The sequence below is a fragment of the Eumetopias jubatus genome, unplaced genomic scaffold, assembly GCF_037043125.1.
Source record: "Eumetopias jubatus isolate StellerSeaLion01/CBP00866 unplaced genomic scaffold, mEumJub1_p1.0 scaffold_13, whole genome shotgun sequence".
Classification (NCBI taxonomy): Eukaryota; Metazoa; Chordata; class Mammalia; order Carnivora; family Otariidae; genus Eumetopias; species Eumetopias jubatus.
The window spans coordinates 7,291,343-7,393,277 of NW_028274819.1; the positions used below are offsets into that span (position 1 = coordinate 7,291,343).

The 101,935-nt window shown below is 50.9% G+C and overlaps 10 protein-coding genes across 17 annotated transcripts; 5 read left to right on the forward strand and 5 right to left on the reverse strand.

Moving 5' to 3' along the window:
• Positions 1 to 5,367: 5,367 nt before the first annotated feature.
• On the reverse strand, positions 5,368 to 7,105 carry SPDYC (speedy/RINGO cell cycle regulator family member C). The gene is made up of 6 exons (XM_028117897.2): positions 6,964 to 7,105; positions 6,649 to 6,707; positions 6,294 to 6,379; positions 6,018 to 6,189; positions 5,595 to 5,934; positions 5,368 to 5,402 (listed from the first exon to the last, which is right to left on the reverse strand). The coding sequence occupies exons 1-6, from the start codon at positions 7,103 to 7,105 to the stop codon at positions 5,368 to 5,370; spliced, it is 834 nt and encodes a 277-aa protein (XP_027973698.2).
• A 32,531-nt stretch (positions 7,106 to 39,636) lies between these two features.
• Positions 39,637 to 46,873, forward strand: SYVN1 (synoviolin 1). 3 transcript variants are annotated; one of them, XM_028117869.2, is made up of 16 exons: positions 39,637 to 40,145; positions 40,783 to 40,931; positions 41,158 to 41,250; positions 41,341 to 41,493; positions 41,635 to 41,683; positions 42,115 to 42,218; positions 42,707 to 42,833; positions 42,933 to 43,032; positions 43,122 to 43,187; positions 43,283 to 43,399; positions 43,496 to 43,659; positions 43,944 to 44,072; positions 44,166 to 44,324; positions 44,402 to 44,588; positions 45,426 to 45,577; positions 45,655 to 46,873. In XM_028117869.2, exons 2-16 carry the CDS (start codon positions 40,800 to 40,802, stop codon positions 45,759 to 45,761), a joined length of 1,839 nt encoding a protein of 612 aa, XP_027973670.1. In that variant the 5' UTR covers positions 39,637 to 40,145; positions 40,783 to 40,799; the 3' UTR covers positions 45,762 to 46,873. The 3 variants fall into 3 exon arrangements, with proteins under 3 accessions (XP_027973670.1, XP_087874318.1, XP_087874317.1); XM_088018192.1 differs by having other exon boundaries at positions 44,169 to 44,324; XM_088018191.1 differs by having other exon boundaries at positions 39,637 to 39,950.
• On the reverse strand, positions 46,758 to 50,630 carry MRPL49 (mitochondrial ribosomal protein L49). 2 transcript variants are annotated; one of them, XM_028117870.1, is made up of 4 exons: positions 50,472 to 50,630; positions 49,175 to 49,325; positions 48,217 to 48,341; positions 46,758 to 48,094 (listed from the first exon to the last, which is right to left on the reverse strand). In XM_028117870.1, exons 1-4 carry the CDS (start codon positions 50,568 to 50,570, stop codon positions 47,948 to 47,950), a joined length of 522 nt encoding a protein of 173 aa, XP_027973671.1. In that variant the 5' UTR covers positions 50,571 to 50,630; the 3' UTR covers positions 46,758 to 47,947. The 2 variants fall into 2 exon arrangements, with proteins under 2 accessions (XP_027973671.1, XP_027973672.1); XM_028117871.2 differs by having other exon boundaries at positions 50,493 to 50,628.
• A 108-nt stretch (positions 50,631 to 50,738) lies between these two features.
• FAU (FAU ubiquitin like and ribosomal protein S30 fusion) lies at positions 50,739 to 52,300 on the forward strand. Its single transcript, XM_028117877.2, has 5 exons — positions 50,739 to 50,838; positions 51,103 to 51,185; positions 51,298 to 51,442; positions 51,883 to 51,938; positions 52,127 to 52,300. Exons 2-5 carry the CDS (start codon positions 51,111 to 51,113, stop codon positions 52,250 to 52,252), a joined length of 402 nt encoding a protein of 133 aa, XP_027973678.1. The 5' UTR covers positions 50,739 to 50,838; positions 51,103 to 51,110; the 3' UTR covers positions 52,253 to 52,300.
• A 2,242-nt stretch (positions 52,301 to 54,542) lies between these two features.
• On the reverse strand, positions 54,543 to 60,735 carry TM7SF2 (transmembrane 7 superfamily member 2). Of its 3 annotated transcripts, XM_028117873.2 has the most exons (11): positions 60,542 to 60,735; positions 59,938 to 60,134; positions 59,786 to 59,840; positions 59,210 to 59,404; positions 59,027 to 59,130; positions 58,578 to 58,643; positions 57,958 to 58,077; positions 57,702 to 57,870; positions 57,399 to 57,479; positions 57,189 to 57,311; positions 54,543 to 56,877 (listed from the first exon to the last, which is right to left on the reverse strand). In XM_028117873.2, the coding sequence occupies exons 1-11, from the start codon at positions 60,591 to 60,593 to the stop codon at positions 56,717 to 56,719; spliced, it is 1,323 nt and encodes a 440-aa protein (XP_027973674.1). In that variant the 5' UTR covers positions 60,594 to 60,735; the 3' UTR covers positions 54,543 to 56,716. The 3 variants fall into 3 exon arrangements, with proteins under 3 accessions (XP_027973674.1, XP_027973675.1, XP_027973676.1); XM_028117874.2 differs by lacking the exon at positions 58,578 to 58,643; XM_028117875.2 differs by lacking the exon at positions 54,543 to 56,877 and having other exon boundaries at positions 57,225 to 57,311; positions 57,641 to 57,870.
• On the forward strand, positions 54,971 to 56,332 carry ZNHIT2 (zinc finger HIT-type containing 2). Its single transcript, XM_028117876.2, has one exon. The coding sequence runs from the start codon at positions 55,093 to 55,095 to the stop codon at positions 56,284 to 56,286; it is 1,194 nt and encodes a 397-aa protein (XP_027973677.2). The 5' UTR covers positions 54,971 to 55,092; the 3' UTR covers positions 56,287 to 56,332.
• Positions 60,736 to 60,894: 159 nt separating the features above from the next.
• On the reverse strand, positions 60,895 to 77,849 carry VPS51 (VPS51 subunit of GARP complex). 2 transcript variants are annotated; one of them, XM_028118327.2, is made up of 10 exons: positions 77,532 to 77,847; positions 76,866 to 76,995; positions 64,789 to 64,935; positions 64,490 to 64,709; positions 63,651 to 64,368; positions 63,036 to 63,251; positions 62,622 to 62,840; positions 62,070 to 62,191; positions 61,890 to 61,977; positions 60,895 to 61,284 (listed from the first exon to the last, which is right to left on the reverse strand). In XM_028118327.2, exons 1-10 carry the CDS (start codon positions 77,754 to 77,756, stop codon positions 61,024 to 61,026), a joined length of 2,346 nt encoding a protein of 781 aa, XP_027974128.1. In that variant the 5' UTR covers positions 77,757 to 77,847; the 3' UTR covers positions 60,895 to 61,023. The 2 variants fall into 2 exon arrangements, with proteins under 2 accessions (XP_027974128.1, XP_087873902.1); XM_088017776.1 differs by lacking the exons at positions 61,890 to 61,977; positions 62,070 to 62,191 and having other exon boundaries at positions 77,532 to 77,849.
• A 108-nt stretch (positions 77,850 to 77,957) lies between these two features.
• CATSPERH (catsper channel auxiliary subunit eta) lies at positions 77,958 to 83,215 on the forward strand. Its single transcript, XM_088017638.1, has 4 exons — positions 77,958 to 78,543; positions 80,664 to 82,768; positions 82,875 to 82,974; positions 83,082 to 83,215. The coding sequence occupies exons 2-4, from the start codon at positions 82,595 to 82,597 to the stop codon at positions 83,156 to 83,158; spliced, it is 351 nt and encodes a 116-aa protein (XP_087873764.1). The 5' UTR covers positions 77,958 to 78,543; positions 80,664 to 82,594; the 3' UTR covers positions 83,159 to 83,215.
• On the reverse strand, positions 83,205 to 87,311 carry ZFPL1 (zinc finger protein like 1). 2 transcript variants are annotated; one of them, XM_028118350.1, is made up of 8 exons: positions 87,165 to 87,311; positions 86,720 to 86,829; positions 86,327 to 86,438; positions 84,948 to 85,141; positions 84,750 to 84,822; positions 84,530 to 84,676; positions 84,156 to 84,279; positions 83,205 to 83,656 (listed from the first exon to the last, which is right to left on the reverse strand). In XM_028118350.1, exons 2-8 carry the CDS (start codon positions 86,819 to 86,821, stop codon positions 83,470 to 83,472), a joined length of 939 nt encoding a protein of 312 aa, XP_027974151.1. In that variant the 5' UTR covers positions 86,822 to 86,829; positions 87,165 to 87,311; the 3' UTR covers positions 83,205 to 83,469. The 2 variants fall into 2 exon arrangements, with proteins under 2 accessions (XP_027974151.1, XP_027974152.1); XM_028118351.1 differs by lacking the exon at positions 87,165 to 87,311 and adding an exon at positions 87,004 to 87,080.
• A 128-nt stretch (positions 87,312 to 87,439) lies between these two features.
• On the forward strand, positions 87,440 to 93,655 carry CDCA5 (cell division cycle associated 5). Its single transcript, XM_028118484.2, has 6 exons — positions 87,440 to 87,577; positions 87,783 to 87,877; positions 87,954 to 88,019; positions 88,099 to 88,134; positions 91,544 to 91,981; positions 92,152 to 93,655. The coding sequence occupies exons 1-6, from the start codon at positions 87,532 to 87,534 to the stop codon at positions 92,230 to 92,232; spliced, it is 762 nt and encodes a 253-aa protein (XP_027974285.1). The 5' UTR covers positions 87,440 to 87,531; the 3' UTR covers positions 92,233 to 93,655.
• The last annotated feature ends 8,280 nt before the right edge of the window (positions 93,656 to 101,935 follow it).

A 101,935-nucleotide genomic window follows, 5' to 3' on the forward strand; every position in this document is an offset into this window, starting at 1 on the left:
CTTTGGAAAACAGTTTGTCCGTTTCTTAAACATATATTTAGCAATAAATAAAAGTGACCTATCAAGCTACAGAAAGGTGGTGGAATCCCAAATACCTATTGCTCAGTAGAATAAGCCAGAAAAAAGCTATATAGTATACAATTCCAACTATATGACGTTCTGTAAAAGGCAAAACTAGAGATAGTAAAAAAAAGATCAGTGGTTGCCAGGGGTTTGCGGGAGGAGGGGAGGGACGAATAGATGGAACACAGGACATTTCTAGGGCAGTGAAATTTGTGTATGATATTATAATGGTAGATACATGATATTATGCATTTGTCAAACCCATAGAACATACAACATTAAGAGTAAATCCTAATGTAAACTATGGACTCTAGTTAATAATACTAATGTATCCATATTGGCTCATCAGCTGCAACAAATATACCACACTCTTGGAAGATACTAATACGAGGAGAAACAATGTGACGAAGAGGGGGTATATGCGAATTCTCTGTATTTTCTCAGTCATTTTTCTGTAAACCTAAAACTGCTCTAAAAAAATAGTCTATCTTGGGGTGCCTGGGTGGCTTAGTCGGTTAAGTGACTGCCTCTGGCTTGGTCCATGATCCCAGGGACCTGGGATCGAGCCCCATGTAGGACTCCCTGCTCAGTGGGGAAGTCTTGCTTTTCCCCCTCCCCCTGCTCATGCTCTCTCTTGCTCACTGTCTCTGTTTCAAATAAATAAATAAAATCTTAAAAAAAAGTCTATCTTAAAAAAAGAAAAAACTTATACCTACATATTAAACATAAACCTATCATATAGGACCCATTATTCCACTCCTAAGCATTTACCCAAGAGAAATAAAAGTATATGTCCACGCAAAGACTTGTGTTCATAGCTTTTTTTTTGGTCGTCGAATGATCCTTTCTTGAAATTTCCTTTGTAGCTGGGCATTCCACTGCACCACTGCTGATGTCATTTATGGTGCCACAAGGAAGGCAGCCGTCAACCCCACAGCCCACAGACTGGCAATCCCCATGATCTCTTTAATGGTTCCCAAGCGCTCTAGTTAAAGATTGGTGGGGTATCTGTCCGGCAGTGTTGACAATCTTACCAAAAGCGATGTTTCCACTGTGCTTAATGTTTTTCTGCTCTGTCTCTTGGTGGTTCCTTGAGGGTTTTGATGATCAGGGCAGAGGCAGAAGGTACCACCCCAGCCAATGAACAAAGGAATATCATAGCCTGATGAGTTATATGTATCTCACTAAATTAAATAAAATTTATTTTATGCCCCCCAAAAAAGAAGGTACCACCCCGATCGGGTTCTGTCTGTTCACTGTCATCCTCAGTCCCTTGTAATCACCAGTTGCTTTTGGCAATGTCATCTCCAGTCTTCTGGGGAGACAGACCCCAGGGGCCAGTCTTGGGGGCCAGGGCTGATGTGGCACTGACCTCCCCACCCCTGCACCTCCGGTATACAATTTTTATTTCCTTGGGGTCAAACTTAGGCAGCAGGGTGGAGATGGCTAGAGCCAGGTGATGCCAGATTCGGGACTAGCAAAGAAGTTGCACCAGGGCCTCCTCAGAGCAGAGAGCTGAAAGCTATTCATAGCAATTTTAGTCATAGCAGCCCAAACTAGAACCAATCAAATCTTCGTCCGTGCATTGTGGATGGATAAACAAACAATGGTTTACATATATAATAGAATACTATCCAGCAATAAAAAGGAACAATAGATGAATCTCAGAATACTTATAACAAATGTAAGAAGCCAGACAAGAATACATATTATATAATTCCACTTATTTGAAAAGTCTAGAAAAAGGATGCCAATTTAGTGATAGAAAGCAGATCAGTGGTTACCTAGGGGTGAGGTTGGGGGGGCTGGCAGGTGGGAAAGCGTGGAGGGAAGGATTACCAAGGGGCTTGAAGAAACTTTTGGGGGATGGACATGTTCATTATCTTGATTATGGTAATGGTTTCATGGGTGTATACATGTCAAAACAAAATGTATATTTTCAATGTGTGTGGTTTATTGAATGTCAACCAGACCTCAATAAACCTGTTAAAAACAAATAGGATTTGGAGCGCCTGGCTGGCTCAGTTGGTAGAGCATGTGACTCTTGATCTTGGGGTTGTAAGTTCAAGCCCTGTGTGGGGTATAGAGATTATTTAAAAAAATCAATCTTAAAAAAAGCCCAACAACACGAACAGGGCTTAATTAGGGTTGGAGATGGCTCTTGGAACACAGTAGGGGATCAAAGGCAACTCTAAACCCTTGATCTGGCTTGACAACCTGAGTGGATTAAAGAGGCAGAGGGGACTCACCAAGCCAGGGGGACAGTGCAAGACCTTTGGGAACATTTCCTCCAAGCAGAGGGGCCCAAGGAGGGAACATAGAGGTACAAATTTGGGAGTCACTGGCCACTGGTGCCACGTGAAAGATGCAGAGATCAGGAGACAGGCACTTTACTCTGGATACAAAGATACTTTATAAAGATGTCAGTTCAACTTAAAGCAATCTATAGATGTATCACAGTTAATATTCTAACTGATCAGGGGAGGCTAGAAAAGCTGATTTGAGGTCCATATGGAAAGTTAAACAAGCAAGAGTAGCCAGGAAACTTCTGAAAACAAAGGGAAATCAGTGGAGACTAACTCTACCAGATATTAAAACATAATAAATCCATAATTAGATGTAATAATTAAAGAGGGGTACTGACACATATAGATCATTGGAAGTTAGAAAAATCTAGAAGTGGGGGCACCTAGGTGGCTCAGTCAGTTAAGCGTCCGTCTCTTGATCTCAACTCAGGTCTTGATCTTAAAGTCGTGAGTTCAAGCCCCACATTGGGCTTCATGCTAGGAGTGGAGCCTATGTAAAAAAAAAAGAAAAAGGAAAAAGAAAAATCTAGAAGTAGATCCAAATGCACATAGGAATTTTAGTATTTAATATAGCATTTCAAATCTGTTGAGAAAAGATGAGTTTTTAAATAAAAGGCATTAGGAAAAATGGGAAGGAATTTTGCAGATGATAAGTTCCAGATGAACTCAAGATTTGAATGTAAAAAATGAAAATAAAAATGTAGCCAAGAGCTAAGGGAGAAGATTCTTTAGTCATCTCAGTGTGGAAAAGGTCTTTTTAACTATGACACAAAACCCAGAAGCCACAAAAAAAGCTTATTTTCCTACATTAAAAAATCTGCCCAGCAAAGTCAGCAAGAAACTGAAGAAAATACAATTGACATCTTGAAGGGCTATTTTTCTCGCAAACCCTTATATGTCAGTCAGAAACCAAAAATGGGGAAAACAGGCAAATAGGGTTGTTCACAGAAAAGAAGACAAACAGCTCTTAATTGTATGAACTTGAACTCACTCTAAAGAAGAAAACATGAAAATTAGAACTTCACCAAGAGACCATTTTCCACTTAGCAGTTTGGCAAAGATAAAAATTCTGGTATGTCACTGATAGATGATTGTTCTGGAAAACAGCCTTCATATATACTGCTGGACGTGGGGCTCAGTATGGGCATGACCTCTATAGAGGGACATTTGGCAAAAATTGTAAAAATGACTATTTGGATGTGGCCTTGGGGCAATTCTTCTAGGAATTCCTACTACAGATATCTTTTCACATTTGAATAATGATGTCCTTACAAAGTCTTGGTGACTCTCTGTAGGACTGTTTGGAATAGCAGAACTCTGGAAGCAATTTAAATGTCAATGGATAAGGAACAAGCTACATTTTGGTACATCTACGAAGAGGAATACCATACAGCCGTCTAAAGGAATATATGGCTAAGGAACCATCTTCAGACCTGGGGTGCCCAAAACCCCTTCCTCAGGTTTGCTCCTTTAGTAGAATGACTCACAGAACTTGGGAAAGTACTTTACTTATGAGTTTTATTTTAAAAGATACAACACTGAAGCAGCCAAATAAAAGATGTGCCTAGGGCAAGGACGGGCTGGGAGGGGTGCAGAGCTTCTGTGCCCTCTCTAGGCAGCCCACCCTCCCAGCACCTGTGTCCCCCAATCCAGAACTGCTCCAATTTCCAGACCTCCTCTCCTCCCTGGAGGTGGTGGGGAAGCTGAAAGTTTCTGCTCTTGATTGGTCTTTCTGGGGTAAGTAGGGGCTCCACCCTGAGTCACTTCATTAGCCTGAACTCAGGTGTGGCTCAAAGGGGCTCATTGTGAATAACAAAATTCACTCCTGTGACTCAGAACATTGTAAGGGTTTTAGTAACTCTGTGCCAGGAACGGGGACAAAGACCAAATCCATACATTTTTTTTTTTTTTTAATCACACCACATTTGGCTGTGTATGCTTATATTCTTTCTCTGGAAGGACATAAGCTATTAGTTTTATTGCTTCCAGGGAGGGTAACTGGGGGTAGGAGGTGACCCTTGGTTCAAAATTTAAAACATACATGTGAATATATTATCTCTTTGAAAAACAAATTAAAAGTACTTTGTAGCCCTTGTCTTGGCTTCCAATGCCCTCAATCTCCCGGCTTTCTCACTTCCATGCTTCCTGGGAGCCATTCAGAGAGTGTGCAGGGGAATGGTGTGCAGATCCACTTGTCGGACACCACCCCCCCCCCCTCCATGGACTTCACCAGCTTCAGTTCCAGCCACTTCCCAAACACACCCTCCCCTCCAGACTTTCCCCAGCCAGCCATTCCCTCTACTGGTAACACCCAGGGCTTGCATCTGAGCTCCATTCTCGAGAAAGTTCTAAACACATCTAGGATTAACGCACTCAAACCTCAGAACAGGGGTGCCTGAGTGGCTCAGTTGGTTAAGCATCTGCCTTCAGCTGAGGTCATGATCCCAGGGTCCTGGGATTGAGTCCCACCTCGGGCTCCTTGCTCTACGGGGAGTCTGGTTCTCCCTCTCCCTCTGCTGCTCCCCCTGCTCGTGCTGTCTTTGAATAAAATCTTTAAAAAAAAAAAATACCTCTTCTCATTCAACCTCATCGACACTATGTAGATTTCATCATTCATAGGTGAAGTCATAGAGGGGAAACTGAGGCTCGGGATGACTGGTCATCATTGGAAAGGGGAATTGTTATTACAGAGCCTGTGCTCATGAGTCTCCATCACTGGTACCTAACTTGGCAGACCCCCCTCTCCTCCCATTCCCTCCCTAACCCTACCCTGGGTCAAGGAGCCAGGCCAGGGCCTAAGCATAGTCGGTGTCCTATAGACACGAGTTTATTAGAGGGACCAGGGTCAGAGTGGGTACATTTGGGAGGAGGTGACAGGGGGCCTGGGCAGCTCTGCCAGCCTGATGGCAATAATGCAGAAGGCCGGGGGCGGGGGGGCGCAGCCAGTGGGGCTTGGGTCAGCAGGTGAGCAGGTGGGCTACTCTTCACCCTGCAAGTGTCAGTGCCCAGGGCATGATGGGGGCTTCGGGAAGACTGGGGATAAAGAACAAAGAGAGGCTCAGAGAGGAATCTTACCAAGTGCACACAGCTAGGAGGTGGCAGAGCTGGGACAGGTACCCAGGCCTGCTGGACCCCAGGTCCTGTGCCCCTCCTTGTCATTCTGTCAGGCCCCACACCTGCCTCCTAGCCTCCCAAGCCCAGCCCCAGCTGCTGTCCTCAACTCACTGTGGAGACTGTAGGTGCCTGGCTCCAGTTGCAGTTGAGGGGGCGGGATGATAAGGAAACCCCCCACCAAGGAGTCTTCAGCCACTGAGAGACAAGCTTGGAGGGGAGGGCAATGCCAGTCAGGGGTTGGGGAAGGGCACTTGGTTAAGACAGGCAAGGGGCGGGGCTGGTGGTGGCAGTGGCTGTGGGAAGGGGGCCAGCCACAGAGGGAACAGTGAGGTGGCGAGAGGCTGGGGGGCCCGGGGAGGGGGACCCGGGCCTTTGGACCCCTCTGAGCCCCACCATGCTGGGGGCGCCGCTCTCGAGTCCAGGCCCAGTGGGACCGCTCCTTGGCCATGACCTGGCGTGAGTAGAGTGCATAGTAAATGGGGGCGGGAGGTCCAGCCTTGTGCCCCCCACCCCAGGATGATGGTGGGGCCTCACCTCCTCACAGCACTCGCGGCTCACCATGGCCCGGAAGCCCATCCGGGCCCACAGATTATCCCTTTGATGCAGGAAGTCTGACACCCGGAGATGCCAATCTTTTCCCAGGGCCCACAGAAAAATCACACATTTGGGGTCCTCTACATCCTCCTCCATGTCATTGGCGAGAAACCTGGCCGTGGAGGCGGGGGGCAGAGAGCAGAGGCCATAAGCATCTGGCCTGCCCCATTCCACAACTCCCAGCTAGCGTCTCTACCACCTGCCCTGGCCACTCACAGAGCCAGAAACAAGTTGCTGTGGGTGTACTCGCTGAGCTTCAGGTTGGCACGCCGGAAGTAGACCAGCACCATGGCCAGAAGATACTGCAAATACAGAAAGGGGGAGAATTACAGTGAGGCACGGGGGAGAGGCAATTGCACCAGGCCCACTCGCTCCCAAGGAAGCGGGGGTGTGAATCAGAAAACCCAGGAGAATTGCCTGGGGCGGGGCGGGGCGGGGGGGCAGGGCGCAAAGATTTAAAAGGGAGGTGCTCCCTCCACCAGACCGGGAGGCCCAGTGAAATAGCCTTCAAGCCCCACGAATTCAGACTGCCCCAAGTGACTCCCGGCCTCTACTCCCCGTGTCACCTCACCTTATCCGAAATCTGGAAACAGGGATCTTTGGAAAGGAATTCCTGGAGGAAACTGTGCTCTGCAGTATAGAGGAGATGGTGGACTGGGGTTACCACCAGCCCCCACAAGACAAGAGTGGCATCAGAGTTCCAAAGCCCAAGCCTCCACTGATCCCACATTCTGCCAGGACCCCTCCCTTCCCCTTGCCAAACTGGGGTCACCTGAGAAGGGAAAGGACAGAGGTTTGAGAGGCGTGCACGGCTGGGCAGGTGAGACCCCACCTCTCCCGTCGACTTCACGCAGGGGCTTCAATGCCAGCCCCCAAGTGAACTCACCCAGCAGGCTGAGAAAGGCCTGGAGCTCCTGGTGCCGGCGCTGATGGACAGACCCACTCCCCCCACCTTGACGGCTCCAGCCCCCCAGCTTCACCTGGGTGGCAACCACGGGAACAGTGGCCAAGTCTTGAGTGTCACTCATCTCACAGCGGGGGGGGGGGGGGGGGGACGGCCTGTAGAGAAAGCAGCCTCAGGATTTAGGACCTACCCCCTCGCCCCCCCCAAATCGAGGGGGTTGATGAGGCTGGCCTGACACAGGACCTCCAGAAGGTGGAGACTTGGGGTGGGGGGCGGGGCGGTGCTGGGAGCAGACAGAAACTGGCTTATGTGTGGGGTGAGGCCAGAAAAGCAGCAGAGTTCCTGGAGGATGAGCCCCCCCCGCCCCCGCATCCTGGCACCCCAGGCCTGGCCAGGGAGGAAGCAGAGCATCAACAGGCCCACTGAAGGCCTCCTAAGTGCCTGGGGCTGTGCTAAATTCTTTAAGGGCATTATTTCACTTCATCCCGGGAGTGGGTCTAGGCCAATACCCATTTTGCAAACACGGAAGCTGAAGCGTGGAAGTCTTGTCACAGCTACTTAAAAGGTGGGGCCGGGCTGACCCCCAAAGCCAAAGAGTTTAATTGCTCCTCTGGCCCCCCCCCCAACTCCCAAATACCCCCTCACTCCACACCAAAGCGGCATATTTGGAAGGACCACCAACCCCTTTCTTCACGGAGAGGAAACTGAGGCCCAGAGGGGAGATGTTATTAGACATGTACCTGAGGTGGGGCGACCTCAAAATTTTCAAGCTACGGGGAGAGACGCCACCCACGGGGCTCAGAAGTTGCCGCCCACCACCCTGTGGCCAACCTGGGGTCCTCCATCTAGGCTCCCACAAGCAGCCCACCCTCCTCCTCCTCCAAAACGCCTCACCTGAGCTAGGGGATTACCTACAGCATGACTCCTCGCGCCCAGGGACTACGTTTATAAAGCCCTAGCGCTGCTCCGCCCCCGCAGCCCTCCACCAATCAGGCCCCTTCCTGGGGAGGGGGTGGGGCTTTGGGCCATCACCACCCACCTCTACCTGGAGTGAACTTGGTCTCCACATTCGCCTCCCAGCTGCGGCCCCCCAAGGTAAGAGCTTCTCCAACATTTCACCACCTGCAAGAGGAGTAAAGGCAGGCCAGCGGGACCCCAGGGCTGGAATGGCAACACGCTCCCCTCCCCACCTCTTTCTTAAAGGTGAAGCCAAGGTGCAGGCCGGAAAGGAGGCCTGGGCACGATAAACTGATTGTGTCTTGGTGGGACAGGGTCGCTGGTTGGGTCTCTGTTTCAGATCCAGGAACCTCAAAACCTAGGAGCCAGAGAGGAGAATGTCTTGGCATAAGATTTCCCAGAGTCCGCATCCCCCTCCCAAGATCCTTTAGTGGCAGGGGGAGCCTAGCCAGTGGCTCCAAGGTGGGAGAGGAGGCCTTTGCTAAAGACCAGCAAGCCCCTCCCCCTCACCTCCCCACCCCTCTAGCTGGGTGCAGACCTTAAGCCTTGCTGTGCTCACTGGTTCATTTACTCTCTCTACAGTCCTATGGGACAGTCACCATCTGCATTACCTTCTACTTTTAATAGGTGACACTTGGGTTTCCCCCCCTTTTTTATCGTGATAAAATACACATACCATACAATTTACTACCTTAGCCATTTTTACGTTGGGTAGATTTAAGTACATTCATATTGTTGTGCAACCATCACCACCACCCATCTCCGAAACTCTTCATCTTGCAAAACTGGGTGTCTATGCCTATTAAACAGTCACCCCCCCATTTCCCCTCCCCCAGTCCAGGGCAACCACCAAGCTGCTTTCTGCGTGTGAATTCACCTCCTACAAGTGGAATTACACAGGAGTTGTCTCTTTGTGACCGGCTTATTTCGCTTAGCATGTCCTCAGGGTTCATCCATGCCCTGGCATATGTCAGGATTCCCTTCCTTTTTAAGGCTGAATAATATCCCATTCCACGTATAGACCACAGTTTGCTTATCCATTCATCCATCCTTGGACACTTAGGCTATTTCCCTATCCTGGCTCTGGTGAATAAGTAAGCCATGAACATAGGTGTACAAATATCTCGAGACCTTGCTTTGAGGTATACACTGAGAAGTGGAATTGCTGGATCAGGAGATAATTCTATGTTTAATATTTTGAGGAAGCGGGCGCCTGGGTGGCTCAGTTGGTTAAGCGACTGCCTTCAGCTCCGGTCATGATCCTCGAGCCCCGGGATCGAGTCCCGCATCGGGCTCCCTGCTCGGCGGGGAGTCTGCTTCTCCCTCTGACCCTCTTCCCTCTCATGCTCTCTCTCATTCTCTGTCTCTCAAATAAATAAATAAAATCTTTAAAAAAAAAAATTTTGAGGAAGCATCAAATTGTTTCCCACAGCGACGGCACCATTTTGCAGTCCCACAAACGGCCGACAAGGGTTCTAACTTCTCCACATTGTTGCCAACACTTGTTATTTTGTGTTTTGTTGATAGTAGCCATCCTAATGAGTGTGAGGTGGTGACACGTGACTTTTAAAATATGTATTTAGGGGCGCCTGGGTGGCTCAGTTGGTTAAGCGTCTGCCTTCAGCTCAGGTCATGATCCTGGAGTCCTGGGATCGAGTCCCGCATCAGGCTCCCCGCTCCTTGGGAGCCTGCTTCTCCCTCTGCTTCTCTCTCTCTCTCTCTCTTCCTGTCTCTCATGAATAAATAAATAAAATCTTTAAAAAAATAATAAAAATAAAAAAATAAAAAATGAGAAAAAGATCTGAACAGAAAATTCACCAAATAAAAGACATGAAAATCTTTTCCAAATATATGAAAAAATGTTCAAACTCACTTAAAAGAAATAAAATCAAAACACCAAAACACCCATCAGATTGAGAGGGGAGTCTGCTTCTCCCTCTCCCTCTGTGATCTCTTGCTCTCGCTCTCTCTCAAATAAATAGATAAAATCTTTTTTAAAAATAAAATAAGGGGCGCCTGGGTGTCTCAGCTGTTAAGCTTCTGCCTTCAGCTCAGGTCATGATCCCAGGGTCCTGGGATCGAGCCCCGCTTTGGGCTCCCTGCTCAGCGGGAAGCCTGCTTCTCCCTCTCCCATTCCCCCTGCTTGTGTTCCCTCTCTTGCTGTGTCTTCTCTGTCAAATAAATAAATGAAATGTTAAAAATAAATAAAAAATAAAAATAAAATAAAATAAAATACATATTTAATAGAAATGGAGGCCAGAAAGAAGTTGAATCATTTATGCTCAAAGTAACCACATAAGGGGGCTCAAGTTACATGACCAACACATCTGCCCCTGGAAGGTCAGTTTTGTGGTTCTCACTGACATTTTTCAGATGGGAAACTGAGGCTCGGGGCCTCAGCCTGCTGACATTTTAATGTGGCTGGACCAGGTGGGTGGTGAGCACAGGGCCAGGTTTGGAGCCCAGGTCCGCAGACCTCAGAAGACCTTCCTCTGACCTGGCTGCTCTTCACTGGTTGGACACCCAGCAGCCGTCTCTGCTTTGTTCCCAGTCTCAGGCTTTGACCCTGGGTGCCAGTGTGAATTTTCATTCCTGGGAACTGCCCCTCCTGTTCTGTGTCCCTCCATCTCTGTTGGTTTCTGAGTCCCTTAATCTCTTGATCTCTCTGTCTCTCAATCTCTTTGCATTTCTTTTTTTTTTTAAAGATTTATTTATTTATTTGAGAGAGTGAGAATGAGAGAGAGAGAGTACATGAGAGGGGGGGAGGGTCAGAGGGAGAAGCAGACTCCCTGCTGAGCAGGGAGCCCGATGTGGGACTCGATCCCGGGACTCCAGGATCATGACCTGAGCCGAAGGCAGTCGCTTAACCAACTGAGCCACCCAGGTGCCCAATCTCTTTGCATTTCTGGGTATCTGGGTGTTTTGGGGTCTCTTGGTGTCTCTGTGTCTCAGAGTTTTTTGGTGTCTCTGGATCTCTCCAGGTCTCTCTGGATCTCTCTGGGTCTCTGATATCTCTGAGTCTTTTGGCCTCTCTGGGTCTGTGGGTCTCTTTGATGTTCTAGGTCTTTTTGTCTCTCTCTGGCTGTCTTTGTCTCTCTGGATCTCTCTCAGTCTCTGGGTCTCTATGCATCTCTGGATCCCTTGGTCACTCTGGGTCTCTGGACATCTCTTGGTCTCTGGGTGCCTTAGAATCTCTGGGTTTCTGAGTCTCTATGAGTGTCTCTGAATCTCTTAGTTTCTTAGTCTCTCTGGTCTGAGTCCTCTCTTTGGGGCGACCTCCCGTGATCCCTGAGGCTGCTGAGCCTCTCCGACTACCCAGTCTCATCAGGCCACCCTGCTTGTGTGTGTGTGTGTGTGGAGGTGGTGGAGATCTGTGTTTCCCCTTGGGTATTTGTTGTCGGCCTCCCCTAGAAAGGAAGCTGTGACCCCCACAGTCTCCATAGCAAGCCCCCCAAACATGTCACTAAAGAGCCTGTAATTGAATCAGCTCACGTGTTCCTCACGACCACCCTACGAAGTGGATATTGTTAGTAGCCTTGTTTTACAAATGAGAACTACAACTAAACTGCAGAGTTTGGGTAGTCTCTGGGAGGTTAAGTAACTCACTGCCAGCCACGAAGCTAGTGAGTGGAGCTAGTGAGTGGAGGACCACATTTCAACCTGGCTGTCTGGCCCAGGCCCCACGTTGAAACCTAAGCCAGGGAACCTGGCTGGCTGGGTCTAGTGCTGTTTCCCGACAGAGCCTGACATAGAGAAGGTGTTCAGAATGAACGAATGAATGAATGAATGAATGAATTCCCTAGACCAACTGTGTTTTCAGCCTCTCCCCCTCAGTAAGTGGGTACAAAAAAGCCTGTGGGTGGGCTTCAGGCGCATTCCCTTCAGTGCCAGCCTTGGGCTTCCACACTCCACATTGGAGAGAATATTTTCATTTTTTATTTTGAAAGAATTTAGACTCACACAGATGTTGCTTAAAAAGTATGGAGGGGCACCTGGGTGGCTCAGTCGGTTAAGCGTCCAACTCTTGATTTTTTGGCTCTGGTCATGATCTCAGGGTCATGAGATCAAGCCCTGCATCGGGCTCTGCGCTGAGCATGGAGCCTGCTTAGGAATCTCTCTCCCTCTTCCTCTGCCCCTCCCCCACCCCCATGCCTCTCTTTAAAAAAAGGGGGGGGCACCTGGGTGGCTCAGTCGCTAAGCGTCTGCCTTCGGCTTAGGTCATGATCCCAGGGTCCTGGGATCGAGCCTCACATTGGGCTGCCTGCTCCGCGGGAAGCCTGCTTCTCCTTCTCCCACTCCCCCTGCTTGTGTTCCCTCTCTCGCTGTGTCTCTGTCAAATAAATAAAAAAAATCTTTAAAAAAAAAAAAGGAAAAGTATGGAAAGTTTTTGTGTCCCCTTTGCCCAGCTTCCCCCAATGGTAACATCTTACATAACCAGAGAACAGTGAGAACCAGGAAATTGACACTGGTACAACAAAACTATGGACCTCATTCAGATTTCATCAGTTTTCACAAGCACTCACTCTGATTTTTTTTTTTTGGTGTCTGGTTCTCTAAATGTTATCACACACATGGATTGGTGTATCTACCACCCCAAGCAGGATACACAATAATTCCGTCACCCAAAGGAACTCCCTCATGATTCCTTCAGAGTCACACCCTCTGTCCCACCCCCAGCCTCGAGCAACCATTCATCTGTTATCACGTTAAGATCATTACATAATTAGAATCGTACTGTATGTGACCTTGGAGGCTGGCTTTTTCATTCAACATAATACCTTCAGACCCACCCAGGTTGCTGCATATATCAGAGGTTCATTCCTTTTTATTATTGTGGATTTTTATTACCAAGTAGTATTCCACAGTTTGGAATGGGTTGACTCCAGTGCGGGCTATTACAAATAAAGCTGCTGTGAACATTTGTGTACGGGTTTTTACATGAACATACATTTTTATTTCTCTAAGATAAACACCTAGGAGGAGTCATATGGTAAATGTATGTTTAACTTTATAAGAGACTGTGAAACTTTTTCAGAGACAATTTTGGTATTGTCAGTATTCTTTATTTTAGTCCTATGGGTTTTTTTTCTTTCTTTTCACACCTTCCTAGTTACTTCTACCTATAAATGAATATGTACCTTCTCCATCATTTTTTTATTATTCTGACACCCTCTACCTATAAACTTTTGATAAATGGATTTCTAAGCAACAAATTTTAATTAAACTGTGTTATATACTTCTGTGTCTAACTACACTTACATATTTGGTTTCCTTAGTCGTGTGGTTTTAATTTGCATTTTCCTAATGGCTGATGATATTGACCATCTTTTCACGTGCTTATTTTCAGTTGTGGAGTATATTGTTGCCCCCACCAACCACCAAAAGATATGTTGGTCACCCCACCTCCTCCATTTCCTGTGAATGTGATGTTATTTGGAAATAGGGTCTCTGCAGATGTAATCAGGTAAAGATGAGGTCATACTTGATTAGCATAAGCTCTGGTCCAATATGACTGGTGTCTTTAAAGGGGAAGAGACACAGAGACAGGTGAAAACAGACATGAGGGGCCCCTGGGTGGCTCAGCTGGTCAAACATCCGGACTTTTGGTTTTGGCTCAGGTCATGATCTCATCAGGGTCATGAGATTGAGCCCCGGACCAGGCTCCACGCTCAGTGGGGAGTCTGCTGGAGATTCTCTCTCCCTCTCCCTCTGCCCCTCCCCCCACATTCACTCTCACCCTCTCTTTCTCTCTCTGTCTCAAATAAGTAAATAAATAAATAAAATCTTAAAAAAAAAAAAAAGACAGACACCCAGTGGGAACACAGCCAGGTAACAACAGAGGCAGAGATTGGAGTGTGCTAGCTACCAGCCAGGGAACAGCAAGGCTTGCCTGCCCCCGCCAGAGAGACGGCATGGCCCCACTAACACCTTGATTTTGGACTTCCAGCCTCCAGCACTGAGATAGTAGCTTTCTCTTTGAAGCCCTCCAGTTCCTGGTACTTTGCTACGTGGCAGCCCTAGGACATGCATACATTTTGCATCCGCTTATCTTCGCTGGTGAAGTGTCCGTTGGAGTCCGTTGCTTGTTTGTTAATTGAATTGTTTGTTTTCTTACTGTTGAGTTTAGAGAGTTCTTTACATATTCTAGGTACAAGCTTTTGTCAGATAAATTTGTCAATATTTTCTCCCAAACTATAGCTCCTCTTTTCACTCTCTTAACATTGTCTTTCCCAGAGCAAGGCTTTCATTTTGATGATGTTTGTTCAATGGTTGATTTTTGTTAATAGACTGTAGTATTTCAAAGATAAGGATTCTCTCATTCTAGGGCCTCAAGAAGCCCCAGAGAGACAAAAACCAGACAGGAGAGAGGCAACCAAGGGTAGACCACTCTAGAAGAAAAAGCCAGAGCCTCGAGACTGACGCTACCCGGGCTGAGTGTGTAGGAGGCCTGGGGGGGCAGGGGGCAGGCGGGGACGGAGACTGGAAGAGCTGGAGATGAGCCCCGAGTGGGCGTGTTCAGAGGGTCACCATGGAACGTGGATCCAGAAGGCAGAGGGCAGCCAAACTTCCAGGCCTGGCTCTGGGCCCCCTTCCTGTGCCCATGCCCCCTGATTTGCTCCCTGAATTGCCTTGTCAAGTCCACCAACTTTAAATCCTTCCAGAGGCTCCAAAGGCTCTTCCCAGCCCTGACACTCCCCCATGTCCACACTTGTACCTCCTGCTGCCTCTCGGCCCTCTCTGCTTGTTTTCTCCAGGCACCTCGTTATCTGCCCGCAGGAACCTGTTCCTTCTTCCGTTTCCCCATCTACTTACCAGCAGTTGTTCAAAAGTAACATAGCAACAACAAAATTAGGGGTCGTTGTTTTCCAGTACACTTTTTATTGCAGCCACATAGAAAAGTACACAGAACAGAAGTGAGTCACGTGATGAGTTTTGAGAGCTGTGTACCCAGGGGCTCTGCGTGCCCTGCCCGGGCTCTAGTCCCCACCCCCACCCCCACCCCCGCCACTTCCCCGCAAAGGCTAATCACTATTCTGGACTCTATCTTCATTGGTTACTTTTGCCTGTTTTTAACTTTATGTAAATAGAAGCACACAGTAGGTTTGCTTTGGGGTAAGACTCCATCACGCTGCTGCTTCGTTCCCCTTGCTAGGCGGTGTCCTCTTGGCTGAGAATTTGCAAGTATTTTTACTTTCTTTCTCACCCCCGACATCCAGTTCATCACTAAATCTTGTGGATTCTAGCTCAGAAATCTCTCCCTAATTCATGCCCACCTCCTCTCCCCTCTGCCTCCCCGGCCATCACGTTCTGCCTGACTCCCGCAGTGGTCTGCTGAACAGTCTCTGACTTCCTGTGCTCTTGGCCCTCCCTAGAGCTGCAGTAATCTTTGAAAAATAGTCCTTTTAGGGGCACCTGGGTGGCTCAGTCGGTTAAGCGTCTGCCTTCAGCTCAGGTCATGATCTCAGGGTCCTGGGATCGAGCCCCGCATCAGGCTCTTTGTTCAGCGGGGAGTCTGCTTCTCCCTCTGCCCCTCACACTGCTCATGCTCTCTCTCTCAAATAAAATCTTAAAAAAATAAAAATAAAATAAAAATAGTCCTTTTAATAAAATACAAACTCCTTAACTGTGGTACTTATTTGATCACTGTCTGCAATCATCTCGCTTCCTTGTTACTTCCCACTAGGTAAATGCCTCCAGAACAGGGACCTCGTCAGCCTTGTCTGTCCCCAAGCTTCCAGCCCTGACTCAGCCTACTGTGTAAGCACTCTGCTCACATTCGCTGGATGAATAGTCGGCTTACCAGGCTCTGCACCATCCGGTCTTGCTCCTCTCTCCAACCACATCCCTGGCCCTGCCTCTCTGCCGCCCTCCAGCCAGACCATCTTCTTTCAGTTCTCTGAACTCTGTCCCCCACTCCTTGCCCCAGGGCCTGTATACATGCTAGTCCCTCCCGATAAGACAGGTGTCCTTCCTCCGGGACAATTCGGCTGGCTACCCCGTTTTATACTGACGGGGATGGCTTGCATCAGTTACTGGAATTTGAGCAGAAACGGTTTATGCCACACCCGAGCAGAAACTGTAGGAGCCCCAAGGTGTTTCTACCCTTGCTCTTTTCCACCTGTGCTGGGCGGCCTCTCTAGCCTGGAGCCTGGAATAAAGAAGACAGGAAATGGATACAAAGCCAACCTGTAAAGGGCATGGAATGTGAGAGAGAGAGAAACTTTTGTTTTTGAAAGCCACCAAGATTTGGAAGTTGCTTGTTATCATACTGGATCTCTCTCTGCTGCTGGGGCCACAGCAATGGAGTGGCTTCAAACGATACAAATCTATCATCTTACAGGTTCTGGAGGTCAGAAGTCCAAAACGCATCTCACTCCGCTAAAATCAAGGTGACAGTAAGGTCGCATTCCGTGTGGAGGTGGCCTGCAATCCTTGATTCATGGCCTTGCCCTTCATCTTCACAGAGAGCAGCATCTCATCTTCAAATCTCGAACTCTGACCCCACTTCCGCTTTTAAGGACTCTTATGATGACATTTGGCTCACCTGGATAATCCAGGATAATCTCTCCATCTCCAGATCCTAGACTTAATCACATCTGCAAAGTACCTTTTGCCATGTGAGGTAAGGTTCACAGTTTCCAGGAACTGGGATGTGGACATCTGTGAGAGGCCACTATTCTGCCCACCACATTTATCACAGCATGATTTATGCTATGCTACCAAATCTACTATTTATAACATTGTATATTAGCACTGCATGCTATTTATAGAAGATACACATGAAACACAAGGATATGGGGGCACCTGGGTGGCTCAGTCGGTTGGATGGCCGACTCTTGATTTCAGCTCAGGTTGTGATCTCAGGGTCGTGAGATCAAGCCCCGTGCCAGGCTCCTTGCTGGGCGTGGAGTCTGCTTGGGATTCTTTCTCTCCCTCTGCTCCTCCCCGCACTGCTCATGCTCTCTCTCTCTCTCTCAAAAAAAGGGGGAGATATAAAGAATTTGGAAGTACAAGGATAGAGAAAATATAAGGCAAATATTAAAGCTGAAAAAGCTATGTTAGTATCAGAAAAAAATAAATTCCAGGTTAAAAGCATTACTGGACAGAAAGAGGGTGCTTACATAATGATTTCTAAAATATATAGCAACTTAAAATTTATTTACTCTTTTTTTTTATTTTATTTATTTATTTGACAGAGAGAGACACAGTGAGAGAGGGAACACAAGCAGGGGGAGTGGGAGAGGGAGAAGCAGGCTTCCCGCATAGCAGGGAGCCCGATGTGGGGCTCGATCCCAGGACCCTGGGATCATGACCTGAGCCGAAGGCAGACACCCAGCTACTGAGCCACCCAGGCACCCTAAAATTTATTTACTCTTAAAAATAAAGTCCGTGGGGCACCTGGGTGACTCAGTCGGTTAAGTGTCTACCTTTGGCTCAGGTCATGATCCTGGAGTGCTGGGATTAAGTCCTGCATCTGGTTCCCCGATCAGCAGGGAATCTGCTTCTCCCTCTGCCTCTCCCACCACTCGTGTTCGCGCGCGCTCTCTCTCTCTCTCAAATAAATAAATAAATAAAATCTTTTTTAAAAATGAAGTCCAGGGGCGACTGGGTGGCACAGTCATTAAGCGTCTGCCTTTGGCTCAGGTCATGGTCCCAGGGTCCTGGGATCAAGCCCCACATTGGGGTCCCTGCTCCGCAGGAAGCCTGCTTCTCCCTCTCCCACTCCCCCTGCTTGTGTTCCCTGTCTCGCTGTCTCTCTCTCTGTCAAAAATTAAATAAAATCTTTCATAAAAGAATAAAGTCCAGAACCATGAGAGACTATGGACTCTGAAAAACAAACTGAGGGTTCTAGAGGGGAGGAGGGTGGGGAGATGGGTTAGCCTGGTGATGGGTATTAAAGAGGGCACATTCTGCATGGAGCACTCGGTGTTATGCACAAACAATGAATCATGGAACACTACATCAAGAACTAATGATGTAATGTATGGTGATTAACATAACAATAAAAATTTAAAAATATAAAGTCCATAGCAATAAAGATATGTAAGTATATACACATATATAAGTAGGTAGAACCACAAGGAAAAATAAATAGCAATAAAGATATGTAATTTATATATATATATAAAACACATATTATATATATAAATGGATAGAACCGCAAGGAAAAACAGACAAATTACAGTTGTAGATTTGATGGCTCATAAAAAAAGAAAAAAAGAAAGATTTGATGGCACGTGCAGGCAAAAAAGTTACCAAAGGCATAAGAAATATGAAGAATGTGGTTAATGAATTTGACCTAGTGGACAAATCCAGAACACTGCACCTAAATGCAGAAAAACATACACAGAACATTTTCCAGTAAATGGATTAAATTCTCGACCATAATGCAACTCAACCAATTTCAAGCAAGAGGTGTCCTTGAGCAATTGAGTGGTGAAGGGGGTAAAAAACAAGAGGGAAAAATTTAGGGTCTTACAAGACAAAAGAGAAACAAAATTCGGAAGCACAAATCCCACAGAAACAAAATCCCTCCCCCCACCAAACAAACAAATGAAAATCCACTAAACCGTAGACTTTGCTCTATTGACATCAGCTTGCTATTGACCTAGGAATCTTGTAAAACACCCAGTACCACAAGAAATTTAAAAAAAAAGATTATTTTTTTAAAAGATTTTATTTATTTATTTGTCAGAGAGAGAGAGCACAATCAGGGAGGAGTGGCAGGCAGAGGGAGAGGAGAAGCAGAGTCCCCACTGAACAGGAAGCCTGATGTGGGACTCAATCCCAGGACCCTGGGATCATGACCCGAGCCGAAGGCAAACACTTAACCGACTGAGCTACCCAGGCATCCCGAAAAAGAAGATTATTAACAGATCTGTATGGAGCTATTATTAAAAACCAAAAAAAAAAAAAATAAAAATAAAAAAGCGGGGCGCCTGTCTGACTCAGTTGGTAGAGCATGCAGCTCTTGATCTCAGGGTCGTGAGTTCAAGCCCCACGCCTGAACCTACTAAATACATACATACATACCAAAAAAAAAAAAAATCGGAAAATAAAATGCACATCAACTGAGGAGATCTCCCCCCACTGAAAAAACAACCATGAATCCAAAGAAAAGTATCCCCCCCACCAAAAAAAAAAAAAAGAACGAGTCACATGTTAGGTCACAAAGAAATCATCAGTAAGCTCAATAAAGTAGAAACATTATAAACAATATTGTCTGAGCACAACATAATAAAATATGAAATTATTAATAAAGACAAAACCAAGAAGATTTTGGTGAAAACAAACTGGAATACCAATTTTTAAAAAATAATGAGAATGAGAATCCTCCTTTCTGGATTCTGTGAAATCTGTTGAAAGCAACGACCAAAGGGAAATTCGCCGCACTAAACACTTTCATCATTAAAATGAAAGAATGAAAAGAAATGAATGGTAATTCCCAGCTCAAAACTAGAGAAAGAGCCACAAAGTAAACCCAAAGAAAGCACAAATGGGGAAACAATTAAAAAAAAAAAAAAAAAAAAACAAAGATGAATGGACTGGAGAATAAAAATTGGACTTGGATTTTTGGAAAGATTAACAAATAGAAAAAGTACCAGCTCACTTGTTTAAGAGGGGGGAGAGCACACGTATAACAAATAAGAAATGACAAGAGGAAAACCATGGACCAAGAAATATTTTTAAATCTTGAGGTCAATTTCCAAAATGTCAGAGTGAGGAGTTGGGTAGACTCTCTCCCCAATGAAACAACCGCTTAACTGGGAAAAAATGTTTTTGAACACCCAACCATTTTAATGTCTGGAAATTATCCTACAGCCATATCCAGCAAATGTAGGAGAATTCATTCAAGGACATTTCAGTAAGAACAGAACAGTGAGAGCTTGGGGCATCTGAGCCACAACCCACTCTTTTCTCTTCCCATCCCCTCCTCATTCTGTCTTCTGGAAGCTTCTACTCTGGGGCTGCGCAGCCGAGAAAACAGGGGGCTCCCTCTCCCACTCCAATCCCCACTCCCCAGTATAGAGCGAATATTTCACTCCAGGAGGGGCAAACCATCAATGTGTGCCCTGCCCCTTGTCATGGAAGCTCTCTCTAGTCCAGGAAGGTGCAGCAAAAAAGAACCGGGCATCTTTTCCCCACACACAACCCACACTTGTAGAGAAGAAGCTCTACTGCAGGCATGACAGGCCTAAAATACTGGATCCCCATGACTCACACCCCAACTCTCTCCTAGGACAGGTATTCCATGCCAAAAGGGCAAGTCAAGAAGACCTCGGGCTACTATCCCCCTCCCCCACCAGCTTATAGAGCAGAGGCCTCACTCATGATAATGGGCTGCTCTCCCCACCCCTAGATCCCATAGGGTGAGGCAGAGGTTCTGCCCAGGTGGAAAGGCAGGCTATGACGACGAAGAGCTCCATAATTCTGCTGAAAGGAACTGATTTTATTTGGCACAATGTCTTCTCATTCCCAGTTTCTAGGTTATAAAAACTGAGGTTTCCATCTTGGGCCTTTCTCACTTTCTCTCTCTTGGATCAGTTATGCTGAGGGAAACCGTGTTGTAAGCAGTCCCATGGAGAGGCCCACACGGCAAGAAAATGAGGTCTCCAGCTGGGGAGGAGCTGAGGCCTGCCCCCCAGCCACTTGAGGGAGCTTAGAAGGTGACTCTCCAAGCCTCAACCTCCAAGGAAACTTGAGTTGACTGCAGCCTTGCTTAACTCATTAAGTTAACTCATTAAGATTAGCTCATGAGGGACCTCGAGCCAGAGTCCTCAATGAGGCTGTTCCCAGATTCTGGGCTCCCCCAGAAGCTGCTAAAACACAGGAGATAGGTAACTATCACAACAATAGATCACTAGGAGGACCAGTCCTAGCAGACGATAAAACAAGTATAAAGCCTCTGCAATTAACACAGCGTGGTAGTGGTCCGGGAATAGACAAACCAGTGGAATAGAAGAGAACACCTAACCCAAATACAGTGGGAATGTGGTATAGGGCAGGAGGCACGGGAGGGATCTCAAATCCACCGGAGAAAAGGTGACCTTTATAATAATGGTGTGGGACCACCCACTAACCATTTGGAAAAAGAAAAAAAATAGACCCATTCCTTACACTCTACCTGAGAATACACTTCAAGTGCATCGGGAATCTAAATCTAGTCAATATAAAACCATAGAAGCACTGGAAGAAAATATGAGTGAATTCCTCATTCACCTCTGAGTAGAAACGGCCTTTCTAACTCTGATCAAAATCCAGAGATGGTAAAAGACAAGATTAATAAATTCGACCACCTCACATGAAGGAAAGTTTTTTGCAAGGCAAAAACACCATGAACAAGCTGTGACAGTCATCTTAGGACCCTGAGAGGACAGGTCAGGAGACAAAAATCAACATGTTGAGAATGTCAGAGGAGAAATATAAGAAAATCCTGAATCTCTGATGACATCATTGAACCACTTAATTACAAGAGGAGTTCACCACCTACTCGAACTTCTTGTTGTATGAAATAATAAATGTCCTTTTTTTTTTTTAAGATTTTATTTATTTATTTGAGAGGGAGAGAATGAGAGACAGAGAGCACAAGAGGGAAGAGGGTCAGAGGGAGAAGCAGACTCCCTGCCAAGCAGGGAGCCCGATGTGGGACTCCATCCCGGGACTCCAGGATCATGACCTGAGCCGAAGGCAGTGGCTTAACCAACTGAGGCACCCAGGCGCCCCTATAAATGTCCTTTTTTTAAAGCCTTCAGAATAGGAGCCTTTTGCTTGCTGTCGAAATTATCTCGTGTTAATACTTGATCCCCTTAAAACATACCAGCAATAGAAACATTGTATACAAAATAGAAAACAAAAGCTCCTAAACAGCTTCTAAACAAACAAAGACACCTGACAAATTAAGAGAAAAATTTTCAACCTATGTCCTTAATATACAAAGAACTGTTACAAATTGTGGGACAAAAGACTAAAACCTAGATTTAAAAAAAAAAAAATGGGCGGGGCACCTGGGTTGCTCAGTTGTTAAGTGTCTGCCTTCGGCTCAGGTCATGATCCCAGGGTCCTGGGATCGAGCCCCATGTCCAGCTCCCTGCTCAGCAGAGAGCCTGCTTCTCCCTCTCCCTCTGCCTGCCACTCTGCCTACTTGTGCTCTCTATCTCTCTGTCAAATAAATAAATAAAATCTTAAAAAAAAAAAAAGAGAAAAAAGTAACCTCACAGTAGAGAGACCCAGAAGACACCACTTTAACCAAGTGATCAGAGTTTACGTGACCATTTATAAGACACACCACATCACGTAACATCTAATATGAAGCACTTAGAAGAGCATTTCACTTCTGTAATATTCTTACCCAAATGAATAACCTCAAAGTAATCATTACGAAACAACAGGTAAATCCAAATTGAGGGATATTCTAAAGAAAATAACTGGCTAGTACTCCAGAAAAAAGTGTCAGGTTCATGGAAGAAAAATATATCTGAGATTTTCCCAAATTGGAGAAGACCAAGAAGACATGACAAGTGTGGTAGCCAACCTCCAAAATGGCCTCTGAATGATGCTGCTATTCATGGAACAGGGCTGACCGGTGTATCAATAGGATATTGTGGAGATGACACAGGGTGATTTCTGAAGCTAGGTCATAAGGGACTTTGCAGCTTCAGCTTTACTTTTTTTGGGTGAAGCCAGCTGCCATGTCATGAGGCCACTCGAGAAACACCATGGAGAGACCCATATGGTGAACTGAAGCTTCAAGTAGTTATGTGAATAGGCCATCTTGAAAGCAGATCCCCCAGTCCTAGTGAAGATGTCAGATGACCACAGTCCTGGCTGACATCATGAATGCAACGTCATCAGAGACCCTGACCAAGAACAACCCGCCTAAGCAGCTCCTAAATTCCTGACCCACAGAAACTATGAGACAATAAATATTTGTTGTTTTAAGCTACTAAGTTTTAACATAATTGTTACATAACAATGAATAATATACCAATTATATGCAATTTGGAATCCTGGATTGGATTGGATTCTGGACCCGGAAAAAGACGTTAATGGGACCGTTGGCACAATTAAAACAAGGTCTATAGATTAGCTAGTAGTATTCTAGCACTGTTAATTTCCGGTTTCAATAACAGTCCTGGGGTTGTGTAAGATGTTAGCATTAAGAGAAGTTTGGTGAAGGGTATACAGGAACTCTCTGCACTATTTTTGCAATTTTTTGTAAGCCTAAAATTATTTCGAAATAAATAGCTTTTTTAAAAAGAACAAAAATGGGGCACCTGGGTGGCTCAGTCGTTAAGCGTCTGCCTTCAGCTCAGGTCATGATCCCAGGGTTCTGGGATCGAGCCCCGCATCAGGGTCCCTGCTCTGCGGGAAGCCTGCTTCTCCCTCTCTCACTCCCCCTGCTTGTGTTCTCTCTCTTGCTGTGTCTCTCTCTGTCAAATAAATAAATAAAATCATTTAAAAAAAATAAAAAGAACAAAAATATGCCTAATGAAGTAGAAGGAATAAAATAATAAAGGGCAGAAAATAATAAAATAGAAAAAATTTAAAAGTCATAATTTGGTTCTTTGATAATACCCATAAAATTAACAAACCTCTAGCAAGATTGATTCAGAATAATTTTTAAAAGAGAAGGCACAAATTAACAATAATAGGAATGAAAAGGGTGCTATACCTACAGATAGTAGAAAATAAATATATGAGGATATTATGAACAACTTTATCACAACTTTTATATTTATATTTTATATATGAAACATATACTGGGGTGCCTGGGTGGCTCAGTCAGTTAAGCCTCCGTCTTGGCTTCAGCTCAGGTCTTGATCTCACATTTGGCTCTAAGCTCAGTTTGGAGTCTGCTTGAGATCCTCTCCCTCTGCCCCTCCCCCCACTTGCACTCTCTCTCTTTCTCTCTCAAATAAATAAAATAAATCTTAAAAAGAAACATATACTTATTTTATACACTTATATTTGTTTATATGAAAGTAGAATAGTCCTTATAGAAAAATATAATACACCAAAACTAAAACATATGGAAATAGAAATCCTGCTTAGTCCTATAACAGTAAACAAATTGAATCATTAGATAAAATCTTATAAAGAATACTCCAGGCCTATATGGTTCCACCAGTAAGATTAAAATTCAAAGAACAAATAATTGCATCTTACACAAATCTTTCCAGAGTATAAAAAAAGAGGGCCCTTCCTCCACACATCATCAGGGTACCATACTTGATACCAAAAAGCCAAAAAAGACAACATAAGAAATTCTGCAGGCTCAGAAACATAGATATAAAAACTCTAAGCAAATTATTAGTAAACTGAATCTAGTAATATATAGAAAAGATAACACACTGTGCCCAAATTGGATTTATTCTAAAAAGGCCAGGTTAGGGGCACCTGGGTGGCTCAGTCGGTTAAATGTCCAACTCTTTTTTTTTTTTTAAGATTTATTTATTTACTTACTTACTTACTTATTTGACAGGGAGTAAGAGAGTACAAGCAGGGGGAGCAGCAGAGGGAGAGGGAGAAGCAGGCTCCCTGCTGAGCAGGGAACCCAATGTGGGGCTCACTCCCAGAACCCCAGGATCATGATCCGAGGTTCATGAGCTGAAGGCAGGCTCTTTTTTTTTTTAAAGATTTTTTTTTTTAAAGATTTTATTTATTCATTTGACAGAGAGAGACACTGAGAGAGAAGGAACGCAAGCAGGGGGGAGTGGGGGAGGGAGAAGCAGGCCTCCTGCGGAGCAGGGAGCCTGATGCGGGGCTCAGTCCCAGGACCCCGGGATCATGACCTGAGCCGAAGGCAGACGCTTAACAACTGAGCCACCCCAGCGCCTCTGAAAGCAGATTCTTAACCCACTGAGCCACCCAGGCACCTGAAGCATCCAACTCTTGATCTCAGGTCAGGTCTTGATCTCAGGGTCACGAGTTCAGGCCCCATGTTGGGCTCTGAGCTGGGCATGGAGCCTACTTAAAACCAATCAATCAATCAATAGGCCAGGTTAGAGATGAGAAATTTAATAAATGCATTTTACCCCTTTAACAGATTAGAGGAGAAAAATTGCACCACCTCAGTGAATGCACAGAGTACATCTTGCCATGCCCAGTGAAACACACCCCATAGGGCACACTGCACCAGTAATGGATGTGTGGCCAAGAGCAACGGGAGAGGCAGGGGCTGGGCAGAAAGTTTGAGCCAGTTGTTGAAACAGGATCTAGATATTGAGAGCTTTATTGGGCATGCAGTCAGTTTTATACATAAAAAGCAAATCCTTTCAATTCTTAACTGGAACGTTTTGGTAAGCATATTTATAATAAAACAGCCACTCAAGTTTATGAGAAAAATGATAGCAAGGTCATGAGTTTAAAAATAATATAAAGTAGGGGTGTGGGAGTCGGGGAGTTATGTTGGGAAGAGGAAATGGGGAAACAGCAATGTCAATAATGTTCTGTTTTTCAAGCTGGGTGTTAATTATTTCACTCCATTGCTTATGTATACTTGACATCAATTATTTTGTACATATCAAATATTTCATAATTTTTAAAAGTGAACTCAACAGGCTATCTCTAAACCTACAGTCTCTGGGATTCCCCATCTAAGAAAATAATTCTATGTTCCACACGGAAGCCTGGGGCTGCTTGGCTTCTCCTTTTTTCTCTCCCCCTCCCTTTAACTCAAATACCACATCCTGGCCCTCTCCATGCCTTCAGGGTGCCTGTCCACCCTGCCCAGACCAGAACAGGCTGCTTTTATCTCTGAGTGCTGCATCAGCTTCCTGACCACTCTTCCTGCTCCAGCTGCTAACCCCTCCCTCTTCCAGTCCCTTCCTCTACTGTGGCCATGATGACATTTCCCGGGGCAGAACTGCTCCTCTGACCCTAGTCTGGCTGTTTACAAGGCCAAGTGTGCTCAGTCTCCACTCACCTCTTCAGACTCATTTTCGGGCATTCTCAGCCTCACTCTCCAAGCTCATCACTCAGGCATTCTCCTTGTTTCCTAAAATACACCCACACTTTCAGGCCAGAGGATCTTCCTACTGATCCTTGTTTCTTTTTCCCTTCTACCCACCCTACGCTCTAATCACCTTTCGGTTCCATCTTAAATGTCACTTCCTCATCCCATTTTTCACTATTTTTTATTATTCATTATTCATTGAAAACCGCCCTAACAATCTCCCTCACTTTCTATATCCTAGACTTCCAGCCCAGTGCAGATCTCCGGGGAACTCCAAGGGCGCCCAGGGGATGGCAGAGCCACAAGATAGAAGGAGCCTGGGTTCTTGCATAACCAGGTGGAAGCCTGCCCTCCAATACTCCTCTCACCATCGAAGACACTGGTGTATTTGTTATCTGTTGTTGTATAAAAATTATCCCAGAACTTTCAAAAAACAATTTACTACCTCGCTGTTCCATGGGTTAGGCAATTCAGGAGCAAGAGAGCTAGGAAGTTCTGACTCACTGTCTCTCATGAGGTTTGCAGTCAAGATGTCAGCCAGGGCCACCATCATCTGACAGCTTGGTAGGGGCCGGAGGTTTGCGGGGGTCCCCCTCCTTGGGGGCTGACTCACACGGCTGAGGGCTACAGAGCCCCCATTGCACACCACATGGTCCTATCCAGAGGGCTGCTTGTGTGTCCTCCCGCCATGGCCTCTGGCTTCCCTCAGAGTGAGTGACCCGAAACAGAGAGCAAGCAGGAAGCCAAAGTGCCTTTTGTGACCAAGTCTCACAAGTCAGGCCATCGCTTTTGTTTTAATCGACTCAGTAGAAGCGAATTACGGAGTCCAGTTCGCACTCAAGGCGAGGAGAATTAGGGCCACCTCTGGAAAAGAGGAGTACCAAGAGCACATGGATATATCCTAGAAGCGCCACACCCTGGCTGAACCCATTCATCCATCTACGGGGACCTGTACCTGAGGCGAAGCAGGTCAGGTAACCAGAGGGCTGCCTCACAGTGAACTCGGGGCGCAGGAGCCCCTGGGCACGCACCTCCTGGAATTCTCTGGTGTTTCTCTACTCAGATCCTGGTCCCACTTTCTGAGATAACTGGTCACAACTTCTCGCTCCTCGCACCTCCCACACTCATTCCCTTACCCTGTTCCTGTACCTCCCTGTGCATACCTCCTGCAGGGATAGAAGGCCTGTCTCTCCTGCCTTCAGACATCCGGGGTCCTCCTCATCTGCTCCACCTCCCCTCCCCTCTTGATTTCCCAGTGTCAACACTTCTCTGTGTGTTTCCTTGTTTATTTGTTGTCTATTGACTGGAAGTTCCGGGAGAACAGGGATTTTTTTTCTGTTTTGCTCATGAATGCATTCTCTACACTGAGCACAAGGGCTGGCTCTTGGTGGGCACTCGGTAAATACTTGCTGGATAATTGGGTGATGGGCATTAAGGAGGGCACGTGCTGGGATGAGCCCTGGGTGTTATACACAACGGATGAATTATTGAACACTACATCTGAAACTAACGAGGTACTATATGTTGGCTAATTGAATTTAAATTAAAAAAATACTTGCTGGATAAAGAAATGACCAAATCAGGGGCAGCAGGGAGACGCCATCCATTCTAATGGTAAAGAAGCAGGAGGAAAAGTGATTGTCCCAAATTTCCTGCACTGGGCAAGAAGGTTCATGAGGGCAAAAAGTATCTTTTCGCTTCCTACTGAGCCCCCAGCACACAGCCCGGTGCCTGGCACGTACAGGCCCTGTAAATGTCTGTTGATTGACTGAGTGCTAACTGATTGCCCAAGGTAGCAACTTACTGCCCCCAACACCTTTCTTTGTCTATAATACACTTGGGTAACAGGTGCTATCCCTGGACCTGTCCTTAGCCCACCCCCATATTCTGTGTCCCTTCCATAGATGCCCTCAGGGTCTGCGTTCAGAGTTATGACATGGCCTCACACCTGGCCACCTGCCCCTTCCAGTGGGCAGAGACTTGGGCTCCCTGGCCCTGCTCTGCCCTCCAAGGACACTCAGGTTGTGTAGCCCAGCAGTGACTGCTCCCTAGCTTTGCCCAAAGACTGTGGGTAATGACTGAACCCCAGACACTGCTTGGATTGGGGGTGGAACTCACCACGGGTCCTGGGGGAGTTGGGTCCAGACGGTGGGGACTGTTGGCTCACAAGGAGTGCAGGGGAGTGTTGGGGAACCAGACAGTGTCCTAGTTCGGCTGCCCTCCAGCAGGGTGACTCTGACTAAGTTCCCTAGCTTATCTGAGCTTTGGCTTTCTCATCAATAAAATGGTAACTTGGGGCACCTGGCCGGCTCAGTCAGTAGAGCATATGCAACTCTTGAACTGGGAGTCCGTTCAAGCCCCATATTTGGCTTAGAGCTTACTTTAGAAAAAAATGGCTATTTGTCACAAGGATTGAGAAAATGGAGGTGTTGCAGAGTGAAGAGGCTGTGGGGCCGCACTGCCTGGGTTTAAATCCTGACTTTGTCATTCCCTGTTAGCTGTGCAAACCTCAGGCAAGTTACCTAATCTTTCTGTACCTCAGTTTCCCCATCCATGAAAGAAGCATGATAGTGGTACCTGGCTCATAGGATTGTGATGAGCCAGGCATACGGTCAGAGCTCAACACACAAGGGCTATGTGATAATCCTTACAATTTACATCACACACAGAGGAGTTATTTTTATTGTTCCCCACCCTGCCCTGACGGAGGTCACAGACACAGGAGCTATAGCAATATAGGGTCAGATGACATTGTGTTCCCATTGGCTCAGTGCCATGGGCACCAAGAGGAGGGAGAGATTCACCTGGGTTTACAGCTGATGCTTGAAAGTGTCTTTGGAGGGGCACTAAGCATTTTCTGGGCAAACAGGAGGAGGAAAACATCTCACACAAAGGAGGAACAAAAGAGAAGAAAGCTACGCTGAACAGACAAAGCAGAGTGTGAGGAATGAGGACGAGTTAAGTTTGGCCACGACACAAAGTGCATGAGGGACGGTGGGGGCGGCAGGCTGAGGCAGATCATGCGGGAATCCAGATGCCCAATGAGACAGGCCTTTGGCAGAGCAGTGAGTGCATGTGGGTGTAGCCATCTGGCTCATGTGGCATCTGTCCAGGCCTCCTCCCAGCTGCCTTCTTGGACTTGCAAAGGTTGGAATGAAAAAAAAAAAAATAGGGGCGCCTGGGTGGCTCAGTTGTTAAGCGTCTGCCTTCGGCTCAGGTCGTGATTCCAGGGTCCTGGGATCGAGCCCCGAATCAGGCTCCCTGCTCAGCGGGAAGCATGCTTCTCCCTCTCCCACTCCCCCTGCTTGTGTTCCCTCTCTCACTGTGTCTTTCTCTGTCAAATAAACAAACAAAATCTTAAAAAAAAAAAAAATATATATATATATATGTTCCAGCGGTTCAACTGCAGTCATGTGAGACTTAACTCTGGAACCGAGTGAAATGGAGGGCTCCCCCCTGCCGCCAGCCCCAGGCATTCCTTCTGCTGGTGTGGCTCTGGAACCACTGCACTGTGGAGGCTTCCAGGTCCCCAGATGGCAGTCACCACCTCACGGGGAACATCTGTGTAGGTACTACCCTTGATATGCCACCTCCAGTGGCTCTGACTGGAACCCTGCCCAGGAAATGAGTTAGAACAATCCCAACAAGAACAAAAACAAAAAAACACAAACAAACAAAAACAATCCCAACAGAAACTGCCCCTCGGTCTTCCATGAAGCTGCTGCCCTGTGTCCCTGATTCTGCCAGAGCCTGCCACTCCAAGGCGGTCAGCCCTGAGTCAGTGCACGTATCTACCCATCTATTCATCCACCCAAATGTATGTCTATTCACTCCTTCAATATCCACTGAACTCGGATTGTGTCCCAGGCTCTGGACCTGAGGCTGGGAACAGTGAAACAAACCAGACATCAGGCCCACTTTGGTGATGGTTATCTACTGCTGTGAAACAGACCACCCTCAAACTGAAAGGTTTAGCAACAATTACCACCATGTATTTCCTTACAGTTTTGCAATTTGGGCAAGGCCTTCAGCGGCGAGCTCTTTTCTCCTCCATGTAGCATCATCTGGAGGAGCTGGTTATTTTACCAGCAAAAGCGGGGTTTATTTGGGAATCGCTGAGAATTACAACCTGGGACAAGCAAGCTCCAGCAAAACCCCAGGCAAGTCCCTGACCCAAGGAGAGGACCACCCTTTTATAGAGGAAAGGGGGGGAGTCGGGGGTTGTGGGTTATAAACTGAAGGTCCTTTGGAATAAGCTGGGAGCTTGAAGTATGGTGGCTTCTCAATGGCTGAACTGCGACTGCCTGTCATTGGCTGGGCTGTTGCTGGGGCAAGGAGAAATTTTCCTTCCTCTGGCTAGGATAACACAGGAATATCCCCTTGTGAGGTCCCTCTCTTCCTGTTGGGCCTTCGGTTGACAGCTAGCGCTGGGCGTGAGTGCTCCCCCTGCTGGCCGCCTGGCTCCTTTCTAAGCGAGGCTTCCTTTTCTTAGTTTTCACACCTGCATGGGCTTAGTCTAGAGAAGAAACAGAATGTAATAAATGTGTGTCAGATAAATGATGGGACAAACTCCTGATGGCTGCCCCTGGAGCCAATACCCAGCTGAATTGAGGGGTGAGCATGGCTTGTCATGGAGTGCCAAGAATGTCTCCATTTCAACACGTGCCCCAAGTAACAAAGCCAACGCGCACAGAGCTGGGACAGGTAATGAGCGGGAGTGACCTTGGCCACTGGGGACTGGAAAGCACTGGCCCCCTCCAAGCAGCTCTAACCGGGAAGGTGGGCCCAGTGGGGCCAGACAATCAAGTTTCCTGGAGGAGCCAGACATCCTTACTTCTTATGCAAAATCTTATACATTTTAAGCGATGACAACTAATTGATAAAAAATTGTCAGTGTTGTGCGGGTCAAACAAAACTCAACCACAGATCAGGTCTCTGATCTGAAGGCTGTCTGTCCTCCAGAATGCCAATGGTGCCCTCCTCCATGAAGCTTCAGGCTTACGCTGCCACGCAGCTCCCAGCAACCCAGAATTGCTGCTGCCTTTATTTTTAAATCTTTATTTTTCAGCTTATGAAAGGAATCCCATTTCTTGGTGAAAAACTCAAACCTTACAGAAATTTCTAGCATAACCCATAAACACAGACCTAATCCTATCTCTACTTTCCACCCACATAACCACCAGTAATAGTTGGTGAATATTCCTTCAGATATTTTAAGTTATTTCTTTTTCAGTTCACAAAATTGAGATCTTACTGTATAACCATTTTACAATCCTTTTTTTTTTTATAATAACACAGGATAGACAACTGTTCGTGACAGTAACATTGATCTAAACTTATCCTTCTTAATGCCTGCGTTTAGGAGACACAGTGGTCAAGGTGAATGATTGTGGAATCAGATACACCCGGGTTCAAATCCTGTGTCTACCACTTCGATTCTACGTGACTGGTCAAATGGCTCAAGCTCTCTGAGCCTCCGTTCCCTCATCTATAAAATGAGGGAAGTAATGGTGTCTAACTTGCAAGGATTAAGTGAAACCGTGAATGTAGGGTCTGGCACATACTATGCATTTGATGAACTTTAGTGACTACAGTAACCATTCTGCTGTATGCTTATATAAATGTCACCATTTGCCTATTAATGGGCATGTAGGTTGTTTCTAAATTTTCTCTATTACAAACTATGCTTCAGTGAATTCTTTGTCAAGATGGATTCCTAGAATTGAAATTGCTGGGTCAAGGGGTATCTACATTTTTTTTGACTCATTGAAATCCTCAAAATCATTTTATAAATGATTACACAAGTAATAGACGGATAGATTCTCTTTCATATGGTTTTAAGCTGCCCATAAGTATGCGGGGTAAAACAGCCATCTCTCTTCGCTCCATCCCACCTCCTCCTCTTTTCCCTAGAGATGTCCCCTCTATTTATTTATTTATTTTTAACTAGGCTCCTTATCGAACCCAAGGTCATAAAGATTCATGCCTGTTTTGTTTTGTTTTTTTTCTAAGACTTTCATAGTTTTAGGTCTTACCTTTAGGTCTTTGATCCATTTTGAGCTAATTTTTTTGTGTATTGTGTGAGGTAGGGTTCCCAGCATCATTTGTTGACAAGACTATTTTTCCCCACTGCGTCGTGTTGACACCCTCGCTGATAATCAATTGACCATAAGTGTCTGTGCTTATTTCTGGACTTTTAATTCTACTCCATTGCTTTATCTGTCTCCCCTTTTGTCAGTACTACATAATATTGATTATTGTGGCTTGGTACTAAGTTTTAAAATCAGGAAGTATGAGTACTCCAACTTTCTTCTTCCTTTTCAAGAATGTTTTCTCTATTCTCAGTCTCATACATTTCCACATGAATTTGAAGATCACCTCATCAATTTTTGCAATGAAGGCAGGTAGCAGGGATTTTGACAGGGCTGCTGAATTTTTAGATCAATTTTGGGGACTATGCCATCTAATAATATTAAGTTCTATAATCCATAGATATGATATATTTTCCATATATTTAGATGTTTAATTTTTCTCAACAATGTTTTATAATATTCAGTGTACCAGTCTTACACTTCTCTTGTTCAATTTATTCATAAGCATTTTATTCTTTTTGGTGCATTGTAAATGGAATTTTCTTGATCTCATTTGTGGATTGTTCATTGCTAGTGAATAAAACTACAATTGATTTTTGCATATTGATCTTCTAGCCTGCAACCTTGCTGAACTCATTTACTAACTCTAAGAGTTTTCTGATGGATTCCTTAGGATTTTCTTTTTTTTTTTTTTAAAGATTTATTTATTTGAGAGAGTGAGAATGAGAGAGAGAGAGTACATGAGAGGGGGGAGGGTGACAGGGAGAAGCAGGCTCCCCGCCGAGCAGGGAGCCCGATGCGGGACTCGATCCCGGGACTCCGGGATCATGACCTGAGCCGAAGGCAGTCGCTTAACCAACTGAGCCACCTAGGCGCCCTTCTTTTTTTTTTTTTTTTAAGATTTTATTTATTTGACAGACAGAAATACAGTGAGAGAGGGAACACAAGCAGGGAGTGTGGGAGAGGGAGAAGCAGGCTTCCCGCGGAGCAGGGAGCCCAATGCGGGGCTCTATCCCAGGACCCTGGGATCATGACTTGAGCTGAAGGCAGAAGGTTAACGACTGAGCCACCCAGGTGCCCCACCTTAGGATTTTCTATATACAAGATCCTGCCATTTGCAAATAGAGATACTTTTATTTCTTTCTTTCCAACTAGATGCCTTTTATTTATTTTCTTGCCTAATTACCCTGGCTAAAACTTTCAGTAATACCGATAGAAGTGACAAGGGTGGACATTCTTTTCTTGTATCTGATCTTAGAGGGAAAGCATTCAGTCTTTTACCATTATGTATAATGTTAGCTGTGTCTTTTTTCATACATGCCATTTATCAGGTTCAAGAAGTTCCAACAGATTCGTAGTTTTTGGGTTTGGTTTTTCTTTCTTTTTCTTTTAGATTTTGTTTATTTATTTGAGAGAGAGACAGAGCGAGCACGAGTGGGGGAGGGGCGGAGGGAGAGGGAGAAGCAGACTCCCACTGAGCTTGGAGCCTGACACCTGGCTTGATCCCAGGATCCTGAGATCATGACCTGAGCCAAAGTCAAGAGTCAGATGCTTAACTGACTGAGCCACCCAGGTGTCCCTAGTTTGGGTTATTTTTAAATTTATTTTTATTTTTTATTAAGTTTTAAATTTTAATTCCAATATAGTTAACATATAGTGTTATCTTTGTTTCAGGTGTACAATACAGTGATTCAACAATTCTATACATTACTCAGTGCTCATCATGATAAGTGTGCACCCATCCCCCTGCCCACCTCTCCTCTGGTTACCCTCTGTTCTCTATAGTTAAGAGTCTGTTTCGCGGTTTGTCTCTTTTTTTTCCCTTTGTTCATTTGTTTTGTTTCTTGAATTCCACACATGAGTGAAATCATGTGGTATTTGTCTTTCTCTGACTGGCTTATTTCACTTAGCATTATACTCTCTAGTTCTATCCATGTTGTTGCAAATAGCAAGATTTCATTCTTTTTATGGCTGAGTAATATTCCATTGTGTATATACACTACATCATCTTTATCCATTCATCTATCAGTGGACACTTGGGCTGCTTCCATGATTTGGCTATTGTAGATAATGCCACAATAAACTTAGGGGTGCATGTATCCTTTTGAATTAGTGTTTTCATTTTCTTTGGGTAAATACCCAGTGGTATGATTACTGGATCATAGGGTAGTTCTATTTTTTATTTCTTGATGAACCTCCATACTGTTTTCCACAGTGGCTGTACCAGTTTGCATTCCCACCAACAGTCTACGGCCATACCACCCTGAACGCGCCCGATCTCGTCTGCATTCCCACCAACAGTGCACGAGGGTTCCTTTTCCTCTACATCCTTGCCAACACTTGTTCCGTGTGTTTTTTATTTTAACCATTCTGACATGTGTAAGGTGATATCTCATTGTGATTTTGGTTTGCATTTCCCTGATGATGAGTGATGTTGAGCATTTTTTCATGTGTCTGTCAGCCATCTAGATGTCTTCTTTGGCGAAATGCTTGTTCTGTTCATGTCTTCTGCCCATTTTTTAATTGGGTGGTTTTTTGGATGTTGAGTTGCATAGGTTCTTTATGTATTTTGGATACTAACCCTTTATTGGATATGTCATTTGCAAATATCTTTTCCCATTCGGTAGGTTGTCTTTTAGCTTTGTTGATTGTTTCCTTTGCTGTACAGAAGCTTTTTATTTTGATGTAGTCCCAACAGTTTATTTTTGCTTTTATTTCCCTTGCCTCAAGAGATATATCTAGAAAAACGTTGCTATGAATGATGTCAGAGAAATGACTGCCTGTGCTCTCTTCTAGGATTTTTATGGTTCCAGGACTCACATTTAGGTCTTTAATCCATTTCAAGTTAATTTTTGTGTGTGGTGTAAGAAAGTGGTCCACTTTCATTCTTTTGCATGTAGCTGTCCAGTTTTCCCAACACCATTTATTGAAGAGACTGTCTTTTTCCCATTGCATACTATTGTCTCTTCTGTCAAAGATTAATTGATCAAATAATTGTGGGTTTGTTTCTGGGCTTTCTATCCTGTACTATTGATCAATGTGTCTATTTTTTTTTAAAGATTTTATTTATTTGAGAGAAAGAGAGACAGCATGAGCAGGGGGATGGGAGGGCAGAGGGAGAGGGAAAAGCAGACTCCCCACCGAACAGGGATTCCCGACATGGGACTCGATCCCAGGACCCTGGGATCATGACCTGAGCTGAAGGCAGACACTTAACCGACTGAGCCACCCAGGTGCCCCTGATGCGTCTATTTTTGTGCCAGTACCCCACCATTTTGACCACTACAGCTTTCCAATATAACTTAAAATCTGGAATTGTGATACCTCCAACTTTGTTTTTCTCTTTCAAGATTGTTTTGGCTATTTGGGGTCTTTTGTGGTTCCATACAAATTTTAGGATTATTTGTTCTAGTTCTGTGATAGGGATTGCATTATGTCTGTAGATTGCTTTGGGTAGTATGGACATCTTAACAGTATTTGTTCTTATAATCCCCGAGCATGAAATATCTTTCCATTTGAATCGTCTTCAATTTCTTTCATCAATGTTTCATAGTTTTCAGACTACAGGTTTTTTTACCTCCTTGCTTAAGTTTCTTCCTAGGTATTTTATTATTTTTGGTCCAATTGTAAATGGGATTGTTTTCTTAACTTCTCTTTCTGTTGCTCATTATTGGTGTACAGGAATGCAACAGATTTCTGCACACTGATTTTGTATCTTTTGACCTTACTAAATCCATTTATCAGAGCTTTCCCTCTATGATCAGGAACAAGATAAGGATGTCCATTCTTGCCACTTTTATGCAACATAATACTGGATGTCCCAGCCACAGTAATTAGATAAGAAAAAGGAATAAAATGCATCCAAACTGGTGAGGAAGAAGTAAAACTTTCACCATTTAAAGATGACATACTATATATAGAAAACCCTATAGTTTCGGTTATTTTTAATCATGCAAGTGTCTGATATTCTTTTAAATCTGCCTTTTTAATGGATTAAACATTATTGGAATAGGGTGCCTGGGTGGCTCAGTCATTAAGCGGCTGCCTTCGGCTCAGGTCATGGTCCCAGGGTCCTGGGATCGAGCCCCACATCGGGCTCCCTGCTCCGCGGGAAGACTGCTTCTCCCTCTCCCACTCCCCCTGCTTGTGTTCCCTCTCTCATTGTGTCTCTCTCTGTCAAATAAATAGTCTTAAAAAAAAAAACATTATTGGAATAGATGGATCTAACCATTCTCTTCCTGATGGACACGTGGGGATTTTTTCTCTCCTATCACACTCTCCTTCCCATTTTACATGTTATTGTGTCCAGTATTTTAACTTTTTTAACCTCACCAATCAAATATTATTGTTACCCCACTTATTAAAAATCAAATTTGTGGGGCGCCCAAAGTGCCTGGGAGGCTCAGTCAGTTAAATGTCCGACTCTTGGTTTTGGCTCAGGTGGTAATCTCAGGGTGGTGAGATTGAGCCCCAGGACAGGCTCTGCACTGGGCGTGGAGCCAGCCTGAGATTCTCTTTCTTCCTCTCCGTCTGCCCCTTCCCACCTCCTAAAAAAAATCTACTTTGTGATGGTTTTTATTTATTTATTTTTAAAGATTTTATTTATTTTTAAAGATTTTATTTATTTGAGAGAGAGAATGAGAGATAGCATGAGAGGGAAGAGGGTCAGAGAGAGAAGCAGACTCCCTGCTGAGCAGGGAGCCCGATGCGGGACTCGAGCCCGGGACTCCAGGATCATGGCCTGAGCCGAAGGCAGTCGCTTAACCAACTGAGCCACACAGGCGCCCAAGTGATGGTTTTTATTTAATTTTGAAAGAAATATAATGATTTGGTAAAAATACGTTTTTTATCTTTTTTTGTATGTATGATACATCTGGGGTTCCCACATACAGGGCATATGCCTAAAGGGCAGAGTGTGGGGAGGGGAGGCAAGGAATGAGCTGAGCTGGCAGAGGATTTTTCTGGCCACTGTGGGGACTAAGCAGAGAGTAGAGTATAGGAAAGGAGACCAGTTGTGTGGCTGTTAAACTAGTCCAGGCATGAGATGATGATGGTCTGGACCAAGACCAGGAGATGAAGATGGAAAAGAAGGAATGAATTCCAGAGACACTTTGGAGGTAGAATCAACAGGACTTCATCTCTCTTTTTTTTTTTAAGATTTATTTATTTATTTATTTATTGAGAGAGAGAGAGAGAGAATGGTAGAGAGCATGAGAGAGAGGAAGGTCAGAGGGAGAAGCAGACTCCCCGCTGAGCGGGGAGCCCAATGCGGGACTCGATCCCGGGACTCCAGGATCATGACCTGTGCCGAAGGCAGTCGCTTAACCAACTGAGCCACCCAGGCGCCCAGGACTTCATCTCTTGAGTAGTATACTGTAAGAGCCTCCTAAGTGGTTTCCCTCTTCCCACTTTGGCCCCCCACCCCACTACATTCAATAATACAGGTGCTAGGGTGCCTTTTAGACCTAAACAGAGCACGTTACACCTCTGCTCACCACCCTCCCATGGCTCCTCATGTCAGTCAGAGTAAAAGCCAAAGTCCTTGTGGTTCTGCCTCCACCTCCCACTTACCCTTTTGCTATTTCCACTCCAGCCACACTCACCTCCTCCCAACAAACCAGGACAGTTCAGCTTTTAACCAGCTGAGACTCTTCACCCAGACGTCCCTTTGGCTCATGCCCCTTCCTCCTTCAAGTCTTTGTTCAGCTTCTCACTGATATTGCAACCTGCTTCAAGCACCCTACCACACTCCTGATCCCTTTTATTCTGCTCTTTTTTTGCCTATAGCACTTATTACCTACTTATTACCTCCCAACAGAGTAGAGAATTCACTTATATTATGTATATGGTTTATCATCCATCACATCCACCAGGGTAAAACTTCACAAAGGCAGAGATCATTATTTTGTTCACTGATATCCTAAGTTCCTAGAACAGGCTGCATCCGACACATCTGTAGACAACTGAATAAATGATTTCATTACCAGTTTGGGTGTGGGGACAGATGGAGAGGGAGACGGTGAACAAGATGCTCAGGTTTCTGAAGCCGGGGTAGGGGTGGACGACTAGGAACACCGAAATGTTTTTAAAAACACGAGATATTCCAGGGCGCCTGGGTGGCTCGGTTGCTTAGGCGGCTGCCTTCGGCTCAGGTCATGATCCTGGAGTCCCGGGATCGAGTCCCGCGTCGGGCTCCCTGCTCGGCAGGGAGTCTGCTTCTCCCTCTGACCCTCCCCCCTCTCATGTGCGCTCTCTCTCTCTCTCTCTCTCTCATTCTTTCTCTCAAATAAATTAATTAAAAAAAAAAACCAGGAGCTATTCCAGGTGAAGACCAGACCTGGGAGTCATTAGCACATGATGGGGGTGTGGAATCCACAGGAGCAGAGGGCTTTATGCAGAGAAAACAAACAGAAGGGGCCAACATGGACACCAACATCTAGGACACGTGGGGAAGGGACACACAGAGGACAGACAGAGGAAAGGACAGATGAGGAAAGGGGCAGATGCACAGCCAGAAAAAAAAGCAGAGCCCTGTGGGATCACAGAAGCTCAGGGAGGAGACTTTTTAGAAGAGGAGAGAGGTCGAGTCAGGCAAGAACTGAAAGCTCACCACTGGATGCAGTCACTAGAAAGTGACACATGGCCTTGGCGGGGAGCCAACTCTGTGACAGGTTACAGGCTGAACTGGTTAGGCCAATTCAGGAGGTGGTGAAGGTGGCTGAGGCCAACAGGATGGGAATTTAGCGTCAGACAGACCCGATGCCAATCCTAGAAAAGATCTTGTTAAATCTCTGAACCTCCATTGTCCCACGTACGAAATGAGCAGAGCACCTCCTAGCCCATACACTTTGGTGATTGCTACATGAGACAGAGGGAAATGCAAGACACAAATTGGGCGTATTGGCTTCATTCTGTCAATGAGCAGACTGGCTTGGCTGCGACTGAGACACAAACGTAAATACTGGGCAGCCCAAGACCAGTGGTAGCTGCGGTTTTGGCCGGGGAGTGGATAATACAAGGAGGGCAAAGCTGTAGGCACAGGGAAGCTGAAGTCAGTCCCTTTGCACAGAACACTATCCCAAGATTAGCCGGTATTAAAGAACTGCCTTCCTAGTCCTAGACACACCAGCCTGCGCCGCAGTGAACGTTCCCCTGGGCAGACACAGATCACCCGCCCACGGACTGCAGCCCTCCCGCCTCCCTGCCAACCGTCCGCCCCCCTGGGGTCGGACCTAGACCTAGGCAACGCTGCCTTTCGCGCCTAGCAACCGCTCACCTGCTTTGCTCTTTCCATAGGCCGGCAAATTTCCTTCCTTTTTCTTATTGGTCCGCGTAACTCTATCTCGGCCAATTAGTAGCAGCCACGGGGACCCAACACATTCCCATACAATTTGGGGGTGATCATGGAGGAGCAAATTTTTCTTTTCTGAATCTAGTTCTCCAGGAAAGCATCTTATTTGTCAAATTGTCCTGAAATCTTCTGGAATGAGACTCGAAAACATTTTATTCCTCTTAAGCCCGTAATGTCTGTCCCTTGCACCCTCCCCCCCTCCAAGTGGTACGGCCCGCACAAAGCCCCACCTTCCTCCCCGCCTTAAGAGCCTGAGTCCTCCCCTAGGTTGAGTCCACTTGGAGACCGAGACGGTACCATCTGGGACTAATAAGCGGGGGGACTCCAGCCACCTGCCGGGCTGCCCTATTCCGCTCCGACCACCTCTCGCATCTCTTGCTCAGGCCGTGGGCACGAAGCCTAGATACGGTGGTGGGGCCACCGCTCCCGGCACCACGGAGGGTGCGCGGTGCGGCCAAAGAAAGTGTGCACTTGGTACGATCCACACTGAGCCCCGCCGGAAGTGAGGTGTCTCACCCCCGAAGTTCCGGCTCGCAGGGGGTGGGGAGTGTTGTTAACCGGAGCCGCCTCCGCAGTCGCGGGCATCGAGCTGGCTCGCGGCGCTGGGCTCCTGGTGAGTCGGCCGGGGTCGGGCCCGGGTTGTGGTTGGGAGTCGGGACCTGGGCCCTCCCCTTGAGGGCTCCGGGGTCGGCGCGGCCCCTCAGCCCGGCTCGCAGCTGTCAGCTGGCCGTAGACCTCAGGCGCCCGCGCGGCCGCTCTCCAGAGGCTGGGCCCCGCCTGCGACGTTCGCAGCTCCTGGCGATCACAGGTGCGGGGGCGCCCCGGGTCCTTCTCCGTGCCGCCGCTGCATCCCGGCGATCGGCCGTTTCTCCGCTGCCCCCAAGTGGACATTGCCCCGGGGGTTGGGGGACGCCAGGGTTCTAGGCTGACGTACCCCGCCCTCTCCCGCCGGGCGCGCGTCGCAGCTGCCCACCCTGGCCGAGCTGTCACCGGCGCTGTCGCTTGCCCGGCTGCGCCCCCCAGCGCCTGGCTTCTCACAGTCCAGGCGGCACGTTCCTGCTTCTGGAGGTTTCTGCGTTTGCATCCTCCCCATCATCTTCTCTTCAGAAGCCGTGGTAGCGGTTTCCCCTCCTCCAGCACGATTGCCTCTCCTCGTGCCTCCCTGGAGGCGGCGGCTTGGCAGGCGGCGTGGAAAGCCCTAGATTTGAAACAAGACTGACCCAGGCTCCAGGCCTTGCGTCAGTGGGCTCGCTTAACCCCTGTGAGCCTCCATTTTCTTATTTGTAAATTGGGGGAGCGTATGCTATTCTCGACGTCATGATTGTGAGGGTGAGGTGAGGCGGGTTTGTCCCCCCCCCCATTTGGTGACACCGCATGTCGTGCACTGTGCTGAGTTTGCACAGTGTGAGTATCACACAGGTCGTTCCTTCCCTTTCCCCACACAGGTCTCCAGGCCAGGGCAATGTTCCGCACCGCAGTGATGATGGCGGCCAGCCTGGCGCTGACTGGGGCCGTCGTGGCTCATGCCTACTACCTCAAGCACCAGTTCTACCCCACTGTGGTGTACTTGACCAAGTCCAGCCCCAGCATGGCAGTGAGTTCGGGGCTCAGGGTCGGGGGGAACTTCCTGGGCGGGGAGGAGTCTGCTTGAGGCAGGGGCGGAGCTAGAGGTCAGGTAAGTAGGAGAGAAGCCAAGTAGCCCACTAGCTGCCTGACTTTGAATTAATTGGGATGGGGACATAGGGAGGTTCCCGAATGATGAGCTCCAGACATAGCAGAGCAGAAAGTGACCTCAAACCATAGCTTCTTCTCACTCCTAGGTCCTCTACATCCAGGCCTTTGTCCTTGTCTTTCTCTTGGGCAAAGTGATGGGCAAGGTGTTCTTTGGACAGTTGAGGGCCGCAGAGATGGAGGTAAGATGTTCAGGACTCCAAAAGTGAGGGGCAGGGAGCTGGGCAAGCCGAATGTCCTGAGTTCCTCATCATTCCTTGTCCACCCCTCAGCACCTTCTGGAACGTTCCTGGTATGCTGTCACTGAGACTTGTCTGGCCTTCACCGTCTTTCGGGACGACTTCAGCCCCCGCTTTGTTGCACTCTTCACTCTCCTTCTCTTCCTCAAGTGTTTTCACTGGCTGGCTGAGGACCGTGTGGACTTTGTGAGTTGGGTGAGGGGGTTCTCTGAAGCAGATGGGAGCCAGGGAATGGCTTGGTGGATAGGCTTGGGCAGTGAAGGCTGGGTTGGGGATGTGGGGTGAGCCCCAGCCTTCCTGATGGGCTCCCTTTCTGCTCTGCCTTAGATGGAACGCAGCCCCAATATCTCCTGGCTCTTTCACTGCCGCATTGTCTGTGAGTGAGATCCATGGGAGGGGGGAGAGGGGAGCTGGAGGGAGAGGAGGCACCGTGGACGATTGGAACATGACAAGTCACTAAGCGTGGTCCTGTACCCTAGAGCACAGGCGTCCCCCTTGACCCACAGCTGTACAGGAAAGATAAATTGGGAAGTTCATTTGCATCATCTCTGCCCTGTTCCACTCCAGGGCTTCTCAGCTGCCCAGCCCCGTAGCTCTTGGCCTCCTCACCTGGAGCTCGGGCCGCTCTAATACCCTCTTAGGCAAAACTGGAGTTCCCAGGGGGCTGGGGTCAATGGAGTGTGCCATCTGACTAGATGGCTAGGGCCATGGTGGGCTTGAGGGGGGGAGGGAGGGGTCTTAAAGCAGGAAGTGGCTGTCAGGCCCTGCGCTGACCCCACCAACCCCCAATTTGGGGGGCCCCCACAGCTCTTATGTTCCTCCTGGGTATCCTGGACTTCCTCTTCGTCAGCCATGCCTATCACAGCATCCTGACCCGTGGGGCCTCTGTACAGCTGGTGTTTGGCTTTGAGGTAAAACTGGCTTGGGAGGTTGGGAGGACAAGCCTGAGGTGGCACTGAACGTGGCTTGAAGAACGCAACAAGCCCTTACCGGGCACCTGGTCTGGGGCCAGGCCTGTGCGGGCCACCAAGCAGCAGCCGTCAGTCAGTGTCAGCTCCCACCTTCTACACACGCGCACCTAATTAGCCTGATGGACAGCTGGGGAGGAGGTGATAACAGCTCCCACTGGTTGAGTGCTCACTTGTACGCTAGACCCTGTGCTGAGCACTTAGCCTGCATCTTTTCATCGGCAAAGCCATATCGTGACGAAGGGACAGTTAATTCTGTCATTTGATGGGCCGCCCGGGCTGGACAGGTCTGGTGAGTTGCCAGAAGTGACACCAGCCCGCGAGAGGAGGGGCTGGGAGGACGCAGCCATGTCCCAGCCGGCGCCCGGCACCGGCAGAGTGTGACTGCCGCCAGGGGGCGCTGTGTGCTTATGTTCCCCCTCCCCCTCCAGTACGCCATCCTGATGACTATGGTGCTCACCATCTTCATCAAGTATGTACTGCACTCTGTGGACCTCCAGAGCGAGAACCCCTGGGACAACAAGGCCGTCTACATGCTCTACACGGAGCTGTTCACAGGTGAGGAGAGCCTGGGCCTCCCCTGGCCTGGCCCAGCGCCCCCGGCCCTGCCTCGCAGGCCCTGTGACTGCCACTCTCTGCACCTCCCCCTGCCCCCAGGCTTCATCAAGGTTTTGCTCTACATGGCCTTCATGACCATCATGATCAAGGTGCACACCTTCCCTCTCTTTGCCATCCGGCCTATGTACCTGGCCATGAGGTAAGCCCAGCCCAGCCTGTCCTGCCCCCGACCCATACCTGATCCTCACCGCCCCCCTCACCCAGCTTTCACCAAAACTGGCCTTTCAGGCAGTTCAAGAAGGCTGTGACAGATGCCATCATGTCTCGCCGAGCCATCCGCAACATGAACACGCTGTAAGTGGGCCGGTCCGGCTGCCGTCCCAAGCGCTGCCCCAGGTTCCCCCGTCTGCACCTCTGGTCTTGACATATCCTTGGCCTGTCCTGACTAGGTATCCAGATGCCACCCCGGAGGAACTCCAGGCAATGGACAATGTCTGCATCATCTGCCGAGAAGAGATGGTGACTGGTGCCAAGAGACTGCCCTGCAATCACATTTTCCACACCAGGTGGGAGGGGCCCTGGGGGGCCTGACACAAGGGGAAAGGCTTTGGAAGGCAGGCCCCCGGGGACCTGCTGACCATCGCCTGGTCTTGACCCCCCAGCTGCCTGCGCTCCTGGTTCCAGCGGCAGCAGACCTGCCCTACCTGCCGTATGGACGTCCTCCGGGCATCACTGCCGACCCAGTCACCACCGCCCCCGGAACCTGCGGATCAGGGGCCACCGCCAGCTGCTCATCCCCCACCACTTCTGCCGCAGCCCCCCAACTGTGAGTGGCCCCCTCATTTGGCCATCCAACACACCCTGTTGAGCACTTGCCCTGAGCCGGGTATGGGAAACAGATGAATCAGACTCCCTGTCCTCCAGAAGTTCAGTCCGGGTGGAGAAGGGAGTCATAGGAAGAGCCATCAGTGGGTTGTAATCATGTGTCATCGGTGCCAAGCTCAGAGAGGCCCTTGGGAGCAGGGACAGAGTCCTAACGGCCAGCCTCTCGTGTGGGATTTGCCTCTATCTCACTTTGGACCTTTTCTCACTGCCCTGTCCTCTCTGCAGTCCCCCAGGGCCTCCTGCCTCCCTTTCCTCCAGGCATGTTCCCGCTGTGGCCCCCCATGGGCCCCTTCCCACCTGTCCCACCTCCCCCCAGCTCAGGAGAGGCTGTGGCCCCTCCATCCACCAGTGCAGGTGAGTCTTTTGGGGACTGCCACAGCCAAGGGGTGGGAGGAATGGAAGCGGAGGCCTCTTAACACTCCCCAACTTCCTGTTCTTACTCTTCAGCAGCCCTTTCTCGGCCCAGTGGAGCAGCCACCACCGCTGCTTCTGCAGCCTCTGCCTCGGCCCCCGCCCCTGGCTCCGCCCCAGCCCCTGAGGCTGGCCCCACCCCAGGCTTCCCCTTCCCGCCCCCCTGGATGGGCATGCCCCTGCCTCCACCTTTTGGTAAGCTGAGCCACACTCGGGGTTGATCTGGAAGGTAGGGGGCGTTAGGCCCAGGCTGAGCCTCTGCCTCTCTCCAGCCTTCCCCCCGATGCCCGTGCCCCCTGCGGGCTTTGCTGGGCTGACCCCAGAGGAGCTGCGGGCTCTGGAAGGCCACGAGCGGCAGCACCTGGAGGCTCGGCTGCAGAGCTTGCGCAACATCCACACGCTGCTGGATGCCGCCATGCTGCAGATCAACCAGTACCTCACCGTGCTCGCTTCCTTGGGGTAAGTCCGCGCGGGGCCCCGGGATGGGCGGTGGCAGTGTGGAGCTGCCAACAGAAGGCCCCCAGCCAGGGTTCTTGGCCTTTTCCTCTTCTGCCACTCCGTGATGCCTGTTAATTCAGGCTGACCTATCTGTAGCATACCAGGATCTCCAGGTTCTCGAGGCCTCTGTCCTCTCGCTGAAGAAGGCCTGCTCGGTCTCAGGACTGACGTTGATTAGAGAGCTGATTTTGAATCTTGTTCCTTTACGTTTTTCTAAAATCAAATTACTCCTAACTCCTAGTGCTTTAGTTCACCATGTATGCTCTTCTCACATATGGTGACCATGTGCCTGGGAACCACTACCCCTGATCTGAGTCAGCAAATAAAGTCACCCCAGCGCCAGCCTGGCCTAAGTTCAAGTCCTGGTCCCACCACTCACTTGCTCGGTGACCACTGTCACCTTTTTTGAATAGAAGGGTTCTAAGTCCTGTCCACAGGTCACGTGCACAGAGTGCCTGGCACACAGCAGTGACCGCACAGGCTTGGAGGGGAGCCGGAGTTTGAGATTTGAGTGCAGTTTTATTCAGTGCAAAGCCTTCGGGTGCCCCGTAAGGAGTCTGGCACTCACTAGAGAGTGCAGTGTCAGGGTGAACAAGGCCGACGGTTCGTGCCAGCCGGTGATTTACAGCCCATCTGTGGTATGGACCCACGAGGACGTTCGCCTGTGTCTGCTGCTAACTCAGACTGCAGACGGACGTCAGTGCTGACGCTACCCTGCAAGGCTCACAAGGGGCAGGAGAATCTGCCCAATCATGCCAGGATGTCAAGGCCTCACCTGCCTCTTCCTTCTCTTCCTAGGCCCCCCCGGCCTGCCACCTCAGTCAGCCCCACTGAGGAGACTGCCCCTGCAGTTGTCCCTACTGCCCCCCCCACCAGCATCCCCAGCTCTGAGACTACCACCCCATCCCCAGGAGTCTCCCCACCAGCCCCTGAGCCTGAAAAGCCTCCAGGTAGTCTCGGTCAGCCTGGGGAGGGGGGGAGCAGGGAAGAAACTTCTCTCGGTTCCACTTCTGAACTCTGTCCCCAGCTCCTGAGTCAGTAGGCACAGAGGAGCTACCTGAGGATGGGGAGCCAGATGCAGCAGAGCTCCGTCGCCGCCGCCTGCAAAAGTTGGAGTCCCCTATTGCCCACTGACACTACCCCAGTCCTACCCCTGCCTCCACTCTCTTGAGCAGCCCTTGCTGTAACACATCCTGCCACCAAGTGCCCGCTCCCTGTCTAATGTGCACCAGGGAGTAACGACCCCCAGCTCTGAGACAAAGGAGGTGGCATCCCCTAGGCCAAGTGGAAAGATGCCTGAGGCCCCAGTTGACCCCAGCCCTTCCAGACCCGGGCAGCCATGGGGATCTCGGGTCCGTTCCAGCCTTTCTCTCCCACCCTTCAGCCTGTTCCACTGGGGCCGTGAAGGCAGGAGGCGCACCGCAGTCTCTGGGAGAAGGGGCAGCCCCTCCAGGCCCCACTTTGTGTGTGAGTGAAGTCGCTTCAGTGCTAAACAGTATTAGCTCCCCAATCCCATGTGTGAACTTAAGGGGCTGGAGGCAGGCCAGGAACTTGCTCCCTGGGCCACCCGCCAAGACTGGTACTGCTGTCCCTTTTCTTACCCTAAACTCCCCAGAATCCTCTGTGATGGTGGCTGTGTCACTTACGCCCTGTGGTGTTTCCACGTCTTGCAATCGCACAGCTCAGGGAAAGGAGGGCCTGGGGGTGGAGGAGCGGGGGGGGCAGCACGAGGTGCCCTGCCCCTTCCTCCAGGTCCCCCTCTCCCTGCAGTTTGTCTATCAAGTGAGACCATTCCTCCTCTCACCCAGCAACCACTGCCCAGCCTCACGCCAGGCTGAGGGCTCATGTGTCTGCTCCTGAACCACTGCAAGCCCCAGAATCTGTGGAAGGCCACTTCTCAACTTAACAGAACTTCTCTTGAGTTTAGAAGAATTGGAACTACTTCCTTGTCTTTTGGCTTAATTTTGTCTTTAACTTGAATGCTTGATCCTAGGAAAGAGGAGCAAGAATGTCAGGCTCCTGGTTTTTCCAGTTGAGAAAAGGCACTGGGCCAGGTAGGGACCACAGGAGCCGAGGCCCGCCTGCCCCCGTCTTTTTTTCCCTCAGTTCTGTGTTACAAGAGTTGCTGGAGACAGTTTCAGATGATTATTTAATTTGTAAATATTGTACAAATTTTAATAGCTTAAATTGTATATACAGCCAAATAAAGACTCGCGTTAATGACTGGTGGAGCTGGTGTCACAGGATCAGTGTGCCAGGCTGCTTTTTCTTGCTCAGGCTGTCGACTTGAGAATCCCCAGGGGTGTGGGTTTCTTTAGACAAGTCATTAAATGATGAAGATACCCCCATTTTCCATACGAAGAAACTGAGCCCCAGAAAGGTTAAGTTTCCTGCCTTAGGTCAGAGGACAAGTAGGGGAGTCAGCCTTTGAACCCTGTCCCTAACTAGTTGGAGGGTGGGATGAGGGTGGGCACTCAGGCCTCTGACCTTTGTAACTCCCAAGAACGGGGCAAATGTGAAGGCTTGTTGGCTGGGGGTGGGACAGATGGCAGGGGCAAAAGGCCAGCATCTTTCTTCCTGCAAAGCCCCTGTCCAGCCTTGATACCAGGCCAGCAAGCTGGGAAGGCAGGCTGGCTGTGCTGGACTGCTGCGAGCTCCCGAGCACCCCCTTGTGGAAAGACCAGCTCAGGCTAATCACTTAGCTTCTTAGAGCTAGCAATGTAATCAGACCCAACTCTCCCTAGAATGGAGCCAAGGTGACTGGGCCTTCTACTTATCCATGGATAAAAGGAATGAGCCCAGGGGCTGACACGGACCTTCTATGCCTGCACTTGGAACTGAAGATGTCCGGGACCCATGCCTGAGTCCTCTGTGTTCATGGCCTCCACCGAACCAGGTCTGGCCTGGAACAAGAGCTTGAGAATGTCTGCAGCAGTGAGGGTCTAAGAGCCAAGGAAGAAATGTACTCAGTGGGTTTGCCCTGTGCTACCCTCCCCTAAACTGGGTTGGGCTATTACTTTCACCAGTCAGCAACCTCCAAAATTTGAACAGCTGAGCCCAATGAGCTCCAATGAAGGCGGGGTCTCCACTCAGGCAGCCCTCCCCCACTGCTGGCACCTGTAGAGAGGGTCCTGTTTCCCCCTTAATGTGAGCGAGGCCTGCTCTGAAGCCCTTTAGCCCTGACTCTGCCCCGCCCAAGCTCTTAGCCGTGGCATTTATACCTCCTGTCCCAGTTGCTCCAACAACCACTTCCCTCCTCCCGAGACCCCCTGGACTCTGGTCTGTGGGGGCTGCTATCATGCAGGCTGCTCAGCTGGGCCTCAGAAGCCCTTCTCCAAGAGCCACGCTTTGAGCTGCTGGTCAAAGTAGCCCTTGACCCGCAGGGTACCTGTCACCTCATTGATCTGGGTGACAGGTGTCTTCCCCAACAGTGGACTCAGAAAATCTTCCACATCCTTCTGCAAGGCCTGGGGAGGGAGAGGGGGGACAATGATAAATCAAGCCTGGTCAGACCATCCCCTCTAGTAGACTGCCATCCTTTCAGCCCTGAAAGGCTCAGAATCAGTCCCTGTCCCATGCCCTCACTTACCCAGATGTCCCCCTCCACCTTTCGGATCACAGTCATCTGGCGGTTGCCATGTGTGATGTCCTTGTAGACAGGGATGTTGTGCATTCGAGAGCGCCGCACAAAGTAGGGCAGGTTGGGTGGGGGGTCTGTTACATGGAAGAATGGTGAGAAGCCAAATCTCCCCAGGCTTTATGCCACCTTAGCCGAAGCCCTTCCCCTCACAGTCTACACAGACTCAGTGCACCCAATGGTAAAGCCACCTCTAGATTTCAGGTCAGAAGACCTGCTCTTTCCCTAAATTTAAGCCAGGACCAGCTGGTTCGACCTGGTAACCTCACAGGCCCAGCGTAGGGCCTGGCAGCAGAAGGTGCTCAAGAAATGAAGTTAGGGCCACGCCTCCCTGGATCTTTAGGTCCCGATCTGGGGCGAATCCTGCACTTCTCCCCTGGGTCAGGGAGGCTAATAACCTCTGGCGCAAAGAAATGGGGATTTACAGCACTGAACACCTACCTACCACATGCTGGGCTCTGTGCTGAGTGCTTTATGTACTGAGCAGATTATCTCCATTTTGCTGAAACTGAGGATGGGAGAAGCTAAGTGACTAACTCATGATCACACTGGCAACGGACAGCAGAGCCAAATTTGAACCCAGAACTGCCCAACTACCAAGCTGTGTTCTCAAGTATGGTACAAGACTTACTCGGGTGGGAGTGGGGGTCCCAGCTCTTAGGTCTTCTATGCTTCACTTTTCCCGAATGGGAAGACCTCATCCCGACTGTGTGGGTGGATGGGTACCAGTAAAACAGGGCTGCATTCCCAGGCCCTTCCTTGAACATGAGACAGATGCTAAGCCCTGACAGACCTCCACACAAGTCCTGAACCCACTGGGGAATCCAGAGCCTCAACTGGGGAGGTAGACCACTAGGGAGAGGGAGATTTCCCTCTGTAAACCTCAAGCCATCCCCATCGCCCAGCTCACCTCTGGGTGGCTGCCAACCACTGGGAGTGGGATAGTGTTCATGCTTTGGGGGCTTTGGGATGCCGGTAGGGGGTAACAGGCGCTCGACAAACTGGTATTCATCCACAGACTCCACAAAGCTGGGGTAATCAGGAGGCTCCTGGGTCTGGCTCTGAGGCCAAAAACAAACACAAACAACCACTGTTCCCATCAGACCACCCACTACACACCCACCCAACAAAAGAGGCAGACCTTAAGTAAAAAAAAGGAAACACCACAGTTGCAAAGAATGGCTAAATAAAAGCCTGGAGATAGGAAAGCCCCCGACTTCAGTTTGCCGGGGTAGAGGTGAGTCTGGAAAAGAAATTCAGGCACTCTGAAGGGCCCCCCTCTCTTGAGATTTCTGTGGGACTTAAAAGCCAAAGTCAATCTACTGTCTGACCGACATAGCCTTTTTGAGTATTTTAAAGTTTCCTCTAAACATTCCATTGAAATATTGTAGTTCTGGATTAGGCACTTTCAGCAATCGTGATAATGCACTCACATCATCCGATGTGACCCTCGCTTACCTGGAACATTTTGGCCTCATATAAACATCGCCAGCCACTGGACTAAATGTATTACGGGTATTGTTTTGACTTAATTCTTAAAATGACACAGGTTAGGTATTTTATTACCCCTTTTTTCCATCTGGGAAAAATTAAGACACTAATAAACAATCGACCTAAGGTAACTCTCTGCAATCTGTCCTCCCATCCTCCAGCCTTAAGATCCTTCCTGGACACTTCTCCCAACAGATACCCCGGAGTCCTGATAGGCCCCGGGGTTACAAGAAGAGGGAAGCAGAATGAAGGGACCTTGTATATCATGAACTCTAGGTTCCCATTCGTGTCACCAATGATCTGGGGCCGACCCCCTACCCTGTGGAACAGCATCCCTTTTAAAAAATTAGTAGGAGTTGGGCGCCTGGGTGGCTCAGTTGGTTAAGCGACTGCCTTTGGCTCAGGTCATGATCCTGGAGTCCCGGGATCCAGTCCCGCATCGGGCTCCCTGGAGTCTGCTTCTCCCTCTGACCCTCCCCCCCTCTCATGTGCTCTCTCTCTTTCTCGCTCTCTCAAATAAATATTAAAAAAAAAAATTAGCAGGAGTCGATTGCAGCCCCTCCCAGTTCTGACTAACCCAAGTTATCCACTAATCAGGTTCCCTAAGCCCCACACACCGAGGCGCCCTGCAGGCCTTGAACCTTGTTTCTATCTTGTATCTGAGCTCCAGGGTTACAGGAATGACAATGAGATTCAACGCAGCCCTCTTCCCACACCTCCAGGCTCAGTGTTCTCACCAGCCGCCGTAGCCCGCAGCCCGGCGGCACGCCGGTTCTCCACCCTCTCACCGTAGCCCGGAACATGGCCGCTGCCATCTTGAACTGCTCCCGCACCCGGGCCTTCTGCGCGCACAACCGGCCAGATCCCGCCCCTTCCTGGGCGCGCCCGGGACCGAAAGAACGCCTGCGCAAAGCCGTAAAGAGGCGGAGCTAGGACTGCCGTGGGCGGTACAAAAACCAAAGGCTCTAGCGGTCGCCCAGCAGTGACGTAGCACGCAGCAGGCGGAGAGGACGTGCGCGCTCTTGCTCCTTCCTCTTTCTCGACTCCATCTTCGCGGTAGTGGCTGCGGTGCCCGCGGTTCAGGTAAGATTTGGGCCACCGCTGGATCTTGAGGGCTTATTAGCAGGTTGGCCGCAAGTCAGAGAGCACGGGAAAAATAGAGGGAGAGGATGTGTTCTGACGGCCAGCTTCCGGTCACTAGCCGACCCCCCGCCCTGGCAGGCCCGGCCTTAACCCACGTGAGATCCCACGACCACCTATGTCCCAGCGCGATAGGTGCCGGCCCGCCACCTTCCCCCGACTCCCTCTCCCAGAGCATTCTTCTCTTACGAGCTTCTCTTTCTTCAGTCGCCGACATGCAGCTCTTTGTCCGCGCCCAGGAGCTACACACCCTCGAGGTGACCGGCCAGGAGACGGTCGCCCAGATCAAGGTAAGGCTACGTGGTGCTTCCTGAGCCCCGTCCTCTTGGTGTTTTTCATTCTCCACCCCGCCCCCCCCCCCCCCCGCGCGCTAACGCTGATGAGTCTTATATTTCCCCGTAGGCTCACGTAGCCTCCCTGGAGGGCATCGCTCCAGAAGATCAAGTCGTGCTCCTGGCAGGCACGCCCCTGGAGGATGAGGCTACCCTAGGTCATTGTGGAGTGGAGGCTCTGACCACCCTGGAAGTAGCTGGCCGCATGCTTGGAGGTGAGTTGGGGAGCATTGTTCTTTGAAATGTTTGTAAGCTCATAATGAGTGTGGGGTGTGAAGTTCAGTGTCCTCAACCCAGGGTGGTTCTTCCTGTTTACCTTGTTCATTAAGAGGTCCATGGGAGACTGAGCCAGAGTCTGGTTCTGTTTCAGTTATTTACTAGCCCCTTGTTTGCTCACTAAGATCAAGCCAAACTAGATTCCCCAAGGTGCTCTTCCGCTTTTGTTTAAAGTCAGGGGCGGGAAAATCCTGAAGTGAAATCCTGAAATGTACCATACTAAATAAACACTCTTGGGTCAAACGTCATATCTGTGTAACTTTGTTCTCATTCTCTGTCGGTCCCTGTTTATCTTTAAAGGCTTGAGTTGAGGGAGAAGGGATTCTACTGGGTGGGGCCTTCTTGCTCTCCTGTCTTCTGACCTCCTTTCCCACCGCAGGTAAAGTCCATGGCTCTCTGGCCCGTGCTGGGAAAGTAAGAGGGCAGACTCCCAAGGTAGGTGAGAGTACTAATGGTGGTGTTTAGACTTTGGGTTTTTGGGTTTTTGTGTGAGGGTTTTGTTTTGTTTGTTTGTTTTTAAGCTAAGCCAAGACCTTTGGTCTTTGCTCTATTTGCCTTCTCCCTCCCTGGAGTTAAGACTGTGGGGAGGCATGGGAGGTCTGATCATCCCACCCTTTTCCCAGGTGGCCAAACAGGAGAAAAAGAAGAAGAAGACAGGTCGAGCCAAGCGACGGATGCAGTACAACCGGCGCTTTGTCAACGTTGTGCCCACATTTGGCAAGAAGAAGGGCCCCAATGCCAACTCTTAAGTCCATTGTAATCCTGGCTCTCCCCAATAAAGCCATTTAGTTCAGTCATCTCACTGTTTCATCTTCACGTGCAGGGTCTTGGGAAGATACACAGCTTCTAGGGCCAGTGGTGTGTTCATTCAAACAGTGAGGCCTGGTTCTGGTCTCTTGGCCCAGTCAGGTTGGAAGAGGTGGGGGCCCTCAGCTGGGATGGGGAAGGTGTGGTAAATAACAAGAAAAGGCTTAGCATGAAAATTGGTAACCCCAGATGGTAACTCTTCAGATGGAGAGTTGGGGAAATTTCCGGTCCAAATAACTTGATAATTCTCCCAAATCCTTTTTGTTTTTGTTCCTTTTTTTTTTTTTTTGAGATTTATTTGAGCGAGAGAGTGGGGGAGGGGCAGAGGTTGAGAATCTTAGCAGACCTTCCACTGAGCATGGGATTCCACACAGGGCTCCATCTCAAAGATCTGAGCTGAAACCAAGAGTCAGATCTTTAACCGAATAAGCCATCCAGGCGCCTTGTTCTTGTTCTTTAAACAGAGAAGATAAGAATCGTCTGTGGGAGGATCAGTAGAGAAGTCTTGAGTAGAAGATGTTATCAGGGAAGGCCAGTCAGACCCTTCCTGGACTTCAAACCAGCTATGGCCTTAGTGGAATCCAAGGTAGGGGTCTAGTATGTCCCTACTCTGGAAAGTGGGGTGACCCTATTGGGGAGGAGGTCAGCAATGCCGGCCCTGAAAGAATTCACCCAAGGCAGAACAAAGGAGATGGAAGTTTATTGAATACACTGCAAGGGAGCAGAGGAGAGACTGTCTGCTAGGAGGCAGTGGGGGGGGGGGGCTGTAGTTAAGAGGGAGGGGGAGGAGGTAGGGGAACTTGTGAAACTTTACTTTTTTTCAGTTCCTGTGCCTGCTTGTAAGCAGCCCATTGGTCAGCAAGGGCTTACGGTTCTTCTGAGGTGGGTTTCCTCATGGACCTGTTTGCATTCAGCCGGGTGGTTGCCATGGGCCCTTCTACCTTACTCGGGCTTCCATTGCCCAAGCCTGTTGCCTAAAAGTGGCCCTACAGAAAGCATTGCCTGATTACACTGGCATTGTGGTAACCTTGTTTGCACCTTAACCTAATCATAGCTCAGGTTGGTGGGTTGGTTGGTTGGGTGTTCCTAGGAGTGGAATTCTCTGGCACTGATTGAAGGTTCCCCTAGCAACATGGGTACCCACTCGTTTTGCGAAGGTTTTTGAACCTGCTGGTTCTTGGAAAACAGTATAACATGAAGTAAAGACCTTGGATCTAGACTTGGACTGCCTTAAGTTTGCATCCTTGCTTCATTTATTTTCTCACTCTCCAACCTTAAAATTAATTTCTGCCATCATGTTTCTGAGAGTTGCTGTGAAGAATAAATAAAGGATGTGAAGTTCTTAGATCAGCACCTGCCACATAGTGTGCAAACATATAGGCTATTTTTATCTCTAGTAATCTTTTAAGAAAAAGACAGACACTGCGCCTGGGTGGCTCAGTTGGTTAAGAAAAAAGACAGTCACCTCCTTTCTAGGCATTTCGATTCTTGTGAGTTAAGTGCATAAGCTAGTTAAGTGTTAGAGCCTCAAAGAAAGTAAGCAGGGTGTTGGAATGAAAGAGGGGTGGTTGGGGATGGACATAATATCCTAGGGAAGGTCTCTAAAGATGGGATGCAAGAGGCCTGAAAGCTATCAAATAGATGATGAAAGAGGTCCAGCCCAGAGAACTGTGTGCAAAGCTGTGTGGTTTTGTCAGACCTGGACGGGAGTTCAGATTTGAGTCCAAGTGCAATGGAGGGTCACCAAGTACAGGGAAGGGTTTAAGCAAGGGCCTGATGTGATCTGACTTGTGATCCAATGCTTTCTCTGGCTGGTTTCTCTGGACAACTGGCAAGAAAGGGAACCGGTTAAGGGACTAGTAGCTGAGGCCACCGGTAGTAATGGGGATGTAAAAAATGAGCGGACTTAAAGGTCATCAAATCCATCCAGATCTTGATAGGGAAGTAGATGATCCATACGGAGATAAATACAAGGTATTGTGAAAGCAGAACTTATTAGGAGTGGGTCTAAAGAACCAGAGCTCACTTTTGTGGGTGCCATAGGTCAAGTCCTCGGGGCCCTTGGCACGGTGTGTGTGGGTTATCACCCCCACTCTGTCATAAACCAAGCTCCATTAGGACAGGGATCCCATCTCTTTGCTTATCGATGTGTTTTTGGCACCTAGTATGGATTCTGCACTTTAAAGTTGGATGAACCATAGATTTGGAGGGGAAATAAAAAAGGAGCTCAGATATCAGTTAAACGTTGCTTTCTTCTCAAGAGGGGAAATGCCTCCAACACACACATAAACAGAGACTAGGCCAAGTAGTCCATCTTTACCCTTTTTCTACACTCCGCTTTGTCTGTGTCCCCTAGTAGAATGACTGCCTTTCCAGTGCAGGGATGCATCTCATCCCCCATGGGCCTGGCCCAATTAGGGGCCTAGAGTAGGTGCTTCTCAAAGATCGATTTCCGTCAGGAGGCTCTATCGTGCTAAAAAGGGAACCACTAGGGGGCGAGCTGGTACCAGCGGAGCCCCGGCCTGGGGCACTCGCCCTCCCTCTCTCACCGCGCAGGGTGGGGGGGGCCTGTGCGTCCCGACGGGCTCCTGCGCCTGCTCAAGCGCCATTTGGCAGAGGGGTGGGGCTTGGCTTCCGAGTGTGGGCGGAAGTTGCCGAGAGTCCTCGGGAGCTTTGAGTACGCTCCGCGGGCCTCGCTAGGAGGCGGAAGTAACCGATTAGCACCGGAAGTTGTCCAGCGGGGCCTGTGAGTGTTCGCAGGTAGCGCTGGGCGCCGGTTGCCATGGAGCCGGCCGGGCCCTGTGGTTTTTGCCCGGCCGGGGAGGCCCAGCCCGCGCGCTACACCTGCCCTCGCTGTAATGTGCCCTACTGCTCGCTGCGCTGCTACCGGGCGCATGGCACCTGCGCCGAAGCCTTCTACCGGGACCAGGTGCTGGGAGAGCTCCGCGGCCGCAGCGCCTCGCCCAGCCGCCTGGCCAGCGCCCTACGGCGGCTGCGTCAGCAACGCGAGACCGAGGACGACCCGGAGGACGCCGGCCTCAGGCCTGGTTCGGCGCCAGGCGGCCTCACCAGGCTCTGGGAGCTGCTGGCCCCGGCCGAGAAGGCGGCCTTCGAGCGGCTGCTGAGCCGTGGCGAGGCCGGGCGGCTGCTGCCCCCGTGGCGGCCGTGGTGGTGGGGCCGCGGGGCCGGGTCGCGGCTTCTGGAAGAGGTGGATGATGCTGCGGACCGGGACCCTGCGGAGCTGGAGCCCACCCCCGCGAGGACGTCAGCGGAACCCCTGAAGGAGGCCGCCGCCGAGCCGTTTCTCGAAGACGCTCCCGAGGCCCGCGCGCCCACCGTGCCCACCCGGATCCCCACGCTGGCCAGCCTGAGCCGCAGCCCGGCCTCGCCGCTTGTGCGCTTCCAGCTGCCCAACGTGCTGTTCTCCTACGCGCACACTCTTGCCTTGTATCACGGCGGCGACGATGCGCTGCTCTCAGACTTCTGTGCCACGCTGCTCGGCGTTTCCGGAGCCCTGGGTGCGCAGCAGGTCTTCGCCTCTGCCGAGGAAGCCTTGCAGGCCGCCGCCCAGGTGCTCGAAGCAGGCGAGCATCCGCCTGGGCCCCTGGGCACACGGGGTGCCATGCGCGAAGCTGCCCGCATCCTGATGGGCGAAGGCCCGGCCGACCAGAAAGGCTACACGCTGGCAGCACTGGGGCACCTGGCGCAGACCCTGGGCCGGGCCCGGAAGCAAGCTGTGGCCACGGAAGAGCGAGATCGCCTCTACCGGGCGCGGAAGAAGTGCCAGTTCCTACTGGCTTGGACCAATGAAAATGAGCTGGCCCTCATACCCCTGGCTCTGGACTGTGCCAGGGCCCATCGAGCCCACGCTGTGGTGGCCGAGGAGGTGGCAGCCCTCACCGGGGAGTTGGAGCGGCTTTGGGGAGGCTCCCTGCCACCTGCTCCAAGAATTCTCATCGAGGAACTCCCTGGCTGAACTGGGATCCCTCTGTCATTAATAAAGCTGTGACTGGTCTGCCCTATGAGCAGTGCCTGCTTCTGGACAGGAACAGCTGTCGTTCTCCCCCCGGCCCCCAACCCCAGACTCTCGGGCCCACAAGCCACCTCTCAGCTTGTCCTGGGCCAGAGCTGACCCAAGCCAGTTTTTAAACACCCTAGCCCCAGAAAGGGAGGGAAGTGGTACCATGGGTTCCAGATGTTTATCCAGGAGGAAGAGCAAGCCCCTCCACTCCCATTTTTGGGCACTGGCTGCATCTCTCCTTGCTCCAGAGCACGTCCCTGAGGCTGTTGGTCCCTGCTTGCTGGAGCGCAGAGCAGGGTGGGGCCCAGGCTCCCCAGCGGCCACGCTGACGGATGGCGGGGAGGGGGGGGGGCACCTGCCCCAGTCTGGGCTGAGTGGAGCCGCTTCAGTAGACGTAGGGCAGGATTCGGTAAGGCACGCGCCGGCAGTACTCGTGCCAGGCCAGGCCGTACTTCCGCAGGCACTGCTGCTCGTCCCGGGCCTCCCGGTGCACCAGCAGTGACGTGAAGTAGAGGAGGTAGAAGTAGGGCAGCAGGTGAGACACTCCTGTGGGGAAGTGGAGGCTGTGACCACCCAGCAACTCCCCAGTTCACAAAGGTTTCTGCATTGAATGGCTCACAGGGACATTGGGGCTCTGGTGAAAGGTCCGGGTCTGCAGCAAGATAGTGGCTCCACGAGGCTGGCGGGGAAGTCTATCCCCAGCCACTCACTGAGTCCATTCCCAGCTCCCTGACTGCTCCCTCCACTAGGCTGCATCCCCGTTCTCCATTCCACACCCAGGTGGGGCATCCCGTGGTCACCACCTCTGTCCCTCACATACACGCGGTCCCCGTCCTGTGCCCTCCCAAGCCACTCACCACAGGGCAAGGACCAGGCCAGAGCCATGATGAGGTCTCCAAGGTAGTTGGGATGGCGGACCACACCCCACCACCCAGACACCAGCAGCTGCCGCCCCGTGGCTGTGGGGATGGTCTCAAGGCCTGAGGAAAGACGGGGAATGGGATGGGGGACCTGCAGGAAGCCCGGCTGCACCACCTCACTCATGGCACCCTAGAGACCCAGCTCACCAGCCACTCTGGGGTCAGAAGGATTCTTTCGGAAGGTGTTCTTCTGGGAATTGGCTCCCCGGAAGATGTAGTAACCAACAGCTAGGGGAAAGCAAGAGCAAGTGGTCAGGGTTGAGGTTTAGAGCCTTCTACTTGACCCTGACCATCCACCCACAGCCCAGTTGGCCTGGAGACCTAGGACCCAGTCCTCCCCCGCAACCCCCACCCCTGTGTTAGAGGAGCGCCTGAGGCTTAGTACCTACCGGATGCTGAATAAACAGAACATGAATGAATGAAAGGGGGAGGAGCCCCCTCCTGACTGACCATTGATGAGGCAGATGACTGAGGCCATGGGCAACCCCAGGGGCTGCGGGTGGTGGAGCAGGAACTGGGCCTGCAGGCTATAAGTGAAGGGTACCCAGGCCAGGTCCCCAAAGGCCAGCATGAAGCCAAACCCGTCGTGTGTGATGTCCATGGTGGTGAGAACAGCCTCCTGCAAGGGTGGGACCCAGACACACCTGCTGAGTCCCCATGAGGTCCTCAAATGCCCTCCCTGCCTCTTCGCCCAGTCCAGCCTCACCTCATGCCAGAGGGCATCACCCACATAGAGTAGCTGGAAGCCATTGACCAGCCACATGGCCAGGGAGGGACTCCCCCGAAGTTCTGCTTCCTGCATCAGCAGGGCCAGGTTGATGAGGACCTGGGGACATGGGAGGGGGAGGACAGGGCAGTCTGTCCCCAGCCCGCCTCCAAAGCCTCCTTTCCCCCACCCCATGTGGAAAATGGAGATAATCATGGACCGGCCTCATGGAGCTTGTCTGGGGACTTGTTGACATAGTGCATGGGCAGCACGAAGCATGATGTGTCTGGCATAGAATGAATACTCACTCGTGTGAGTAAACCCATTCTGGTAGCACTGGGTTGATGCTGTGATTAATGTTACCACTTCTAACCCTCACAAGAACCTTCGCAGGAAGTTCTGACTTTATCCCATTTCACACATGGGGAAATCGCCTTGGGGGCCAGGGTGCAGATCCATGGTGGACACTTGGCCTCCTCTCACCTCTAGTTTCCAGGGTGACATGAGGGACCTTGCCCAAGAGACCCTTTGGGAAACCGTGACCACAGTCCAGTATGGGTGATTATAACCCAAACCCACGGTTGGCATGTCCTCGAGGCCACTAGTGATGGACAGCTTACTTGCCCAATGATCAGTCTCAAGTCTTGCACCGCTAGGACCAGCAGGCAGCATAGCATCAGCCTCTCCTGTCCTCAAAATAGAATAGATTTTGAGCTTGATTTATTTAAAGTTGCACCTGCTCACCTAATTCCCTCCATGTTTTTTCTCCCTAGCACATAGCACCCCTGCCATGCTACGTATATTTCACTTATGTTTTGTCTGTCTTTCCTAGAATGTATGCTCCACGAGGACAGAGTTTTGTTTTTTGTTTTTGTTTTTGTTTGTCTTTCCTATAACTTTTTTTCTCTTTTGTCTCCTTGTATCTAGAATAGTGCCCAGGACACTCAACAAATATTTGTGGGATGAATGATTAATGGTTTACATCCACGCAATAGTGGCCCTGCCCTGCCCAAGCACTGCTTAGGCATCCCACCCCTCCTCCTGGCCCACATAGACATGCCCACCATACCCAGCCGATGAGGCCAGGTCGCAGTTCACAGAAATATTTGAAGTCGAAGGACCAGATGCGCGGGTTGAGCTCCCGTCCCAGGAAGAAGTCATAGATGGGATTGCCTGGAGAATAACGGAGGCTGAAGATGCAAGTGAGCACCCCCATCTGCTTCTGTCTGCACCCTACTGGGACCCCTCTCACCTGAGTTCCCCCCAGGGGCCAGGGCCGAGGCAGGGGCCACCAGGGCCTTCAGATAGAGAAGGAGGCTGAAGATGAAGGCGGTGAGGGTGGCCGCAAAGGCCAAGGGCAGGAGCATTTCCGGGAGCGCCCCCAGAGGCAGCCCGGCGGACACAGCCAAGCCCACCAACAGGGCTGTCAGCACCAGGGCCTGGAAGCCTGAACCACAGTACACAACGAATCCTGGGGGCTGCGCCCCTACACCTCTGCCCTTCCCCTTCACTCCCCCCTCACCCTGCCCCCCGCAATACACACACACAGTCCAAAGCCCAAGGAGGTCAATGGCCCTGCCCCTGGGTCACCCCAACCACTGCTCTGGTAAGAGCATAGAGTAAGAGCAAATGCTGCGGGTAGGTGTGGAGGAACAAGGGACTTGGAGAGGGACAGTGAGATTCCCCCAAGGCTACCCTGCGCACAGAGCGTAAAATAGGCATCTGACGGAGCTTGGGGTTGGGGGCTAATCTCCACTGGGCCTAGAGCTCCATCCCCACCCGCACGACTCTAGCGCAGGGATCCATCCCCGCCCCCGCGTCCATGCACCGTTAATGGGGTAGCGCAGGCGACTCTTGTCCTTCAATTCCTGTCCCTCGGCCACCTGCAGGCACAAAGGGGCTCTGATAAGGGGTGCGAGTGTCTTCTCCCCAGCGGAGCCCCCTCCCTCCGCCCGCCTCCCCCGCGAGCCGAGTCCACACCTTGCGCGCCGGCAATAGGTAGAGAGCCGCCTGAAGGCCGAGCCAGGTGAACCACAGCAGCAGCATCTGCGGGCTCCACAGCACTTCGGGTCCCGGCAGGTAGGGGGGTGGGCCCAGGAGGCGCGCGGGGCCCGAGCGGGCCACCAGGAGCAGGTGGAACATGGTGGCAGGAAGCAGCAGCATCAGCGCCGCCGCGCCTGGGGACCGGGGGCGATCGCGTCGGGCGTCGGCTCCGCAGCTGCCCTCCGACACCAAGCCATCCCCCCCCGCCCCGCCCAGGCGCCCTGTCGTCTCCAGGCCCCCTCGGCATTCCCACTGCCCTCTTCCATATCCCGTTCTCAGCCCTCAGCCCCTTCCCTGACTTCCATCTTGGGCCCCGCCCCCTCGCCCCCGCCAAAGATCCTCCTTCTGCTCTTGGTACAATCCTCCACTCCACAATCCGGTGCTGTGCAGCCCCCTCCCCAGACAGGCCCTCGCAACCCCCAGATCCCTCTGCTTCTGGAGACCCTTCAAAGCTTTCTATCCTCAGATCCTAGCTCCTCCGCCCCCGCCCCGTTTGCGCCCTCGCTGAGCCTGACCACAGATTCCACCCCCGCCCCATTACCCAGGGGTCCCCCGAATTCCAGCGGAGCCCCGGAGCCCTGAGGAGATGCCATGGTCTCCGCTCCACCGGCGGGAGACTACACAAGAGTCCGTCAGAGAAACACAGTCCACCTCCTCCCCTAGGACATGAGCTTGGTGACGCGGAGGATCAGCCCGCTGCACAGACACCTGCTTGGTCCCTGAGCTCGGACTACTACCACTCGAGTCCCTAGGTCTTTAAGTGGACCCACCCCCGGCCCATCCTGGGCCCACACTCCAGCCAATCGGTTTGGGGGGCGGGTCTGACGCGGCCGCCTCCGGAGTCACCTCACAACTCCATCCCCAGCCAGCCCCGCCCCCGCAAGCAAGAGGGAGGAGGAGACAACACGTCTTTATTGGCGGATCTTGAGGCCCGAGGGGAAGGGCCAGCGGACGCAGGGACACCAGGGGACTGGGGCGGGGGGTAGGGCGACTGCACTAGCCCATGCATGGCAGCGGCCCCGCCTAGCCACGCTCGCAGATGACCTCAACGACACTGGGTTCCATGGGCACTGGGTCCGGGCAGCGCAGAGCAGCCGAAGCCACCACTTCATCCAAAAGCAGGTGCACAAGCTCCTCATCGGCCACGAAGCGCCACAGGTAGAGCTGCAGGAAGTGACAGTCCACCTGCACCTGCTGCAGGCCAAAGCGCCCAAAGGTGCGCAGCCGCACGCACTCGAGCAGCGTCTTCAGGCTGATCTTGATGATGCCAGTCAGCACCGATACCTGCGGGCAAGGGTACAGGAATGCAGCCCTGGGACAGCAGGTGCTGGAAGGGGTGCTGGAAGGGGCGCTGGGTCCCCGAGGGCACCCACATTCTGTGCAGAGGCCAGAGAGACAGTAAGAGGCCAGGAGCTGCGATGGGGTGTAAAAGTCCCAGGACCCCTGTAAGAGGGAGCGACAGACACGGTGTTGGCACCATCATCTGGAGAACAGACAGGGAAGGCCCAATGACATCAGAAGCAGAGCTGGGAGTCAGCCCTGACACGGGGAGGGGAGAGACTTGCTGAGTTAGAGGCAAAAGAACACCAGGTCCTAGAATGTGGGCTGGGTTGGGGCAGAGACTGTGGTGTGGACAGGAATCCCTGGGGAGGACCCAGACTCCTGTGACAAGGACAAGAGCCAAAGAGGCATTCTAGATGTGCATCCAGACCCAGGCTGGGAGTGCACCAAGGTCGGGGCAGAGGGCCATGGAATATGGTGATGGTGGGGCTCTGGATGACCATTCCCTCCTAGGAACAGCCCACAGAGTCTTAGGCTCCCTGACTCAGTGTGTGACTGCTTCCCTTCCCAAGGGCCCCTGGAAGGTGGGGTCACTGGGGACTTCAGACCTTGTTGAACTCCACAGGGCTGAACACATCAATACGTTCAGAGAACAGTTTCTGGATGTTGCTCAAGAGATTAGTGTCCATTGGGGCGCTGGATGGTGGAGGAGACAAGCAATCAGAGCCCACCCTGTGCCCCCACCCTCCTTTGTCCATTCCCCCTGGGGTTACCCTGGCCAGCCAGACCTGGGTGTATAGCTGGGTGCATAGCGGCCCGGCTGACGAGAGCTGCTGTACACAGAGAAGGTTCTTTTGCTGGAGTCGCTGCTCTGGGCCTTGCGGACACCCTCTTCGTACAGAAGCCCCACCTAGTGGTGGAAGGAGGCACTGCAAGGAGGCCAGAGCAAGGGGAACCTCCAGCCCACCAGGTGCCCAGGGTGAGGGCCCAGGACACCCTAAATTACAAACTCATTTATTACGAGAATCACAGGGTAGTGGGGACCTAGTATCTGGTTGGCGCCTGGTCACTACTCATAGAAGTGGGGGCGTGGGGCAAAGGCAGGACACAAGACCTGGTACTGAGGCCCAATCTGCAGTGGCAGCCCTGCCCGCCCTGGTTTCCTGGGTGACTAGACCCGAGTCTCCTCATAGGTGAAATGGGGGCAATGACGCCCCGAGTCAGGGCTGAGGAGGAACGAGGCCACAGACGCAGGCCCTGATGTCTTGATCCTCCCAGGGTTACCGCCCCCACGCCCACAGCAGGCATGAGGACCCCCTGGCCAGCCCGGGGGGGCGCACCTGCACGTCGATCGCCGTCGTGTCCTCCACCACCCGCTTCATGACAGCACGCACGTTCCGGGGCTCCAGGGTACTGAGCCAGTCCCGTGTCTCCACACTCTTGCGCAGCATCTGTGATATGACTAGGCCCTGCACCTTCACATAGTGGGTCAGTAACCGCCGTGCCGTCTCCCTGGCCTCTGCACACAGTGCGCTCACGGGTGTCACTGGAGACTGGTCCTGAGCCAGGGGCGCAGAGGACAGAGAGACAGTGAGGGCCGGGGGCAGCTCAGGGGCCCCTGCCAAGCAGTAGCGGGGCACAGGCTGGGCCAGGGGAAGGTGGGCTAGGCCTAGGCAGCTGGCCTGGGTCTGACCACGACAGCACTGTCCATGGGGGACCACCATCCCCGCCCCTGCTGTGAGCTAGTGGTTCACCTGCACGAGAAACTGTTCATCGGTGAGGGTGAGGATGTAGGAGATGGTGGCTGTCTCATAGTCCAAGCAGAGGCGGGAGAGAAGCAGGAGCAGAGCAGGCGGTGTGGCGCCCCCCTTCTCCCCAGGGCTGTCACAGAAGCTCTGAGCCGTCTGGCACATGGAGCGGATGAAGCCCACGATGAGGCCCTCGCGAACACCCTGACTGCAGAACTCGCCCTGTGAGGAGGAGGGCCCCAGATACACAGCAGGTCCCTCTTCCAGGCAGGGGCTGCTAGTGACCCTCTTCTGGGACCCTAAATGCCCTGGCCCCTCTCCAAGGGACAGCGCCATCCTGCAGTCCGGGACCCAAGAGCAGCTCCCCTGGTGGGGGGGTGGGTGTGGAGTGCAAAGGGACAAAACCAGCGCTGGGGACCCTGCTGGCAGATGCCCTCCCAGCCTTCCCCTCCCCTCCAGGCTGTGCCAGCCTTCCTCGTGACAGCCTGAAACCACATCCAGAGTGCCTGGGCAAGGACTGTGTGCCCTGATAGCTGTCAAACTCTAGGATAAATAAAAGAATGCCCAGAATAAGGCGGGGGGGGGGGGGGAAGGAGGGGGATGCCCAAAGGCAGGCCATACCCGGAAGTAGGGCTTGTTGGAGAATGACACCTCCTTGGCCGTGAAGAGGTGCACAGCTGCCAGAGAGGCCTTGATGTGGCTCAGGATGGAGCTGGCCACGTTGGCCAGCAACTCGGCCAGGCCCGGGCCTTCCTTTCCAGCCAGGCGAGGTGCAGCCAAAGCCTGCCGCACGTCAGTCAGGCAACCCAGGAAGGCGGCCCGCAGGCCCTGCAGGTGGTGGCCCAGGCGCTCCCGGGCCACCCGCTCCACGATCTCCGTGGCAGCCTCGGCCAGCCCCGCCGCGGCCAGCAGGGCCCCAGGCGCCCGCAGGCGCCGATGGAAGCGGTCCAGCGCCCGCACCAGCAGCGAGTTGTCGCCGCTGCCCTGCTCCTGTGCCAGCCGCCGCTCCACTAGCGCAAAGTAGCGGCCACCCAGCTCCCGGGCAAAGGCCGCCAGCTTCTCGGCACCCGCCGGGCCCTGGGCGGCAAACAGCTCCTGGTAGGCAGAGGCCACCTGGCAGAGGCCACCCACGAAGCCACTTCCTCCATGATCGGTGAACTCTAAGACGTCGGGAGCGGGAGGGGAAGGCCCTAGCTCGGCCTCCAGGCTCCGCAGCTCGGCCTCCAGCCGCCCTCGGGCGTGCTCCAGGAACTCGGCACACAGCTCCTCCGCCGGCTCGCCCAGGGCCAGCAGCAGCTCCACGCACTCGGCCTGCTCGGGGGCGCCCGAGCCGCCCTCCCTGGGAGGTGGGAGGTGGCGGTGAAGGACAGGCTGACAGAATTCGGGGGTGGGGTGGGGCGCGCACCGCGACTGGCCGGCCCAGGACCCCGGCGGGGTGGGTGAGGGCCTCCGGGCCTCACCTGAAGCGCTGCCGCAGCTGCTGAGCCAGGCGAGCCGTGATGACCTGGCAGTCGTCCTGGATGGCGCGAAACGAGGGCAGGTGCTGGTACTGCTGCAGCACGGCCCGCGCGCGGCCCTGGTAGCGCACCGCCTGCCCGTAGGCGCCCAGCTCCACGCACTTGGTGAGGCACGAGGGCAGCTCGAAGAGGAACTGCAGCTTCCGCAGCAGCGCGTGAACGCCTGGGGGACGGGGACAGGCGGTGTGAGCCCCAGGGCCCCCGGTGGCCCGCTCCGGCACCGGCTCCAGGACCCGGCCCACCTGCTAGCTTGGTGATGCGCTCGTGGCGGTCCTGCAGGGTGGCGCTGATGCGCGCGCTGAAGTCCGTGATCACCGCCATGTTGGTGGCCAGCCGGTCCATCTCGTCCTCCATCTTCCGGAAGTCGTTCTTCATCTTCCGGATGGTGTCTGGGAGGACAAGGGAGCGGGAGAGGGCAAAGGAGATGACTTGGCACAGGGGCAGCACTCAACTTGCGGCAGGGTCCAAATGCTCCCTCCCTACCCCTCAACACACACAGGCACGTGCACAGGCACAGGCCTCCTTCCCAAATGCTCCTGAGCCAGCTCCTCAAGGGTCACATTGATGATTCAGTGCAGAAGGGGCTGCCACAGTAAATGGGAGGGAAAGCCACGTTTTCTGAGCACCCCTTGTGTGCCCTGCTACGGTGGGGAGAGGCCTATGAGCCACAGTCCCTGCACTCAGAAGATGCCAAAGGAGGGCACAGAGCACTTGGCAGGAACCTGTCTGCTTCTTCCGAGGGGCATCCTCTGTATCCAGTGCACTGCCTGGCACAGAGGAGACACCCTTATGTCCTTCCTAGACCTCCCAAGCCCTTTCACTCCACCTTCTGGACCACAGCCAACCCTCTCTGAAGGGTCCTTTCCCTTTTGTCTTAAGGGAAACCTGCCTAAGGAGACAGTTCTTTTCACACCCAGTACCTCAGAGGCTGGCCCCTTGACACTTTTAGATAGTTTCTACTCTTCTCCCCTTTAAGACCCCAGCTTCTTTGAAGACCATGCCATCAAACTACACCTCTCTTGTTGCCATCCCTACTGTCCTCTGTGCCACACCTCTCAGTTGCTGATCACTGTCACCTCCTTGTGGACAAGAACATCCATTTGGACGAGGCTTCAGACCTTCTTGATTCTCCATTCACAACCTCCCCAGTTCCACCCACCCTTCCCTCTGCCCCATCTTTGCCACCCTCTCCTTGCCCTCAGCTTCAAGCCTCGCCACCTTCTGATCATTCCCCCTGTCTACCCACCCTAACAGTCCTTTGGCCTCCAGGAACTACAGACCCAGTGACCCTAGCACAGTGTCACTACTTTTAACACCTCTCACAGCTGCAATTCCTTACTCATTCCCCATCATCTCTAACCTGCCACCAGGGTCATCGGTCATCAGGCATTTACAAGCCCCCTTGCCTCTCTTGCCCCCTCCTTCTATTACTTGCTAGTGAAACCTTATGGCAGGTTAAGCCCAACAAGCCACCCACCCCGTGCACCCGAACAGCTAAAGCTGAGCCACAAAATCATGCCAACTGGCCTCCCTTTATATTTATGACTTCAAGTTCCTCCATCCTTCCAAACCCGTTGCTTTCCCATTTTCTAAAATAACATTTTCTCCATAGTCCTTAAAACTCCAATACATGCCCCCAACTCTCAGTTGGTGACTCGGCTTCATACTTCACGAAGAAAATACAAGCAAATGCCAACTCCCTACAAATCTGCAGAGTACAGGGATAGATCCATGCCTTTTGCTCTCCCCCTCCCTGAGGGCACTCATCCAGTCCCATGGCTGTGGTGACTTGGACATTACCGTCTCCAGTACTGACTGAAGCCCAGCCTAACAACCCACTTGACACCTTGATCGGGATGGCAAATAGGCTATTCAAGTATGACGTGTCCAAAACAGAATTCCCCAAAACTGCTCCCTCATTAAATTTTTCCATCTTGGCTCCTGGCCATTTTCAGAGTAATTTTTTATTTTTATCTTTCCTTTTTATTCTTATCTTTCCCCACAGTTAGTCCATCAGCAAGTCCTGTAAGTTCTGCCTCCAACATTTTGTTTCCAAGCCACCATCATCTCTTGTCCAACTATGACCAACATTTCCCAAATGATTTCCCTAACTCTACTCCTGAACTTATCATCAATATTCATAAAGGAGGGCTGCCTGGCTGGATCAATCAGTAGAGCACGTGACTCTTGATCTCAGAGTCATGAATCTTTGAGCCCCATGTTGCGTGTAGAGATTACTTTAAAAATATATTCATGAAGGAAAGCAAGGATGAAGCAGAAACATCTGTCATAGGAGACTTTAATTCACTTCCATCAATCCATGACAGATCAAGTGGCAAAAAGCAAAGGGAAGCTACAGAAGATCTAAAGAACTAATATGGGTGACCTATTTGGTTTATATTGAATTCTTTTCAGATTCCATAGAAAACACTACAACCTTACCACATATTAGGTCTTAAAGCAAATTTCAATAAATTTACAAAGACAAGAAACTGAAATTGTACAGACAGCATTTTTTTATCACAATGCAATTACACTGGAAATTAATAACAAAACTACAAAGCAAAGAGATCCCATCATTTGGGGAAGAAAAAACTTCATTTTTAATCAGCTACTGGGTCAAAAGGGAAATCGAAAACAAAGTGCCCCATATAACAATGAAAACACTATAGATCAAACCTATGGGATATAGCTAGAGCAATGTTCAGAGGGAATCTGTTTTAAATCTTTATATAAATAAATTAGAATAAACATTCAACTCAAGAAGTTAGAAAAAATACAAATCAAAAAAGCATAATTAAGGAATTAGTAAAGCTAAAAGCAGAGATTAATACATTTTTAAAGGAATTTATTTATTTATTTAATTTTATTTTTAGAGTGTGCGAGTGGGGGAGGGAGAGGTGCAGGAAAGAATCTCAAGCAGATCCATGCCAAGTGCAGAGCCCATCGTGGGGGTTGATTTCACAACCTTGAAATCATGAACTGAACCAAAACCAAGAGCTGGATGCTTAACCAACTGAGCCACGCAGGCACCCCAAGATTAATACATTTTTTAAATGGGAGAACTAATAAATCAAAGATCAGCATCACTTAAAAAAAAAAAGGATAAAAACATTTACAAAATGTTAGCTAATTTTTTAAAAGGGGGGAAATAAGAAATTAAGGGGTAAAATAATCACAAATACACAAATTAGAATAATCACGATAAAACTTTGCTCAATTCCATGTACAGAAATTAAAAACTTGAATGAAATGAATAATTTGCTACAAAAACAGAATTTATCCATATGGGGGCGCCTGGGTGGCTCAGTCAGTTAAGCATCTGCCTTGGGCTCAGGTCATGATCCCGGGGTCCTAGGGTCGAGCCCTGAATCAGGCTCCCTGCTCAGCGGGGAGTCTGCTTCTCCCTCTCCCTCTGACCCTCTTCCCTGCTCATACTCTCTCTCTAATGAACAGATTCTAAAAAAAAAAAAAAATTCTCTCTTAAAAAAATGTAATTCCAAAAGTATGTGAAGAAAATCAGGGAGAATTTTTAAATAATATTAGGGATGGAAAGTTCTTTCTACAATACCTCAAACTCAGAAGCCATCAAAGAGGAGATTAATAAAACTGTTTGATCCACTAAAACTACCATGAGCAAAATCAAAAGATGACCTTTTTTTTAAAAGATTTTATTTATTTATTTATTTATTTATTTATTTATTTATTTATTTATTAGAGCGAGATGGTAACTGTTTGGACACCAAGATACTAGCTTGGGAGAGGAGTGGGTGGTAACTGGTAGGAGGCTGGAGGGAGCCTTGCCAGCCTGGGTGCTGACTACACAGACGTGTTCCATTTGGGAAATTCATGGAGTTGGCCACCTGTGACCTGTGTACTTTTTGGTATATCTGTGAATCCTCAATAAAGCTTACTGTTAAAGATTCCTTTGTCATTGCCTGGGGAAAGGAATGAGAAGAGGCTTTTTACTGTACCTTTTGAGACCTTTCCAGTTTTGAAACAGATAAATGCATTATTACATAAACTAAATGTCAAGGCTAAAGGTTGGCAAAGTACAGCCTGGAGGCCAAGCCTGACTTGATCCCTGTTTAAGGTTAAGGTTTAAGGTTTAAGGTTAACTGGGCTATAACTGACATACCATAAAATTCAGTGGTTTTGAGGGCACCTGGGTGGCTCAGTCGGTTAAGCGTCTGCCTCCAGCTCAGGTTGGGATTGAGCCCTGCATTGGGCTCCCTGCTCAGCGGAGTCTGCTTCTCCCTCTCTCTCTGCACCCCCCCAACTCATGTGCTCTTGCTCTCTCTCACTCTGCTCTCAAATAAATAAAATCTTTAAAAAAAATTCAGTGGTTTTTGGAATTTTTAGTACATTCACGAGGTTGTATAACCGATGTAATGAGCACTGGGTATTATATAAGACTGATGAAGCACAGACCTGTACCCCTGAAACATATAATACATTATATGTTAATTAATTGAATTTATTTTTTTAAAGGATTTTATTTATTTATTTGACAGAGAGAGAGAGAACAAGCAGGGGGAGCGGCAGAGGGAGAGGGAGAAGCAGGCTCCCCATTGAGCAGGACCCTAGGATCATGACCTGAGCCGAAGGCAGTCGCTTAACCAACTGAGCCACCCAGGTGCCCCCAATTAATTGAATTAAATTAAAAAAACTAAAGTCTAAGATAAAACTTAAAAAAAAAAGACTGTGTAACTGATATCACGATCTAGTTTCAGAACATTCATCACCCCAAAGAGAAGCCCTATATCCCTTGGTGGTCACTCCCTACTTCTCCCATGCCTCAGTCCCTGCCAACCACTAACCTGTTCTCTGTTTCTATGCATTGCCTGTTCTGTACATTTAACATAAATGGAATTATACAAAATGTGGCCTTTTGTGCCTGGCTTCTTTAATTTAGCACCTTTTCAAGGTTCTCCACATTATAGCATGAATCAGTATGTCATACTTTTTTATGGCTGAGTCCTATTCCATTGTATGAATCCACATTTGTTTCTCCATCTACCAACCGGTGGCCATTTGGATTGCTTTTTTTTGGCTATTATGAATAATGCTGCTATGAACATTCATGTACGTGTTTTTGTGTGAACATGTTTTCAGTTCTCTTCAGTATATCCCACGAGTAGAATTTCTGGGGCATATGCTAACTCTGTGCTTAGGTCTTTGAGGAATGGCCAAACTACTTTCAGGTGCACCATTTTGTATTCCCACCAGTAATGTATGAGAGTTCCAAATCCTCCACATCTTCACCAACATTTGTTATATTCCATTTTCTGGAAATCCCAGTGGGTGTGCAGTGGTATCTCACTGTGGGTTTTTTTTTTTTTTTTTTTTTTGGTTTTTAAGATTTTATTTATTTATTTGTCAGAGAGAGAGAGAACAAAAAAGCAGGGGGAGTGGCAGGCAGAGGAAGAAGCAGGCTCACTGCTGAGCAAGGAGCCCGAAGCGGGACTCAATCCCAGGGCCCTGGGATCATGACCTGAGCCAAAGGCAGACGCTTAACCAACTGAGCCACCCAAGCATCCCTCAGTGTGGTTTTGATTTGCATCTCCCCAATAACTAATGATGTTGAGCATCTTTACACGTGCTCATTGGTCATTTGTATATCTTCCTTTGAGAAATGTCTATTCAAATCCTTTGCCTATTTTTAAATAGGGTTGTCTTTTTAGTGCTAAGTTTGTTTTTTTTTTTAAGATTTTATTTCTTTATTTGGCAGAGAGAGACACAGCAAGAGAGGGAACACATGCAGGGGGAGTGGGAGAGGGAGAAGCAGGCTTCCCGCTGAGCAGGGAGCCCGATGCGGGGCTCGATCCCAGGACCCTGGGACCAGGACCTGAGCCGAAGGCAGACGCTTAATGACTGAGTCACCCAGGCGCCCCTTTTTAGTGCTAAGTTGTAAAAGTTCTTCATGTATTTTGGACATTAGACCCTTATTAGATACATGACTTACAAAAACCTTCTCCCATGCTGTGAGTTGTCCTTTACTTTCTCGATAGTGTCCTTTAAAACACAAAACTTTAATTTTTTTTTAAGATTTTATTAATTGTTTTTGAGAGAGTGTGTGTGTACAAGCAGGGGGAGGGGCAGGGAGAGAGAGAGAATCTCAAGCAGACTCCACGCTAAGCATGGAGCCTGATATGGGGCTCTATCTCACGACCATGAGATCATGACCTGAGCCAAAATCAAGAGTCAGATGCTCAACCAACTGAGCCACACGGGCACCCCCACAAAACGTTTTTTTTTTTTTTAAGATTTTTATTTATTTATTTGACAGAGAGACACAGCGAGAAAGGGAAAACAAGCAAGGGGAGTGGGAGAGGGAGAAGCAGGCTTCCCGCTGATCAGGGAGCCCAATCCCAGGACCCTGGGATCATGACCTGAGCCGAAGGCAGACGCTTAACAACTGAGCCACCCAGGTACCCCCAAAACTTTAATTCTGATGAAGTCCAATTTGCCTATTTTTTTTCCTTTGGTTATTTGTGCTTTTGGTGTCCATAGGGAGAAAAGACACCCCTGTGTGTTTCCTCCATTCTCAATACTCCAACACTACTTCACATCTGACACCATATATGTGGGTTTTCCACACATCAAGCAATTCTGCAACATCACCTGGGTGTCCTACAATTTAACTTAATTGTGACTCTATTTACCTGGAGTTAGTGTCAGATCTTACAGGTTAAGGACTCACTCACACAAGACTATACCACCCCAGGGCAGCTGGGTGGCTCAGTCAGTTCAGCGTCCCACACTTGATTTCAGCTCAGGACATGATCTTGGGGTCATGGGATCAAGCCCTGCTTCTGGCTCCGTGCTGGGCTGCAAAGCATGCTTAACATTCTGTCTCTCCCTCTTCCTCTGCCCCTCCCCCTTGCTTGTGCACACACATGCACGCTCTCACAAATAAATAAAATATTTTTTAAAATAGCAGATTTAGGGGCACCTGGGTGGTTTAGTCAGTTAAGCGTCTGCCTTCGGCTCAGGTCATCGAATTCTGCATCGGGCTCCTTGCTCAGCGGGAAGCCTGCTTCTCCCTCTCCCACTCCCCCTGCTTGTGCACACACGTGCTCTCTCTCTCTGGCAAATAAGTAAATAAAATAAAATCTTTTAAAAAATATAGCAGATTGAAATCTTTCTGTAGTAAATTTAATGCCTGAGCTTCTTCAGAGACAGTTTCTATTGATTTTTTTTTCCCTGTGTATGGGCCAGATTTTCTCCTTTATTTGCCGGTCTCAAAAAGTTTTGTTGAACAACAGACATATTAAATAATATAACGTGGTAAATCTAGAAGTCAGCTTCTCTCTCCTGCCCAGAGTTTGTTGTTGTTGCTGTTTAATGCTATTGTTTGTTTAGTTATTTTCTGAGTTACTAAACCTCTACCAATTAGTCTCTGAACCTATTCTGTAAAGTTCGTATCCTTTGTTGTGTATAGCCACTGAAATCTTTACTTGGTTAGCTTAGTGGTCAGCTAATGACTGAACAGAGATTTCTTTAAATAACTGGAAGCAGTAAATCTCTTTAGTTTTTGCTGAGGGGCTGTGTGTGTGTGTGTTTTGGGACATACCTTAGACACTCAGCCAGTTTACAACTCTGCCTTAGCCCCCACTTACTGCTTGTGCAGAGCCCGAAAGTGAGCCAGTGGAGAGACCTTAGGGCATTCTCTGGTCTTTCTTAAAAGCATGTGTACCACCTTACTTAACGTGACTTTCAATTTTCAATATGGATGTCTCATTCCTCAGCTTTTCCCCTTTTAAGCTTTTGAGTTAGTCTATTGTTTGCCCCAAGTATTATCCATTACTTCAGGCAGACATAATAATTGCCTGTAATCGTGGACAAACACCCCCTGGTGAGAGGCTTTTAGTACCAGGTTAACTTCAAGGCCAGGTCAAATAAAGACAAGTCTATGGAGTGGAGTCTTTCAGGACACCAGATAGATTACGTAGACAATTCTTTCAGCATGAGTCTTTGAAAGAGCTCAGCCCTGCTCTGGTCCCTCCAGTACTAGAAATAATGGGTTATTTTTCAAGGCTACAACCGAGCTGGAGAGGAAATTGTGAGTAAGTTAAAATGCTACAGGAAGGGCGCCTGGGTGGCACAGTGGGTTAAGTGTCAGACTCAGTTTTTGATCTCAGGGTCCTGAGATCAAGCCCCACGTTGGGCTCGGTGCAGAGTCTGCTTGAGATTCTCTCTCCCTCTGCCTCTGCCCCTCCTGCTCATTCTCTCTCTTTCTTGCTCTCTCTCAAATAAATAAATATTTAAGGGGGTAAAAAAAACCCACCAGATTCACTACTTTTACCAAGATTCAGCTGTTTTTCTTGAATCAGGGCTCCTCAGATTGTTGCAAACCTTTGGTTAATTTCTAGAGTTCTGAAAAAAGTTGATTCTGACTGTTTTGGCCAGTTTATTTTTAGTTGCTTTTATGGAAGGGAGATTTTCAAATGCACTTTTGCTGCTGTCAACCTGGATGTCACACCTGTTTGTGTAAATGAGCTTCACTGGAATACAGCCATCTGCATTCATTCACCTGATGTCCACCGTGGCTTTTAGGTACAATAGCAGAGTCGAGTACAGAAACCAGAGGGCCCACAAAGCCTAAAATATGTACTTTACTCAGAAGAAGCTTGCCACCCTTCATGTGTATCCTATGCGGTCGGGTCCTGCCCCCTTCATCCCGTTGCTCTTGCTTTGGTCAGGGCGCTTTCAGGGCCTTTGCACAGGTTGTTGCAAAGACTGAGCCACCCAGGCATCCCGGATCTCTAGAGTTCTTATGGTAAAGACCAAAATGCTTCTCATGGTCTACAAGGGCCTTCATGATCTGGCCCCACAGGATCTTCCAGGTTCCTTTCATGCCTGGCTCCCCTTTAGAAGTAATAATAAAACCAAAACAAAACAAAACCCTAGGGGCGCCCGGGTGGCTCAGTCGTTAAGCGTCTGCCTTCAGCTCAGGGCATGATCTCAGGGTCCAGGGATCAAGCCCCGCATCGGGCTCCCTGCTCCACAGGGAGCCTGCTTCTCCCTCTCCCACTCCCCCTGCTTGTGTTCCCTCTCTCGCTGTGTCTCTCTCTGTCAAATAAATAAATAAAATCTTAACAAAAAAAAGTTTAAAAAACAAAACCCTAGCTCATTATGTCCCTCTTCCTACACCCGATCTTCTCCAGTTTCTTGAACACCACACCCACTACCCAGTGGTCAAGCTGAAACCTTGGGGTCATTCTTTACACCCAAAGCTCCTCAACACCATGTCCTGTCAATATTGCCACAAATTTTTCTCAGCTTGCCCATCACTGTCCATCTCCACCGCTACCAACCTGACATAAGCTCCCCAAATCTCTGCTTTGGACTAGTGAAAAGGCCTCCCTCCAGCCACCTCTCCAACCCATTCCTCCCAGAGCAGCTGGAGGGATCTTTTCAGAACACAAATCTGCCACATCACTCGTATATCTGAACTCCTTGCTTGGCTTAGTGCTTAGTAAGGATAAAGGCAAAATTCTGTAATACACTCTGGAGGGCTAAACTCCACAGCATCTGCCCACCTGACTGGCTCTGCCCACACTCAGCTTTCCCTTCTATAGGAGAAGAGCTCTTGGCGAAGGCCAGCCCCTCAACCATGCACTGTTCTATCCCCTCCCCTTTCCCGGAAGACTTTGCTCCTACCGTTTTCCCTCTCTCGGCACCATCCATAAGCACTCCATACACTAATGTTTCACCCAAACTTATCAATTCTATTTCTTGGAATGCTTTCTTCATGGGGCTGCTTAGACACCCATGCTCCTGACTGCCCTCAAACCTCCCCAAATGTTTGCTTCCTTTATGAGACCCTCCTTCTCTTCAATACTTCCGAATGTCAGGATGCCCCAGGGCTCAGTCCTTAGACCTCTTCTCTTCTCTCTGTATACATCTTCCCTCAGAGATCTCTTCTTATTCCCTGTACCTCGAGTCCCCGCCTTCTCTGAACTCCAGATCCTTCAAGTAAGCAATTCAAAAACAATCTCGAATCCTTCCCCTTTTCCACTGCTGCCATCATGGTCCATGCCACCAGCATCTCGCCTGGACTGCTGCAACAGCTACCTCATGGGGGTCTCGGGCACCCTTGCCTCCCTATAGTCTATTCTCCACAGAGTGGACAGAGAGGTCCTTTTAAAACAAAAGTCAGGGGGCACCTGGGTGGCTCAGTCGTTGGGTGTCTGCCTTCGGCTCAGGGCATGATCCCAGGGTCCTGGGATCGAGCCCCGCATCGGGCTCCCCGCTCCGCGGGAAGCCTGCTTCTCCCTCTCCCGCTCCCCCTGCTTGTGTTCCCTCTCTCGCTGTGTCTCTCTCTGTCAAGTAAATAAATAAAATCTTAAAAAAAAATAAAGTCAGGCCACCCCATTCCTCTCATTTCATCTCAGTCAGAGTGAAGAGCAGGATCCTCATAACCACTCTTAAGTCCCTACAAAACCTGGCCCTCACTAGCCCTCTACCCTATCACCTACCACTCTCTTCCTCCCTCAATCCCCTTAAACTCCCTGCTGTACTCTGAATAGGCCCGATGTGCCCTCTCTTCAGAGCCTCTACCCCTGCTGCTTCCTCCCCCACCAGGGCTGGTTCGTTCTCATCAAAGCCCTGCTCAAATGTCACCACTTCCAAGGGGCCTTCTCATACTTACTCTAGCTAAAGGCAGACCCACACACACATTACCCTTTTCTCCCTGTTTTCTTTTTCTAGCACTTACTACCACCTTTGTGTATTCATTTTTTGTCTGTCTCCCACCTAGAATGCAGGCTGCAGGAAGAAGCTTGATCTAGCTGGTCCATTGCTATATCCTCAATATGCAGAACAGCTTTTCTCAAAAAAAAAAAAAAAAAAAAGAGGCATTCAATGAATACTTCATGAATGGATATAAGACTTTACAGTATGTATAGATTTAGAATCCCTGATTCCAACACTCACTTTATAATTTTCTCCCTCAGGAAAAAGATAAAATAACAAGCCATCCTTATTAAGCAAGAGCTAAATGTCAAAACTGTACAAACTCTAACAAATGGAAAATGCAACGCTTGCAAAATTCCTGTGAGAAATTTCGTAGCTCAGAAATTATGATGATTTTTTTTAAAGATTTATTTATTTATTTTAGAGAGAAAGAGCGTGGTGGGGGATGGGCAAAGGGAAAGACGGGGAGAGAGAAGCAGACTCCCCACTGAGCATGGAGCCCCAACACCGGGCTCAATCTCCATCTCATAACCCTGAGATCACAATCTGAACCAAAATCAAGAGTCGGACTGTTAACTGACTGAGCCGCCCAGGTGCCCCTAGAATTATGATTTCTTGCTGGTTGATGCTGGTATTAGCAAATAAAGAGGTGCCTACTCATTGGACCTGCTTCAAATCAGACAAAAGAACAATGACTGCACCCAGCATTGTGACACTAGAAGAGTAAGAGATGTGGGCGCCTGGGTGGCTCAGTTGGTTAAGCGACTGCCTTCGGCTCAGGTCATGATCCTGGAGTCCTGGGATCGAGTCCCACATCGGGGCTTCCTGCTCAGCAGGGAGTCTGCTTCTCCCTCTGACCCTCTTCCCTCTCGTGCTTTCTATCTCTCATTCTCTCTCTGAAATAAATAAATAAAATCTTAAAAAAAAAAAGAGTAAGAGATGTTGAAATGAACCTCAAAAGAGTTCACCCGACATTCTCATGGACCACATGTAGGCCCTGAAGATCTGCCTCTAGCACTAAGTATACACGGGTCCAAAATTATCACAAAAGTCTGAGTAGTGCATTTCACGAACATAAGACAGCAGTTAGTGTGAATGATAGATGAACACTGTCTAGCACTGTCCTGGACAGAGAATAAAGGGGGCAGGAGGGGGGGGGAACCTTTACATGATCTTTGTGTTCCTTAACGTCATAAATTTTCTGTTTCTTTGCTTAATTTTTAAAAGGGGGAAAGGGATAGAGGAAGGGAGGGAGAGAGAGAAAGAGAGAGAAAAGCCCACCCTCAAGACAGGCGTGGGCAAGAGAAGAAAGCTACCACTAATGAGAGAAATGAACCCTTCCTGAGACATCTTTAGTGTCAGGGTTTCTAAGTGGTTCAGATAAATCCATGTCAGTTCCTTTTGTTTTTTTTCTCCCCTTTGATCCTCAGAACAACCCTCTGGGAGCAGCTATTACCTCTATAGTCATTCAACCACAAAAACTCTGAGAGCTGAGAGCGGATTAATGTCAGGGAAGGATTAGAATCTGGGTCTCCTCCCCCTAAATCCCCTGCTGGTTTCCCCAACACAGGACAACAGGTAAGCGGGACTGTGAAGGGTGTGTCCCAGTGGGAATCACCTGTGGCTGAGATGAACTTGTTGTAGTTCTCATAGACCAGGGTCTGCATGTCGCTGTCCAGAGCCCGGATCTGTCGCACCATGTCTGTCTCACTGTCCATCAGCTGGGCCAGGGGGCACTCTCTACGCAGCTGGAGGAAATCGGGATGTTAGTGCTCAGGACGTGGGCTTTCATGGCCCTCGGCTTGCCCCTACCTGGTCGGCTTTCGGTGCAAGAAAACCCTCATCCCACCCTTGTCAGGAATCCTAGACGTGGAGCCTATCAGTGGCATAGGTCAGGAGTTACTGGATTCGACCCTATTTGGGGTTTGTCGGCCTTGGAAATGCTCAGAGTCAGCCAGGGCCCAGTCCAGAGCCTGTCAGCGCCTGGGCCACGCCCCCTGCCCCGAGCCTATCAGAACATCAGCCCAGGACACCTCACACCCCGCACCTCCTCAGGCCAGTGCAAGTCCGCCCATGCCCCCCTTAGACTCCAGCTCTGCCCCTGCTTCCTGCCCGAGGGTCGTCTTGTTTTTAGGAACCCCTGCTTCCCTCACCCCCGCAACAAAGTCGAAGGCGTGATCTGAGGGTGCAAAGTATCGGGGGCCTGGTTCCCCAAAACACACACACACACACACACACACACACACACACACACACACACACACACACACACACACACACACACCTTGTCCAGATACACCTCTGGGTCGAAGTGCGCCCCGTTGAGATCCGTCGGGTCCAAGGGGTCCGACCCCGGGGGGCGCCCCGCCGTCTCCCCCTCCGACAGGCCGTAGTAAAGCTTCAGCATCCCGTGCGCCTTCCGCCGACGCTCCGGGGCCTCAGCCTCGGGCCCCTCCGGAGAGTCCCCAGGTCCAGACCCCGGGCCAGGCCCAGCGGCTCCCGCCGCCATCGCTCCAACTGCAGCCCACGGGCGTGAGGCTGGGAAGGGGACCAGGAGGAGGCACTTCCGGGAGCCATAAAGTTCTTGTTATAACGAGGCAGTCCTTCAGCTGAAACGTCCCCCTGCAGCCCTGGGTCCTTCGAGACTAGAGTTCCCCCGTACCTTTCCTCCCCGAGCGAAAGGTTCCGGGAGAGCCCTGGGTTTGCCAGCCTCTGAAGCGGAAGGATTGAGTGGAACTGGTGGGGTGCTTCCCTCCCAGAAGGAAAGCGGGTCCTGGCTCCCAACCCCGCACCCCCGCAGGCAGGGGACCCCGGAATATGTCCCTGGATGCCGTGGACGGAGCGTCAGCCGTGGAGCCGGAGAGCGTGTGCCTGATATCCTGGCATTGGCTCTTTACCCGGGTAGCGGCTCAGTTTCCCCCATTCCTAATATTGGGGTGCTGACCTCCCAGGAGTCTGCGAGGAGGCTGCGAGGGTTAGAGGCACGTACAGTGCGCGCGGTGCCTCTAGCGCAGTGTTCTTCGGGGCCGGTCCTCTGACACGGGTCAGTGTGCCTTCAGACTTGGCTTCCCCCAGACCTAGCTGCTGCTGCTTCTCCTTCTTTTTTTTTTTTTTTTTTTTTTTTAAAGTCCCCAAGCACCTCAACATATGTGCTTAGAAGACCGACTCTTCAGATCTTCAGTGACTGGTGGGACATGCTGAGTGAGGGCCTGGGTGGAGATGTTGAGGGTAATTCTCAGGTGTCCGATTTCAACAAGATGCAGGTGTTCACCAAGGTGCAGCGCTCAATTGGACAGGTAATGCAGTTCAAGTTGAGATAAGATAAGTTTTAATAGAGAAAACGACTTTATCCATGTGGTCCTTGAAACATTACTTGTGATGGGCTGGCGGTGGGGGAGGGTGGGGGGAGGTACTGGAATGGAAAGCTCCTTGTTTAATTATTCTTTGGCAGGGGTCCTGCAGGCCGAACACATCCCACCACCTGTTTTCATTTGGCCTGTGAGCTAAGACTGGTGTGTTGGTTCTTTTTTTTTTTTTCATTTTAAAATGGTTAAAAAATAAGAATGGCATTTCATGACGTGAAAATTATGTACAATTCATATAATCAGAGCAGTTCTTAAAAGTTCTCATCAGGAGTAAAAAAAATTTTGTTAACTATGTATGGTGACAGATGTTAACTAGACTTACTGTGATCATTTTGAATACAAATTTGGTACAAATACCAAATCATTACGTTGTACACTTGAAAATAATGTAATGTGGGACGCCTGGGTGGCTCAGTCTGTTAGGCGTCTGCCTTCGGCTCAGGTCATGATCCCAGGGTCCTGGGATCGAGTCCCATATCGGGCTCCTTCCTCAGCAGGGAGTCTGCTTCTCCCTCTGCCTGCTGCTCCCCCTGCTTGTGCTCTCTTGCTCTCTCTGACAAATAAAATCTTAAAAAAAAAAAAAGAACGTAATGTTAATGTCTATCTCAATTTAAAAGATGATTTTCTTATTTATTTATTTATTTGTCGGAGAGAGCGAGTGCACAAGCAGGGGGAGCGGCAGGCAGAGGGAGAAGCAGACTCCCCGCTGAGCAGGGAGCCCGATGAGGGACTCGATCCCAGGACCCTGGGATCATGACCTGAGCCGAAGGCAGACGACCAACCGACTGAGCCACCCAGGTGTCCCAAGACAATTTTCATAAAATATGAAAATTATGTGAAATTATATGAAATATTGCAGTGTCTATAATTTTATTTGAACACACCAGGCCCATTTTGTTTACATATTATCTATGCCTGCTTTTTCACTACAACAGAAGTGTTGAGTAGTTGCAACAGAGACCTTATGGCTAGCAAAACGTAAATGATTTACTATCTGGTCCTTTACAGGAAAAGTTTGCCGACCCCTGAAATCTGTGTTCAGAGATGTTCCTTTTATGTTCCAAAGGATGTTCAGAGACAGCCTATGATGCTATAATCTTAAGAAAATGAAAATGGAGAGTATAGGGATGCCTGGGTGGCTGAGTCAGTTAAGCATCTGCCTTCAGCTCAGGTCATGATCCCAGGGTCCTGGGATTGAGCCCACGTTGGGCTTCTTACTCAAGGAGGAGCCTGCTTCTCCCCCCTGCTTGTGTTCTTGCTCTCTGTCAAATAAAGTCTTTTTTTAAAAAATGAAGAGCATAAAGATTATCTACTCCAAGAAGTCTATAAACTTTAAAAAGTTGCAGAGGGCGCCTGGGTGGCTCAGTTGGTTAAGCGACTGCCTTCGGCTCAGGTCATGATCCTGGAGTCCCGGGATTGAGTCCCGCATCGGGCTCCCTGCTCGGCGGGGAGTCTGCTTCTCCCTCTGACCCTCTTCCCTCTCGTGCTCTCTATCTCTCATTCTCTCTCTTTCAGATAAATAAATAAAATCTTTTAAAAAAAAGTTGTAGAATACTGTTAAGAAAAATTATCCAAAATCTGGAAATAAGACCAAGAGTGTAGCATGTCCTGCTAGTGCCATCCTGGGGCCTTGTTTAATTACCCACAGGAATGAGCATTTGATGTTGCTATTTACCATTTCATGTTCAGACGCTGATATTACAAGTAGATACTGTCCAGGAGGGATACAAGACATTTGTATTTAGTAGAAAAAGTAACTCCAGAGGTGCCTGGGTGGCTCAGTCAGTTAAGCATCTGCCTTCAGTTCAGGTCATGATCCCAGGGTCCTGGGATCGAGCCCCACATTGGGCACCCCTGTTCAGCGGAGAGGCTGCTTTTCCCTCTCCTTCTGCAGTTCCCCCTGCTTGAGCGCTCACTCTCTCTCAAAGTCTTAAAAAAAAAAAAAAGAACTTAAAAAGTTCTATTTCTTATTGTCCTGTAGGACATCAACCAGTTTTGTGTCTAACCTAGAATCATACTCTAACATTCCTCTTTATTTTTTTTTTTTAAAGATTTTATTTATTTACTCGAGAGAGAGCAAGAGTGAGAGCAAGAACACAGGAGCGGGAGAAGCAGACTCCCCGCTGAGCAGGGAGCCCGACAGGGGGCTAGATCCCAGGACCCCGAGATCAAGACCTGAGCCGAAGGCAGCCGCCTAACCGACTGAGCCACCCAGATGCCCCTCTAACATTCCTCTTTAAGTGCCTGTCCATATCCAGGTCCCCAAGACACATTACCACCTTACTGAGGGGGAACCCCTCACTGCTGGGTTTATACATCTTAGTTACATGTTCATTCCAGATCTAGCATCATATTTTTAACTTTTTGAAAATTACACTTTGACATTTGGTGATTCTCTGGAATGTTTTTCTAAATTATCCATGTATATGTACATGTAGGTACATCAAGTTACATCAAGAAGGGACCCAAAAGATGCCCACTCACCAAACTGTTGAGGGGGTTACCTCTGTTAGGTAGGTAGGAGCCCGGGGGGGGGTGTCATTGCCTTTTCCTCTGTACGCTGTGTATTACACAAATCTTTTACAAGAATGTAGTCATGTGCTACTTGGGTAATTTTTAAATGGTGTTGAGCCAGAAGCCCGAACGTCTAAAAAGTTCATCTGTATTCACACGAGAACGGAGGTGCGAACAATGGTTTCAACAGTGGGCCAACGGCTAGGCATGGGGGGGTGTCACCCCTATACTGTGTCAGAATGGGGGTCTGAGGGACTGTTGTGATTAATGACACTGGACAGTAAACATGGATGTGGCAGGAGACCGAGGGTCTTGGCCGGACCTTGGATCTAACTTCTGGGGCAGGCGGACAGAAAGGAGGCCATGGGGGTGGCTGAGTTCAAGTTATCCTTCTTCTACTCTAGTTCCTGGGAGCTTTCATGTTCCTCCACACCATTTCTGCCCATTTTTCTGGGTGATACTGCTGAGAGTCCTAGAGTTTTCACCTCTCCCACGTATGGAGGAAATGTTTTCTTGTTGCTTGTAAGTGTCCCTGCCCAGTCACAGCCTCGGGTAGAACTGGATCTTAGTTTCAGTACTGACTCCCTCACTCATTGGCTGTGGGCACCTGGGCTGACACTTCCTCTGTACCTCGGACTTGTGTGCAAAACAGGATTTATGCCACCAGCCTCACCTGGGACTCTTGGAAAGGACAGAGGTGATGGGTGCGAAGTGCTGAGTGCTTAAAGGTGGCACAGGAGAAAGCTGGTCAGCATCAGGTCCTCGGACATTTGGGGAAGGATGGAAAAGTCCGTTGCTGTCTGGGCCATGCCTAGGGAGGGCACGGGGAAGGTCCCAGGACAGCTCTGGGCAAGCTCTTATCCCTTCCCTTCACTTTGTTCCTCCCCATCCGGGAACGGAGCAAATACTTGGAGCTTGTCATTCAGCCCAGGCCTCCCCTCACCTGGGAATGCCCTCCAGCTACACATCCGAAACCTAGTCTCTCGTTGGCCTAAGACTTGTTGTGGACCTAGGACATGCCCTTCCATTTTTCTGAGACCTGGCTCTGTGGAAATGTGCCCACAGTGCCTCCTCTGTGGTAGGTAGGAGGCAGGGGAGTGGGGGGTCAACTCAGTGAGAAGAGTCGGAGTCAGTGAGAAGATGTGCACAAGAACGCAGAGTGTGTATGCAGGCAGGATGATAAGGGACACTGTCCCTTCCTCAACACTCCTGCTGCTCTGTACCTTCAGCCCTCCATCCGACCTTCCCTAATTTGGAGCTCCCCCGACCCCCCAGGAACCACTCCTGTACTGGCTGGAACCAGCCTGTATTCTAGAATCTTGTCCCCTCCTATGTCCCCGTGGTTCTAGCATATCCCACTGCGACGCCAGACCGTGCGCTCTAGAACCGGAGGGGTCAGCTGCTTCTCCTGAACAGTGCTGACTTGCTCAGCTTCCACCGTTGGACTGGAGTCTGTGCGGCCACCACGATGCGGTGGCGGGACCGGCTGGCTGTGCTCTTCTTCCCACAAGGCATGGTGCTCACCGCAGCTGCCCTGATGCTCTTCCTTATACACCTTGGGGTCTTTGCCAGCGACGTGCACAACTTCTGCGTCACCCACCACTACGACCGCATGAGCTTCCACTACACAGTTGTCCTGATGGTAGACTGGGGCCGGGGCTCAAGGGCTGGTCGGGGGAGGCCCAGGGACTGATAGAAACCCCACTGTTGTCTCAGGGGGCCACTCTCCCACTGGATGGGGCCTACAGTTCTCCCAGGTGATGAGCATCTGCTGGGCTGCCATGGGGTCACTCTACGCTGAGATGACAGATGACAAGTTTCTTCGGTGCTTTGCCCTGACCATCCTGAGTGAGTGGGGGAGGGGGTTGTGCCAAGGGGGAGGGGGAGCTTTGGATCCCTGAGACATGGCAGATAGTAGGCAGGGAATGCTGATAGGGGCTCCCTCCTCTGCTCAGTACTAAATGGAGCCATGTTCTTCAACCGCCTGTCCCTTGAGTTTCTGGCCATCCAGTACCGTCAGGAGAACCACTGAGGCCTGAAGACTGGGCTGAGAAGGGGGAAGGAAAAGGAGGCTTCGGTGTTTTAATAAAGTCTGTCGTTTATTTCCACCTGTCACCTCCTTTGTGGGGAGGAGGGCGGGAGGCTGGAGACCCAGGGTAAGCAGGTCAAGACAGACATTTGACCTGCAGGGGCCCCAGGCCCAGCCAGCAGCCACTCTAGTGGACTTGACTGCACCTGGGATCTTAGTGTCTCAGGCGTGAAGAAGAGGAGCAGAAAAAAAGTCCCCAGGCCTCCCTACCTCAGGCCCCCGGGTCCTAGGCTGGCCTGGCTACAAGCAAGGGCTCAGGAGGGCCCCACACGGATGTGAGGGTTCATGAGTGGGTCCAGGTTGGGATCGCTATCAGCTGCAGCTCGGCCCAGGCGAGACATAAGCGCGAGGAGGGCCAGGAAGCCCAGGAGCCCCAGGAGCAGCAGAAGCCCCGCCCGCTGCAGCAGCGTCAGCGGCCGCTTACGAGACCCAGCCCGGCTCCTGCGGAGGACAAGGGGCGAGTCAGGTCAGGTTCTCAATCCCTGACGGCCCGTCAGCCCGGAGAGGAACCCCAGACACGACACTTGTCTTCTGGCCCTGGTGCTGCCATTCCTGAGCCTTGCTGCTTCCGGTGCCCAGGCTCATCCCTGCACCTGCTCGTTACACAGGGGACCATGCAGCTCAAACCAGCTGAGGCAACTAGGATGTGTCAGGCATGGCAGAGTCACTAGGCTCAGGTGGTGTTGGAGCAGCAAGGGGCCTCAAAGAGCCCAACCTCAAGCCTCAGATACCTAGCAGGCGAGGAAACAGCCCTACAGTGGAGCAGACTCAAGACTTCTAGGGCCGAGCTGAGGCCTCTCTGCATAGCCAGACCCCAGGTACTACTGATACCCAGTCGAAGGCCCTCTTATCTATCATGTAATCATCATGCCCAGGGCCTCTGGCTCTCACTTCCTCTCCTCCCCGCTCCTGGCATCCGGGCCCACCTGACCGTGCATACCTGAGCAGCTGGGCCAGCCAGCCCAGGGCAGGCCGGCGACGGTACTTGTCGTCATCACAATCTCCGTGGAGGCCTGGTGAACGGTCATCATCCCGCGTGTCATACACCTTCCTTGGGGCTGAGGCTGCAGGGGCAGAGCCACCGGTATCCACAGGCTCAGAGAAACTGGCCTGCAGCAGGGTGGTGAGTGGGGAGGGCAGGAGGTCCTTGCCCTCTCAGCCCGACAGACCATCTCAGAATTGTGGGGAGGTGATGTCTCTGCTAGAGTGAGGAGGGGGCCCCCCGGGTGGGCATCTGGAACCCTGAGCTCCCCCCACATGAGCCACCCCACTTCCTTTCCATCCTCCTCTAGACTGGACCATTCCCTGGCTCACCATGAGTCAAGGGCTCAGGATTGCCCATATGGATCACTGTGTGCTGCTCGGGTCGGCTCGGGGAGGTGGGGGGCCGGGGGACTTGGCTGTAGAAGGATGGGGCAGCGGAAGCACTGGTTATCTCCTCCTGTTCAGGGGTCCCACTGGCTGTAGCAAGAAGAGAGTGGTTAGCAGAGCAGGGAGGCAAGGGCCCCCAAGGGCAGTGCAGACCACCACTTACCATTAAAGCTAGACCAGTCAGAGAAGTCAGAAGTGTTGAGAGGCTCGGGTTCCGGGCTCACCACCTCATCGATCTGGAGGAAGGAACCTGTGTTACCAGCCTGCCCGGTGCTGTCCCTCTGCACCTATCTGGCCCAGGTTGGGACCCAGGGCAGATGGTCAGACAGACAGACAGACAGACAGCCAGACAGATTCTCACCAGAGGAAGGCCCAGTCCTGCCCGGGCCCAGTTGACCGTGGCCAGCTTCTCTCTCAGTGAAGAAGCCACAGGGCCAGCCAGGTTGGCTGGGGGAAAGATGGGGCCACTGCAGGTAGGGCACTGGTAGCCAGCAGGCGCTGTGTTTCGGGGCAGCTTGGCAGCACGTTCATTGAGGCAGGCCCAGTGGAAGAGGTCTTAGGGCCCATGAAATAGGGGAGGAGAGGCATGAGGAAGAAGACACTTAGGACGTCTAGCCCAGCAACAGCCCCCCGCCTGCTACATGGATGTATATATGCACACACACATACAGCCCACAGCCTTCTCCTTCCTGTCCTCACTCAGGTCCACTTCATCAGTGTTCCCTGAGACTTCGGCCTTCTTGGCCACCACCACCTGAACTCAGTCAAGGCAGATGCTACCCCAGCACAGTAAAAGGGAGAAGCCCACTAGGGTGGGAAGAAGATGCCAGCAACCCTTAAAAGTGAGTCCTCGCTGAACATGCACTCATCACAAGCTCCTTGAGCTAACAGCTAGTTAAGAACAGTTTCAGAAAAAGTTCCTAGACGCACACAGGCACACGTATGCATGTACACACCTATGGGCACAAATGTACACGTGCTGGTATACACATAATCAAATACAAGAACGATTCCCTGTATCACCACGTGTGGCACACTAACTCCCACATATACACATCTATACATTCACATTTGCTAAAACTCAAGCACTGTCACCCACACCTGCTCCTGCAACCCCACAACACACCTGTGTTCATACATTCACGCACATTTACCCATTCACTCATCTGCAGGTACTAACGCACTAATTAACACACGTAAAGTCCTAAGACACATTAAATTCATGCATATATACACACATGCTCATCACACTGAGAAACACACGCGGAGCTCTTTTGCACTAGCTCCTTCAAAAAGTGGAGTTAAGCCTCTTACACCAGAGTCAGGTCAAGGTCATGATACATGTGACTGCTGACTTCTTTTAGCTGAATGTACTGGAGAAACTCCCTTCCTCTCTGTTTAACTAGAATGATTAACAGATCCTAAATGTCCAAAAGCCTCATCCCTTCAGCTTCCTGCTGGTCCAGCCAGCTACTGCTCACAGCCAAAATGATACCCACAGTTGGACTGGCTCTCACTCAACCCTCAAAATGGGCAGGTAAGAAACCAGGAGCTTTAATTTTTAGGGAAAAAGACGGAGGCCTAGAAAGAAAAAAAATGACTTGCCTGAGCTCACACAGCAGGTAAATAACATAGCAGAACTAGAATTTGGGGCTCCAGCCTCCCAAGCTTTGGGAGATCTCACTGCCCTGCTGCTTACAGAGGACCTGGAAACTGGTCACCAAGCTGGGCAGGCCTCACCATAACAGACGAGGCGGGTTGTCTCCCGGTTGGCGAGGGGTATGTTGCACAGGCGGCAATTCGGATTGTAGTCGCTATCTTGGAGCCACTGCAGATAGGACTGGACGATGCACTGCAGTGGGAGAGAGAGATCACAACAGGGGCCCATCTCCTCAAGGTCCAGCTGCTTCTTTGTCTCTCATCACAGAGGAGACTCATCCTTTCGTTTTTCCATCAATAAACATTTACTGAGCACGCAGTGTGCCAGAGTCCGCCTTAAGGGCTGGAGATAGAGCCGAGCACAAAAGCTCCAGGAGAGCTTCATTCCAGCCCCGGGCCCTTCATGGAGTTGGAGAAAACCAATACCGCCTGCCCACCTACTGCCCTGCTCAGCCCCTGCCCTGAAGGCCCCACCTTGGCGTGATTGGCTACCAGGCAGTGCTCGCAGACGTTGACCCGATGTTCGAAGCAAAACAGATTGGTCACCTTCCTCTTGGGGCACTTGCAAAGTCCCATATTCGACCCTGAGGAAGAGGTCTGAGTTGACAGCCAAGTTGCGGTGTCCGCCACTACGAACTCACAAGCCCAGATCGTTTACGCTCTTCACTCCCCTAAACACCTCTCATAATCGCCCCAACCCCCAATTACTGCCCACTGCCCCGCGACATTCCGGGCCACGCCCCCCGAACGAATCCCACCTGCGGTGACCTCTCATTCCTCCTGGATCCCGCCCCAGCCAGGTTCCTCCACCGGCGAGTCTCCGATACCACCGGCCCCGCCCCCAGGGGCTCCGCCTGAGCCCCACCCCCTCCAAGCCCCGCCCCCACCTTCAACACAGACCCCCTCTCTCCGTGTTTACCGATCGACCGCCGCACCGGTCCCGACGGGCGCGAGCGCTGGCCCGACGCGCGGAAGAACAGGCACCGCGCTCACCCGAGCTCCCGCTCTGCGCTCTCTACCTCGGGCCGCTCCGATTATCCCTCTGCTGCCACGTCTCTTCCGGGTGCGGCGCGCTCTGATGACGCCAGCGTGCCGCTGGCCCCGCCCCTGCTGACGCCAGACGTGAAGATCGACGAACGGTGAACGGAACACGGCGGCCCGCCCGCCTTGCGTCACTTCCGCTTCCTCCAGGCAGAGCGGGTAATTCGAACGTTTAGGTTTCCGTCGGCCCTCCGGGTTGGCGCGAGCCTCGGCGGCGGCGGAGGCAGCGAAAGACTAAGGCTAACATGTCCGAGAGGCGAACGCGGTCCGGAGGGTCCGCCCAGCGCTCTGGTGAGCGGAAGGCGCGCGGGAGCCTGGGGCCGAGCCGTTTGAGGGACGGAGTCCCGCGAGGAGGCCCTCCCGCCACCGCTGTAGGAGGCTCCCTGCCCCGGAAAGGAGCTTGTTTGGGAACCTTCTCTCGCTCACTCCTGAATCTGTTCTCTAGACTCTGAGGCCTGGAGTCTTACCCTACCTCCTAACTTTTTTCTTTTCCCAGGGCCCGGGGCCCCATCTCCTACTCAGTCTCTGCGGAGGTCCCAGCGGAAATCAGGCCCTGATCTCCCGAGCACCCTCCCTGAAATCTGGCCCAAGGTGAGCCCCGGCTTTCTCAGTTTCTGCCCCGGAAGCCGCTGGACTAATGTGGAGCTCATATTCACTCCTCTTCTAGGCACCCCATGCGGCTCCAGTCAGAAAGCCCATCGTTTTGAAGAAGATCGTAGCCCAACCTGTAGAGGTGAGGACTGAGAGAGGGGTTGTGGGTTGGGAACCAAAATTGGGGGTGGCTATGTTATCAATTATTATTGTCTCCACAGATCCCGCCTGTCCACACACCTCGAAGGAGCCCAAGGGTGAGTTCATTTTTATCTTCTTAATGGAATGGAATCCAGGGCATTCTAGAGATCGGGCAGGACATACTGGCTGCTCACATCTGCCCAGGGAGCAGTTCTGAGGTACAGATCTTTCTCCACTTAGGACGGGGTTACATCCTGGTAAACCTATGATAAGTTGAAAATATCATAAGTCAAACATGCACTTAATACACCGAATCTATCAAACATCATACTTTAGCCTAGCATGCCGAACACATTAAGTGTGTTCAGAACACTTACATTAGCGTAAAGGTGGGCAAATCATCTAGTACAAAGCCTATTTATAATGAAGAGTTGAATACCCTTTAATTTTTTGAATACTAGAAACAAACAACGGAATAGTTGTAAATTTATCAGTTGTTTACCTGCGTGATGGCAGGGCTGACTGGAAGCTGTAGCTTGCTGCCACTGCCCAGCATCATGAGAGAGGATCTTACCACAAATCACTAGCCCAGGAAATGATCAAAATTCGAAGTATGATTTCTAGTGAATGCATATCAGTTTTGCTCCACAATCACATTGAAAAACTTTAAGTCAAACCGTCATTAGGTCGGGAAGCATCTGTATTTTGAAACACTTTGCCTTTGGACACCCACATGCATTGCCAGTCTTGCTCACTCCCTGTGGATTTCATACGTTTAGGTCTTGATGTCCTAACGTTCTCTACCGTCATCTTAAGAGCTGGGCCATGTCCTAAATATTCCTTCTTTCTAGTCCTTCTCCTCAATTTGTGAGAACAGGTTGTTCTCACAAAGATAAATGTACAGCATTTTTACTCCTTTAGCAGAAGTTGTTAAGGATGTTTCATGAACAGAAAACCTGTGCCTAAAGATATAATAAGTGAGAAATGCTAGCTGCCTTTTAGGAGCACAGGGAGCTTATGTCAAGTGGGGAGAAAGACAGATGAGCAAGTGATAACAGCATGGCATGCTGCGGACTACAGTAAGAAAAGTACTGGATGTTATGAAGGCACCTAAAGCAGACCAGCTGGCCCTGGGGCTGTTTCACAGAAGAAGAAACGTTTCAACTGAGTCTCTAAAGAAAAGTAGTACTGTTTAGGCAAAGGATGCTGTGTTGGCAGAGCCCTGGAATTCACAAAGAAAATCCCGAGGTCTGGAGGACGGCAGATTTTTCGGTGTGTCTGTGGCAGATCTTGTTGGGGGATAGAGCACATTAAGCCAGAGCCATTCCTGAGGAGGCATGAACGCCACACTCAGGAGCTTGGGCTTTGTCCTCGGCATCGTGGGAGCCTTTGGGGAGTCTTAAGCTCACTAAGTCTCAGGTAGTCACTAAGGCGTGTTTGAGTGTTTCGGAAAAAAATCTCTGTGGGGTCTGGGTGGAGACTGGGGTGGAAACAGCCTGCTCGGGACCCCAAGACCAGGTAGGAAGACTTGACAGGAATCCTGCAGCGGGATGGCGGAGGCCTAAAGTAAGGTGAGGGCAGAGTGATGCTCTGCCCCTCATCTCACCACATGACCTACCCATCACACAGTACTCCGCCGGAAGGACACCTCCCAGAAGGCTTCCCTGACCACTTGTGCCCTGTCACTCTCCTATTTATGTAGTTCTCCTTAGGCCTTCTCCATATCCAAATGTTTGCATGTTGTCTTGCGGATGGAGACTTCTGCCTCCCCGTGGTAATCACTCATTCTTGTTGGTCGAACGATAGATTGATGACATTGAGCCAAAGATGCTGTAAGGACTCATGTGACTGCTTGCTGTAGGGGATGAGGAAGGGGTCGTCAGGGCTAAACCCCGTTTTGTGCAGCATCCCTTTTACTCTGACTCATCTCTTAAGACTCAGATTGCCTGTGCTTGTAGCCAGGAAGTGTCTCTCTTGATAACCAACGTCATTCCTTCTGTTAGACCACAAGGGTGACTGAATTTGTCCTGTTTCCTACGGTGTTTTGGCTGCCGTAAAGCTCAATGACACATTTGGGGTACATTAAGGCAGTGAGTATTGAACACTTGTTCGACACAGGGCTCTGCGGAGGGTGCTGGCCAGAGGCTGGGTCAGCCAAACAGATGAAGACCCCTGCTCTCAAGCTCATGTTCTTGTTGGGGTGATGGGTGACCAGTGTACAAGAGAGGTTGTTGGGGCAGAAGTAAAGATCAGTGGTAGTGGGGCTCCCTGCTATTCTGTGATAAGAAACGGCTTCTCGGGGCACCTGGGTGGCTCAGTCGTTAAGCGTCTGCCTTCGGCTCAGGTCACGGTCCCAGGGTCCTGGGATCGAGCCCCGCATCGGGCTCCCTGCTTGGCGGGAAGCCTGCCTGTCCCTCTCCCACTCCCCCGCTTGTGTTCCCTCTCTCGCTGTCTCTTTCTGTCAAATAAAAACAAAACAAAAACGGCTTCTCTGAAGAAGCAGCATTTGAGCCGAGAGTGGGATTTTAAGGAGCCAACATGTGAACCTCTTAATACACGTATGAGACTAGGCCTTTTCCCATTCACAACCTTGCCGTGGCTCCCTGGGTCTCAGAGCAAGGGTCTCCATGGGCCTCCCCTTCCAATGTCCTACAGAAGGCCCTCTAGCAGCCCCCATTACCTCTCGAACCCCATCTTCAGTTCCCCCTCACTTCCTCTCGCTCAGCCACACTGGCCTCGTTTCTTTACCTTTCTGGACATTCCTGCACCTCAGGACTTGGGCACCTTCTGTTCCCTCTGCCTACAACACTTGGCCTCCATGTGACTCACTCCCTCACCCCCTTCAGGTTCTAGCTCAGATAGTCCCCCAGTGAGGCCTCCATCGACCTTCACCTACTTAAAATCCCAACCCACCCCCAGTGCTATCTCATTCTGTTTTTATCCAAAGTGCTTAACACTTCTAACATGCTACATGACTTTTCCCTGTTCGTTACCTGTTTTACCCCCACCAGAATGGAAGCTCCATGGAGACAGGGCTTTCTCTGTTTTATCCCCGGCTGTGCTTCCAGTGCCTAGAAAGTACCTGGAACAGGGCAGGTGCCCGGAAAGTGCTTGCTGACTGGATGGACATGTTAGGAAAACTGTCGCCAACTGTGTGACACATGGACCAGAGGACCCAGGTGGAAGCAGGCAGAGCAGTCAGGAGCTTGTCGAACTGCTCTAGATGACGTGATGGGGGCTTGCGGTCAGTAGGGGCGGCTAGATTCTGGTCACTTTTTGTTGGGAAACAGAGCTGACAACACCCGGTGGTGAGGAGTCTTCTTGCATTACCAAAGTGGACTCAGAAGCAAGGACAGACAGATTCTTCCCCAGGTCTGTCTCCAGGTCCAATGTGTTGCCTGACCTGTCTTCTCTTCTTTTATAAGTGTCCTATGGGTTTTCCACCCTGAATCTCCTCGGACCTTTCGGGAAGTAGGTAATACGGCTAACTAACAAGGAGGTGTTCTCTCTTCTGTCCCGGTCCAGATTGCTTTTTTCTTGGAGAAGGAAAACAACCCTCCTAGCAAGGAGCCTGCTAAGGAGGATCTCTTCAAGGCATGTAATATACCCGTCACCCCCACCACCACCCCGGTGCTCTACCCTCTGAATGTTGAGTCCAACTTCAGGGAAGAAGAGCTGGACGCCAGAGACTTGGAAATGTCTAAGAAGGTCAGGCGATCCTACAGCCGGCTGGAGACCTTCGGCTCCGCCTCCACCTCCACTCCAGGCCGCCGGTCTTGCTTTGGTTTCGAGGGGCTGCTGGGGTCAGAAGACTTGGCCCGAGTCTCGCCTGTGGTGGGTTCCAAGTTAACCGAAGCCCCCAGGGTCCCTGTGAAGCCCTGGGCCCCAGATACAACTCTCCCCGGGATCTCCCCACCGGCCGTGAAAGAGAAGCGCAAGAAGAGAAAGGTGCCTGAGATCCTGGTGAGTGAGGGCCAGGGCTTTGCTGTGCTGTCACCCCAGACGCCCTGGGAGGCCGCCGGGGCTCGGGCCAGCCTGGGGCTCAGCGCCTGCAGGGTCTGGGTTCACATGCTCTGGCCAGGACACCCCTTCCCCAGTCCTCACTCACCTGCCCACTTTTTCTCTCCCCCTAGAAATCGGAGCTGGATGAATGGGCTGCGGCCATGAATGCGGAGTTTGAAGCTGCTGAGCAGTTTGATCTCCTGGTTGAATGAGATGTCGGGGTGGGGGGGTGTCCCTGGCCATCCCGTCCCCTTCCCGTGTACATAGCTCCTCCTCCCCGTGGAGAGGACATTTGGGGTCCCCTCCCCTGGCCCTGTTCCCTGTACATAGGCTGTGGCTACGTGAGGCCTGCGTTCCTCGGAGGGCTGGTGCGGTGGCAACAGCCGTCTCAGGAGATGGGGCTCGCTGGGCCTGGCCACGCACCGCTGTCCTGTGTCTGGTCCCTGCCTCCCAGCGGGGCCTCGCCACTTTCCAGCTGGACCGCACACTGGGGAGTAGGAGTTGCTGGCGCAGCCGGAGGAGGGGAAGGGGCTGGGGTTGCAGGTGAGCGGGGAGCCAGGCCGTTGTTGGGGAACGCAGCTGCTCTGCACCAGCCCCGGCCCAGGCCGGAGGCACCGCAGCCTCAGGCAATTCCCCCTGCCTTGTCTTCCATTGGGGGCCTGGTTCCCAGCCACCAGCTCGTCTATGTAAAGAGGCTTGGGTTCCCTCTTAGTTTCTGTAGATGGGCCAGGAGAGAATTTGTGGGTTGGGGAGAGTTCTGTCTGTGAGAGGAAGACCCTGGACACTGTAGAATTTTACATTTTGAAGGAGGGAGGGGAAACCTTGGTTGGGTCTCAGGCCAGAAGCGTTTGCTCAGAGAAGCTGTGTTTGATCGCTCTGCCCTGCTGTTGAGATGTTCGGTTAGATGCCAGGCGGGTGGGTCCCTGGCTGCCTGGGGCAAAGGAGGTGCGTTTCTGGGTGTGGCCACCAGGTGCCAGAAACTGAGGCCTGGGCCTCTGGACCGGACACCTGCACAGGGCCGGGGAGGGGGCTGTGGTGGGAGGTGCCCCACTTGTCACTTACACCTATTTCTTGCAAAACAAAGTGCACAGAGTCTACTCGCTCTGGAGGGGAAAGCAGGGTTGTACAGCCCCAATCCTAGTTCTGGACCTCCTAGCTTTGCAGCTACCCCACGCCGGTGCGTCTTCTGACGTTTCCAGGGTCGCAGCAGTAGAGGCCGTGAGGGGTCTGGCAGGGCTGGTGGTAGCAGAATGTCAGGGAAGGTGCGCTCGTGCTTGGTTAGGGGACTTGAGACCCTGGGGCAGGCCCGGTGGGCACTGCTGACAGCCCTTGCTTCGCCTGGGAGCCCCGGGCTACCTGTTCAACACTTCGTGCTCTGTCAGACCCCCCCAAGCCAGCGCCCCCTGCTGGGGTGGGCCTGGATGCCCCTGAGCTGGACAGCTGAAGAAGTCTCGTTCTCGCCGGCTGGTGGGGCGGAACTCCGGGGAAGTGTCTTAGTCCCGCAGAGTCGGGAGCTGCCAGGTGGTGTGGAGTTGATGTCATCATTGCAAGTCCTCTCTGTCCCTGAGAAATTAAGACTGTGGAGTGCAAAGAAAGATTATGTTGCTGTTGTTTGAATTAAAAAAAAAAAAAAAAAAAAACCCTGATTAAAAAGTTCCTGCTTATTTGAGACTGTTGTTTTATCGAGGCAGAGGTGAAGGTGGGAGGCCCAGGAAGCCAAGCCTTCTTTGGGCTGTGTCTCCAGGGTTGTCCCCTTGCACAGGGGACCGCCAGCCTGGCCTGTAGTAGCCCTGTGATCACTGCTCTGCCCTCACGTCGTGTTTCTTCTGTGCTGTCCCATCCGCTCCCACACGGTAGGGCTGCCTGCAAGGGAGGCCTCCAGGGAGCCCCGGCCCCTCCTGTCTGGAATTCTCCCACTTGGCTCAAGGAGGCCCTGGGACATATGTGCCACGGCTGCTCCTGTTACTTCTCAGGCAGAAGCAACCAGCGACCAGTGGGACAGGTTCAGGTCGCTGCCACACTCTCAGCCTTGCTGAGAACACCCTTTCTGGGGGCCATGGCACGGCTGGCCCCTCTTTCTTGACTTCCCCTGAAATATCAGGACACCCAGGTTCAGTCCTGGGCCCTCTTTCCAACCTGCTGGCTCTCCCCAGGCGAGCACAGGCCCTCTGGGCCACCCTCTGGCTCATTCAGGGCCAGTCTTTTTTTTTTTTTTTTTTTTTAAGATTTTATTTATTTGACAGAGAGAGACACAGCGAGAGAGGGAACACAAGCAGGGGGAGTGGGAGAGGGAGAAGCAGGCTTCCCATGGAGCAGGGAGCCCGATGCGGGGCTCGATCCCAGGACCCTGGGATCATGACCTGAGCCGAAGGCAGATGCTTAACAACTGAGCCACCCAGGGGGCCCCTGGCCAGTCTTGATCTCCGTCCCATACCTCCCTCCTGAGCTCCGAACCAGAATCTAGAAATACGCCTCGACTCAGAAGTCCTCTCAAACTCAGCTCATCCACCAGCTCACCTCTTCCTGTGCCCCCTCTGCCATCGGCATCCCCCCAGCTGACCTCGCCACACAAGCCAGGAGCCCGGGGTTCATCGGCAGCCCTACCCTCTCCCTCGCCCTGTCCCGTCGGCCCTAACTTCAACATCCCTCTGCTCCACAGGCACTGGACAGCGCTGGCCTCCTAGCCACCTCTCGCCTCTCCAACTGTCTACACTGCAGCCAGACTGTGTTTCCCAGAAGAAGTAATATCCTGTTTCTCCCTTGCTCAAAACCCTTAGACACAATCCCACTTCTGGGTGTAACACCCAGAAGAATGGAAAGCAGGGTCTTGAAGAAATATTGGCACAGACCGTTGTGAGGCTGCCTTTTGCGGTGTAACCGCGTCTCCTGCACATGTTCCCTGATATTCGCCATGTAGACACTTGTCACATGGAGCAGCTTGTGCTTGCCTCTCTCCATTCCCAAGACCTTCAGCTTCCCACCCCCAGTATCTCATCCCAGTTACGGCCCAAACAACCCACACAGAAACACACAAAGGTCTCCCATGCCTTGTCACCTGGGGGCCGCAGCCCAGGCCCCTCACAGTATGTCCCAGCTGGAGTGCCCTCAGCGCTGGCATGCCCCAAACTGCTCCCTCCTTTGGATTGCTCTCCTCTTGCCAAAATCCTCCACTTCTTGATGTTCAAGCAGCACCTTCGCGGTGGAGTCTCTGGAGCGCTAAGCCGAATGTGTGGCTCCCTTCTTTCACAGCCAGGGCTATCTGTACTGGCTTCAGTTAGGGCACATCTCCCTGCGCTGGGGTCACCTGAGAACCTGGGGCCTCCCCTGGCCCCGGGAGCTTCTCCTGGGCAGAACCAGGTCACGATCACCTGTCTATGTATTCTCAGGACCCTGCCGGGGCGTGTCCCGCAGACAGCACTTGGTCAACCAGGCTTTCCTGGGAACCATTAACTGCAGAGTGAACTGTGTTCCATCATGTTCATGCTATTGTTTACTGACCTTTTCTTATATTTGGGCCCTTTAAGCTGCTTCCAGTTTTTCTTCTTGGTGTAAATTGGTCTCCGTGTAAATTATTTTTATTTCCCATGGAGTTGTGTCTTTAGGACTAGTTACCAAAGTGATGTTACCAGGGGCAAGGTCCTGGTTAGTTTCGTAGATCTTATTACATGTTGCCAGCTTCCCCCTGGGACAAGTCAAACATGGTGATGTGAGCATTGGTATCACCTTGGAGCTCAGTGAGTCCCCAGAGTTAGGCAACCCCTCCTTCCCGCCCGCCCCCCCCCAGGATATTTCTGGCCACCAAGCTTCTGTTACCATCATGTGGACAAAAATTACAATATTTTAGGCCATCTGGAAAGGCTCGATGTACTGCAAGAGAGCACACGACATGGGATCCCTGCCGCAACCCATGGGCCTATCAAAAGCCCAAATGGAGCTCGGTGTGGGTGTGAAGGACACATCTGAGGTCACTATTTGCCATCTGATTGCATTGTCCTCCATCGCTAGGCCCTCAGATGTACAAGATTCGGAAAAATCTGGAAGTGAAAAATGGTGACGATTCCATCTATTGACTTGAGACTTACTGTCACTTGGGGAGAAGCTGCTATTTCAAGCCCGCTTCGGGGGGACATCTAACACCGCCCTGTAGAGACAGAAGCATCCTCAGGCTCAGCCCAGCTCTCGCTCCCCTGTGAAACTGTCCAAGAGGGTCCCAGGGAGGTGCATTTGCTCAGCAGAGAAAAGAGCGGGTCCAGTTCAGATTGTGGAGCGGGGAGGGAGCAGGAAAGAGGAGAACAGCATGGGCAAGAGCTTGGAGGTGGGGTAAGTTCGGGCTGGTGCTGGGAAGTGAGGCTCCTGGCCGGTCTGAGCAGACCCTTGTTCAGGGACAGTGGAATACCAAGGGGGTTACAAACAAGGGTGTTCATAGCAGGGGCTTGAATGCCACACTATTTGCTTCTCCGTGTCCAGTTGATAATTTCTACACCAAAAATGGGAGGGATTCTCCACTTTTTTACAAGCTTGTATAGGATTCCTTTCAACAGGGTGCCCCTCGTGCCCCCACACCCAATAACTTGCATCGGCTGGGATTCAGTTCATGAAATATTGTCGGTATGTAGCATGTTGCCAGATGACATATGGGCCACCTAGCGAAATTTGAATTTCAGACAAATAATGAATCATTTTTTTTAGTATAAGTAGGTCCTAAACTTTGCATGGCATATGCTTATACTTTTAAAATTGCTTGGTTTTCGTCTGAAATTCAGATCGAACCATGTGTCCTTGTGTTTTGGTTGCCAAATGTGGTAACCCTAATTTTGAGGAGTCTGGTTTGCTGGACAGAGCTGGTGGTGGAGGCTCTCCAGACTGGAGGCTGCCCCAGGAAAACCAGACAGGGCTGGCAAGGGGAAACTGGCAGGATGGTGGACATGGCCCCCCAAATGGGCTTCCGTCTCCTTCAGTCTCCCAGGGGCAGACGAAAAGCCTACTCTAAGCCTGTGGTGAAGCCAGAGGTACAGCCTGCTGAGAAGCCGAAGCCAGAAGAACCTCAAGTCTCCGGGGAGCCAGGCTTAGAGGTGACAGGAAGCCCCAGGGCTTCCCAAGGCAGAGAGCAGTGGTGGCAGGAAGGGTGGCATCTCCCGGGCTGCCAGCCTCATGCTGGGCCGTCACCACGGCACCTTCTCTGCCACAGCCGTCTTCTTCAGCGCAAAAGCTGGACTTGCAACCAGAACCCACCGTGACCTTCCTGTTCACCCTCCTGGGCACATCGGAGCCCACTGAGTCCAAAGACCCTGAAGAGTAAGGCTGCATGTGTGTGTGCAGGGGAGGGAGGCAGAGGGGGCTTCTCTCTGCTAAAATTCAGACCAGGGCCAGGACTCAGCCTGGGGTGGGCAGAGGGGAGACCCATGGACAGGCCCTGGGCCTTGGGCTGCCTCCCCCACCTCCCCCCAGGCTGCCCACCCCACCCTCCCCAACCTCTAGCCTCTCTGGTCCAACCCTCCCTGTGCACTTGTTCCAGGGACTTAGAGATCCAGGAGAGCCGGTTCCTGGACACGGAAGACTGGGGGCCCCAGCGGACCACAAAGGAAATCAGCCATTTGCAGAATGATTGCATGAGGTGAGCTGGGCCGGGGCAGGTGGGGGCAGATAGGGTGACAGGGCTTTGCCCCACTGAGGTCAGGGCCTGGGGCTTGATGGCCGTGGCTGTGCACCTTTCCTTGGCCCTTCTCCTTCCCTCCTTCCCTTGTCTTCTCACCGTTCTGCTCTGGATGACCCCTTCACTGGCCATCAGGTCCCTTCCCTCCCAAGCATCAGTGGTCCTCCCATGTGAGCGGGACCTGCCCCACAGGCTTGGGGGCCACCGCTCTTTCCCATCAGTCGACTGTGTGCCCACACACCTGGTCTGCAAGCAGTTTATAGGCCGCCTGTAAGGGACCCGCCCCTTTTAATTGTCTAAGAACCTGATGGGGTAGTTTGGTCTCTGGAGCCGCAGGGGTGGGGGTAGGGTCTGGTCTCTGGATGTCAGGCTCCGGAGTTTGGGTCTGTGTCATGCCATGGTCACTGGCCCCTCTGTGGTGATGCCAAGGTCAGATTTCTGCCTGGAGCCAGGGTTAGGGGGTGGGGCAGCATGATACAGTCCCTCGGGGCCGCACGTGGATCTGAGTGGTCAGCACTTTCGTTCATACCCAGAGCACTCAGGCAGGGCTGGTTCCAGGCTTGACCCTCTTGCTAGCCTGGAACCACACAGAATTCTGTCACGGTCCCCACTGCAGCCCAACAGCGTGGGATGGCTAACCCGCACACTGGAGCGACCTGCCCTTCTCTTGCTAAAGAAGGGAAAAAACACACGTCATCTCTGTCTGGGTCTCCTGCTGCCAGTCACTTGGGAAGAACAGTTCCCTCCCCCGCTGTGGCTTTGCCCCGACGAGACTGGGCTCCAATAAAACCCTATTCCCAGGGCGCCTGGGTGGCTCCGTTGGTGAAGCGACTGCCTTCGGCTCAGGTCATGATCCTGGAGTCCCGGGATCGAGTCCCGCATCGGGCTCCCTGCTCAGCGGGGAGTCTGCTTCGCCCTCTGACCCTCCCCCCCTCATGTGCGCTCTCTCTCTCTCAAATAAATAAATAAAATCTTAAAAAAAAAAAAAACCCTGTTCCCAGGTGGCTGCTCCAGGTCACGCAGCTGAAGCAGGAGTTGTGTGTTGGGCCTGGAGGAAGCTGCTTAGGACAAGAGCCTGGGGGCTGAAGGGGTCTCTCTCTCTTTCTTTTTTTAAATTAAATTTTTATTGTTATGTTAATCACCATATATTACATCATTAGTTTTGATGTAGTGTTCCATGATTCATTGTTTGTGCATAACACCCAGTGCTCCACGCAGAACGTGCCCTCTTTAATACCCATCACCAGGCTAACCCATCCCCCCACCCCCCTCCCCTCTAGAACCCTCAGTTTGTTTTTCAGAGTCCATCGTCTCTCATGGTTCTTCTCCCCCTCCGACTTACTCCCCTTCATTCTTCCCCTCCTGCTATCTTCTTTTTTTTTTTCCTTAACATATATTGCATTATTTGTTTCAGAGGTACAGATCTGTGATTCAACAGTCTTGCACAATTCACAGCGCTCACCCTAGCACATACCCTCCCCGATGTCTATCACCCAGCCACCCCCTCCCTCCCACCCCCAACCACTCCAGCAACCTTCAGTTTGTTTCCTGAGATTAAGAATTCCTCATATCAGTGAGGTCATATGATACATATCTTTGTCTGATTGACTTATTTCGCTCAGCATAACACCCTCCAGTTCCATCCACGTCGTTGCAAATGGCAAGATTTCATTCCTTTTGATGGCCGCATAATATTCCATTGTATATATATATACCACATTTCCTTTATCCATTCATCTGTCAATGGACATCTTGGCTCTTTCCACAGTTTGGCTATTGTGGACATTGCTGCTATAAACATCGGGGTGCATGTACCTGAAGGGGTCTCTTTTAATTCTAGACTTTGGGAGTCACTGAGCACTATCCAAGCAGACAACCGGGCCCTGGGGGAGAAGCTGCAAAACCTGGTAAGGCCCTCAGCCCAGGACCCCCTTTCTTTGTGGTGCCCCCTCCTCCCTGCCTCCCAGCCCAGTGAGGGGGCCTCCAACAGTCCTGCCTGGGGTCGGTACCCACCTCTGGGCCCTGCACCCACCTCTGGGCCCTGCAACCCTTTGTTCCAGCCGACCTTCTCATACGAGAACCTAAGGAAGGAAGCAAAGGCCCTCCAGGAGGAGGTGAAGGCTGTAGTGGAGGGAGCCCATGCTGTCCGGGAGGACGCCCAGGCCTTCCCCGAGGACGCCCAGGCCTTCCCTGAGGATGCCTAGGCCATCCAGGGGGTGGCGCTGTTCCAGGTGCACAGGCAGCCCCGCTGTGGCCTGGGGGGAGGAAGGGCATGCCTTCCCCAGCTGCTCCCCCAGCTCCCCGTGCCTGTAGCAGCCCAGCTCCCAGAAGGCAGCACTGTTCATCCTGTAGCCAGCCTGGAGCCTGGGGCTCCCACGACCCGCAGACACCAACGTCAGCTGTGGCCGGGCCTGAGGTTGGAGACTAGACACTTCCCCGGGAGGCCAGGGCAGCAGCTCCTCTTCAGGTCACAGTAATAAACTTCAGAGCTGAGCCACCACTCACTGCATGTTTGTGGGCCCCGGGGAGTCAGGTAGTGTGGGAGGTCACCAGCCCCAAAATAAGCTTGGTCCCTGGTTGGTGTCAGCCTCAAGGGCAATGTCCCAGTGATAAGCACTGGGGTGGGACTGGAAGGGGGCCACACCCCTCTCCCCCAAGGATGGAGTCCCCTGGTCTAACTCCAAAGGGCGGAAAGAGACTAGGGAGGGGCGGTAAGAGCCACTAGCTGTCTTGAGACTTTGGATAAATCTCTTCCCCTTGGTAAGTCAAGTCAAGGGCAGGGGTGGGAACTGCTAGTGGGAGCTACCCAAGGGTCCAACACCTAACACCTGACACTGCTGAGGCCTCACGCCCTTCCCCAACGGGACTCTTCCCACCCTGGGCGGCAGCTGGCTGCCTGAGTTCCCAGCTGAAGCAGAGAGAGGGGGAGAGAGAATTCCCATACAATTAGGCAGGGAGCATGCTTCAGTTTTGTGAGGAAGATGATGGAGACAGCAAGATGACAGAACCAGTTCAAAGGGGGATACAAGAGGGGCGCCTGGGTGGCTCAGTCGTTAAGCGTCTGCCTTCGGCTCAGGTCATGATCCCAGGGTCCGGGGATCGAGCCCCGCATCGGGCTCCCTGCTCAGCGGGAAGCCTGCTTCTCCCTCTCCCACTCCCCCTGCTTGTGTTCCCTCTCTCGCTGTGTCTCTCTCTGTGTCAAATAAATAAATAAAATATTAAAGGAGGATGCAAAAAATCAACATAGGAGAAAACAGAAGGAATCCTAAAATAAGATTGCTAAATTAGACAAAAATTGGTCAATATCCTATGGAACGATTTTTTTCAAAGCCCCATGTCCCTAAGGGCACTACTATGTCCTGGGCAGAAATCCTCCAGTCGGACACGGAAAGGACAGTGGCCATCTTTCTGCCCTCGCACCCAGTGCAGGGTGCAAGAGGCTGGAAATTCAGGCTTGCGGCCCCTCTTTGGACCCAGGTGGACTTCCACTAGACCTGGTGCCATCCTGCCTGGACCAAAAGCTATGAACAGATTCGACTGGTGAAGGTTTGATTTGGTCGTCGCTTCAGGCTGAGCAGAGCTGAGGGCAGACTCAGCAGCCCCCACGGGCAGGACTCCACCCTCCTGGCCTGGCTCCCGGAGTCCCCACCTCCCGCTTCCAGACCAGTTCTCCACCAGGGTCCCAGCTGTTACAAAGGGCCATCTTGCCATTTTCTCGAAGGAAACCAGCTGATCCTCAGACTGAGGGGGGATTGTCGGACCGACAGTGAAAGGGTTAAATCAGTGGGCCCACTGAAGGACTTCTACCAACAAGGCACATTCGTCCCCGTGGTCCCATTTGAGACCGCTTCATCTCTGCCTAGGAGAGCAAGCACGCATGGCCACATGAATACTGCAAGAAACAGAGTCTCTTCCCAGTTGTCTCTAAAGCCCAGACCTGCTGACAGACACCCCAGAGGCCCCAGCATCGTGCCGCCCCGGGCTCAGGCCCTATAGCCAGTCCGTGGACAGAGCATTCCCCAGGCCTGCTTCCCCGTCAGGAAGGCCCTGTCAAGGGGAGGTCCCACAGCAAAGTGGTGGGGGCCCCAGGGCGCTACCAGGTCTTTTCACACACACACACACACACACACACACACACACACACACACACACACAGCTCCCCCCCCACCCCCAGAGCTGCTAGTCATAGCAGGCTACGGTGTCAGTCCCAAGCGGTGCCCAGAACTTCCAGGCCTCTCTGTCATCAAGGCACTGAGGCCCGG

Coding starts and splice junctions, on each gene's coding strand:
- FAU (XM_028117877.2), top strand. CDS start 51,111: ATGCAGCTCTTTGTCCGCGCCCAGGAGCTACACACCCTCGAGGTGACC. Junction 51,186..51,297: donor AGACGGTCGCCCAGATCAAG/GTAAGGCTACGT, acceptor ATTTCCCCGTAG/GCTCACGTAGCCTCCCTGGA. Junction 51,939..52,126: donor TAAGAGGGCAGACTCCCAAG/GTAGGTGAGAGT, acceptor CCCTTTTCCCAG/GTGGCCAAACAGGAGAAAAA.
- CATSPERH (XM_088017638.1), top strand. CDS start 82,595: ATGCGGTGGCGGGACCGGCTGGCTGTGCTCTTCTTCCCACAAGGCATG. Junction 82,769..82,874: donor ACTACACAGTTGTCCTGATG/GTAGACTGGGGC, acceptor TGGGGCCTACAG/TTCTCCCAGGTGATGAGCAT. Junction 82,975..83,081: donor CTTTGCCCTGACCATCCTGA/GTGAGTGGGGGA, acceptor TCCTCTGCTCAG/TACTAAATGGAGCCATGTTC.
- ZNHIT2 (XM_028117876.2), top strand. CDS start 55,093: ATGGAGCCGGCCGGGCCCTGTGGTTTTTGCCCGGCCGGGGAGGCCCAG.
- VPS51 (XM_028118327.2), bottom strand. CDS start 77,756: ATGGCGGCGGGAGCCGCTGGGCCTGGCCCGGGGTCTGGACCTGGGGAC. Junction 76,996..77,531: donor CAGAGGTGTATCTGGACAAG/GTGTGTGTGTGT, acceptor GATTTCCTCCAG/CTGCGTAGAGAGTGCCCCCT. Junction 64,710..64,788: donor GCGCATCACCAAGCTAGCAG/GTGGGCCGGGTC, acceptor CCCGTCCCCCAG/GCGTTCACGCGCTGCTGCGG.
- ZFPL1 (XM_028118350.1), bottom strand. CDS start 86,821: ATGGGACTTTGCAAGTGCCCCAAGAGGAAGGTGACCAATCTGTTTTGC. Junction 84,677..84,749: donor TGACTGGTCTAGCTTTAATG/GTAAGTGGTGGT, acceptor TTCTTGCTACAG/CCAGTGGGACCCCTGAACAG. Junction 83,657..84,155: donor TGGCTGGCCCAGCTGCTCAG/GTATGCACGGTC, acceptor TGTCCTCCGCAG/GAGCCGGGCTGGGTCTCGTA.
- SYVN1 (XM_028117869.2), top strand. CDS start 40,800: ATGTTCCGCACCGCAGTGATGATGGCGGCCAGCCTGGCGCTGACTGGG. Junction 43,033..43,121: donor CCTATGTACCTGGCCATGAG/GTAAGCCCAGCC, acceptor CTGGCCTTTCAG/GCAGTTCAAGAAGGCTGTGA. Junction 44,073..44,165: donor CCCTCCATCCACCAGTGCAG/GTGAGTCTTTTG, acceptor CTTACTCTTCAG/CAGCCCTTTCTCGGCCCAGT.
- MRPL49 (XM_028117870.1), bottom strand. CDS start 50,570: ATGGCAGCGGCCATGTTCCGGGCTACGGTGAGAGGGTGGAGAACCGGC. Junction 49,326..50,471: donor TGAGAACACTGAGCCTGGAG/GTGTGGGAAGAG, acceptor TTTTGGCCTCAG/AGCCAGACCCAGGAGCCTCC. Junction 48,342..49,174: donor TGGTTGGCAGCCACCCAGAG/GTGAGCTGGGCG, acceptor TCCATGTAACAG/ACCCCCCACCCAACCTGCCC.
- SPDYC (XM_028117897.2), bottom strand. CDS start 7,105: ATGAGTGACACTCAAGACTTGGCCACTGTTCCCGTGGTTGCCACCCAG. Junction 6,708..6,963: donor GGCCTTTCTCAGCCTGCTGG/GTGAGTTCACTT, acceptor TCTATACTGCAG/AGCACAGTTTCCTCCAGGAA. Junction 5,935..6,017: donor GCCGCGAGTGCTGTGAGGAG/GTGAGGCCCCAC, acceptor TACTCACGCCAG/GTCATGGCCAAGGAGCGGTC.
- TM7SF2 (XM_028117873.2), bottom strand. CDS start 60,593: ATGGCATCTCCTCAGGGCTCCGGGGCTCCGCTGGAATTCGGGGGACCC. Junction 59,131..59,209: donor GGCCCCTGGGGGGAACTCAG/GTGAGAGGGGTC, acceptor GTTATTCTCCAG/GCAATCCCATCTATGACTTC. Junction 58,644..59,026: donor GACCTGGCCTCATCGGCTGG/GTATGGTGGGCA, acceptor TTTTGAGGACAG/GAGAGGCTGATGCTATGCTG.
- CDCA5 (XM_028118484.2), top strand. CDS start 87,532: ATGTCCGAGAGGCGAACGCGGTCCGGAGGGTCCGCCCAGCGCTCTG. Junction 87,578..87,782: donor AGGGTCCGCCCAGCGCTCTG/GTGAGCGGAAGG, acceptor TTCTTTTCCCAG/GGCCCGGGGCCCCATCTCCT. Junction 87,878..87,953: donor TCCCTGAAATCTGGCCCAAG/GTGAGCCCCGGC, acceptor CTCCTCTTCTAG/GCACCCCATGCGGCTCCAGT.